The sequence below is a fragment of the Moschus berezovskii genome, chromosome 4 (assembly GCF_049115385.1).
Source record: "Moschus berezovskii isolate FMDL1 chromosome 4, NW_MosBer_1.0, whole genome shotgun sequence".
Lineage (NCBI taxonomy): Eukaryota > Metazoa > Chordata > Mammalia > Artiodactyla > Moschidae > Moschus > Moschus berezovskii.
The window spans coordinates 6,954,456-7,096,441 of record NC_142463.1 but is presented as its reverse complement, the minus strand read 5'-3'; the positions used below and the strand labels follow the sequence as shown (position 1 = coordinate 7,096,441).

The 141,986-nt window shown below is 48.8% G+C and overlaps 6 protein-coding genes and 2 pseudogenes across 7 annotated transcripts in view; 4 read left to right on the top strand and 4 right to left on the bottom strand.

The window, feature by feature from the left end:
- The window catches only part of LOC148777962 (UDP-glucuronosyltransferase 1A3-like), a 7,730-nt gene extending 4,600 nt beyond the window's left edge, over window positions 1-3,130 (top strand). Inside the window, exon 2 of the mRNA XM_088835022.1 lies at window positions 3,059-3,130. Coding sequence (XP_088691148.1) covers window positions 3,059-3,130 — 72 coding nt within the window. The remainder of the gene's footprint in view (window positions 1-3,058) is intronic.
- Window positions 1-25,671, top strand: part of LOC129540619 (UDP-glucuronosyltransferase 1A1-like) — a 134,296-nt gene extending 108,625 nt beyond the window's left edge. The window contains exons 1-5 of one of the 2 annotated variants that reach the window (XM_055401824.2): window positions 12,284-13,162; window positions 21,113-21,244; window positions 21,940-22,027; window positions 22,317-22,536; window positions 24,722-25,671. In XM_055401824.2, the coding sequence (XP_055257799.2) occupies window positions 12,299-13,162; window positions 21,113-21,244; window positions 21,940-22,027; window positions 22,317-22,536; window positions 24,722-25,019 (1,602 nt within the window). In that variant the 5' untranslated portion in view covers window positions 12,284-12,298 and the 3' untranslated portion in view covers window positions 25,020-25,671. Of the gene's footprint in view, window positions 1-12,283; window positions 13,163-21,112; window positions 21,245-21,939; window positions 22,028-22,316; window positions 22,537-24,721 lie in introns of those variants that run through there. The other variant, XM_055401831.2, reaches the window with a different exon arrangement.
- On the bottom strand, window positions 6,846-7,631 carry LOC129540625 (dnaJ homolog subfamily B member 3-like). The gene has a single exon (XM_055401835.2). It carries the CDS (start codon window positions 7,629-7,631, stop codon window positions 6,897-6,899), a length of 735 nt encoding a protein of 244 aa, XP_055257810.2. The 3' UTR covers window positions 6,846-6,896.
- A 9,451-nt stretch (window positions 25,672-35,122) lies between the features above and the next one.
- LOC129540302 (maestro heat-like repeat-containing protein family member 2A) lies at window positions 35,123-67,036 on the bottom strand. The gene is given in 30 exon segments (XM_088834976.1): window positions 35,123-35,244; window positions 35,723-35,809; window positions 36,063-36,165; window positions 36,905-37,039; window positions 39,256-39,411; window positions 39,938-40,066; window positions 40,069-40,122; window positions 40,217-40,363; window positions 41,637-41,754; window positions 42,356-42,493; window positions 43,187-43,380; window positions 43,451-43,610; window positions 45,439-45,593; window positions 46,026-46,178; window positions 46,894-47,009; window positions 47,569-47,692; window positions 49,200-49,304; window positions 51,453-51,475; window positions 51,478-51,549; window positions 52,282-52,388; window positions 53,651-53,730; window positions 54,932-55,055; window positions 57,457-57,608; window positions 58,706-58,828; window positions 59,005-59,124; window positions 64,974-65,068; window positions 65,071-65,080; window positions 65,430-65,480; window positions 66,233-66,363; window positions 67,033-67,036. Coding segments are annotated over 30 exon segments (3,288 nt in total).
- Window positions 67,037-73,520: 6,484 nt separating this feature from the next.
- Window positions 73,521-106,687, top strand: LOC129540301 (maestro heat-like repeat-containing protein family member 2A). Its single transcript, XM_055401363.2, is given in 26 exon segments — window positions 73,521-73,581; window positions 73,774-73,877; window positions 75,479-75,491; window positions 76,351-76,500; window positions 76,503-76,531; window positions 76,740-76,902; window positions 79,342-79,440; window positions 80,039-80,189; window positions 80,679-80,721; window positions 81,017-81,160; window positions 82,451-82,543; window positions 82,774-82,852; window positions 82,973-83,086; window positions 87,460-87,536; window positions 88,501-88,619; window positions 88,894-89,005; window positions 91,628-91,772; window positions 93,835-93,875; window positions 94,420-94,561; window positions 95,037-95,089; window positions 95,438-95,545; window positions 100,995-101,114; window positions 101,293-101,415; window positions 102,519-102,665; window positions 105,277-105,405; window positions 106,604-106,687. Coding segments are annotated over 26 exon segments (2,643 nt in total).
- LOC129541091 (ubiquitin-ribosomal protein eL40 fusion protein pseudogene) lies at window positions 99,991-100,403 on the bottom strand (annotated as a pseudogene).
- LOC129541918 (U2 spliceosomal RNA) lies at window positions 104,285-104,428 on the top strand (annotated as a pseudogene).
- Window positions 106,688-113,147: 6,460 nt separating the features above from the next.
- HJURP (Holliday junction recognition protein) lies at window positions 113,148-129,039 on the bottom strand. The gene is made up of 9 exons (XM_055403628.2): window positions 128,691-129,039; window positions 128,394-128,460; window positions 125,750-125,805; window positions 121,573-121,666; window positions 120,691-120,755; window positions 118,959-119,051; window positions 118,251-118,329; window positions 115,054-116,621; window positions 113,148-113,323 (listed from the first exon to the last, which is right to left on the bottom strand). The coding sequence occupies exons 1-9, from the start codon at window positions 128,784-128,786 to the stop codon at window positions 113,282-113,284; spliced, it is 2,160 nt and encodes a 719-aa protein (XP_055259603.2). The 5' UTR covers window positions 128,787-129,039; the 3' UTR covers window positions 113,148-113,281.
- Between the last annotated feature and the right edge of the window lie 12,947 nt (window positions 129,040-141,986).

Sequence of the window (141,986 nt, the reverse complement as noted above, 5' to 3'; positions counted from 1 at the left end):
GCATAACTTACTCTCATTTTTTTAACTTAAATGTATGTTTTTGATTTGCTCTTTGAGTCAGTGGCTTCTATTTATCTTAAAGAAGGCTGTTTCTTAATTCCCATATAATTAAGATTATTGCAGTCATTTTTCTCTTTTTTCTAATTATTTTGAATTATAATCAGAGAACGTTTCTTGTGAGTCACTATTTTAAAAAATTTCTTAATATATTTTCTTTATGGTCTAGTACAGAATTGTCCAGTAGGAATCTAATGTAAGTCATATATGTATCTGAAGGCTTTTTAGTATGTATATTTAAAAAAAGTAAAAAGAGGATTGCAGTTAATTTTAATATTTTATTGAATCAAATATATTAAAATATTATCCTTTAAACATATATTCAATATAAAATTGTTTTCAGGTGCTTGTTTGCCATTGTTTCTTTCGGTTTTGTTGAGACATAATTGACAGTCAACCTTGGTTAAACTTAAGGTGGACAGCAGAGTGGTCTGACTTTATAGATCATGAGACTTTTACCACAAGTTTAGTGATCACAAATCATCTCATTTAAGTACAAAATTAAAGGAATTAATGTTGTTAACTAGTCCTGGTATTTATTTCTCTTATAACTGGAAATTATGGACATGAGTTTGGGCATTCTCTGGGAGCTGGTGATGGACAGAGAAGCCTGGCGTGCTGCAGTCCATGGGGTTGCAAAGAGTCGGACATGACTGAGCAACTGAACTGATGACTGGAAATTAGTACACTTAAACTGCTTGTGTGCTCAGCCGCTTTAGTCATGTCCGATTCTCTGCAACCCTATGGACTGTAGCCTACCAGGAGCCTCTGTCCATGGGATTTTCCTGGCAAGAATACTGGAGTGGGTTGCCTTGCCCTCCACCAGGGGGTGGTCTTCCAGACCCAGAGATAGAATCTGCATCTCCTGCATTGTAGGCAGATTCTTTATCGCTCCCCTTCCTCCCATTCCCTGCCTCTGGTAGCCACAAAGCTGATTTCTATTTCTATGAGTTTGCTTCTTAGTTTTCAAAGTATGATTGGCCTGCAGCACTATGTTCATTCCTATTACACAACATGGTGATTCAGTCCTTCTGTACACTTCAGAATAATCACCACGATAAATCCAGCTATGATATTCATCACAGAAGTGTATTATGTAACTATCGGCTGTACTTCTCACACTCTTATTTCACACCTATGACACTTATTTTGCAACTGGAAGCATGGATCTTAATCCCCCTCACCCTTTACTCTCCTTTCCCCACCCTGATCCCGTCAATAGCCTGTTTGTTCTATCTGTGAGTCTGTTTCTGTTTTGTTATGGTGGTTCATTTTCATTGCCTTTTATTTTCCACATGTAAGTGAAATCATACAGTATTTATCTTTATATGTCTTACTTCACTAAATGTAATACCCACGAGGTCCATACATGTCGCAATGGCAAGATTTCATCCTTTTTTATGGCTCAGTAATATTCAATAGCCAATATTTTTGGTTATTGTAAATAATGCTGCAATGAACCTCGGGGTGCATATATATTTTCTAATTACTGTTTTTGTTTTCTTTGTGTAAATACTCAGGAGTAGAATTGCTGGATCTTACGACAGTTGTACTGTTTTCCATTGTGGATGCAGCAATTTACATTGCCTCCAACTAGAGTTCCCTTTTCTTTACATTCTTACCAACCTGTGTTTTTTAAATTTTTTTCTCACCACCGTTTGCTATTTGCTTAATCACCATGTAAATGTAACAGTTCTTTGAAAAATGCCATTTGTATTTTGATAAGTATTTTATTGAATCTGTATATTGCCTTAAGTAGTACAGTCGTTTTAACAATATTAACTATTCCAATCCATGAATATGGTACATCTTTCCATCTGTGTTGTCTTCAATTACTTTTATCAGTGCCTTATAAATTTCTCAGTAAAGGTCTTTTATCTTCTTAAATTTATTCCTAGGTATTTTATTATTTTGATGTTACTGGAAGTAGATTATTTCCTTAATTTCTCTTTCTGATAGTTAATTGTCAGTATATAGAAATGCAACAGATTTTTGTTAATAATTTTATATCCTACAGCTTTACCAAATTCATTAATGAGTTCTAATAGTTTTTTTAGTGGCATCTTTAGTGTTTTCTATGTATAATGTCATGTCATCTGCAAACAGTGACAGTTTTACTTCTTCCTTTCTAATTTGGATTTTTTGTATGTGTGTTATAGATGTTTGGTTTGTGGTTACCATGTGGTTTCTTGATAGCAATCTCTCTATATATGTGATTATTTTAAATTGTTACTATTTTAAGTTCAAAGCATTTTAACAACTCTACTTTCAAACTCTCTCCACATTTACTGTTTTTGACATATTTCACATCTTTTTGTTTTGTGTATCCCTTAGCTGCTGATTGTGGATGATTTTACTACTTTTGTCTTTTAACCTTCCTGCTAGCCTTATATGTGGTTGACGTACTACCCTTATTGTATATTTATCTTTACCAAAGAAATTTTTTCTTTTGTAATTTTCATATTTCTAATTGTGGCCTTTACTTTTCCACTTAGAGAACACTCTTTAAAAATTCTTGTAAACCTGGTTGCATGGTGCTAGACTGTGAGTTTTGCTTGTTTGTAAAACTTTTGATCTCTCCTTTGAATCTGAATGAAAGCTTTGTCAAGTAGGGCTCTTTTGGTTGTTTTTCATCACTTTAAATATATCATTCCATTTCCTTCCAGCCTGCAGAATTTCTGCTGCAAAGTCAGCTTATAATCTGATGGGTTGGCTGTGGGGTCTGGAGTGTCACAAAACTTGTTTTGGCCTGCTGGTACATGCAGCCAGGGCCCTGTGAGTCCTGAGGCTTGTACCAGCCTGCTTGTGGGTGGGTTGAGTCTTGGGGCTAATGCTGGCCCACTTGTAAGTGGAGCTGGGTCCTGGAGTCTCTGATTGAAGGGCCCAGGGATCCGTGATCTGGTGCCAACTTGCTGGAGGATAGGGTCAGGGTCCAGGTAGTCCAAGGGTTAGTGCTGGCTCATTGGTGGGTGGAGTTGTGACCCAGGGTCTCTGGTTGCAGGGGCCTGGGGGTCCTGGATTTGGTGTCGTCCCACTGGAGGATGGGGCCTGGGCCCTAGGCGTCCTGGGCTAGTGCTGGCGCACTGGTAGGGGTCCAGGTCCTGGGCCCTCTGGTGAATGGGTCCAGGTGCTGGGTGGCTGAGAACTCAGGGGGTCTAGGCAGCAGGCCTGTTAGTGAGTGGGCCTCTGTCCCCACTTGGCTAGCTGCTTGACCAGAAGCATCATAGTACTGGTGCCTACAAGCGAGGAGAGTGGGGCTGGGTCCTGGTGCTAATAAGCTAGAGGGTTGACCCCAAAATCACCCTTGCCAGCACAGTGTCATCATGATAGAATGGAGCTCCCCAAAGAGCTGCTGTCAGTGTCCACATCCCCAGGATGATCTCTGTTGCCTCCTGCCTCTGGGAGGTTCTCCAAGACTAGTGGATTCCTGCTTCTGCTCTGGGCCCCAGAGTGTATGAGATTTTGTGTGCAACCTTGAGAAGTAAAGTCTCTATTTCCTACAGCCCTCTGGTTCTCCCAAAAGTGAGCCCCACTGACCTTCAAAGCCAGATATTCTGGAAGTTCTTCTTCCTGGTGCAGAACCCTGGTCTGGGATACCTGATATGGGGCTCAGACCCTTCACTCCAGGGTTCCTTCACTGGAACCCTCATAGTGTTGTTGGTGGGAGTGTAAAATGGTGCAGTCACTGTGGAAAACAGTATGTCAGCACCTCAAAAAATTAAAAATAGAATTACCAGATGATCCAGCAACTCCACTTCTGGGTATACACCCCAAATAATTGAAAGCAGCATCTCGACAAGATAGTTGTATACCCATGTTCATAGCAGCATTATTCACAACAGCCAGAAGGTGAGAGCAACCCATGTCCATTGGCGGATGAACAGATAAACAAAATGTGGTCTATCTATACAATGGAATATTATTCAGCCTTAAAAAGGAGAGAAATTCTGACAACATATATGACAACATGAATGAACCTACAGGACATGATGCTAAGTGAAATAAGCCATTATCAAAAAGACAGACTGTATGACTCTACTAATATGAGGAACCTAAAGTAGTCAAATTCATAGAGACAGAAAGTAAAATGGAGGTTAATAGGGACTATGGAGTGGGGGAAACTGCAGAGATGTTGTTAAGGGGTATACAGTTTCAGCTTTTCAAGATGAACAGTTCTGGAGACTGGTTGTACAACAATATGACTGTAATTAACACTACCAAACTGTACATGTAAAAGTGGTTAAGATGGCAAATCTTATGTTGGGGTATTTTATCACGACTAAACATTTTTAAAAGGCAAATTTTATGAGGAAACAGTCAAACCTCTATGTGCCAATTCAGCAGCTATATGTTTAAAGTAAAAACTATTAAATATTTCAAATGTAAATTGAGCAAAATTCAGTTAAATGGGGAAATATTTTAAGATGTCACTTTCAGAATTAGGCATGTTGAGCTTTTAAATTAGAAAATTGAAAATATGCATTTTTAGATGGATTAATGGAACATTTACAAACATTGATCATACGTTATCTGATAAAGTAGCCACTAACTACATATGACTATTGGGCACTTAAATGTTCAGTTCAGTTCAGTTCAGTCGCTCAGTCGTGTCCGACTCTCCGCGACCCCATGAACCACAGCACGCCAGGCCTCCCTGTCCATCACCAACTCCCGGAGTTCACTCAAACTCATGTCCACAGAGTCGGTGATGCCATCCAGCCATCTCATTCTCCGTCGTCCCTTTCTCCTCCCGCCCCCAACCTTTCCCAGCATCAGAGTCTTTTCCAGTGAGTCAACTCGTCGCATGAGGTGGCCAAAATGTGGATAGTCCAAATTGACATATAAGTGTAAAATACATAGCATGATTTGAAGACTTAATGTGAAGTATCTCATTAATTTTATATTGAGGGAAGTGGCCAATATATTGAAGAAGAACTCACATTCAATCCCTCCCATGTTTTGCTGTGCTTATTTAGTCGTGTCCAATTCTTTGTGACCCCATGGACTGTAGCCTGCTAGTCTCCTCTGTCCATGCGGATTCTCCAGGCAAGAATACTGGAGTGGGTTGCCATGCCCTCCTCCAGGGGATCTTCCCAACCCAGGGATCAAACCCAGGTGTCCCGCATTGCAAGCTGATTCTTTACCATCTCAGCCACCAGGGAAGCCCAAGAATACTGGAGTGGGTAGCCTATCCTTTCTCCAGGGGATCTTCCTGGCCCAGGAATTAAACCAGGGTCTCCTGTATTGCAGGTGGATTTTTTTTTTTACCAGCTGAGCTACTGACCCAGGAATGGAACCGGGGTCTACTGCACTGCAGGAAGATTTTTACCAGCTGATACACCAGGGAACACCAGTATTACCATTTACAGAATACTGATGTGAAAGGCCTGAAAACTAGCAGAAAAGAGAGTCTATAATTAAAGAAGGAACTACAACAAGATGTGTAGGAGAGATGAAGATACAGTATCATCAAGACCCACATCCTAGGTGGTAGACTCACAAATAGGGTGATTATTTCAGATGAGAGAACAAGCTGCATTTTTAGTCTGTCCAGTTCAGATATCTTTTCACTCTCATGCCTTATGCAAACCTTTCTTTGGAGATGACCAATGGGCGGGGGTCGCACACTTTATAATGGAATATCCTAAAGCAATTATGCCCCAAAAGATTTTCTTTGAGGGCATAAAATGTGCCAATAGAAAGCTACCTCTCAGATCTGTGTATTTTGCACCACTCAACCAATATTCCAAACTTTCCACTATTCAAAGCTTTCCAAAATTTCTGGCTTTTGTCAAGCTGAGATGAGATACATCGTGCATGTGGCAATGGGAAAACTGTGTGTAGCCTTACGGAAATGGTTTTTACATTTCCAGCCGTCATAGTTGTAGAACCAATCAAAAGCTAGCAATGAGATTTGCATTGCTTTTGGTCATCACCACCACTGTTCTTTTTTTTTTTAAATTATTGCGTAAGTTAAACGATCTGAATACCGTCCTGAGGCTGCTCATAATCAGTTGTGTAACTGTGAGGAATTCACTTAAGTGTTTTGACCTAGCCTTTGGAGGGAGAATGAGGTGGGGGGCGGGAAGGAGAGAATGTGTGTGTGTGTGTGTAGTCGCTCAGCTATATTAGACTCTGCAACTATTTGGACTACAGCCTGTCCATCTGTGTTCCCTGTTAGTAGTGATTTCATTCCTATAAAACAGATTTCTGACCTCCAGACCTTTCAGAGAATAAATACACATTGTTCCAAGTCACTGAATTTGTGGTAAATTGTTAGCACAGGCATGAGAAACTAAATACATTACCTTTGCCAGGCTTACCTGTTTTTAAAGAGTCTAGGCTTAATGTTTTAAACAGTTAACTCTCACCGTGTCACCAGCAATATGTGGAACTAAACGCCGTCTTTAAACCAAAAGTATTGTTAATATATTCATATCTCTTATTACTCTGTGCTAAAAAATGGAAGTAAACTGATTTATCTTGGCAACATAACTTCAGAGCAAAACACTAGGTTCACATTGCAAACAAAGTAGAAAGGCCAGGTTGAAGGTGCCCTGGTGAATATTTTGTCTCAGTAACACGAAATAAGCAGTGTCCGCCCTGGGGTTATGTTTAATAAACAGCAAAGTGCATACAGATATTTACAAGTTTTAAAGAAAAACAGAGGTCTTATTCTGTGGCCCAACAGTAGCAGCAAATAGGCGTTGGCACGAACTGTTTATAAATTCTTAAGTACAGTTTTTTTTGCAAGTAGAGATCGCTTGCAATCTTCAAAAAAAAAAAAAGAACGCCCTGCTATTCCTCAAGTTGTGCTCTAAGTTCAACGTGGACCAGGATCACTTGGTGTCAGCGCTTAACAACTGCTCTTTGCCATTTATTATCAGGGACTTCAGCTCCCCATCTTCTTCCACTTCTATCCTTTCTTGGCCGTTCTCCACGATTCTCTTGGTGGTGATCATTTTGCCGTTCATGATTTCGGTGGAAGTCGACACGGATTTAAAGTTGCCCGTCCCCCCACTACCACAGGACATGGAGACGGAAGAGAGGCCCCCATTCCCAATGGAACCAAATGAAGTAAACCCTGTATCAAAAGGAGAAAAACCACCTCCAAATGCTGGAAATTCACCGAAGGCGGAGAAGAGCGACGCGGACCCCCTGCTTCGGCTTCCCCGGGATCTCCTCCGACCCCCCAAAAAGTTGTCCAGCGGGTCTCCAAACAAGTCGAACGAAAACGGGTCCTGGCCGCCGAAGAACTCTCTGAAGACGTCGGCCGGGTCCCGGAAGGTGAAGACGCACTCGAAGGGGTCCTCGAACGGCCTGCCGCCGCCGGCGCGGCCACCGCCGCAGCCCTCCACTCCCGCCTCGCCGTAGCGGTCGTAGACGTCTCTTTTCTTGGTGTCGGACAACACCTCGTAGGCCTGGGCCACTTGTTTGAATCGCCTTTCCGCCTCCTCCTTGTTCTCGGGGTTTTTGTCCGGGTGCCACTTGAGCGCCAGTTTGCGGTACGCCTTCTTGATGGCTTCCGACGAGGCCTGGCGGGGCACGCCCAGCACCTCGTAGTAGTCTACCATACTGGAAGCCCGGGAACGGCCCCGCGGGCCGAGGACAGGTGCTGGCTGGCAGCCCTGGGGCGCGAGCCCGAGTGCCCACCAGGCCAGGCCGCCCGAAGTGGGCGCCCCTAGTGACGCTGCCGCGTCACACTGGGCGAGCCCAGAATGCATTGCTCACGTGGTGTGCAGTGACCGGTTTCACGCAGCCGCAGAGGCCCCGCCCACTCATTTGCTCCGCCCACCCGACCTCCCTGAGTGGTTATCGCCAAACCCGGAGATGTGACTACCTTACCTCTGACTACCTTAGCAGATAGTTCTCACAGGTACCTCTCTGATGGTCCTGTGGTTATGACCCTGTGCTGTCAATGCAGGGAGCACTGGTTCCATCTCTGGTCAGGAAATCAAGGTCTTGGATCAAGAAAGAAAGTCGTTTTCTTAAAGTAGGCTTGACGTCAAGCTTCCCTCTGGCTTGAGGTGGGCTGTTGTCCCGTTGTTCAGTTGCTCAGTCGTGTCCAACTCATTGCGACTCCATGGACTGCAGCCAGGCTTTCCTGTCCTTCACCGTCTCCCAGAGTTTGCTCAGACTCATGTCCATTGAGTGGGTGATGCCATCCAACCATCTCATCCTCTGTCCTCTTTCTTCTTCCTGCTGTCTTTCCCAGTATCAGGGTCTTTTCCAATGAGTTTGCATCAGATTGCCAAAGTATTGGAGCTTCTGTTCAGCATCAGTCCTTCCAGTGAATATTCAGGACTGATTTCCTTTAGGATGGACTGATTGGATCTCTCAAGAGTCTTCTTCAACACCACAGTTCAAAAGTATCAATTCTTTGGTGCTCAGTTTTCTTTATAGTCCAGCTTTCTCATCCATCCATGACTACTGGAAAAATCATAGCTTTGATTAGACGGACCTTTGTTGGCAAAGTAATGTCTCTGCTTTTTAATATGCTGTCTCTGTTGGTCATAACTTTTCTTCCAAGGAACAAGCATCTTTTCATGGTTGCAGTCACCATCTGCAGTGATTTTGGAGCCCAAGAAAATAAAGTCTCTTACTGTTTCCCCATCTGTTTGCCTTGAGGTGATGGGACCTCTACCTTGATCTTTGTTTTTTGACTGTTGAGTTTTAAGTTACCTTTTTCACTCTCCTCTTTCACTCACCTTTATCAAGAGGCTCTTTGGTCCTCTTTGCTTCCTGTGATAGGGTGGTGTCATCTGCATTTCTGAGATTATTGATATATCTAAATTGGGGGTAGAGTAGAGTAACAGGAATAAGTTTAGTCTGATCCTTTTCTGAGAAACAAACACTCCTACCATTTGTCTAGGACAGCATTTCTCCAACTTTTTTTTCCTCAGGACCCTTTTGCTTTTGTTTATGTGGGTTATATCTATTGGTACCTGCTTCAGCAAAAATTAAAACAAAGTCAATTTAATAATGATAAACCCATTACATGATAATATAAAATATTCATGGAAAATAACTTTTTCAAAACAAATTAATAAACAGTGCCATCATTTTCTTTTTTTTTTTTTACATCTCTCTGGCTTAACAGAAGAGCTTAATTTTTATATCTGCTTCTATATTCAATGTATTGCTGTATCATGTGTCATGTAGCCACTGGGAAACTCCAGTGTATTCAGAAGTCAAATATCATTATCTTAGAAATAATTTTAACTTTTCAAAATTCTCTGAAGATTTTTTGGGGATCCCCAGGGTGCTCTGGCCCATAGTCTGTTAACTCCTGACCCAGTATATCAAAATGATGAAAACTGCTGGCCATGTTTAAGTGCTGCATGTAAAGTTGGGATTCCGTGATTATTTCTGCTGAAACTGCTGTATCACCATGATTTCCTTTTTGACATCTGACTTTTCTCCACTCCCTCCTTTTTCTATGACACTATATTCTTTGCCTTGATAAATGGTGAGGCAACACCAATAAAGTTCACTTAGTTCTAAGAGGAAATGATTAACCAATGAACTCAATATTTCATCATAAAAGGTAATAGATCCAAAAAAGTTCACCTTTTCACCAGAACAAACTGATGATTCCATATCACCTTGAGAAACTCAAGCCAACTTGGCACTTGGGAAGCATGCAATAAACAATAGTAGAAAGTAGAGATTGGTAATAGAGTCCAGTGCAAACAAAGCAATATGGAAAAGTACAAGGTGTGTTTGGGGTAGGTTAAGTGATTCAGAATGGCAGGAGGGAAAGGGGCAGAAAGAGCAGTTAAGCAGAAGGGCTAGAGAAGTGGAATGAGATGCAGTCCATTCCAGGGCAAGGCTGAGGCTGCTGCTGCTGCTGCTGTTGCTAAGTCACTTCAGTCGTGTCCGACTCTGTGTGACCCCATGGACGGCAGCCCATCAGGCTCCCCCGTCCCTGGGATTCTCCAGGCAAGAACACTGGAGTGGGTTGCCATTTCCTTCTCCAATGTGTGAAAGTGAAAAGGGAAAGTGAAGTCGCTCAGTCATGTCTGACTCGTAGCGACCCCATGGACTGCAGCCTACCAGGCTCCTCCGTCCATGGGATTTTCTAGGCAAGAGTACTGGAGTGGCTTGGCATTGCCTTCTCCAGCAAGGCTGAGGAGTCTGCATTTATTCTTGGCCCTAAGAATGTGCTGACCAAAGTTTCGGGAGTGGTGGTGGCATGGGACTGTGCAATGGACAGCCGATGCAGGGAATCAAAAGGGAGAGGTAAGGACTAAGAGCCTTGGAGGCTGAGGCTAGAAACAAGACCATGGCAGCTGGGTCTGAGAACCAGTGGCAGAATGATCCAGATTTGGCACTTGCTGGGTTGAATATAGGGCCTACAGCAAAGGGAGAAGGGCCATCACATCCATACAGAAACATTTACTGAGTCTTACTGTCTGCAAAGCCATGGATAGGGATAGAGGCAGAGAGGGAGTCTAGTAGGGAACCCAAACAGGCAAATTGCTGAGGGATACAAGGCAGAATAGCGGCTTCTTTGGAGGCTCGACGGTTAAAAAAAAAAAAGTCCGCCTGTCAACGCAGGAGACGTGGGTTTGATCCTTGGGTTGGGAAGCTCCCCTGGAGAAAGAAATGTCAACCCACTCTGGTTTTCTTGCCTGGGAAATCTCATGGACAGAGGAGTCTGGTGGGCTGCAGTCCATGGTGTCGCTAAGTCAGACATGACTGAACAACTTCACTTTCGTGCATTGGAGAAGGAAATGACAACCCACTCCAGTGTTCTTGCCTGGAGAATCCCAGGGAAGGAGGAGCTGGTGGGCTGCCTTCTATGGGGTCGCACAGAGTCGGACACGACTGAAGCGATTTAGCAGCAGCAGCAGCAGAGCGAGTGAATGGTGATAGCGACAAGGCAGAATAAAGCAAGATGCTGTGGAGAATCAAGGAAGATGACTTTGTTTCCCCTGGAGGGCCCTGCAGATTACCCAGAGGGAGTGGACGTGTTTATGTAGCCCTTTTCAGTTTAGTAACAAGCAGCTCCAGTTTTATTCCATCAAAAGAGCTAGGAGTAGTTGAGAGGGTGAGTTTCTTCACTTCACTTCAGCGTGGCTTTAGCTTTAAAAGAAATCACCTTCCAGTGGGTCTAGGAATGCTCTTGCAGACACCCCACTCTTCAGTAGATGCCAGAGCAGACTACATCACTGCCCTGCTCAGTTTCCTTGGCCACCCATGCTCCCCGACCCCAGCACATCTCAGCCTGCCCTGTAAATTGCCTTGTTGTTTGTCCGCCAGAGCCCTCTTGACAGGCACAGACCGTGTCTAACTTGAATTTCGGGCCCTGGCTCCTCGCATCATGCCGGGAGGGCCAACACTTGCCATAAATCTTTGATGAGTGGAGGAATTCACAGTGGATTTTGAGTGTCAGGTCTCCACAGGTTGCAGGGCAGAAGTTTTATTGGATTGCTTAGTCATGGTTCTTGGTCATAATTTTTGAGAGTGGGTGTGGACTGCCTGCTATTCATTTTGGTAAAGAACAATTTCTAGTCTTGGACAGAGTCACACTCTTAAACCATTCAAGTGCACAGAGGCCTCAAAAAGTTCTGAGGCTCTACCTGATGCAGTAAAGTCATAAAATCATTAACGTGGTGACTATGTGTTTTTACAGTGCCTTTGCTCTGTGTAATCTACAGATGAACGCTTGTGACATTGAGACTTTAGAAGAATGACTGCCCTTATTGTATAAATTGGACTATAAATTTCAGAATGTCAGATAAGCGCACACCTATGAGCCAAAGCCTTGCCACCTCTTTCCTTCTCACCTAGAATCTTGATCTTGGTGAACTCCTGAGCACTCGGGGCAGGGGAGGGAGTGGAGGGAGCTTAAGAGTGCATGAGCGTGAGCACGCATATAATTGAATCACTTTGTTCTACACCTGAAACTAATGCAGTATTGTTAATCACCTGAAACTAATGCAATATTGTTAATCAAGTATAGTGCAATTGAGAAGAAAAAAAAAAAAAAGAATGTGATTCAAGTGGTGCTTAGGGACTTCCAGCCAGTTAAACTGTTGCCTGTGGTGAGACCTAGAAAGTCCTGCCCTCTTTATCTCTAAAAGTAAATGCCCAGCAGTTTGTAGCTGACTGACAGCTTTGGTCACGTGATGCAAGCAAACATTAACTTGGTGTATAGTTTGGTTCCTGTGTTGTATAAGTGAGAGAGGACAGACCTCCGGCAGGTGATCGTCTTGGTAGCAACGGCAGGGCAACCATGATAGCAGGGTCCCAGGGGGAAAGCCTGGTCATCCTGCTCCTGCTGCTGTGCGCACTCGGCCCCTCTGTGTCCCAGGGCGGGAAGCTGCTGGTGGTCCCAGTAGACGGCAGCCACTGGCTGAGTTTGTTCGGAACCCTCCAGCCACTGCAGCAGAGGGGACATGACATAGTGGTCCTGGCATCTGATGCCTCCGTGTACATTAAAGAGGAAACATTTTACACCTTGAAGAGGTACCCCGTGCCATTCCGAAGGGAGGACTTGGAAGAGACTTTTATCAGCCTCGGGCGTACGGTTTTTGAGGATGATCCTTTCCTGAAGCGTGTGATCAAAATGTACGAGAAAATCAAAAAGGACTCAGCTCTGCTCTTATCTGCCTGCTCCCACTTACTGCACAACAAGGAGCTGATGGCCTCCCTGGCGGCAAGTAGCTTCGATGCTGTGTTGACAGACCCTTTTCTTCCCTGCGGCCCCATCGTGGCCCAGTACCTGTCTGTGCCTGCCATATTCTTCTTGAATGGACTGCCGTGCAGCCTGGACTTTCAGGGTACCCAGAGCCCCAGTCCACCATCCTACGTGCCCAGGTTTCTGTCCTATAACTCAGATCATATGACCTTCCTGCAGCGGGTGAAGAACATGTTCATTACCTTGTCAGAGACTTTCCTGTGCAGTGTGGTTTATTCCTCGTATGCGCCACTTGCCTCGGAAATCCTTCGGAAAGACGTGACTGTCCAGGATCTCATCAGCTCTGGGTCTGTCTGGCTTCTCAGAAGTGACTTTGTGTTTAATTTCCCGAGGCCCATCATGCCCAACATAGTTTTTGTTGGTGGGATCAACTGCGCTAGCATAAAGCCACTCTCTCAGGTGTGTATTTGAGTGGGAACTTTATATACCTGTATTCTAGCAAGGACTTTGAGTGGATGAACTTGTCACGGATCTTCTGAGACAGCCTCAAATACCTTCTCTTGTTCATTTCTATTTCACCAGTCTCCTAGGAGTGAGTTGTAATTTATAACTCTTGGCATCTTCTTCTAGGTTTTTTTTTTTATCGGAGACTTTAGGAAAGTGTACTTTGGCCATTTTATTCTGTGTGCTCCAGTGGATCTAATCGATTAGATGCAACATGGGTTAAATGCCATAAACTCAGGGCCCTGGGTCCAGGGTTCCTCCCAGAGAACAAAATTGTGCAGCGTGCACTTTGCCCATGGTCAGGTCAGGCTCACAAAAGTCAAGATTGCTGAAATAATTCTTTGGCATCTATAGATCATGCGCAGCAGGGAAAATTGCCTTTATGTTCCCAGTTAAAAGTCCAGTTTCTAGATAATAGGAAGCTGAATACGGCAGTTCCATTTCCTTTAATAAAGCAAATCGCCAGACAGCCAGGTTCTGATGTTGGATTCAAAGCTCATGCATCTCACTCTCTTAAATGCTTATATATTAATGTTTTCACCCTCCGCAACTGGAAGTTTGCCAAAAAAAAAGCAGCATTCACAGTATCTTCCAAATCTCGACAGAGGGGATAGAGAATAGCAGGAGAGGTTCCTTCTAACGGGGATTTGGGAAGGATTCTTCAAGTAGGTGGCATTTCAGTGGGTGTTCCTTCATTTATTCAAGTATTGGTTGGGGATCTCCTGGTGGCCCAAGTACTTTCCAGATGCTGAGTCTGGTTCCTACTAGGGGCTACTATCACCCTCATACAGTGATGAATCTTATTTCCAGTGAGCTTCTGACATTCATATTTTATGTTATTTAAAAAAGAATAATTTTTGACTTTGGATCTTTGTTGCTGCCCAGGCTTTTCTCTGGTTGTGGCGAGAGGGGCTTATTCTTCATTGCGGTGAGCAGGATTCTCACAGTGGTGGCTTCTCTTGTTGAGAAGCACAGGCTCTCGGGAGGCCTGGCTTCAGTAGTTGTAACTCCTGGGCTCTAGAGCACAGGCTCAGTACTTGTGGGACACGGGCTTAGTTGCTCCTTGGCCAGATCAGGGATTGAACCCGAGTCTCCTGCACCGGCAGGCAGATTCTTTATCACTGAGCCACCAGAGCAGCCCTCGTGTTTTAAATGATTATATAATTGTCATAGCCATCTGAAACTTTGGGCATCAGGAACAACACCAGGTGAGAAGTCGGATGCTACCTGGACACCTCCATTCCACTGCTGCAAAACAGGGGCTCCTGAATGGGGCTCTGATTCCACCCCTGTAATGTGGGGAGAGATCGCGTAAACCCTTGAAGACCGCCCTGGCAATAAGATTCTGAGACCCCCATGGTCTGCTGGACACATTTGTGTCTAATGGGGTGGTCTGGTGAAGAAAGAAGGTGTGCTGTTGATTTTCTGAACACAGGATGAAAAAATCTAGAAGTGTAGAAATCCGTTCATGTTCTTTTTCAGACAGAGAAAAAATAAAGGGGGTGAAATGTCATCAAACCAACAGGCACATCTCAGATCAAAGGAAGGAGAGTTAGCCAGCAGGTCCAAGCAAGATATTTTCGCATGTTTGCTGTTGCGTTTTGGCAAACAGCTTTTATTTATTTAAGTGATTTTCTTCCTTATTTAGGATGTTTCATGGGAGAGGCTGCAGAACTTTATCAACTGTCTTTCTTGATATCACGTCTTTCTATCATTTATTGACATATTTTCCCCTTCAGTGGTAAACTGTATTGAATGTGTGTTGGTTGCTGCCTCGTTTGGTGCAAATGAGCTTCGATGTGAGAATATTTCTGTACATTGTACCTGATGGTAGTTCCCATTGTCTTACTGAAATGCTTTTAATTTGAAATTCCATTTTTAGATACTCATATCGCCATTTCTGCACTGTTTTTGTTTACATTTCTCTAGTGCTTCCTTAGTACTCCAGGTCTTCAGCCTCATTCCTTCTCTTTAAACAACATGAAGCAGGGACTTTCCTGGCAGTCCAGTGGTTAAGATTCTGTGCTACCAATGAAGCGGGTGTGGGTTTGATTTTTGGTCAGGGAACTAAGACCCCACATACCGTGCTGCCAAAAGAGAAACACAACAAAGTAAAACCAAAAGGTCTACAGAGCCATATTCTTAACCTAGTCAGGCGGACTCCTTTAACAGCTGAATTTCTCCTGTTTGCACTTAACAGTCAATGGATGTGATTATAACTCTTGCAGTTTATTTTTACTTTGCTTTGTCACCTCCCTCTTTCTTGACTTATGCTGGTCTGTCGCAATGCTGTTATCTTTTTTCCCCTTGGTTAATTAGAGAGTGTTGCTCTGCACTTCCTTCCCTCTATTGGGGATCATACAATTCCCAGTGCTCTTGGTAAAACTTCTGAACTTTTCAAGTATAAAGATGAAATCTTTGTTAAAGAGAGTCCCTAGAAAAAGCACAGCTTGGTGTTGAGCATACCTTTGGGATGCCGTCAAAGAATAAAGATGGTAGAAAGATGCTGAGAGCAAAGGCATGACACTCAAGAATTCCAAGATGTCAGTCCCCTCTCAGGTTGAGAACACCTCTGAGAATACACAGAGATCCAGAGATGGTGTCCACACATCCACGCTGGTTGTAAGGAAAAGAGTCAAACAGAGGATCGGTAAGAATAGACTTGAAGATGATAAAGAGGAGAAGAAAGAGTGGTGACAAGGAAGCTTGCAGTGTTCCTAAGTGGCTCTGAAAGTACAATGATAAAGCAACACATTTCCAACATACTGTTTCATAAGTCTCCTTGCAAAATGAAAGGCATTTGGGAAGGAAAAATCTAATAAAAGCCTGGAGCTCAAAATACTAAACTCACAGCCAAAGTCAGGACTTCTAGTAAAAGCCTCCTGGGTTTCAAAGTCAGTACACTTGACAAACAGGAGATTAACAAGACCCAGGATGCCTGATAACACTATAACTGCTTTTGAACCTAGAAAGGTCAACAATACTACATTAAATGCCACGGTTCTCAGTTACCTGAGACACGGCGGTGACGGAGGCAGGGGTCTGTGTCCCACAGTAATGGCACTTGGCACCCAGCTTCTTTACCTCATGGACACCAGCTGTCAGGGCCCCGGGTCACAGTGCGTGGACAGGAGCAGCAGGAGGTGGGACGTTCGTCACCTGTGCAGTCTTACCTTTTGTTGTTGGCAAGCCACATGTTTTTTATGCAAAAAGCTGATTAATGAAATTTAAGAAAAAGGTTCTTTTTTCAATAAATGGTTTATTTTAGGGGGAAAAAAAACCCTCCTGGGCCTATAGGCATGTATTTTCCCTTTGAGGGGGTCTCAATTTTTCTAGAATGGGATAAAAGGTAGGGGATCGAGGTTTATTGCTGTCAACATGTTGCTTCACACTTTGGCCATTCCAGAGAGTGTGGAGTCAGGGCAAGGTTTTGCTGTTGTTGCTGTTGTTTAGTCGTTAAGTTGTATCTGACTTTGCGACCCCATGGACTGCAGCCCGCCAGGCTCCTCTGTCTGTGGGCTTTCCCTGGCAAGAATACTGGAGTGGGTTGCCATTTCCTTCTCCAAGGGATCTTCCCGACCCAGGGATCGAACCTGCATCTCCTGCATTGGCAAGCCGATTCTTTACTCTGAGCCACCAGGGAAGCCAGGGGAAGGTTTGGGGGAAGTTTTGCCAAGTAGGGGGTGGACTTCACCATTACGGAATCCTGTACTGGCCCAGAATCAACACTGGCCTTGATAACATAATCTCTGCAGTTTGTCATTCTGTAATTTGTAGATGAACTTTCTTGCCATTTAAACTCCAGCCAAGTGCTACTATTTAGCTCTCGGTGTTTATGGCCCGGTGTTCCTTTTATGCTAATCACATCCTGCCCAACACTGAGTGGGTGCGGTGGGGACTTTAGACTTGGTCCTTTCTAGATAAGGTTAAAGCCCTAAAGGTGGGTTTCGTGAAGGAGAGATCTAGAAAGTGGAGGAAATTCAGTGTAGGGGTAGGGAGAATGATACTGCCTCCCTGACCTTTTGGTAAGCCTGATAGGAAAGGCCAAGACAGCTGCCAGGAGCCAGGGTGGGCCTGAGGCTGGTGGGGGCAGGCTAGACAGTGGGATGCCCTGGGAGTAGGACTGGCCAGTATTTGGGCTTTATGGCCATGTTCAGAATCAAGGTCGGCAACCATCTCTGAAAATCAGGTGTGCTAAGCCCTGTCTGAAGTCTCCTAGGTTACAACCAGGGTAGACAGCACCCTGGTTTGTTCAGGACTATTCTGATTTTAGGGTTTCCGAGGTGGTGCTAGTGGTAAAGAATTCACGCGCCAGGGCAGGAGATTTGAGAGATACAGTTCGATCCCTGGGTTGGAAGATCCCTTGGAGGAGGACATGGCAACCCACTCTAGTATTCTTCCCTGGAGAATCCCATGGACAGGGCAGCCTGGCGGGCTACAGTCCATGGGGTTGCAAAGAGTCAGACACGACTGATGTGACTTAGCGCGCACACACATCTGGTTTTAACACAGAGAGTCCCAAGAAACCCCTCAGTTCACACAGTCTCACTAATGGCCATGGCATTCTTTGGAGACATATAAAACCATCTGGAGTCTCTCGGAGTGAATTAGATCATTAATAACCAACAGTCCAGGGAAAATTGCCCTACTTGTGCCTTGCTCTGTTTCCTTCAAGTAGATTCCCACTGCATGTGTGTGCATGCATGGGTGGTGTGTGTGTTTCTTGAAGCCTGGAGCACTCTGGTGTTGGCTCTGAAGTTTGGGAATAGATCACGCTATGCTAAGATTATTGCCCAAGGCCGAATCTAGGGGTTGCCTTTCTTTCTTCCTGAGATACACCCACCATTCATCTCCAGGTTCTAGTTTCAACACTGTGACTAATGCTGCTGCTCTTCTGATTGCATTATTCCTGCTGCATCTTGCTGAAACAGTTTCTCGTCATTTCAGGAGGACTCCAAAGAGTTCTGGTACCATAGTTCTTATGTATCAGTGTAGAGAAGAATTCAGTGAGAGGCAGACTGATAGATAAGAAGTGATTTATTAGGGTAGGATGCTTGTGAGGCTTACATGGGGCTTCCTGGGTCGCTCAGTGGTAAAGAAAAATATACCTGCAATGCAGAAGATGGAGGAGACACTGCAGGTTCAATCCCTGGGTCAGGAAGATCCCCTGGAGGAGGGCATGGCAACCCACTCCAGTATTCTTGCCTGGAGAATCCCATGGACAGAGGAGCCTGGCAGGCTATAGTCCATCGGGTCGCACAGAGTTGGACATGACTGAAGTGACTGAGCACGCACTTGAGGCTTACAAGAATGTGGGTGAGAAATGCCACACCTGAGAACTTAGTGTGCTACAGTTTTATGATCGAAGGAAAAGCAGGGAGGGGAAGACCTTGGTCTTTCTCAAGTAGACGTCATGCTTCCATCATCCTCTCCTCCTCCAGGGGCATTTCCTTATCTCTATATGGTCAAGCTAGGTCCACGATTATGTGTGCAGACAGCAAGTCCTAGGAATCATTAACTTACTGAGCTCACTGGGCAGGATGTGGGTCTCACGCTACCATTGTTTTACTGTTTGGGGGCACGCACCACGCTTCTGCTACTTGGTTTTGTTGTTAAACAAGCCAGCTTGGTTTTGTGGTTAAGGAAACCTGCTTTCTCAAGTAATAATGAATTTACAGGGGTCTCCTATGTTTTTCTACTTATAATCCTCTGCTGCTGCTGCTGCTAAGTCGCTTCAGTTGTGTCCGACTCTGTGCGACCCCATAGACGGCAGCTCACCAGGCTCCCCCGTCCCTGGGATTCTCCAGGCAAGAATACTGGAGTGGGTTGCCATTTCCTTCCCCAGTGCATGAAAGTGAAAAGTGAAAGTGAAGTCGGTCAGTCGTGTCCGACTCTTCGCGACCCCATGGACTACAGCCCAGCAGGCTCCTCCGTCCATGGGATTTTCCAGGCAAGAGTACTGGAGTGGGGTGCCATTGCCTTCTCCTATAATCCCCTAGTGGGATTAACTATGTAATCATCTATTTTGTCCCGTCATTCTATCCCTATCATTTTCAGAACTTTTATTTGACATTGATCTCTAAGTCTATCCCTTATTCCTTAAGGGATAGGCCTTCCAGGTCATAACCTGGAACCTGTACTTACTAGCTGGGATCCCTGCCATCTCTGATTCTCACCCTACACACACACACATTTTCTAATATCCATCTTCCTGCTTCATTCATGGGAACCACAGATTACTCAGGGTCTAGTAGTTGTAAGATTCATTGTCAACTGGCAAATCAATCATAATTGATAGCTCAAATACACCAAAACTCACTTGATGGGTTTAGTCCTTGGTCGGAGAACTAAGATCCCACAAGCTGCATGGCATGCTCCCCCCGCCCCCGCCCCACCAATTACTCCTTGATTTAAAAAGTTGTCATAATGGCAATAGGGTGCTATTAGTAAAGGGAAGGACCTTGAATGCACTCAGCCCCTAGTGTTTGAATGACCCTGTCTCACATGCAGAGGAGAACAAGCTGGTACAATCCCCACAGGGTCGGCGTGCCACCCTCTCTCTGTTCTCCATTCCTTATTCCTTGGGTCATCTGGCCCTGAAGTTTCTTCCGAAAGTCTCGTTACCTTGTCTCGAGCTTTGTCCTTAAGTAGCCAAGGCTGTCTGCCTACAGGTGATCTTTGCTGGATGCTTCCTAAGACAATGGAGCAGCCTTACATGTGCAGGCTTCCTTGGATGACCGTGAGGGAGTCAGTGAACTAAGGAACCCACTTCTGGAACAGGAAGTGGGCACTAGGTAAGGGTCACATGCTGGGTGGGTGAAAACTGCTCCTGTTTCGCCTTCCTACCAAGAAGCTTTGGTGGTCAGGGTTTAATCACATGCTCTTAACCTTCTCTGAACCCCACAGAAGGGGCTCAGGTCTCTGGGACACACTTGGCAAGGGTTTCTGTCCCCTATTTTGTTTTTCATACCTAGGGAGGAACAGTTTACCTTTTACAGTACATATGGAATCAGCAGAGAAAGATTCAAATAAGTTTCTGTATATTCTTTCTGCTAAAGCAGGCAAGTTGACTTGGGAAAATGCATGGTTGACTGGTTACATTTTAGCACGGAGTTGACATGGGTATGAGCTTTACATGTTCAAGTGTATTGACTGCCATAGGGAAACACTGCCACAGGCTTCAGGGAAGCAAGAGTTGTGGAAGGATTTTTTGCTGTTTGAGGTTTTTCCTTAATTGTGAGTCTAATTCTTAATGCCCTCTGTAGCTTTGTGCTTTGACTTCATTCATTCTTTCAGCATAAAAAGAATATTCTAGAAGTCTTGAAAAGTAATACGGGTCTTTACATAGATTTTCTTAGAAAGGCAGTGCCGGAGCTTTCGAGTCCACAGAAAGTTTGCTGAAATTCTCTTTGGACAGTGTTTCTCTCCTCCCACGTTTCCTTTCACGGAATCTGCTGAAACCTTGCTCCTCTCTCCAGGAGGCTCCTTCCCTTTTCTTCCCTTCTTCCTATTGCCTTCAGCTCGCTCCTTCAACCCTCCTCCCCAAAGCCTGCTTTCTTCCAAACTTTCCCAGCGGCATGAAGCCCTGGGGAAAAGGATCTGGCTTTACCTCTGATCACTTTTCTCTCAGAAACTTGACACATGACTTGGAATCTACATTTCAGAGGAGAACCCAGGTGATAACTATGTAAGCAGGAAGTCTTCCTCCTTTGAGATGGGAAGGACTAGGGGAGGGAGGGATGTTATAACACACATTAATACTTTGTGTCTCTATCACACACATACACAAATACACACTCCTGTCATCACTTTCTTAAGAGGAAGATACCTTATTCAGAGCTGAATGCATATAGTCATCAAAGAATATGAGAAAAAATTAACTGGAAATTTCTTTTCTGCTTCTAGGAATTTGAAGCCTATGTAAATGCTTCTGGAGAACATGGAATTGTGGTTTTCTCTTTGGGCTCAATGGTCTCAGAGATTCCGGAGCACAAAGCTATGGAAATTGCTGATGCTTTGGGCAAAATACCTCAGACAGTAAGAAGATTCTATATGATTTATTTTAATATCTATCTTCACAAGAGTTCTAACCCCAGACTTTCAAAAACTAAATTAATTTATGAGTTGGGCTTTAAACTTAGATTTCCTTGCCACTTCCCAATTATTACTAATAATCCAAAGGTTTTTTTTTTTGTTTTGTTTTTTTTGCTATTTCACTCTCAACTATGCTGTTAACTATGATCCACTGCACGAGGAAGTCTTTTTCTCTCTTAACTGACTCAAAAGTGTATTTAAGATTATTTTGTAAAATAAAATGAGCAAGATAATGTTTCTTCATATTGCATAAGAATGTTTCTCCAGAAAGCAGTTGGTTAGGACACTGGATTCATTTCTTATATTTCTGCTTTTGGAGTTTCATGCCCACTCATTTTATTAAGTAATTTCCCTTGAAGTTCAGAAAAGTGCGAAAATCATAGATATATAACTTGCTGAATTTTCATAGATTCACAAAGTGAACACACCGTGGAATCAAGCCTCTGGAACGAGACGCAGAATGTTACCTGTCCCCAAAAGCCTTCCTCGTCACCATACCTCCTACCTTTTCCAAGGTCATATTCATTTAGAGACTCCAATTTCTAGCTACCATAGCTGATGTCTTGTCTTGTTTTAAAAAATTGTATGGTACATTCTTAAACTCGGTTGTTTTTTTTTTTTTTTTTTGCTTTTGCAAGGTCCTGTGGCGGTACACAGGGACTCCACCACCAAATCTTGCGAAGAATACAAAACTTGTCAAGTGGCTGCCCCAAAATGATCTGCTTGGTATGTGGGGAGGATTTAGCATGTAGGGTCTAACCAAGGTTAAATTAAGAAAGTGGCTCAGGCAGGAATATTCTAAAGGATTGTTCAGCCAGAAAGGATTATTGTCAACGTATCCCACATTGCCTTTTACCCAGTAGGATATCTCAACCCACATTTGCTTCCGCACATTTCTGCAAGGGCCATGTGTGGATGGCACTGGGCCCTGAGCATGCCTGGAGAACCCAGACAGTGTCAGATGGTGAAACTCAGTGGTTTGACTGGTGGCATCAACCCCTGCTTTTCTCCTCAGGTCACCCAAAGACTCGGGCCTTTATCACACATTCCGGTTCCCATGGCGTTTATGAAGGAATATGCAACGGCGTTCCCATGGTGATGATGCCCTTGTTTGGTGATCAGATGGACAATGCAAAGCGCATGGAGACCCGGGGAGCTGGAGTGACTTTGAATGTCCTGGAAATGAGTTCGGAAGATTTAGAAAATGCCCTGAAAGCTGTCATCAATGAAAAAAGGTAAGAGAAAAACTACCCAGGAATACTTGCTACTTGTATTTGGCCATTGCCTCACAATAACCATTCAGATGCGAAAACAAATACACCAAGATCTAGTTTATAAGTAAGATGACTTGGGGTTATTACCACTCATTTTATAAAAAGGTGCTTTAATTCCTATAGAATTTATCATAAAAATGATTTTAAATATTATGTCCCCTGGTGTACTTAAAACTTCAATTTATTTAAAAAATGTCAATATAATAAATGTCTGATCTCTAAGTTCCTGCAAAGAGAGAAATATTCCATCAGAAGAAGCATAGTGTCCAAGGTAAAAACAAATCAGGTTACTTTTTCCAGCACTGAAACCTGTGAGAAATTTTGTCCATGGGGTTTAAAAATCTGTGGGTGTATGTGTGTTTGATGTGCTATGAGAGACAAAGGCTTGTGATAAAAGCAAAGTGAAGTTTGTTCAAATGTGGCTCTGGAAACAAATCAATAGGCAAAAGCCATTAGATCAAATGATCTCTGTGTGAACTTTATTGTATTGCTGTCAATTGCTACAAATAATAGGCTGATCAGAACCTTCTAGGAAGAAGTTGTGGCCAGGAGTGGACTTCATCCAACAGTCAGTTATGTGTGTTCACATGCATGCTCGCGTGTGTGTGGGTATTTATCTCTGACACTATCAGGAACCTTTACCCATAGTTTCTTCACTTTGAAGGAGACATCAGTTAGGAAGACAGATGTAAAAATACTGGAATGTGTTCACATAGAAAGAGACACTGCACAGGGGACAACCAAGCCTAGACAAGGGAAAATGGGCGAGAAATGATGGTGCTCACATGCGTGGGATGCTTCTGATTAAAAAAGAATTGTCTACACAACCCCAGGGTAAAGTGCCCACGGCGTTAGATAGCAACCTTCGCAGATCGGTTGATGTGGTTCTTGTCCATCATTTCAATTGGCTTCTGGCAACCCGACTTGTCAGCATAGGTCATGCTGCCTAGGCGTCACTACAATGAGAGCCCGATTTCTTTCTATTTGCTGGTAACTCATTCTGAGGTTCATATTAATGATGTAACTTTGACCTTTTGTTCAGTGGTATGGACAACTACTTGTAATCTAAAAGTGACTTGGTAGAAGTTCTCTGGTACATTACTATCTAAAAAAACCAAAAACACTGATCAGTCATTTCAAGTTACTAACTCTATTCCTTTCTGACCCATCTCATGAGAATCTCCTTGTTCCCCAAACTCTAAACTGGGACTGCACCTAGTTTAGAGAATTGGAAAGATAAAGAGATAAAGAGAAGATAAAGAGAAGAGGAAAAATTTCCAACATCGGTTATAAAACCAGGCGGTAACAGGTGCTTAATAAATTAATGAGTGAAAGTCCAAGAAAATCTATTTTGTATGAGACAACTTATATAAAAGGAAGGTGTTTAAAAGAATTTGTGGCCAGTATTAATAGTACATTATAATGGTGTACCCACATGAAGTGATGGGCATGTTTAAGGACAGATATGGCCACAGTCACTCCTGAGTAAGTGTCTTGCTTTTCCGTCTCTTCCCTGTTTTCTTCCCCTTGCCACCTCCTCCTTCTCCTTCTCTTTCTTCTTCTAGTGCATCCATACTAAGGGATGAAGTGTCAAACCCATTTCGGATTTGGATATTGACTCAGCTGTTCACACAGTCTAAAATAAACAGGAACCCATTTTTTCCTTAACAGGCAGCATAGACACTCCTTCATGCAAAATTTAGCACTTAGATGGTCTGATGCCTCAGTAGTTGAAAGTATATCACTGTCTTGGATAGGGTACTTTAAAATGTCTTTTACATTGGCTAGAAGTGATTATTTGCAATCTCATTGAATGGAAAATCATTAATAATTTCTGAGATGACCTGTTCCTTTATTGCTTTATCTTGTTACCAAAAAGTATGACTAATTTCCTATAAAGATATCACTAAAAAGAGAAGAAGAAGAGTAGGAAGCAAATTTCAAATAACTTAAAATTTTGGCTTCCAGTTTTAAGAGATAAAGAATATTGTGTGTGTGTGTGTGTGTCTGTGTGTTTCTGATTACAATAGAAACTCTACCATGTTTGGAAAATCTGGTAGCGTTCCTAACTGGAAGCAAGGATAGAGGGAGGATGGTTCACTCCTGCTTGTGTTCCAAGCAGTCACATGACTGTCTTTATGTTCAGCTATAAGGAAAACATCATGCGCCTCTCCAGACTTCACAAGGACCGCCCCATAGAGCCTCTGGACCTGGCTGTATTCTGGGTGGAGTTTGTGATGAGGCACAAGGGGGCATCCCACCTGCGCCCTGCAGCCCATGACCTCACCTGGTACCAGTACCACTCTCTGGATGTGATTGGCTTCCTCCTGGCGGTTGCGCTGACGGTCATCTTCATCACCTTTAAGACCTGTGCCTTCGCCTTCCGGAAATGCTTTGGGAAGAAAGAGAGAGCGAAGAAATCTCATAAATCTAAGACACACTGAGAACTGGGTTGGAAACTTTAGAGAAAGGTTACATTCATGTTATGCTTACTCAAGAGCTACTTTGCCAGAAAATGATGCCCCAGAGTGTGTTTTGAAAAATAAAAATGATCCAATCCCTAGTCACACACACAGGTAGAGATATTTGAATCTCTTTGCTGCTCCCTCCAGTACGTTAATCTGGACTTCACTTGTCATCTTTCAAATGACTTAAAAGAACTAGTAGGTCCTTCCTTCAACCTATAATAGTTTTCCTACTCAGAAATGGGACCTGTCTGGGAGCCGTGTCTTCCTCCCCTTCCTCCCAGGAATGTATCCAGCATCTGTAGATATTTTCCTTCACCGATTGTGGCTGGTTCTAAATTATGCTCATGCTTCACAGATGTCACTGTGCATCTAAATAAGGAGATGTCTCTTCCTTGTCCTTGATGTGATATGAATGAATGATATAGAGTTCTTCTAAGATAGTATATGATTTCTGACTTTAGTGGGGAAAGAATGATATATAAAATTGGTGGGTGATGTGCCTGAGTAGATAATCATTGCTTGTGCCAAGCAGATCTGAATTTGACAGATGCCTAAACTATAGTGACTGGAAAGTATATGTTGCCCGATGTGATAACTAATAATACATTAATAAACTACGCTAATTATATTTGTTAGGTGTTCTCTTCATGGGTGTTGCATTTATTTATTATTAAACTACATGTTCTAACTACAAAAGAAATACATGATTCTGACGAAAATTTGAAAAATGTGGGAGAGGGCGAGGGTGGGATGATTTGGGAGAATGGCACTGAAACATATATATTATCATATATGAAACGAATTGCCAGTCCAGGTTCGATGCATGAGACAGGGTGCTCGGGGCTGGTGCACTGGGATGACCCAGAGGGATGGGATGGGGAGGGAGGTGGGAGGGGGGTTCAAGATGGGGAACACATGTATACCCAGGGTGGATTCATGTCAATGTATGGCAAAACCAATACAATATTGTAAAGTAATTAGCCTCCAATTAAAATTAGAAAAGAAAAGAAAATTTGAAAAAGGTGTACATACACATGTGCAAGGAAATTAAAGTCACTGTTACTCATGTTCCCTCATGTTTGCCAAAATAACCACCCTTATTATTTTGGCAGATATGTAGAGTTATAAAATATTGGGAATATACCATATTTGGTATATTGAAGGAACGCTACCATATTTGGTAAATTGGTAAAGTGAAGGAAGAATTTAAAAAACACATTCTTCCTTCACTTTACCCTATTGTGAATGCTCTCTCCAGGTCTTTATATAACATTTTTAATTTGTTTTAAGTAGTCAAGGAATATTCTATTGCATGCATATACCAGGATTTATATAACCACAACTTCCAGGTGTATTCACTTTTATTTTCCTTTACAAAAAGACATCACTAAATATTCCAGTAACTGAGTCTTTGTACATACATATCCATGACTGTTTACATGGGAAAGGGCCTTCCAACAAATCAATGGTTGTTTGTTTCGGCTCCATTAATGTGAGGATTCATGGGCAAGCAGTTTGTTTGCAAAGGGAAGGAAACCCTGAAGAGGAGTGGGGAGTAGGGTGGGGAGTGATGACCACCAAGAAGGCAGCTCTCTGTGGGCAGCTGGAGCTGAATCCTGCTGCTTGCCGTTGGCAGCCAGTGCAGAAAACATGGTGGATTTATCCCACTGGAGGCAGAAGGCCCTTGAGGATCCCAGCACTTGTCCCTGTTGGTGGTTGGCTGTTCCCAGGTGGTATTCATTTCCCTGTACTTCCGGGGGTCCACAAGGGCAGGTAAGAGGGCTTTAAAATCCAGAGAGAACCCACGGGAGAGAAATGCAGATGCCGTGTTGGAGATCACGACCTGTGCACTAAGATATAAGAACACAGGGATCTGGGTGAGGCACCTATGCATGGTTCTCTCTGGTAAATGGTTTGAGATAGTCCCAAACTGTGTCCAGAGAGGTTCGGTTGATGTTGAGAGAGCCAAGATCTCACCTTCTTCAGTCTAAAGTATAATCTTGAAAACAAGACAGTATCAGTTTGATAGGCAAAAGTGGGATTTTGTTTTAAATTTGCTTTTATTATTACGGAGACAGGCTGGGACCTGGGACCTTTGCTGCAGTGTAGCAATGCTTGCACATGGACACACCTCTTCTCTGAGCAACCAAATACAAAGAAATTGTATGGAACTAAAAATAACTGCCTGCATGCAGCAGTTGTGGCAAATTCTGGCCCCAAAAGATGCAAAAAAAAAAAAACAACCCAAAAAACCCACCCTAACTGCCACTTTTGAAGAGCCTGGAGCAAAAGCAGGGAAAGTGAAGTGAAAGTGTTAGTTGCTCCATCATGTCCGAGCCAGGTTCCTCTGTCTTTGAAATTCTCGGAACAAGAATACTGGAATGGGTAGCCATTCCCTTCTCCATGGGGTCTTCCCGACCCAGGGATCGAACCTGAATCTCCTGCATTGCAGGCAGATTCTTCACCATCTGAGCCACCACAGAAAGCAGAGGATTGGGAGTAAAAGTAGGTACTGTGAATGCCCCCTGCACACAGCATTGCCTAAGGGGTGGGCAGGACACCCCTACCTTTGCCCCACATAAGGGGTAAGCTATCCCTGCAGCCAGGAGCCAGTAAGGGAAACGGTTGTCTGTTTTCACTCCCCACCCTGCTGCAGCAGAGGCCCAGTAAAGCCTTGTTTGAGTTTCTTGTCTGACCTCTAGTCAATTTCTATTGATTGAGGAAGGCAAAACCCTAATCAGTAACATTATTATTAAAGGCTGATTTTTTTCCAAGACTATGAGCCACTTGTACTTCTTTTCTTGGAGAATATCTTCTGTCTGTTTTCTTTTGGTATTTATTACCCTTGGATATCAAGGAGATCCAACCAGTCCATCCTAAAGGAAATCAGTCCTGCATATTCATTGGAAGGACTGATGCTGAAGTTGAAACTCCAATACTTAACTTGCTTAAATTAGTGTCCATTGAGTCAGTGATGCCATCCAACCATCTCATCCTCTGTCATCCCCTTCTCCTCCTGCCTTCAATCTTTCCCAGCATCAGGGTCTTTTCCAATGAGTCAGATCTTCACATCAGGTGGCCAAAGTATTGGAGCTTCAGCTTCAGCATCAATCTTTCCAACGAATATTTAGGACTGATTTCGATTGACTGGTTGGATCCCCTTGCAGTCCAGGGGACTTTCTACTTAATATTCTCCACTTAATGTTATATATTTATTGAGGAAAAGGACAAGATCTTCCTGAGCTGTGAGCCCAACCTCCATGCACCCCCTTTTACACCTTCCTTCTTTAAGTCCCTCTTGAACCCTTTGTTTAGATAGGTTCTGTCCAATGCGTGGCAATAGTTCTTTTTATCAATGAGACTGTCTCAGCAGACCCATGACAAGTTCATCCACTCAAAGTTCTTGCTAGAATACAGGTATATAAAGTTCCCACTCAAATACACACCTGAGAGAGTGGCTTTTTGCAAGTGCAGTTGATCCCACCAATAAAAACTATGTTGGGCATGGTAGGCCTTGGGAAATTAAACACAAAGTCACTTCTGAAAAGCCAGACAGACCCAGAGCTCATGAGATCCTGGACAGTCAGCATGGGAGTTCTTAGTGGCGGCACAGTGTGTGTGTGTGTGTTCGTTCCAGCTGTGCCAGGTCTTATTTGCAGCATGGGAGTTCTTCATTGCGGCACAGTGTGTGTGTGTGTTCCAGCTGAGCCGGGTCTTATTTGCAGCATGGAAGTCCTTGGTTGTGGCACATGGGGTCTTAGCTCTCCCACCAGGGATTGAACTGGGTCCCCAGCATTGGGAGTGTGGAATCTTAGCCATTGGGCCACCAAGGAAGTCCCCAAGGAAATGTAGTCTTAACTCCTGAATCCATAGAGGCATGCATGGCTGGGCCAGGATTTGAAAGCGCATTTCAAATTTGAAAGTCTTAACCACCAGTTTGTACTGCCTGCTTGAGGAACTACTGTTATTATTTTTCCTTTACATTCCTTAGGGTATTTATAATGACTCAAATATTCATGTATATTCAATGGAGTAAATATATCTTCCCCTGGAAAATAGAATGGCTCCCCACTCCAGGATTCTTGTTTGGAGAATCCCATGGGCAAAGGAGCCTGGTGGTTTCCATGGTTTTGCAAAGTTGGACACGACTGAATGACTAACACAAATAAATAACAGTTAAGCTTTGAGGGGCCGGCACTGGGAATTCTAGTGAAATTGTACTGAATTTTTTTTTCCCCTAGAGGAAAGAATGGCACATCTTTCAGGATGGAAGAGACAAATGAATTCGTGTCAGAAAAACTCAAAGCTGAAAATCTATTGCCAAGTTATTTTGGAGTAGTCCCTCTTTGCACTGACTTTTGTGTATTTTTTAATTCTCAAGAAAATGCAAGCACTTGCTTCACTTATCCGCCCTTCAGAGGAAATTTCAATGAAATTGGTTCCATTGACGTGACTCTGGATTTTTGGAAATTATTTGAATAAAGTTGCTCAACTAAAATTTTTAATGTTATCCTTTACAGGCCTATTTTTCCCATATTTTCTTTGTTAAATTTCGACATGACCAGAAACCCTCCTTCACGTTTCCTCTTTCCTCAGAGAAGTTGTTTGCTCTGCAGCCCAGGTTTCAGCCCTAGAAGGAGCGTCCCGCAGCTGAGTCTTCTAACGCAGACCGGCAGGACGTGGCGTCTTCCCTGTTTATTGTTGTTGCTGCTGCTGCTAAGTCACTTCAGTCATGTCTGACCCTGTGTGACCCCATAGACGGAAGCCCACCAGGCTCCCCGTCTCTGGGACTCTCCAGGCAGGAACACTGGGGTGGGCCGCCATTGCCTTCTGCATTTGTTGTTGCTATTCGGTCGCTAAGTCACGCCCAGCTCTCTGCAGCCCCGTGGACTGCAGCGCGCCGGCTGTCCCTGTGCTCAACCATCTCCCACTGAAAGTCGCTCAGTGGTGCCCAACTCTGCAGCCCCATGGACTGCAGCGCGCCAGCCGTCCCTGTGCTCCACCGTCTCCCAGTGAAAGTCGCTCAGTGGTCTCCAACTCTTTGCAACCCCACGGACTATACAGTCCATAGAATTCTCCCAGCCAGAATACTGTCTCCCAGAGTTTGCTCCAATTCATACCCATTGAGTCGGTGATGCTATCTAACCATCTCATCCTCTGTCACCCTCTTCTCTTGCCTTCAATCTTCCTCCAGCATCAAGGTCTTTCCAATGAGTCGGCTCTTTATATCAGGTGGCCAAAGTAACTGAGCTTTGGCTTCAGTACCAGACCTTCCAAAACTCAGTTCAGTTCAGTCGCTCAGTCGTGTCCGACTCTTTGTGACCCCATGAATCACAGCACACCAGGCCTCTCTGTCCATCACCACCTCCGGGAGTTCACTCAAACTCATGTCCATTGAGTCGGTGATGCCATCCAGCCATCTCATCCTCTGTCGTCCCCTTCTCCTCCTGCCCCCAATCCCTCCCAGCATCAGAGTCTTTTCCAATGACTCAACTCTTCGCATGAGGTGGCCAAAGTATTGGAGTTTCAGCTTTAGCATAGAATGAACACCCAGGACTGATCTCTTTTAGAATGGACTCATTGGATCTCCTTGTAGACCAAGGGTCCCTCAAGAGTCTTCTCCAACACCACAGTTCAAAAGCATCAGTTCTTCAGCGATCAGCTTTCTCCATAGTCCAACTCTCACATCCATACATGACCACTGGAAAAACCATAGCCTTGACTAGACGGACCTTCGTTGGCAAAGTAATGTCTCTGCTTTTCAATATGCTGTCTAGTTTGGTCATAACTTTCCTTCCAAGGAGTAAGCGTCTTTTAATTTCATGGCTGCAATCACCCAGAAAAATATCTATTTCTGCTTTATTGACTGTGCCAAAGCCTTTGACTGTGTGGATCACAATGAACTGTGGAAAATTCTGAAAGAGATGGGAATACCAGACCACCTGACCTGCCTCTTGAGAAACCTGTATGCAGGTCAGGAAGCAACAGTTAGAACTGGACGTGGAACAATAGACTGGTTCCAAATAAGAAAAGGAGTACGTCAAGGCTGTATATTGTCACCCTGCTTATTTAACTTATATGCAGAATACATCATGAGAAACGCTGGGCTGGAAGAAGCACAAGCTGGAATCAAGATTGCTGGGAGGAATATCAATAACGTCAGATATGCAGATGACACCACCCTTATGGCCGAAAGCGAAGAGGAACTAATAGGCCTCTTGATGAAAGTGAAAGAGGAGAGTGAAAAAGTTGGCTTGAAGCTCAACATTCAGAAAACTAAGATCATGGCATCTGGTCCCATCACTTCATGGGAAATAGATGGGAAAACAGTGGAAACAGTGTCAGACTTCCAATATTAGGAGGTAGCAAATTGAATCACCGTTCAACTCACCCATAAAAGCAATTCCAAACAGCTTAATATTTTTAGATGAAAACATAAACAGTTCTGTGAAGGTCCCAAAACACCTGCAGCCACTTAACACCTGTGACAGCTCATAATTTTTAGTGGAACTGTTTATAATAGAGTATCACAGTGACTTTTTGGTTGTTTTTTTTTTTTTAACTTGTATACCCTTTAATTTTGTTTACTCTTTTGATACACATAGCATTTTTAAAAATTTTTTAATAAATGCAAATATCCCTTTAAAAATATTTATGCATTTATCTGGCTGCAGCTGTTCTTCGTTGCAGCATGGGGGATCTTCAGTCTTCACTGTGTATGTAGGATCTGGTCCCCTGACCCCAGCCCCCAGCATCAGGAGCACAGAGTCGTAGCCACTGGACCACAAGACGCCCCAACATTTAAAATTTTTAATTCTTGTTTTGATTTTTTTTCAGGTGTGAAGAGAGTTTCTCATCTAGATCATCATAAGATACAGACAGTATCTTATTTATTTTTAATTGGAGGATAATTGCTTTACAATACTGTGCTGTTTTCTGCCTTATATTAACATGAAATCAGCCATCGGTATATGTACGTCCCCTCCCTCTGAACCTCCCTTCTACCACCCACCCCGTCACACCCCCTCTAGGTTGTCACAGAACGTTGGATTTGAGCTCCCCGCATCATACAACAGATTTTCACTGGCTATCTATGGTAATGTGTGTGTTTCTATGCTGCTCTCTCAGTTCACCCCACCCGCTCCTTCCCTCTGTGTCCACAAGTCTGTCCTCTATGTGGGCATCTCCATTGCTGCCCTGCAGATGAGTTCATAAGTACCATCTTTCTAGGTTCCATTTATCTGCGTTAATATGTGATATTTGTCTTCCTCTTTTTGACTGACTTCACATGTGTAACAGGCTGTAGGTTCACCCACCTCATTAGAACTGACTCAAATGCATTCCTCTTTAGAGCTGAGTAACACTGCGTTGTGTGTATGTACCCCAGCTTCTTTACCCGTTCACCTGTCAGTGGACATCTACATTCCTCACTATTGGAGACAGCGCTGCAGTGAACGTTGGGGTACACGTGTCCTTTTCAGTCATGGTTTCCTCAGGGTATATGCCCAGTAGTGGGACTGTTGGGACATATGGTAGTTTTATTCCTAGTATTTTAAGCAATCTCCATACTGTTCTCCACAGTGGCTAGGTCAAGTTGCATTTCCGCTAACAGTGCAGGAGGGTTCCCTTTTTTCCACACCCTCTCCAGCATTTATTGTTTGTGGATTTTTTCGATGATGGCCATTCTGACCTGAGTGTGGTGATACCTCATTGTAGTTTTGATTTGCATTTCTCTAATAATGAGCTGTATTGAACATCTTTTCACATGTTTATTGGTCATCAATGGGTCTTCTTTGGAGAAATGTCTGTTTAGGTCTTTTGCCCACTTTTTGAGTTGTTTTTCTGGTATTGAGCTGAAGGAGCTGCTTATATATTTTGGAGATTAATCCTTCATCAGTTGTTTTGTTTGCTATTATTTTCTCCCACTCTGAAGGTTGTTTTTTCATCTTGTTTATAGTTTCCTTCGTTGTGCAAAGGTTTTTTGTTTACTTAATGGACAGTAACTTTTAAATAAAATCTTGCAAATATTCACAATACAGTGACAAAACCCATGTAGCAACATCCTGAGTAAACGGTTGTTAATACATTGCTGTGTGTAGTGGTTTTTTAAGTTGACTAAAGATTAAGTTGCACACCTTTCCTTCCCATCCCCCTACCCGAGGCGACCCTCTCCCTGTGTGGATGTTCCCTTTCCACCCACAGCTTTACAATGCAATGTCACCTGAGTGTTTTAGCCAGCTTTGCTCCCAAAACAAAACACCAGAGACAGGGTACTTAAACAACAGAACTTTGCTTCTGGACATGAAGGCTGAGATGCAGGAGCCAGCACAGTGGGGCTCTGGGAGGACCCACTTCCTGGCCTGCTACCTTCTCACATCATGTGGAGAGAGAAGGAGCTACCTAGTGTCTTTTACAAAGGGCACCAATCTTGTCACGAGGGCCCCACCCTCATGACCTCATTCAAGCCCAGTCACTTCCCAAACCAGCCTCCTACTGGCTTTTCAAGCATCCTCTTGTGACTTGTTTTTATAATTTGCTGTACTACTGATTTGGGCATATTCTCTTTGCCAATCTGCTTATATGAACCAACCTAGTTTTATATAAATTGCAAGTAACTTATCCTATCTGTGACTTTATGATGTTTTATTGTACATAAGATAAACTTATTTTTAATTTTTATGTTGATCTGTTGTATTTTCATTTTTATTCAAGAATTTCTTTTTTTAAATTGCACTGCATGGCATGGGGCTCTTAGTTTCCCAACCAGGGACAGAACCTGAGCTCCCTGCAGTGGAAGCACGGAATTTTTATCACTGGACCACCAGGGAAGTCCCAGAAGATATATTTTAACTTAGAAAAGTTAATCTTTTATTTTTAACTGGTTTCTCTTATTACTTTTAAAAGACATCCTACCCTACTCTCAGGATCAAAATGACTATACTGTCGTAAATTCTTGCTCTCTGGGTTTAGGACTATAAACCATCTGGAGATGTTTTGCACCGGCATGAATGGAATTGATCAGAGACCTGACTGTGCAATCGTACGGCTTCCCCCAGGACCTATAGTGAAGGGCCCATTCCTTTCCGGCTGTGTCATCGGGACTTGAGTCTTCCAGCAGCCACCGTCTTCATCACTTGGCAGGAAGTAACTTCACTGTCTATTCCGTGGCTACCACCGGGAGTGTGAGACCAGTCTGCCCGGAAGCCTCCGTTGAAGGTTGGGTTTCTGGACTGCTTTGCAATCCTCCCACCCATGGGTCCAGGGTGGTGACCACCTTGGGCTGTTACAGTGGGACTGGTTTGGAAATCCCACCTTCATCTGCTCTGGGGACCACCCGAGACGGTCCTGCTGGTAGCATGAGTGTAGGAAGAGTTTCCCTGCCCTTCTCCCCCTGCCTGTTTTTTGGACTGGAATGTAATTCCTCCCTTTGACCCTTTGTGGGCTCTGCTCCAGGCCTCGCTGGGTCCCTTCCCATCCTGGCCCAGTGGACCCTGATGCGAAAGAGACGAGGGCGGATGGTGAGGTGTCACCTCCTCCCTGATGCCCCCCCTGAGTTGCACCCTGTGCACTGGCACCAGCAATGCCCCCACTGGTGGCCGCCCTCCCTCACCCTAGGTGCACCATGGTTGCTGGGAGATGTCTCCTTTCCCTTTAACAGTGGGGCTCCTGGAAGCAGGGCTGGACAGCAGCTGCGCTTCCCTGGCCGCCCCGGCACAGAGCCTGGCAGTGGACACACCATCCACGTGGGAGGAACTGAAATGCAGTGAAGACACAAAGGGGACCCCAGATCCTCTGGCCTCACACACACACACACACACTCAGGGACACAGGAATGGAATCCTGCTAGGACTGAAATTTCCCTTCACCCCACTGTCTCAGCTCTGGGGCGTCATCTCTTTGCAGTCAGGAATCTGCTCTCCAAATAGCAAGGGAGGTTTATTTCAAGGGGAGGAAGGAAAGGGGCACAGATTATTTAAGTACAATACTTTTTCTTACAAATGGAATTAAAAGTGGTTTGCGGTGCTGCGCTGGGGTTGGGCCCCCAGGAGAAAGGCAGGCATGTTTTGCACTTGGACCACCTAGGAGATTCCTTCAGGTGAAGCCAAAAGCCGCTGCTGACTGCAGGTATCCAAGATGTTGAGTGTCTCCAGGGCTGCCCTCCACACCCCAGGATCTGCGTCCAGCTGTGGCTCCTGGAGGGCTGAGAGTGAGCGTGCCAGGAGGAGGATGGGGAATCCTGCAGCCAGGCCCTCGTCCTCCGCCTGCCCTGCGTGGTGCGTGCTGACGAGAGCTGACTGCGGGGCAAGGGGCTCACAGCGGCTTTGAACTTCGTCCCCGCTCCGAGTGTGAATTCGAAAGACGGCAGGTGCAGTCGTGTCTCCACATGCATCTCCCGTCCCTGGGGTCTTCCGTTACTTCAACAGGGACAGGAAATGACCCCCAGGCCCCAACTGCTGTTGGACCAGCCAGAGGCATCAATGTGTATGACAGGGAGCAGGCAGAAAGCACAGGGAACCATCAGAGCTGTTTCTCTAGAAAGCCCCCCACAGGTTCATCCACCTCTCTGTGCCCTGGCCACCACCCCCACCATCCCAGATACAACCAGGGTCAGCTGACTCTCCCCTCGGGTGCTTTCACTAAGCTCCCAAATGAGCAGAGTGGACTCATTTTTGACTCACACTTGAATCTCCACTACTTAAAATTCCGTAATGCTGGAAAATCCAACTTTTTCAAGCAATGCGCAGACATCTGCTTCATAACGATTCCTAAAATGACAGTCCGAAATGTCCATCACATGAATATTAGGTCAGAGATAGATCTGGTTTCACCTGATGAGAGTTTCTGTTAAGGGTTTAGTTCAGGACGTCTAGTTCAGCATCGGGCAGGTATGAAGCACCATGGGACACACCCGGCGGACTTCTGCCCGAGCGTGACTTCAACACCTGTCCCCACTCCAGACCTGGGTCTGACCAGATGGCCTTCAAGGTCCCTCCTGCATCAGGAGACCTGCCTGTTCACCTGCCAAGTTACATGCAGCGATTCTGATCCTTGACAAGTTGCTTTTAACATAGGTCATTGTTTCCAGCAAGAAGATGTAGAGAATGGCAGGCTTTTTCTGAGTCTGTAAAAAACAAGTGACACCCAGCTCCATGGAAGAGGAAGTCCTGCAGGCTGGCTGCTCACAGGTGGCGGTCATCTGTTCACAGATGCCCATCCGTCTGATGCTAGAGGGTCTGCCCAGAGAGGGTAAGTGCTCACATCAACGTCACACTGCAGATTAGCAGATGGGCAACTTAAGGACCTTGCGGTTCCTGTTACTCTTCTCTGGCCCAGAGAGATCACACTCGTCGCCACCTGCACGACCCGATAGGGGAGCCGCCGGCCACACTCGGTCCCTGAGCACCTGAAGCGTGGCGTGCTGTTGTTCAGTCGCTCAGTTGTGTCCGCTCCCTGTGACCCCATGGTCGGCAGCATGCCAGGCTTCCCTGTCCTTCACTATCTCCCGGAGTTTGCTCAAACTCCTGCTCATGGATTCGATGATGCCATCCAACGTGGCCAGTCTGAACTAAGTGTAAAGTGCCTCCTGGATACTGAAAACATTATCCCAAAGAGGTAAATTATTACATTAATAATTGCCTAGTGATTGCCTGTTGAAATGGCAATGATTTGGAACTACTGGGTTAAACAAAATCTATTATTAAATTTGGTTTCAGCTCTTTTCACTTTTTTCAACAGAAATCTTAAAGATGGGTGTGTGGTTTGCATTCTGTCGGACAGAGCTGGTCTCAACATCTCATGTCTAGCAGGATCACAGGATGAAGCCCCAAGCCCCCTGGCATCCCCTGCCTCAGCCTCCTCACCAGGACGGAGCACAGGGTCATCTGGAAACCGGTCATCTCCTCGGGGGCAGTGGCGTCATCACTGTGGTCTGCGGAGCTCTCCAGGGCCTTCCAGCCGCAGCAGTGCACACACGGAAACACAGTAGCCACACAGGCCTGGGGGACACAGGACAGGATGGCAGGAGAGGCGTCAGGCGGACCCGGGGGGTCACTCGAGGGCTGGGGCTGGCGGGGCTCCACCAGTAAGCTAGGGGGCAGCCCCCAAAGGCCTCAGGAAGCCCAAGAAGGTGGGTTGATGAGCCCCAGGGGGCTTCCTGGGACCCAAGCCCTACTGGCCCGTGTGACACCGTGGACACGTTTACTGAGAAGCCCCATGGGTGCAGATGCAGCCCCACTGCCCCCTCGGCCATTGGTCAGAGCTGGGTGCCCTCAGCAGCCCTGCCGGGACCTACCCCTCCAGGAGCCTGGGGTTTGGGGGCCTGGCTGCAATCCCCCCAGCCCATCTCCCCAGCTCTCCCTTGCCCCATCCCCTGCAGTAACCAGGCCCCCTGGTCTCTGGCCTCTGCTGGGGCTGGGCCACAGGAAGGTTCTGGAATGGAGGGCAGGGAAGGAGGTTGGGGTTTCTGCTCCCCCAGGAGCAGGAGGGGCAACAGCATCCATGGGGGCCCTGTGCCATGTTGGCCTCTCCTCTTTGTGGCTCCTTCATTAAAGCCTTTCTTCCCCTTTGGGGTAGGCAGTCACTTTCTTCCCTGGAGCCCTGCCTCCAGGAGAGTTGCTGATAAACATGAAAGGACTGTGAACTTCTGATAGAAGGCAGTGAGGATAATGAAAGTGTTAATCGCTTCAGTCGTGTCCGACTCTTTGAGACCCCATGGACTGTAGCCCGCCAGGCTCCTCTGTCCATGGATGCTCCAGGTAAGAATTCTAGAGTGGGTGCCATTTCCTTCTCTAGGGGATCTTCTCAATCCAGGGATCGAACATGAGTCTCCTGCATTGAAGGCAGGTTCTTTACTGTCTGAGCCATGTGGGAAACCTTTGACTGTGTGGATCAGAACAAACTGTGGAAAATTCTTAAAGAGATGGGAATACCAAACCACCTTACCTGTCTCCTGAGAAATCTGTATGCAGATCAAGAAGCAACAGAACCAGATACGGAACTACAGACTGGTTCAAAATTGGGAAAGGAGTGGATCAAGGCTGTATATTGTCACCCTGTTAAATAACTTGTGTGCAGAGTACATCCTGTGGAATGCTGGGATGGATGAATCACAAGCTGGAATCAAGATTGCTAGGAGAAGTATCAACAGCCTTAGATATGCAGATGGTATCACTCTATTGGCAGAAAGTGAAGAGGAACTAAAGAGCCACTCGATGAGGGTGAAAGAGGAGAGTGAAAAGTCTGTCTTAAAACTTAACATTCAAAAAACTAAGATCATGGCATCTGTTCCCATCACTTCATGGCAAATAGATGGGGGAAAAGTAGAAACAGTGACAGATTTTATTTTCTTGAGTTGCAAAATCACTATGGACGATGACTGCAGCCATGAAATTAAAAGAAGCCTACTCCCTGGAAGAACAGCTATGACAAACTTAAACAGCATATTAAAAAGCAGAGACAAATCGCTTTGCCAACAAAGGTCTGTATAATCAAAACTATGGTTTTTCCAGTGGTCTTGTATGAATGGGTAAGTTGGACCATAAAGAAGGCTGAGTGAAGAAGAATTGATGCTTTCAAAGTGTGGTGCTGGGGAAGACTCTTGAAAGTCCCTTGGACTACAAGGAGATCAAACCTGTCAATCCCGAAGGAGGAAATCAACCCTGAATATTCATTGGAAGGACTGATGCTGAAGCTGAAGCCCCAATATTTTGGCCATCTGATGTGAAGACTGACTCATTGGAAAAGATTCTGATGCCAGGAAAGACTGGGGACAGGAGGAGAAGGGAGTGGCAGAGGATGAGATGGCTGAGTGGCAGCATTGAATCAATGGATGTGAGTCTGAGCAAACTCCGGGAGACAGTGAAGGCTAGGGAAGCCTGGCGTGCTGCAGTCCATGTGGTAACAGGGTCGGACACGACATAGTGACTGAAAGACAGAAGAAAGGGTGGCTGGTGAAGGCATCTGGAGAAGAAGGAAAATACGCCATTCCCCTCACAGAGCCGAGACTCCTCAATCAGCCAGTTTGTGGGTTATCTTGACTGGTCCCTTTCTCAGCCTGGTGGGAGTAACCAGCAGATGGTGGCCTCTGGGGTCCTGGGAAGACTGAGCGAGGTGAGGGACACCCCAGCTAGCCGGGGCGGCAGCCCTGAAGCACGTGTTCCTCGTGGGGACAGCGGGCCCTGGGCATTGTGCACAGAGCCCAGGTATGTCTCACCTGGGCAGCATCGGAGCAGGGGTCCTGGCAATGTAGCATGAGGGGGACCCAGGCTTTCTTCACTTCCTGCTTGAAGAAGTGCTTCTTGGAAATCCTGACCACCTGTGCTGGCTTCCCAAAGAGGATGAAGGCTTTTAAACGCAGCAGCTCGCTCTCCTGCAGCCAGAACACACAAGCTATTTTTGAAATATTTGGGAAGCGAGAAGCCCAACAAAACCCCAGCCATTCGCCGTGGACCTTCTTAAATGGCTTGGTGCCTGCAAAGCCTTCCAGATCATTCTGTCAGGATGGAGTGTCTCCTGCAGGGCTCTGGGGACTGGGCAATATTCTGGTGTTTGTGACCTTCTCTTCCCTAGATGGGGGCTGCACTGGACCTGATCGCCTACCACCCCAACCTAGCAGAGTCCCCACCCAACACATCACCGGTGTCCAAAGAGCATTTGTGGCTGCAAGGAATTAAAGTCAGGGGAGGACGGTCCCATGGGCCCTGGAACAATATATATATATATTTTTAACCAGCTCCTGTGATCAGCCAATCGATACATCAGCACCCAAATGCAAACTGCAACCCTTTTCACCTCTCTGCTTTAGGGGATGAGCAGTGGCCACCTGTCTACTGAGCAGCCATTCATGGGCACCCCCACGAGGGCCAGAGCTGAGCAAGGTGCCAGTGTGGACTCACTTTGTCAAAGAAGGCTTTGCACTGCTTGGAGATGGCATTGAAGGCGGACCCCAGGTCCCCTTCCCGCAGCTCGACCAAGACCTTGGCCAGGACCTCCAGGCCCTTGGAGGTCACGCTGGTGCTCACGCCCGGCCCCGCAGGGAGCACAGGCACTTCTCCAGTAAGAGCTTCCGGTACTGCCTCACCTGGGGGGCACGGGGCCGTCAGCCCCCACCTGGCTGCCCAGGACAGGCCAGCATGGGCCCCCCACCCCCCACCCCTGCCCTGACCCCCGCGGACCTTCCTGGGGGCGCCGAGGGCCATGTTGCCGAGGGCGCGTAGGGAGAGCACCCGCAGGACCTCGTCCTCCTGCTCCGCTCCCTTCTCCAGCATCAGCACCTCCCGCTTCAGCAGCTTCTCCCGGTGCAGGATCGGGTCACTCATGAACTGGAAAGGAGAACTGTTCAGTCACCCCTGAGAGAGGCTCTCGTTCCTCAGCCTCAAAACGGGATAGTGATGCGACTCGATGCCCGGGGCAGCGTCCCTGGGAACAGGAGAGGATTCGGAGCTCCACCTCCCAGGACCGGCTCTGGGCTCTTCCGCCGCCAGCTGTGGGACCCTGGCAAGTCCCTGGACCCCTCGGAACTTCAGCTTCCTCACCTGTAAAAAGGGCAACAGCAGTACCTGCCTCATGGGGTCGCTGTGAGGGTCCGATGCAGAAATACGTGGGGAAATCCTAGCTGAGTGTTTCCTAAAGGAACACACCCGTTCGTCATCTGTTCCTTCCCTTAAGGTGACGGGAGCGGCCATGGTGTGCAAGAGCCACGCCCACTGAGTCAGAGCAGAAATGCACAAAATGCACGGATTCCACTCCCCTGGGCCTCCGAGCATCACTTCTGGGCTCGCACCCAAAACACTGGGCCCTCGGGACCACGCGGAGCCCTGTGGCATGCCTGGGTGCACATGTGTTTTATAAACCTTGGTGGTGGTGGTTTAGTCGCTAAGTCGTGTCTGACTCTCGCAACCCCATGGACTGTAGCCGGCCGGGCTCCCCTGTCCATGAGATTCTCTAGGCAAGAATACTGGAGTGGGTTGCCATGCCCTCCTGCAGGGGATCTACCCCACCCAGGAATCGAACCCAGGTCTCCGGCAGTGCAGGTGGATTCTTTACCGACTGAGCTACAAGGGAAGCTCCATTACAAACCTTAAGAAAACTAAATACCCAATGGGTGACCCCGGAACGGAAAACTGATTCTTCAGCCTTCTGCAGAACAAGCCTGCCAGCCCTGCCCTAGGACGATGGTTGGTTCTGATGACACTCTGGGTGTCAGACAGCCATCAAGATTTCCCCCAAAAAATTTTCTGGCCAATTCCCTCCGGACCCCATAAGGAAGGGTAGCTGGGCATCCGCGGCTCTGACCCCCCTTTTGGGCCTCCCTGCCTGGCTCAGTCTGGCTCGCCTCGCAGAGCCCTCTGCTCGGCCCTCCCAGGAGAGTCCCCCTCGGGCTCCGTGATGCTGGCGCGGTGCGCGCCCTGAATCATGCGCCTGATGAATGAGTGAATGGAGGGGGGCACGAGGGACGTTCGCCTGCCCCTCCAACCCCGGACTCAGAGCCTGCGTGACCGCCCTGAAATGAGCCCCCAGGACAGTGCGGGGGGTCGCCCAGCACCCACCCCACATTCCCGCCCGTCCCCCGCCCAGCCCCCGCAGTGGCCTCACTTCTACGCAGACAGCCGAACTGCTGATGCAGCAGCTCAGGGCCTCCGAGGCCATGCACCTGAGCGCCAGCTCCGACAGCCTCTGCCGGTAGTAGCTCCCGGGGCTCCACACGCACAGCCTGCAGGGACAGCACCCCCGAAGGGGCTTCTCAGCTCCTGCCCCGCACAGCCACTCTGCAGCAGGGCGCCCAGGGCGGGGCTTCCAGGTCAGGGAGTCACCAAAGTAGGGGCCCTCCACCTCCTCTTTATAAAAAGTGAAAGTGCAAGTCGTGTCCGACTCTGCGACCCCATGGATGGTAGGCTGCCCGGCTTCTCTGTCCATGGAATTCTCCAGGCCACAAGACTGGGGTGGGGAGCCGCTCCCTTCTTCAGGGGAATCTTCCCAACCCAGGGATTGAACCCAGATCCAGGTCTCTAGGTCTCTAGACCCTAGACCCAGGAAGGAACTCCCGGTCCTGTCATCCTGGCCCGGCTTGGAAGCCCTTTGTGACCCTGGGCACACCCCACCCACTTGGGACCTCGCTTTCTTGCCTTAGAGCAGGAAGGGCTGGAAGAAAAGATTTCCTTTGCCCTGCACCCTCCTGCCACTCAGAGTCTGGGGTGGGGGTCAACATGGCAATCCATCCCCCACACCCCACACACACCCTGGAGCCAGGCACTTAGCCACCAGGCCCAGACCTTCCAGCCAGACGATGGAGATCTGGGGAGCCAGGCACACACCTGGCCAGCTGGCTGACTCCCTGCAGGAATGTTGAGCTGCTCTCCAGAAGTGTCCACACGCCCTGCTCCTCCAGGGTGCAAAGCAGAGACTCACTGTTGAGTCTCCTGAACAAGAGCTGCATGGATCTGATCATGACCCTGGAAGAAGTTGGAGCCACGTGAGGCTGAGGCTGCCCTACTGGGAGCACTGCCCTGCCTTCGATAAGCTCTTGGGTAAGCTCCGCATCCAGGCCCGTGGAGGGGTGCCCAACACAGGCGGGGAGACTTGCTCAGGGCCCAGGAGCAGCCGTGGGAGACGGTGGGTCTGCAAACTCTGAAAACCACACAGTGCTGGACCCACATGAGGGAGGGTCGTAAGCTGAGCTTCCAGAAATTTCTCCTCCCCACCAGGAATGGAAAACAAGGACCTTTCAGTGGAGGTGACACTTGTAGTCCAGTGACAATGACTTCTTCTTTTTTTAAGAACATTTATTTATTTGGCTGTACAGGGTCTTACAGTAGAGAATCTGTCTGCCATGTGGGAGACCCGGGTTCAATCCCTGGGTCAGGAAGATCCCCTGGAGAAGAGAATGGCTACCCGCTCCAGTGTTCTTGCCTGGAGAAGCCCATGGACAGTCGCAAAGAGTTGGTCACTGAGCAATTTCACTTTCACAGGGTCTCAGTTTCAGCACATGGGATCTAGTTCCCTGACCGGGGATTGAACCCGGGCCCTCTACATTAGGACCTTGGAGTCTTAGCCACTGGACCACCAGGCAAGTCCCCAGTCGGGTGACTGCATCCAGCCCAGGCCCACAGTCTCACCACACTGCAACTTCCCACCCTTGAGTGCACCTCTGCAGGTTGACCTCCTCAGGAATGGTGCCCGTGTGGACAAGTCTCCATGTCTTCAGGACGGGCAACACAGCCTCTGGGCCCTGGCTGCTGCCCAGCTGCAGGAGGAGCGCGTAGATGAGGTCCGGGAAGAGATCCAGGAGCCTGCTGTCCCAGTCCATCCTCTCAACGAGCAGGTGGATGGTGCACAGGGTCTGCAGAGAGGAGAGCCGGAGGAGGCAGGGGTCCCACTCAGCCCCCGAGGCGGGCCCGCCCCCGCCTCACCATCAGAGGATCCACCACGGCCAGGTGCCAGATGTCGGCCTTGGAGGTGGCGTTGGCCCCAGGCGTGAACCTTGCCTGCAGCTGGCCCATCAGCGCGTGGAGCATCGTCAGGGTAAAGGGCACGTTCTCGGCCACAGCCAGCCACAGCTCTGTCAGGTGGCTAGCAAGAGACAGGGCACAAGGACTGTGGGTTTGGGGTCATGTGCCCTGGCAGGTCAGAGCCCCCCGGGGACCCCCGGGCAGCCCCCGGAGCAGGGGCTGGACCCTGGAGGCAGGGTCTCAGGGAGGTGGGCGAGCCACCAAGTCTGCACAGCCAGAGGCCGAGTCCCGCCCCGCACCTCTGCCCACGGTCCTCCTGGGAAGCCACGGCCTTCTCAGTCTCTCTCTCGGAGGGCCCAGCTCTGCTACGAGGGGACCCAGGCCGACTGTGTGATGACTTCATGGACATGTCTGGGCACAGCCCCCCAGTGCCCCGGTGTGTCAGGCCGGCGTCAGGCGCCTATCACTGCCAGACTATAGCTTGGAGCCGCCTTCCTGACCCCAAGTCCAAGCCTGCAGCCCTGCTGAGAAGGGGAGGGACAGTTACTTCACGAGCCTCGACACACACAGGTCCAGGCAGAGGTGTCTGGTGGGCGCCAAAGGGCTAAAGCCACAAATCCAACAGGATCAGCCTGCCTATTCGAATCCACAAAACCAAATGCGCATGTGCAGATAAGTGAGTTTTGTCGAGGATGGGGAAAGTGTGGCGGGGGCCCAATGGCGGGAACTGAATAGAAGGGTGGGCACAGCATGCTCATTAAAATCAACCCAGAAAGAAGCCACAGGAGTGCAGGGAAACCAGGACATGGGGACCTCGGCCCTGTAACTCAAGAAACAGCCACATGAGTTCGAAGGTGGCCCTGGGCTTCAGGAAACAATGCAGACTGGCTGACACCTTGACGCGTCTGAGACCCTGAGCCAAAGCCCTGGCTTGGCCACGCCCAAGCTTCTGACCACACAAACCAGATGATAACCAGTTGCTGTTCCAAGCTCCTGAGCTGGAAGTAATTTGTTATGCAGGAATAGCTAACTAATACAGCGAAAGCCAGCCTGCCAGAGGCCCCACCCCAGCACTGCTCTCCAAGGGGCTAACCCTCATTAAAGTGCACCACCTGCACGGCACTGCCCTCCTACCTGGACCCAGGGAAGGGCTGCCCTTCGGAGGAGCAGCTCCACGTGGGGCCAGGCCTGCCTCTCACATGTTTGACACCTGTACTCAAAACTCTCCTTTTGTCTGCTCCCAGCCATCTGCCCCGTCCCTCTCCACCAAGCCTCAAGGCTGTCCTTGGCTCCTTGGTTTCTGCTGCTCTGGGGACACCTGACCCTCTCTTTCTGGGCCCTCCCCAGTATATACCAGTTCAATCCAAGCACACTGACTCCTCAAACTGGTGAGCTCCTACCAGCTGCCTGTGCGATGCCGTGACACAGACAAGGGGGCTGGGCACAGTTCAAGATAACACGAAGAGGGAGGCTTGCCCCACTTCCCTGTGAGGCCACCTGAGAGCCTGGGGGGTCTGTCATTTCACCCCTTGGGCACCTGGGTCACTTCCCTCTCGGGGCCCCGTTTGGAAAGGGGGAAGGGCTGCGTGGAGCTTCTCCAGAGGCCTGCTTGGGCCCTGGGGACCACGTCCTGTGGTCTATCTGGCCCGGAGCTCTGTCCTCTGCAGGGAGGAGAGGACCGTCAAGGGGAGAGCCCAGAGGGGGTGGCCAGGACCCATGAGATGTGGGGTCCGGACTCCAGCTGGATAGGAGGCAGCCGGAGCTTCAAGGCTCCAGGTCCGAGGTTCCCAGAGGCTGTACCAGCCACAGAGATGCAAGCCGGGGGGGGGGGGTCCTGACCACCCCCTTCCCCCGCCACAGGTCAGATGACGCACTGGGCCGTGTCCATGGTGGCGGGTCGGGCGGGCCTTGTGGGCACAGGAGGCAGTGGCGCACGCCTGGGAACCCACCTCTGCATGGGCAGGGGCCGCCGCAGCAGCGCCGTGAGGATGGTCTCCTGGTGGTAGCGGGCCAGCAGGAGGACACCCTAGATCAGGAGGCGCCGCACCCCCCAGTGGTCCACCATGGGCAGGTGCACCAGGATGGTGCCCAGGATCTCGGCCACCTGGGGGTGGGGAGCGGGTCATCACTGGGCAGCCCAGCCCTCGGGGGGCTCCTGCCCTCACCCCACTGCACACCCCTCCTCCTGCCCAAGTGGATGCTGGGCAGGCTAGCCCGCCAGGGGCCGGGCATGGCTTGGCCCCTTCCAGAGCATCCTCTGGTCTCTTCGGGGATTTTATCACATTTTCAAGTGGCAGGTGCCACGCTCCAGGAGGGCCAGCCTCGGGCCTCCAGCCCAGCGTCCACTCACTGACCAAGCCTCTTTCAACAGGTTCTTTCCCCTTCCAGAACCCGACTTCCTCCCCCGCTTTATAATCACTGACTTGGGGATGGTGGGGAGCCCTTAGCAAGCAAGGCTGGGCCCCTCTGCCTGGCCCTCTAGGCTGGATTCACCAGGCAGCCCCAGGCCCCAGTGGGCCCGGCCGCAGGCTGTCACCTTGTCCTCCAGCTCCTTGACCCGCATCTGGAGGAAGGTGCATATCCAGGTGACAGAAGCCTTGTCGTGCTGGAGGTCCATGGCCCCGAAGTTCTCGCAGAGCTTCTGGACCAGCGAGACCACCTCGTCGCAGTTGAACTGCAAGCAGGCCACCTACAGCCAGAGCAGGCTGTTTCTGGGTCTGACACCAAGCCCAGGGGCTCCCCTGCCTGCCCGGCTCTGCTCAGTGTCACAGCCCAGCCCAGCCCCCATCCTCCCACAAACCATCCTGAGCCTTCTCTCGCCCCCTCGCCCAGCCTCTGGCCCTGTCAATCACAGCCCGGCTTGGAGATCACTCAATGTAAAAGCTTGGAGGATGCTTGCCAACCCCTCCCTCACCCCATCGCCTGCCCCCACCTCTCTGAACCCCACACAGGGACCTTCTCCCCAGACCCTCCCAGTCCCGCCTCTACAGCCCTGCAGCCTTCCCTGGGAGTGTCCTCTGGCCCCTGAGGCAGAAGAGGCCTCGCCCTTCTGCAGCCCTGAGGGTCTGGGCGGCCCTGGACACTTGCAGTCACCGGGTGCCATCAGCCTGCCCATGGGCCGACACCTGTGTGCAGGGCCCCCTGTTCAGGTCTTTCCGGGACACCCGCAGTATAGCACATGATACGGACAAAGAGAAGAGAGCTGGGGTCTGTGACGCACGTACTGTGTGCCAGGCACCACAGTGGGGACTGTACATATCACAGGTCACTTAAATACACATGACTTGAGTTGGACCAAGGTCTGTGGAAGACCCAGGAAAGACCAGCAGGAGGAGCCTGACCCCGCCCCCAGAGACGGCCCAGACACCCGGAGGCCACGCCCACACAGCCTTCCCGCTCATCACCTTGGAGATTCTGGAGGATACGCTGAATATCTTCTCCATGTCTGAGCCCTTCAGGTCCTCACATTTCTCAAGCTCCAGCTCTTTGGAGGTGCCCCAGGAGGAGCAGGTCTGGCTTGCTGTTGGGATACAATGTCAGGCACGATGGTCCAGAGCCAAGGGCCCACATCATGGTGGCCCTCTTTCCCGCCCCCGCCCCCGACGCTCCCACCTCCCCGCCCCTTGGGTTACCTGGACTGCTTTCCAGCATCTACATTCCCACCTCTCTTGCCTGGCCCCCGGAACCATCTCTGTGCACAGCTCAGATGGGCATTCTGCCAGCTGCGGAGCCAGAGGCAAACCCACCCTGAAGGTCCCCCAACTGCTTTCCCCTCTGAGCTCGTTTCTGGCCGGGTCCGCCGCATCCGTAGTATCTGTGAGGCAACCCTGTCCAGTGGAGCCCCTCGTGAGCCCTCAGCGAGTCGTGCTAACACAGTGAGCCTCTCCTTCTAGAAGCTTCCATGACCTCTCAGTGAACTCTGCACCCCCTGCCCCTTCTGGTCACCCTTGCTTGTCTACAGAGAGACCACAAATCCCTGCCGCCCCCCAGAACAGCCCCACAGCCAACTCCCTGGTATCGGTCCTCCCTCTTGGCCTGGAGAGCTCTGGTCCTGCCCACCCGCACCACCCCTCCCGCACCGTGAAGATCCAGCAGGCTGGCCAGGACATCCATGGAGGCCAGGCGGGTTTTTCTGTGCGAGTCACAGGTGCCTGGTGCAATGAGTCCCACCAGGCTGCCAAATTGCCCCAGCTGCAGTGGGATCTGAGGGACGGGAGACCTCAGAGTTCACACCCTCTGTCCAGCCAAGCTCACCTGGTGATGCCCGAGGGCAGTGCAACCAGGGGCCAAAGAGAGTGAACCCTGCTCTGAAAGCACCCCTGTTTGGGAAGGGAGAGAATGCCACCATCTGCCTGAGCCCAAGCATCCATCCCCAGACCCCCCAGCTTGGGCCCCGGGAGGCTGAGCAGCTAGGATGTCTCCCCGTGACCCAGGCCCAGGTGCTAGGTCTAGGTCCCTGCCTTGTTTCTATACCTGAGCCCTGCCTTCAAATCTGGGCTTCCCCACTCCCTGGCTGTGTGACCTGGGGAGGGACTTAGCCTCAGGCCCTCTTGTTCCTGTCTGCTACTCAGAGATGATAACTGTTGAGTCCTGCTCCAAAGCCACAAGTGCAAGGCTTGTACCAAGGCCACAGAAGCAGAGCTCAGAACCAAGGTCACCTCTGAAACTGACTGAGCCCCTTTGTCATCATTGCCGAAGTTCCCACGGTCACCACCAGCAGGCCTCCGGACCCCAAATTAGGCAGAGATGCCCACCCTGGTAGTCACTATGCGCCCTAATGCCAACCTTCCTTCAGGAATTTTGTCTTGAGGCTATAAAAATTGACTACTAAACTGTTGAGTCTCCCCGGCCTGTCAGGACGCCGGCCCACTGCGCTTGCAGGGCCCACATTATCTCTGCTTTCTGTTCTCAATAAACTCACTCCCTTCTGAAATGCTGTGTGTCTGGAAAGTCTTTTCTAACCACACTTGCACTGCCTCAACAATAATGGTGCCCCTTCTTTCCGCGAGTGTTGCAAGACTCGCGACAGAGTCCCGGGGAAGCACTCTGCACAGCACCCAGTTACTCAGCGCTAGTCTCGGCCATGGGTTCGCTTTGCTGGGCCTGGGGCCCACCTGGACGGGGCTCCAGGACTGGGGTCCTGACCCACACTGTCCTCACCGTGCACCGGCCCCAAGACCCCATCGTCCTCCTCCCAATGCCATCCCTGAAGACCAGACAGTCGAGGAGTAGGAGGCCAACAAAGGAAGGAAGAGAGGTCTTGTGGAGCCGTGTCAGAGGCTCCATCACCAAAAAACCTCATTGCTTTTCTAGATTTTGCGATGTCGATGGTATTTGTTAAGCTTTTTAAAATTCGTCATTTTGTGGTGATTCATTTTCTCATTCTAAGTAAATACTTTCCTAATCAATGTGGTATTCATAATCGTGTGCCCCATTCTCTTAAAGAGGGCCCTCACCCTGTGTGAACCTCAGGCCCCTCAAAACCCTGATCCACACCACGCCCTGCCCATCCTCTCTCACCACCCCGGAGGCCCAGGGCCAGCTCCCCCTGGGTCTCCTTCGACATTCCCCAGTGAGGCAGCCTCTTCCCAAAGGCCTCTCCAGGGGTAGAACTGGATTTCAGAGGCGTTTCCTTTCCTGGGATAGAGACTGGCATTTCCCTGTGGGTGTCAGCGGGGCAGGCTGTGGGGGGTGGGCCTCCGGGACTCACGCAGACGCCGACGCTTTGGACATAGCTCTCCTTGAGATGGAGATGGAGGTTCACTGCCTTCTCCCGCTCCCATTCTTTCTCCGACAAGATCCATTTCTCCAGGAGCTACGGGGAGAGCCCAGAAAACAGAGGGGACTTTAAAATCCTGAGGCCAGCCTTTCCTGGCCAGCTGCTGCTCTCCTCCTCTCTCCCACTCAGAGCCTGATTTTCAAGCTCTGGGAGGCTCCCAGGTCCCCTCCACCCCCCGACACTAGGGAGATGAGGCCATGAGCAAACAGAGAACAATGCCAACATCCTCATCAAGCTGGGGCTTGGCTGATGAGTTTGGGTTTGTTCCACGTGTTGCCTGTAGGTGAAAAGCCACCAGCACAGTCCATCCTGCACTCCAGCACCTGTGTGCCCCTGCACCTAACATCACAGCTCAGCAAAACAGGGGCAGAAACTGACAGAACTGAAAGGAGAAACAAACGGATCCAGGGACAGAGATGTCAGTACCTCTTTCTCAGCAACTGGTGACAGAGAAGACAAAATCAGGAAGGATGTAGAAAACTTGGACAACACTTCCAACAATACCTGGCTTAAGGGATATGTAGGAACATATTGTTCAGTGCAGCAGAATACTTTCCAAGCACACGCAGAATGTTCACCAAGATAGATCATACGTAGGCAACAAAATAAGTCTCGATGGATTTAAAAGGCTTTGAATTATACAAAGTATATCCTCAGACTACAATGGAGTTAAACTAGAATCAAAACTAAAACGGTCTCTGGAAAACTCTCAAATATTTGGAAATTTCTAGATGACCCATGGGTCAAAGAAGAAGTCAAAAGAGAAATGGAAATGCATCTTGGAACTAAAATTAGAACACAACATATCGATATTTGTGGGGTATAGCCTCAAAGAACAAAGTCAGTGGACTTATACTATCAGCTCCTGGTTTCAAGACTTACTATAATGTTGACAGGATTATAGTGAAGACAGGATGACACTGGTGTCAAGATGGACAAAAACATCAGTAGAGCAGAAGAGGTACTTAGAAGTAGACCCACACATATGCGGTCAATTGAGTTCTGACAAAGATGCAAAGGTGATTCAGTGGAGAAAAGATAGTCTTTCCATCAAATGGTGCTGAAACAATTGGTTATTCATGTGCAAAAAAATTAAAATAAATTAACCTTTGATCCATATTTGAAAACTGAGCTCAAAATACGTCATAGACTTCAATGTAAAACCTGAAACTGTCAAGTTCTAGAAGAAAATCTAGGAGAAAATTTTTGTGACCTTGGTTAGTAAAGATTTCTTAGACATGATACCAAAAGCATGATCCATAAAAGAAAAAATAATAAATTAGACTTCATCAAGATTTAAAACTTTTTCTCTTCAAAAGAACCTGTGAAATTAATGAAAAGGCAAGCCACAGATCAGGAGAAAATATTTGCAAATCACATATCTGATAAAGGATTTGCTTCTAGAATATATACAACCTCTGAAAAATCAATAATAAGAAAGCAAGCAATCCAAGTTTTTAAAAAGCCCTAGCAATACTATATTCAAAAATACCAAGATTATGAAAGACAAAGACTGATAAATTGTCCCAAATTGAAGGAGAGAGATAACAGAGATAAGACAATTAAATGCAATTCATAATCCAGATTAGATCCTGGTTCTGGGAGGAAATTGCTATGAAGGACATTCTTGGGCAATTTGTGAAATATGAATATGGAAAGTTTATTAGACTACAGCTTGGTATCAATGTTAAATTCCGTGATTTTGAGCAATATATTGTTATATAAGAGAACATTCTTGTTGTTGATGTCCAGAGCTAACTCTCCATGATTCAAACGGGATGTGTGTGTGGGTGTGTGTGTGTAATGTAAAGAGGAAAAAAAAAGAAAGGGAAAAAGAACGTGTCACAAAATATTAAGAATTGTGGATCTGGGTGAAAGGCATGCAGGAGTTCTTTGTACTGTCTTGCAACTTTTCAGCTTATAAGAATTTAACTTCAACTTTTAAGAACATTTTGTGATATTGAAATGTCACAAAATATTAAGAATCATGGATTGGGTGAAAGGCATACAGGAGTTCTTTGCTGTCTTCTTGCAACTTTTCAGCCAGCTTAAAGCTTTGTCTAAAGAAAATTACCAAATCAATTCTTAATGCACGCCTGTTTCCCACTGAGAGTCTGGCCCTGGGACCAGCATTCTGGGAGGAGTGGCCACCACTGGCTCCTGGCCCTCCTCCAGGCAACTCACATGCACCATCTCCTGCAGCCCCTTGGGTCTAGGTGTCTCTGCGTGAGGCCCTCCATCAGCTGCTCCAGGGCACGCAGGGCGTCCGTATACAGGGTCTGTGGCCAAGAGAGGGGACAGCTCAGCAGCAGTGGGGGAACAGCCACCTGCCAGGACTCTGGGTGGGCCCACACCAGAGTCAAATATTGTGAGATGGTCTGATAACTTCCCTTTGACTTCTGCTCAGACTGAGTTCTTTACACTCCTTAGGTGATGTATAAGACAACCTCAAGAGGAACCCATTTTGCAAAGGAGGGAGCTGGACTCCAGCTCTCCTGACCCCTTGCATCCAGGGCCAGGACCTGGAGGCACAGATGGCTCCCTGTCCACAAGAGATTTGTCCTCCTCTTCCACAGCCTTGTTGGGAAACAGTCATCCAGTCAGGGACTACACTTCCCAGGATCCCTTGCAGCTAGGTGGAGCCATGTGACCAAGTTCTGGCCAATAAGAAGGGCCAAGTGGCTCATAAGTCCTCCAGACTCTCTCTGGAGTATCACTGCCCACCTGAGGAGCCATGGGGCCTCTGTCAGTGCAGGAAGCAGCCCCCTCTCCACCTCTGCTGCCAACTGGACTTCGAGTGAGAAAAACAGTCGTCTTGTTAAGCCATGAAGATTTCAGAGTGTATGTGTTCCAGCAGCTAGCATCACCTTACCCTTACTGACAATGGCTGCTGTACTTTGCTGCCCCGACCACTCCCAGGTGGTCCAGGACGCTGGGCTCCCAGCACTGCCCATGTTAACGTCAACTTCCAAGTCCTGACCCAGAAAATGAGGTGGCCCAGAGGGATCTATCTTAATGGACTCATTGCTCTCTCCTGGGGGTTGAAGAGAAATTACAGAGCGTATACTAATATCCATCAGCTCACTGCTTTCCTCTGTGGAGTAGAAAGGCTTCGGTTTGCTAGAGAAAGAAGTGATGAGAGGAGTGATCAGTAGGGAGTTGAGACCCTGCTCTGCCCAGTCAGGGGGTGGTGGGAGGAGCCATGTCACAGAATGAGGGAGGGGCCAGCTTCTCTGTTTGGGGGTTCAGGCGTCTGTCCCCACCAAGGGCCCTGGCTCCACCCACCAGTGTCTACTGTCTGTCTGTGGCTGAAGGGGAGACTCAGGCGTCCATAGCCGCCCCTCCTATCGCCGTCTGCTCTGAGTCTCTCTGTCTCCTGTTCAGAAACATGCCATTGGTCCTCCCTGACCGCAAGCACAGACTTTGCTTCTTGTTGGTCCTGGCCCAGGAGTTTTCAACTGTAACACTTGGACCAGGAGCAGCAGCAGCATCCCCTTGGGGTGTATTAGAAAATGCACATTCTGCGTCTCCACCTCAGAGCTGCTGAATCAAACACTCTGGAGTGGAGCACTTCCCTGGCAGAGCAGCGGGTAAGGCTTTGCCATACAGTGCCAGAGGTGCAGGTTCCATCCCACACGTCCTGTGGCCCAAAAGCCAAAACATAAAACAGAAGCGAAACTGTAATAAATTCAATAAAGACTTTTAAAAAAATGGTCCACATAAATAAAAAACTTAAAAAAAAAAACCAAAAAACTTCTGGAATGGAGGCCATCTGTGTTTTAATGAACCTTTGGTGGTAGCAGCTAGCTGCGTGATGCACGCCAGCTGATTCTCATTCTGTCCCCTTCATAGGTGGATCTCAAGCCTAGCTGCATATTAGAATCACAGGAGAGCTTTCTAAGGGCCCTAGGGGCCATGCCCAGCTCCAGGGATCCTTATTTAAGTCTGTGGTGGGGCAGGGTATCAGAACTGTTACAAGTTCCTCATTGGCTCTGTTTTGCCTTCAGAAGGGAGAGCCACCCTTCACTTAAACTTTAAACTCCTACCCTCCAAAGGGGTCCTGTATTTCACCTTTCCAGGAGCTTCCCACTCCTACCCAAATCCAGTAAGTTTCTTTAAAGTGAAAGTGTTCGTATCCGACTCTTTCCATGTGGTTCTGCAGGCAAGAATCTGGAGTGGGTTGCCATTCCCATCTCCAGGGGGGTTTTCCGACCAAGGGATAGAACCCTCATCTTCTAATTGCAAGCAGATTCTTCACCATCCAAGCCACCAGGGAAGCCCCAAAGGAGGTGTGGCCTTCCCCCAAAGGCACTGAGAGGTGCTCTCAGACTTTGTCTCCAGCCCAGGGAGGCACTTGGGGCCTGGTCAGGGGCCCGGCTCACCTCAAGTATGAGAGGGCATCCATGGCTATGGTCCGCACGGGAGAAACCAGGCTGTCAGTCAGCTCTGCCTTGATGATCGCCTGCCAGGACAGCAGGGCAGTGAGCCGCCAAGCCACCGGGAGTCCCGCGATGGCCAGGGAGGGGCTGGGGCGGACAGTGACCACGATGGCAGGGACACTCCCTGGGTTACAATCAGGACCTGACATTGTACGACGGGCTCCAATACCACATGTGCTTTCATTCTTTTCATGATCAGTTGGCCTTTGACGTTTTAGGTGAAGTTGTTCAGTCGTGTCCAACTCTTTGCGACCCAAGGACTATACTGTCCCTGGAATTCTCCAGGCCAGAATACTGGAGTGGATAGCCTTTCCCTTCACCAGGGGATCTTCCCAAACCAGGGATCGAACTCAGGTCTCCCGCATTGCAGGCAGATTCTTTACCAGATGAGCTATGAGGGAAGCCCAGGGGAAGCAGCAAAATCTCATGGGAGGAGTGGAGCTAAGATGGGCCAGTGCTTCTCACTCATTTCTGCCACTTACTGGCTGTGTGTCCTTGGGCAAATCACTTCCTCAGCCTGAGCCCTTGCTCAGGTGTGACATGAGGACTCGGGGCCTGGTCCACAGGGCTGTGCCAGGCTGGTGTGAAATTACATGCGTGTAGCTCTCGACCCCGAGCGGGAGGGTAATGAATGTCTGATTCTTTCTCAGGGCCTCCTGTTCCATCCGCATCTCCGTTCCCTCCAGGCTGCTGCCAATGCAGCCAGAGGGTGTCCAGGGCCAGGGTTTCCATTGCGGGGAGTGGAGAGGTCTGGGAACGAGGGACAGGGGCTGACCCACAGCCTCAGCAGGCCCTGTCGCTGCCTCTTGCCTTTGGACAGCTGGTACTTTCTAGATCTTGACAAAGTTCTGGGCAAAAGTAGCTGTAAGTCCTGCCCACAGCAGAGCCCAACCTCCTGGTCCTGACTATGGAGAAACGCTGGGGCTTGCTAGGGGCTGACCCATGGGGCTCTGTCTCCCAGCCCTGAAACAGACACCTCGGGGGCATCACTGGGCTCAAGGGCAGGGGTCTTCAGCCCTGGCTTCCAGAATGTTTCCTGGCCATGAAAACCTTTATCAGATATAAGAATGTCACACGCAGAACGCCTACAGTCGGGTCAAAGCCAAACTGAGACATGCAGTGCCTCGGAGACCCCTGCTACCCCTTGGGCCTCAGATGGCCTCAGGTCAGCAGAGTGAGGCCCCCAAACTGCCCAGGGTGGCGGAAGCCCCCCAGATGGCTCACCGTGATAATGCCAGTCAGGGTTGCCTTTTGGGGAAATTGGAAGTCTTCCAGGTCCTTGATGTTCTTGATAGCATTGGTGACCTGCGCCACGCTCTTCATGAAGGCCAGTTTGAGGCAGATGTCCCGTGACCATGACGAGGGGCAGTGAGGACCTTGTTGTCAGTGAGCCGCAAGGACCCCAAGACCGAGCCCCTGCTCCCCGACCCGGGGGCCACATAGAGCACCCTCTCCCCTGCTGAGGAAGTAACAGTGTCAGGGCACTCTGAGAGACGGCCGCCCCATTGTGCCCTTCAGCAACCTGGCGGGGACGTGGGCCAGGCGCTGGACAGGGCACAGCCCCCCAGTGTCCCTCCAGAAGGTGCTGCATCCCCAAACACCTCCATCCTGGGCCCGAGTACAGCAATGCCAGTCAGGGGGCACCTTCACTGACCAGAGGATCTGAGCCCTGTGTGTCACCGCAGGGGCAGAGTAAGTTATGGAGGTCAAATCAGTTTTGCTTTTAAGGCATGACCGTACGTTCAGGACATTATGTGAAATGAGATCAGCCAGTCTCAAAAGGAGAAACATGGTGTGATTCCAATTTGTATGAGATGCCTGGAGTGTCACCCTCAAAGAGACAGGATGCATAGGTGGGTGCCAGGGGCTGGGGTGGGGGCGAGTAGGAAACTGATGATAGTGGGGAGAGAGTTTCAGTTTAAGAAGATGAAGTACTGGAATGACGGTGACGGATGCCCAACAGTGTGAATGCACTTAACGCTACGCTGCTAAAGTCGTGCTCAAAATCCTCCAAGCCAGGCTTCAACAGCATGTGAGCCGTGAACTTCCAGACGTTCAAGCTGGACTTAGAAAAGGCAGAGGAACCAGAGATCAAATTGCCAACATCCACTGGATCATCAAAAAAGCAAGAGAGTTCCAGAAAAACATCTGCTTTATTGACTATGCCAAAGCCTTTGAATATGTAGATCACAACAAACTGTGGAAAATCCTTCAAGAGATGGGAATACCAGACCACCTGACCTGCCTCCTGAGAAATCTGTATGCAGGTCAGGAAGCAAGAGTTAGAACTGGACATGGAACAACAGACTGGTTCCAAACAGGAAAAGGAGTGCATCAAGGCTGTATATTGTCACCCTGCTTATTTAACTTCTATGCAGAGTACATCATGAGAAATGCAGGGCTGGATGAAGCAAAAGCTGGAATCAAGATTTTCAGGAGAAGTATCAATAACCTCAGAAAAGCAGATGACACCACCTTTATGGCAGTAAGTGAAGAGGAACTAAAAAGCCTCTTGATGAAAATGAAAGAGGAGAGTGAAAAAGTTGGTTAAAGTTCAACATTCAGAAAACTAAGATCACGGCATCTGGTCCCATCACTTTATGGCAAATAGATGTGGAAACGGTGGAAACAGTGACAGACTTTATTTTGGGGGCTCCAAAATCACTGCAGATGGTGACTGCAGCCATGAAATTAAAAGACACTTGTTCCTTGGAAAAGTTATGACCAACCTAGACAGCATATTAAAAATCAGAGACAATACTTTGCCAACAAAGGTCCATCCAGTCAAAGCTATGGTTTTTCCAGTAGCCATGAATGGATGTGAGAGTTGGACTCTAAAGAAAGCTGAGCGTCAAAGAACTGATGCTTTTGACATGTGCTGTTGGAGAAGACTCTTGAGAGTCCCTTGGACTTCAAGGACATCCAATCAGTCCATCCTAAAGGAAATCAATCCTGAATATTCACTGGGAGGACTGATGCTGAAGCTGAAACTCCAATATTCTGGCCACCTGAAGCAAAGAACTGACTCATTGGGAAAAACTCTGATGCTATGAAAGATTGAAGGTGGGAGGAAAGGGGACGACAGAGGATGAGACTGTTGGATGGCATCACCAACTCAATGGACATGAGTTTGAGCAAACTCTGGGAGTGGCTGATGGATAGGGAGGCCGGGCGTGCTCCGGTGCATGGGGTTGCAAAGAGTTGGACGTGACTGAGCGACTGAACTGAACTGAATGCCAATGAACTGCATGTTTAAAAGTGGTTATGATGACAAATTTCACGCCATGTGTACTTCACCACAGTTTTCAAAACAGTAATAATAAAGTCATTTCTCCTTTATTCCCTGAGTTTTCTCCTCCTGGCCTTTCCAAGAAAGCAGGCAGTCCCTTTGCCTCTCTGAAGACAGCCCCTTTCTTGACCCTTATGAAAGGGCTTGGGGTCAGGTGTCGGTATCAGGGCAGAGGTGAGAGAAGGCATGTGCCAGGAGCTGGGCGAGGGCTTGTCCTGTGACTTCAGCAACCCACAGTCACCTTACTTGGTAAGTGGGGGAAGGGCTGCTCCCCACCGCCGACCCCCCCTGCAGCAGAGAACAGCAGAGATTGGGGCAATGGTCTTCCCAAATGCTGAGTGACAGACAGGACTCCAGGACTCGAATCTCCTGGGTGGGGCTGGCAGTGCCCCCTGCCTAGCCTGGGGCTCAAGGGGGTCATCGCCAGGGCACGGAGTGTCTGTGGGATTCTGGGCTTACCTGGCAGCTGCTGGAGTAGTGGTGGATGATCTTGGCGGTGATGGGGTTGTCCACGTGGATGAGAAGCATCTGTGGGTGGCAGTACCAGGCCACACAGCTGCACATCACCATGAGCGCGCCCTTCACCGTCTCCCGCCTCCAGGGATGGTCCTTCTGTGAGGTCAACAAGAAGGGGAAGAAACCACTGTGGCCATCAGGGAGAGGATCTATTCCTTCAGCTGTTTCCTGGGCACCTGAAGTGCTCAATCGTGTATTCTTTCATTGAACACATTTTATTGAGCACCTGCCATATGCTATGTCCTGGCTGTAGCATGGTGAGCAAGTCAGTCCATGGCCATGACTGCCCAGTCGCAGGGGTTCTGTGTGGACACCCCAACCAGAGGCAGCTGTGCGTGCCTTCATGCCTTCACCTACTGGGCACTTGCTCTGGGCCAGGGGCTCCCGAGATGCTGGTGATTCACTGGGAAAAGAGAGATTCAGCATAGCTCTTCTGGGAGGAGGTATTGGAGGCCACCCAACCCACCGTGGAAGGAGGGGCAGGGGAGCCCGCTGTCTCCAGGCTTTGAGTAGAAAACCAGGTCTCAGGCTCCACTTTGTGGAGAAGCCAGGATGTTCCCAATTCTCTCTCTCCAAACTCCCAGATCCCCAGGGCAAGGGTCCAAGGTCAAGGCCAAAACGTGAAGCTCGGTGCTGACTCAACTGGAGGCCCCCTGGGGGCTCAGGCAGCCCCGGGCAGTGTGCACTGCAAATGGAACAGACAGCCTCCAGGGACCGGCTCTTGACCGCCTAGATCCAATTGGGAAGGAGACACAGGGGGGAGTTTCTTATCGAGATCCAGTAAGACTGCAAGGAAAGCCAACCAGTGCATCCTAAAGAGATCAGTCCTGAATATTCATCGGAAGGACTGATGCTGAAGCTGAAACTCCAATACTTCTCACCTGACACGAAGAGCTGACTCATCTGAAAAGACCCTGATGCTGGGAAAGATTGAAGGTGGGAGGAGAAGGGGACAGAGGATGAGATAGTTGGATGGCATCACCGACTCAATAGACATGAGTTTGAATAACCTCCGGGAGTTGGTGATGGACAGGGAGGCCTGGCATGATGCAGTCCGTGGGGTGGCAGAGTTGGACATGACTGAGCGACAGAACTGATCTGAACTGAACTGAACTGAAGAGCCTTGGTTGGGGGCTGAGAGCATCATTCTAAGAGCACCCCGGAGAGCTGATGATGGAGCAAGGGTGCCTCACCAGCCAGGCGCCGATCTGCCAGGACTGCTCCGACTTCTGGATCCTCTCTTCAAAGTCATGGAGCGCGCCCAGCACTGTCTTCACCTGGCCCCGGGCACACAGGCCAAAGCACAGGATCACACCCTGTGGGGAGACCCAGCAGGCAGGCTGAGGGGACACCCCATCTGCTGCCCAGACACACACATGCGGATAAACAGACATGCACGCACACTCAGATAAACGCAACGCATGCACACATGCACAGGCGTGCACACACCATGTCCTCCCAAGGCCCAGAGGGGACCACGGGGCACCCTCACCTCCCGGTCAAAGCCATTGCTGTGGTCCGTCTTGTACAGCAGCTCCAGCAGCAGCACCTCCACCTTGTCGGCCTCCAGGCCCGTGGCCAGGGTGAAGCCCAAGGCCCGGTACAGAAAGCCCTGGAGAGGTAGAAGGGACAGAGTGAGCTTCGAGCCTCCAACCCGGCCCTCTGGGGTCACTGCCAAGGGGAGGTCCCTACTCGTCCCTCCAGATTTAAAAATGTGCCTTTTGTATATTTTTAAAAACAAGTATCCAGGCTAATCTGAGAGGTTAGGTTGCTGCAGGGCAGGCATGTTACCAAGAGTGGGGGCCAAGTTTCTCTCCTATATAAACTGAATCATCTACACTCCCACCAGCAAACCTAGGAGCACTGCCTTCTCTCTGACTTAGGATATTATCCACGAGAGGTAGAATGTTTGCATCTTGGTTAGTCATCTTTGCATCTTCTCATGGTTCAATCTTGGAATTTCTGCCTCTATTATTTCCCCATTGTTGGATTATTTCTCTTATTTTTTCTTTACAAGAACGCTGTGTGTACATTTGGGAAAAAATAACAAGAACAGACATATATTATCTCACTTAATCTGCACAAGAACTCTGAAAGGCAAATAGGTATTTTGAGACGAGAAAATCAGCAAGTAGTAGTAGACCTGAGGTTTAAAATCAAGCAGTCAAAAAGCCAAAATAATACAGAAACAATACCACCACAAATTCAAAAAAGACTTCCTAAAAATGGCCCACGTCAATAAACATCTTAAAGAAAGAATGAAACCAAGCATAACCTGAGGCTCACTTCTTCACAATCCTTTATCAGTTTGTGATCACTCTTGTGGTCCACGTCCCCAGTGTCTCATTTCTCTGTTGATTTTATTCACAGTGATTTCCAGAGAAGGCCCTGGCAGCCCACTCCAGTACTCTTGCCCGGAAAATCCCGTGGACGGAGGAGCCTGGTAGCCTGCAGTCCATGGGTCGCTAAGAGTCGGATACGACTGAGTGACTTCACTTTCACTTTTCACTTTCATGCATTGGAGAAGGAAATAGCAACCCACTCCATTGTTGTTGCCTGGAGAATCCCAGGGACGGGGGAGCCTGGTGGGCTGCTGTCTATGGGGTCGCACAGAGTCTGACACGACTGAAGCGACTTAGCAGCAGCAGCAGCATAGTGATTTCATTAGGTCATGCAGACAATTTTCATTTTCACACAGTACAGTCTCTTTCTTTTCCTTTGTCTTTCTAAAGGATTTTTTTTATGCATATGAAGGTCTATTCTATCCATGTAAAGACTATAAAAATATTCATCAGTATATTCTTCCTGTCATTCCAAGGTTGAATTTCATTTCATACACTTACATCTTTGTTCTGGGAGAACAAATCCTTCTCTAATGGGCTTTTTAAAAAATATGCTCTTAGCTATTATTCTCTTACATTTTTTTCATTAGGGCAAACGTGGAAATAATCTTGTCAAATAAAACTGTCAGATTTCCACACATTTCCCTTTTGAGAAATTAGAAGTAAAGTGCATTGCAGATCTTTTTTTTTTTTTTTTGGCCGCATCACTTGCTGTGCAGGTCTTAGTTCCCTGACGAGGGATCAAACCCTTCCCCACTGCAGTGGGAGCACGGAGTCCTAACCAGTGGACCACCAGGGAGGTCCCTGTAGATTACCTTATAAGGTTGCAGATTACCTTGAGCAAAGAATGACACCTGAGCAACACTGAGCCTTCCTAGCTAAGAAGCAGAGAGTGTGTATGTTTGGTCAGGCTTTCTTTCAGCCTTTCTGCCCCTTCTTGTAACTTGGGGTCCTTCACCTTGGTTCCACATATTTCATATATTCAGTATTTTTATTTGGTTACATATTTTACGTTGTGTTGCTGCTTTGAATAGGGTCTCTTTTCATTATGTCGTATTTTTGTTTTCTTTGTTTATAAGAGAGATGATGGTTTTGCCTGTTACTTTTGTGGAAAGAATGACTCTATCTACCGGAATTACAAATCTGGAGGCTTCAGCAGCCTTGCTCTCCCCTACCCCCAGAGGATGCCTGTCTGAGTGATGAAGAGTCTGGGAGAGACCTGATGAAATTCCTGAAGCCACTGTATCCAGTCATGGCTTTTAAAGCTATCTGAGCCAACAAAACCCTATTTATTTGTTTACTTTCCTTTAAGCTAGGTGAGTTATTGTAATAAGGTTGAATTATATGCATTGGCTTATCAAATACTACATGCAAGTTTCTTTCAAATGGGCATCTGGCCCTGAACTGACAGCTGATGAGATCTTATACCCACAAATCTATAGCACTCAGCTACAGAAGATATACATTGCTGGTTATATTTTACATATGCTATTATGAAGGGTGCATATTTGAACAAATGAAAACTTTAGTTGACTTCTCTAAAACTTCTTTTTAAACGTCTTTACTGAGGTATAATTGACATACCGTTAAATGAGCCCATTTAAGCTTTAAAAATTTTAGGTTCACACATTCACCAAGTTGGGCGATAGCCATCATGGCCAAGGTTAGGACATTTTCATCACCCTAAAAAAAAATCCTGTACCCCCAGCATCACCCCACATTCCCCTTGTCTGTGACAAGCACCCGTCTAATTCTGTCTCACTGGAGTCACCTTTCTGACATTTTGCACAGGCCCGTCTAATTCTGTCTCACTGGAGTTGCCGTACTGACGTTTTGCATAGTGAAGTCGCTCAGTCATGTCTGACTCGTAGCGACCCCATGGACTGCAGCCTACCAGGCTCCTCTGTCCATGGGATTTTCCAGGCAAGAGTACTGGAGTGGCTTGCCATTGCCTTCTCCAGGTAACATGCTAGATCAGCCCATTTAAATTTTTACATGCACTAAGTGACTATCATCTCAAATGAGATTTGAAATTGGCACCTACAAGAAATTAATTATTAACATCCATTTCAATGACTCTCCTTCCCCACTCTGATTGACGAAGGGTTTGTTGCTTTAAAAAGAAGCTGTCATTACAATACTACTCATTTTCAATTTGTGGTCATCCTGCCCTATCCCGAGATCTTCATATGCTAAACTTTAGGTCTTTCTAATCAGTCTTCATTTCTGTCAGCTTAATTAATTTGAAAGCAACCTGGTTTTTATTGTATAACATTAACAATAATCCATGAGTAATGTTAAATATTTTATGAATAGCTTAAAAGCAATGTGTTTAATTAGTAATGTAATGTGTCATTCCATTTGGCTAGACATGCTAAATAGATTTGTATTTTAAACTGTATGATCACTTTTAAAGAACAAAATATCTTGAAATAGTTGTCACAAGGCATTAATTAGCAATATGTAGGAGTTACAAGCGGAGAAGGCAATGGCAAGCCACTCCAGTACTCTTGCCTAGAAAATCCCATGGATGGAGGAGCCTGGTAGGCTGCAGTCCGTAGGGTCGCTAGGGGTCGGACACGACTGAGCGACTTTACTTTCACTTTTCCCTTTCACACATTGGAGAAGGAAATGGCAACCCACTCCAGTGTTCTTGCCTGGAGAATCCCAGGGACGGGGGAGCCTGGTGGGCTTCCGTCTATGGGGTCACACAGAGTCGGACACGACTGAAGTGACTTAGCAGCAGCAGCAGCAGGAGTTATAAGATAAAATGTGAAATTAACAAGGACAAGCAGTCTTTAAAATTATACTTTCAATTAGAAATTAATTCTTTAGAGTGTTTAATTCTCATCTATCACCATCATTGTGCCCGTCTAATTCTGTCTCACTGGAGTCGCCGTTCTGACATTTTGCACAGGTTGAGCGCATAGTCCGCGGCCTTCGCGTCTGGCTTCCCGCACTCGGTGGAGCGTGTTCAGGGGTCACCCTTTCCGTGCAGATGTCAGGGCTTCATTCCCTTTTGAGGCTGAATGACACTCTGTTGTGTGGAGATAGCACGTTTCATTTACTCTGCGTCCACTGATGAACACGTGAGCTTTTTCCACTTTTTGGCTATCTGAGTGATGTTGCTCTGAATACTTACATACAAGCTCTTGTGTGGACATATGGTTTCACTTATTCTCGGCATATTTAATTAAGAGCATAATTGCTAGGTCATAGGTAGCTCCATATTTAACATTTCAAGGAAATGCCAAACTGTTTTTCAAAAACACTGTACCATTTTGTGTTTACACCAGCAATATATCAGAGTCCCAATTTCTCCATATTCTTGTCAATATTTGTTATCTGTTTTTGATTATAGCCATCCTTGTGAGTGTGGAGTAATATCTTGCGGTTTGATTTGCATTTCCTTAATGACAATGATCTTGAAATTTTTTTCATCTGATTTCTTGCCATTTGTATATCTTTCCTTCACCCATTATTAAATTGGCTTATTTGTCATTGTATTATTGAGTTATAAGAGTTCTTTATATATTCTAGAGACAAGTCCCTTCTCAGGGACTACATTTGCAAATATTTTCTCTCATTCTCTGGGTTGTTTTTTCACTTTCTTGATGGTACCATTTTCAGCACAAAGCTTTTTAGTTTTGATGATGTCCAATTTATCTATTTTTTCTTTCATCACTTGTGCTTTTGGGTGTTATTTCTCAGAAGGCTTCGCTCCAGCCAAGATCATGAAGATTTATATTTATGTTTCACTCTAAGAATTTTATATTTTACCTTTTATATTTACACATATGGTCCATTTTGAGTTAATTTTTGTGTATGGTATGAAGAAGGGGGCCAACTTCATCTTTCTTTAAGTGGCTATGCCAGCTTCCCAGCATCATTTGTTGAAAAGGCTACTCCTTCCCCACTGAATTGTCTTGGCACTCTTTTGAAAATCAATTGACAGTAAATGTGAGGTCTATTTCCAGACCCTCAATTCTATTCCATCAATCTATTTCCTATCCTGATGCCAGTGTCACCCTGTCTTGTTTACTGTAATTATGCAAGAAGTCTTGAAATTGCAAAATCTGAGTCTTCCAACTTTGTTCGTTTTTAAATCATAACTCTGTTGGCTGTTCCGGACCCCTTATATTTCCACAGGAATTTTAGGATCACGTTGTCAGTCTCTGGGGGTGGGGGTGGGGAGCCATCTGGGATTATAGTGGGGGTCGTGTTGAATCTATAGATAAATTGGCAAGTGTCACCATCTTAATATATTGTCCTCCAATACTTTTGCCACCTGATGCAAAGAGCTGACTCATTTGAAAAGACCCTGATACTGGGAAAGATTAAAGACAGGAGGAGAAGGGGATGACAGAGGATGAGATGGTTGGATGGCATCACCGACTAGATGGACATGGGTTTGGGTGGACTCCGGGAGTTGGTGATGGACAAGGAGGCCTGGCGAGCTGCAGTTCATGGGGTCGCAAAGAGTCGGACATGACTGAGCAACTGAACTGAACTGAATCTGTGAACATGAAATGCTTTCCATTGGTTGAAACCTTCTCTGATTTTCAACAAAGTTTATAGTTTGTAAAGATGCCTTAAGATGAAATATACACATGCGGTGGTCATGAGCCAACAGCTGGATGAGACAGGGAGGAGAAACTTGTGTTGGGGGAGGGATGGGGGTGGGTGTGCAGCAAGGTTAGAGAGGTGTTTTGTTCTTCTACGCCCGTCCACCACAGTGGAGGTCCACCACCAAGCCCCAGCTCTGTTTCCCCCTCCAGGCCTTATCTTCCCCCTTTGGCATCCTGTCGTTCGGTGTCACCTTCACCCTTTGCACTATTTACCAAAACACGGCCAGACATCTCATTCCTTGCCATGGACTCTGCTAGGGACGACACTGCAGGTGGGGGGTGAGGTGTGAGGAATGGGGAAGCTGGTGGCTGGGGGGGAAATGCCCCAAGGGAAAAACAAGACAGAACAAAACACTACAGTCCTGGGGCCTAGACCAGCCAGCTGTCTCCCCTCCCAGGGCGCGGTGGACAGCCTCAGGTGTACCTGGCCTCACATGAGCTGTCCTTGGAGTCCCCTCCCTGTCTGAACGGCCCTCCCTCTGGGAACCAACCTTCTCCAGGGAGGGGCTGTCAAAGCTTTCGATCTGGTTGTTCAGCTCTTTGCTCAGACGCAGGCTCCAGCTGGAGCCCCGAGTCTTCTTGAGGAGTTTCTTAGAAACTGGGGTTAGGGGAAGAAGGCACAGGTGCGCAGTGCTCCAGAGGGCTATGTACCCTGAGCAGTGACCTTCCCTCTCCAGGGCCTTCCCCGGGCTCTAGATGGCTTTGCCCCTTCAGTCCTGGCCCAGCGCTAGTGTGGGCTTCGGCGCTGCCGGGAAGGATCCCTTGGGCCTCCTCTGGGGCTCTTGGTTTCCAGGGTGGGTCTCCTGCTGTAGCTGCTTGTGTGCCCCAAGTCTTCTGACAGGAGGGGAACATGTTCCCAAGGGGCTCCTAAACTCCCCACACGCCAAACCCACGGAGGGCTGCCCCACCGCCCCCACCCCGGCCTCAGGCGGTGGGATCACCTCTACCTGAATCAGCTTGTCCTCCCACGTCTTCTGGTTCCACGTAAACTCGGTGTGCTCTGCAGAGAGAAGGGCCACACGTGCTCCTCTCTCCTGCCGCTCCTCCCTGCCGCCTCCTAAATGTGGCAGCTGGGGTCCTCCGTGGACGGGCTCCCCACACCCGCACTTCCCTCCCCACCCGCCTGAGGACCAGAGTAGGCTGTGCCAGCCACCTGGAGCCTGGGCGCCTTGGCTCAGGCCACGTGACTAGTACTCAGCATGTTCACTGACGGGGCGTGGCTCACACGCCCCGGGCTCCTTTGCTCAGAACAGGTGGTTCGTACCCGGCATGTACACTAGGGGTGTGTGTGAGGGCATCACAGCCGCACTCTGGGCTCCTTTGCTCAGGCACATGACTAGCACCCAGGGGTACACTGCGGGGGGGCGATGACTCACACAAGCACCGCAGGCTCCTTTGCTCAGGCCACGTGTTTATTAGCTGGCGTGTACACTGATGGGGTGGGGGTGCTGGCTCACGGACACACCTTGGGCTCTTTTGCTCAGAGCCAAGTGATTAGCACATGGCATGTACACAAGCAGTGTGTGGGGGGAGTCACACACACCCTCTGGACTCCCTTGCTAGCAGGTACACTGCGGGGCAGGGGTGGGGACTCACACAGGCAACTCAGGCTCCTTACTCAGGCCTGTGATTGCTACTGGGCATGCGCACCGATGGCGGTGCTGGCCCACGGACACACTCTGGGCTCCTTGGCTCAGGCCGCACGTCTAGTAACCGGTGGGTACACTTAGCGGATAGCTTGCACATGCACCCGGGACATCTCCCCTTCCAGGTACTTGACCAGCAGCGGGATCTCCAGCTCCCATACGTTGGCCATGGAGGGGGCGATGCTCTGGCTCAGGGTCTTCAGAAGGTTGATGTGAGGAATCTCACCCAAAATTCCTGGGGGAGATGTGGGTAATGGGGAGCTGGGATCAATCAGCCTGGGCATTGCACAGCCATGCGATGAGATGGTCGCCTCTCCCCCACCCCCTGCAACAGCACTGCCTCAGCCTCGCTACTCCAGAACCACACTCCAACCCACTGACTGACCACCTCAGCCCTGCCCCGCTTCGCTGCCCAGCCTGGGTCTCTGCCAAGGCCATCTAAGCTGCACCCACCTGACACGGCCGAGGGGGTCAGCTAGTCCTGGGCCCTTGACCGCTGTGCCCACTGGCCTCAATCCAACTCCACATCCAGCACATCCTCTTTGACCAGCCCTCCCTCGAATGGCAACCCACTCCAGCATTCTTGCTTGAAGAATCCCATGGACCGAGGAGCCTGACAGGCGGCAGTCCATGAAGTCTCAAAGATTTGGACACAACTTAGCTACTGAAACAATAACAAATGAATTACAGGTCAACAGAACAAGACCCAATGCCACCTAGGTGCAAGCCTTTTTAATTAAAATTCCCACTCAATGTCCGTCCACACTGCGTCAGCCTCTGCGTGCTGCCGCTCACGCCAGGGAGCCCGTGCCCCTCCGCAGTCCATTTCTCCTCCACTGAATCCGGGTGGTCAGGAAACAAGCATCCTCCACACAGCGCCCAACACTCATGCCCACACACTCACTCATGGTCCCTCAGTCCGCCTTCTGCGGACCTGTTAACCAGAGCAGAGCCCAGAAGGCACCTATCACACACCCCTTCTTTCACAGCCCGCGTTTGCTCTACCTTCCACTCTCCCCCGTCTTTTTCTGTCAAAGACTATTCAAGTGACATGATTGCAATTCCATCCCAAAGACCCTGACTGTGCGCCGGCAGTGTGCAGCTCTGGTTCTCCACGTGGTGGATCCAGAGACGGGTGGCTGTCGCTCCGTCGGGTCCGGCTCTTTGCGACCCCGTGACAGTCACCCGCCAGGCCCCTCTGTCCACGGGACTCCCCAGGCAAGAATACTGGCGTGGGTCGCCACTCTCTTCTCCGGGGACCTTCCCAGCCTTGGGTCGAGGCCGCCTCTCTCGTCTCCTGCATTAGCAGTCGGGCTCTTCACCACTTGCGCCACCTCGGAAGCTCACACTCTCTTGTAGCATTCAGAAAGGTCACAGGTATGTCACTTTAGGGACACCAGAACCAGTGGCTGAGTTGCCTGATACCAGCTGTGGCCATTCTGAAACTCTGAGGAAGAAAAAAAATGTATGATCTTCTAGAGGATGTAAAACTTCTTTCTAGTCCCAAAGGAGTGGCACAGCTCTCAAGGTGCTAGCCTGCTGTTTCCCTCTGCCTGGAAAAAATAATTTACTCTTCTCTATTTCTTCCAAACTCTGTCTCCGCATTTCTGTTTGGCATCTGTGGACCAGGAGCCAAGATTTTGGGAGCATAACTGGTGTGAACAGCTTGAGTTACCAAAGCCACCTCAGTTCAGTTCAGTTCAAAGGGAAGGATTAAAGCAGGCTGGGGTCAGAAGAAAACCTAGCTAATATGACCCCAGCTCCAATTGGAAATCCACATATTTGAAACTTCTATGTGTAACACAAAGAAGAAAACAAACCAACAAAGGTGTGGACAAAATTAAAGAACAAGTGGAGAAAAAGATGCACGTGGATAGAAGGGTATTTTCAGTGGTAACAGTTCAGTCGTTCATTTGTGTCCAACTCTCTGTGACCCCATGGACTGCAGCACGCCAGGCCTCCCTGTCCATCACCAACTCCTGGAGTTTACTCAACCTCATGTCCATTGAGTCAGTGATGCCATCCAACCATCTCATCCTCTGTCGTCCCCTTCTCCTCTTGCCTTTAATCTTTCCCAGCATCAAGGTCTTTTCAAATGAGTCAGCTCTTCACATCATGTGGCCAAAGTATTGGAGCTTCAGCTTCAGCATCAGTCCTTCCAATGAAGATTCAGGGTTGATTTCCTTTAGGATTGATTGGTTTGATCTGTAATGCGTAGAAATTCATTATTTTATTGCTCAAACTGCTGATCAGGGCTCTCTCTCAACTGAAAATGACAAGGACATTCTTCGAGTCCCACTTTTGGTTCAGGGAAACAAGGTCCTTTCACTTGTCTTTGAAATGCTTTATATTCCACTTATTCTGTCAGTGGGACCACCCTGCCCCATCCTGCAAGCTGTCCAGTCTTTGGAGAAGAGAACTCTTCTTCTCAGGACCCTTCTGTCCACCCATCTCCTCCAACTGCCCTGACCACACTTCCCCACCCTGGGCTCCCATGCTTATATCCTCAGGGGACTTGGCTGTGAATTGCCACCTCCCCCCCAACTTTTCCTTTCCCCAAAAAGGCCACCATACCTCACCACACATGTGGGTGACAGGAACGTTGAGTAACAAAGTAATGTGAGATTTTAATCACCAGGACCTATGCGCTCCTCCAAGAGCGGCTTCACAGAGCTCAGGGAGGCAGTTGGATCTGAGAGTTCCAAGGGTCTGGGGCCCAACGGTGAGGATTCCAGTGAAACCCACCCCCACCCTGCCAGGGGACCTGCTCCCCACTGAGTCACGACTGAGGACCCCGAAGGGCTCCTCCTTTGTCAACCCATCCTGCCATTTTCCACACCACCGTTGATGTGTATCGGGCAGAGAACGGAGCTTTTTCTTGTGGTGTATTTTTGTTCTGTGCAGGAGAGATCTCAGAGAAAAGGTCAGTGTATAGGTCCCAGGCTTACTCCTTAAAGGACTCCCAAGAGGAAGTGAGCACAGGGTAGTGAAAGGCCCTGGGATGGAGTCTGAGAAACTTGGGACGGGAGGAAAAAGGATCGGGGAGGTCTTAATCCTCCGTGTTGACATCTGTGTTGGTGTTGGTCAGCAATTCAGAAGCTGCTGGTGTGGAGGGAGCCCCTTGAGAGGTGCAATGAGGGCAGCTCAGGGGGATTCCTCACTAATCATTAGTTTTCTGTGTCCAGAAAAGAGGGAGAAAAGGCCCTTCCTAAGCAGGGGTGGTGATCTATCAGTGCGTGACAAATTACCTAAATGTACTGGCTTAAAATAATACCCATTTATTATCTCACAATTTCTGTAGTCATGAGTCCATGGCTCAGTGGGGTCATTTGCTTGGGGTCTCACAGGCTGCACTCAAGATGTCACCTGGGCTGCAACGTTTCTGAAGCCCAGTGCTCTTCCAAGCTCATGTGGTTGTTGGCAGAATCCAGGTCCTTTAGGTTGTAGGACTGAGGCTGTTGGTTCCTTGTGATGCAGGCAGTTTGCATCGCTGCTGTTTACTTTTCAAAGACAGCATGAGAATTTCCAGTCTGCTAAGATGGAGTTGTGTGAGACATAGTGTAATCATGAGAGTGAGACCATCATGGGAGGTTCCCCTCACCGAGACGCCGGCTCCGGCGGCGCAGACGCCAGAGACACCGACCATGTGCAGAAGCGTGGCCGAGAGGAGCTACCCCACATCCAAGGTAAGGTGTAGCAGCTGCACTTTGCTGGAGCGGCTGTGAAGAGATATCCCATGACCAAGGTAAGAGAAACCCAAATAAGACGGTAGGTATTGCGAGGGGGCATCAGAGGGCAGACACACTGAAATCATAATCACAGGAAACTAGTCGATCTGATCACATGGACCACAGCCGAACGTGGTCCACTGGAGAAGGGAATGGCAAACCACTTCAGTATACTTGCCTTGAGAACCCCATGAACAGTAACAAAGGGCAAAATGATAGGATACTGAATGAGGAATTCCCCAGGTCGGTAGGTGCCCAGTATGCTACTGGAGATCAGTGGAGAAATAACTCCAGAAAGAATGAAGGGATGGAGCTAAAGCGAAACAAATACCCAGTTATGGATGTGACTGGTGATAGAAGCAAGCTCCAATGCTGTAAAGAGCAATATTGCATAGGAACCTGGAATGTTAGGTCCATGAATCAAGGCAAATTGGACGTGGTCAAACAGGAGATGACAAGAGTGAACGTAGACATTCTAGGAATCAGTGAACTAAAATGGACTGGAATGGGTGAATTTAACTCAGATGACCAGTACATCTACTACTGTGGGTAGGAATCCCTTAGAAGAAATGGAGTAGCCATCATGGTCAACAAAAGAGTCCGAAATGCAGTACTTGGATGCAATCTTAAAAACGACAGAATGATTTCTGTTCATTTCCAAGGCAACCATTCAATATTACAGTAATCCAAGCCTATGTCCCAACCAGTAATGCTGAAGAAGCCGAAGTTGAACGGTTCTATGAAGACCTACAAGACCTTTTAGAACTGCTGCTGCTGCTAAGTCACTTCAGTCGTGTCTGATTCTGTATGACCCCAACTAACACCCAAAAAAGATGTCCTTTTCATTATAGGGGACTGGAATGCAAAAGTAGGAAGTCAAGAAACACCTGGAGTAACAGGCAAATTTGGCCTTGGAGCACGAAATGAAGCAGGGCAAAGGCTAATAGAGTTTTGCCAAGAGAACGCACTGGTCATAGCAAACACCCTCATCTAACACAAGAGAAGACTCTACACATGGACATTACCAGATGGTCAACACTGAAATCAGATTGATTATATTCTTTGCAGCCAAAGATGGAGAAGCTCTATACAGATAGCAAAAATAAGACCAGGAGCTGACTGTGGCTCAGATCATGAACTCCTTATTGCCAAATTCAGACTTAAATTGAAGAAAGTAGGGAAAACCACTAAACCATTCAGATATGACCTAAATCAAATCCCTTATGATTATACAGTGGAAGTAAGAAATAGATTTAAGGGACTAGATGTGATAGATAGAGTGCCTGATGAACTCTGGACGGAGGTTTGTGACATTGTGCAGGAGACAGGAACCAAGACCATCTCCATGGAAAAGAAATGCAAAAAAGCAAAATGGCTGTCTGAGGAGGCCTTACAAATAGCTGTGAAAAGAAGAGAAGTGAAAAGCAAAGGAGAAAAGGAAAGATATAAGCATCTGAATGCAGAGTTCCAAAGAATAGCAAGGAGAGATAAGAAAGCCTTCCTCAGCGATCAATGCAAAGAAATAGAGGAAAACAACAGAATAGGAAAAACAAGAGATCTCTTCAAGAAAATTAGAGATTCCAAGGGAAATTTTCATGCAAAGATGGGCTCAATAAAGGACAGAAATGGAGTGGTCATAACAGAAGCAGAAGATATTAAGAAGAGGTGGCAAGAATACACAGAAGAACTGTACAAAAAAGATCTTCACGACCCAGATAATCACGATAACGTGATCACTGACCTAGAGCCAGACATCTTGGAATGTGAGGTCAAGTGGGCCTTAGAAAGCATCACTACAAACAAAGCTAGTGGAGGTGATGGAATTCCAGTTGAGCTATTTCAAATCTTGAAAGATGATGCTGTGAAAGTGCTGCACTCAATATGCCAGCAAATTTGGAAAACTCAGCAGTGGCCACAGGACTGGAAAAGGTCAGTCTTCATTCCATTCCCAAAGAAAGGCAATGCCAAAGAATGCTCAAACTACCGCACAATTGCACTCATCTCACACCCTAGTAAAGTCATGCTCAAAATTCTCTAAGCCAGGCTTCAGCAATACATGAACCGTGAACTCCCAGATGTTCAAGCAGGTTTTAGAAAAGGCAGAGGCACCAGAGATCAAATTGCCAACATCCACTGGATCATGGAGAAAGCAAGAGAGTTCCAGAAAAACATCTATTTCTGCTTCATTGACTATGCCAAAGCCTTTGACTGTGTGGATCACAATAAACTGTGGAAAATTCTGAAAGAGATGGGAATACCGGACCACCTGACCTGCCTCTTGAGAAACCTGTATGCAGGTCAGGAAGCAACAGTTAGAACTGGACATGGAACAACAGAGTGCTTCCAAATAGGAAAAGGAGTACGTCAAGGCTGTATATTGTCACCCTGCTTATTTAACTTATATGCAGAGTACATCATGAGGAACGCTGGGCTGGAAGAAGCACAAGCTGGAATCAAGATTGCCGGGAGAAAGATCAATAACCTCAGATATGCAGATGACACCACCCTTATGGCAGAAAACGAAGAGGAACTAAAAAACCTCTTGATGAAAGTGAAAAAGGAGAGTGAAAAGGTTGGCTTGAAGCTCAACATTCAGAAAACAAAGATCATGGCATCTGGTCCCATCACTTTATGGGAAATAGTTGGGGAAACAGTGGAAGCAGTGTCAGACTTTATTTTTTTGGGCTCCAAAATCACTGCAGATGCTGATTGCAGCCAGGAAATTAAAAGACACTTACTTCTTGGAAGGAAAGTTATGACCAACCTAGATAGTATATTAAAAAGCAGAGACATTACTTTGCCTACCAGGGTCCGTCTAGTCAAGGCTATGGTTTTTCCCGTGGTCATGCATGGATGTGAGAGTTGGACTGTGAAGAAAGCTGGTCACCGAAGAATGGATGCTTTTGAACTGTGGTGCTGGAGAAGACTCTTGAGAGTCCCTTGGACTGCAAGGAGATCTAACCAGTCCATTCTAGAGGAGATCAATCCTGGGTGTTCATTGGAAGGACTGATGCTAAAGCTGAAACTCCAATACTTTGGCCACCTCATGCGACAAGTTGACTCTCTGGAAAAGACTCTGATGCTGAGAGGGATTTGGGGCGGGAGGAGATGGGGACGACAGAGAATGCGATGGCTGGATGGCATCACCGACTCTGTGGACATGAGTTTGAGTGAACTCCGGGAGTTGGTTTTGGACAGGGAGGCCTGGCGTGCTGTGATTCATGGGGTCGCAAAGAGTCGGACACAACTGAGCGACTGAACTGAACTGAACTGATTGGCTAGTGTGTGTGTGTGTGTGTGTGTGTGTGTGTTCGCATATATGTTCAATCATATCTGACTCTTTGCAAACCTTTAATCTGTAGCCTGCTAGGCTCCCTTGTCCATAGGATTTTTCAGGCAAGAACACTGGAGTGGGTTGCCACATCCTCCTCCATAGGATCTTCCTGAACCAGGGATTGAATGCGAGTCTGCTGCACCTCTTGCCTTGCCAGCAGATTCTTTACCCACTGAGCCATCACTAGAATATGGGTCTAACCAAGTTACAGGTTCTTCCCACACTCTAGGGAAGGGGGTTATGCAGGATGGGACTCACTGGGGGTCGTCCTAGAATGGGTTACATGCCAAGTATTTTATCAATCTTACCTCCAAAGAGCTTGAAGATGAGATGGCAGAAGCAGCAATAGAGGAAACAGAGGACCTGGGACCTCTGGAAGCAGATGACAGTGGTAAGAAAACCAATCCCCGCCCTGCACTCCTGCCTCATTTTTGCTACTAACTCCTTGAGGGTAAGCCCCAACCAAGGTCTCAGTTTTCCCATCTGTACACGCCCCAGGTAGAGCTAGGGCTGGGAGACTGGGGCACCAGGGGCACCCCCTATAGCAGTCATCTTGCTGTCACGTCCACCACCTTTGTCTCAGGTACCTTCCAGCAAGTCACAAACCTCCTCAACATCATGGAGAGCGAGTCAACCAAAACGGACGCTGCAGGGGCAGGTTTTGACATGAGGAAGAGGCTGGCCTCAGTGTCCCTAAGAGTCGGAAATGACTGAGCTGAACTGAACTGAGGCTTCCCTGGTGGCTCAAACTGTAAAGACTCTGCCTGCAATGCAAGAGACCCAGGTTTGGACCCTGTGTCGGGACAATCCCCTGGAGAAAGAAATAGCAACCCACTCCAGTATTCTTGTCTGTGAAATTCCCTGGACAGAGGAGCCTGGCAGGCTGAAGTCCATGGGGTCACAAACGAATCAGACATGACTGAGCAACTGAAAAACAGCATTACTTTCTGTACCAAGACTCTGTACTGGATAGACATGTACATTTCGGTGACTTCTTCTCATGAGGTCCCCAAATTTGCTACGGTCCTGACTGTTGAGAAGTGACCTCTTTGCCAGCAGAAAGAGGGGGACATCTTCCCAGAGGGTTTTGCAGATGAGGCTCCATGGAGAGAGGAGTCCACATTCTTTCTTTCTTGGTGGTGTACCAGCCATGCTTGAAGGAGAGTCATTGTCAAATCTGACTCTCCAGGAGTGGTCAGCTTGCAAAACCTATTTGTCCAATCCCATTCTCATTCGGGTTCCTTAATGTGGTGGCCAGAGCTATGTAGGAAGCAGAATAGAGCATGTTGTCTTGAGCTTTGCAAGAGGGTCAGTGCCAAGTCTGTGGAGGACCCTGTATGCTGACCGTTTGATCCCCGTCTTGCTGAGTAGCGAGGACAGATGCAGGCCACAGGGTCAGGGCCGGTTGGATGAGTCTGATGGGGGAGGGGAGGGGGGGGTGAGACAGGCCGGAGTTGGGGGCAGAGCTGGGGCGGTTTGAGGATCATGGGTTCATCGACCAGCTGGAGTGTTAACCATACGGCATCCCATTCCAATGTATGGATTCCCCCCTCAAGCCAATCTGCTGACACCAGCTAGTGGTAGGGGGGTCCTACAATTTAACTCAATTCTGACACTGTCTACCTGGAGATAGTGTCAGATTCCATGGGTTAAGGGCTCAGTCCCATTAAGGTGGCACTGTGGTGTTGGAGAAGACTCTTGAGTGTCCCTTGGACTGCAAGGAGATCCAACCAGTCCATTCTAAAGGAGATCAGTCCTGGGTGTTCATTGGAAGGACTGATGCTAAAGCTGAAGCTCCAATACTTTGTCCACCTCATGCGAAGAGTTGACTCACTGGAAAAGACTCTGATGCTGGGAGGGATTGGGGGCAGGAGGAGAAGGGGACGACAGAGAATGAGATGGTTGAATGGCATCACCGACTCGATGGAGGTGACTTTGAGTGAACTCCGGGAGTTGGTGATGGACAGGGAGGCTTGGCGTGCTGTGATTCATGGGGTCGCAAAGAGTCGGACACAACAGAGTGACAGAACTGAACTGAACTGAGTGGTAAAGAACCTGCCTGCCAATGCAGGAGACATAAGAGACATGGGTTCAATCCCTGGGTTGAGAAAATCCCCTGGAGGAGGGCACGGTAACCCACTCCAGTATTCATGCCTGGAGAATCCCATGGACAGAGGAGCCTGGTGGGCTATATAGTCCATAGGGTAACAAAAAGTCGGACACTACTGAAGTGACTCAGCATGCATGCATGCACCCATAAGACGACCCCAGTCTGTCTCGTCCTTCAGACGTCAGTGTTAAGTTTGGCCAATTGGCTATAGACCGGAGGTTCCCATGACCCCCTCCTCAAGTTTAATGAATTTGCTAGAGGGGCTCACAAAATCCAGAGAAACCTTTTACTTACCGGTTTCTTATAACTCAGGACCAGCCAGATGGAAGAGATGCCTAGGGTAAGGGTGTGGGAAAGGGCATGAAGTTTCCATGTCCTCTCTGGGCCTCCCATTCCTGCTAAATCTCCACATGTTCACCAGTCTAAAGCTCTCTGAACCCTGTCCTGTTGGATTTTTATGGAGGCTTCACTATCTAGGCATGTTTGATTAAATCACTAGCCATTGGCAATTGATTCAACCTCCAGTCCCACTCTCCTCCTTGGGGGTCCGAGTTGCTGGGACTGAAATTGCCAGTCCTCTAATCAGATGGTGGATTCTTCTGCCAACCATTCTCCATCCTTCAAGTGAAAGGGAAAGTCTCTCAGTCTTGTCTGCCTCTTTGTAACCCCATGGACCACAGTCCACGGAATTCTTCAGGCCAGAATACCAGAGTGGGTAGCCATTCACTTCTCCAGGGGATCCTCCCAGTCCAGGTCTTCCACATGGCAGGGGAATTCTTTACCAGTTGAGCCACAGGGAAGCCCTCCCCATCCTTAGGTGTGGACCAAAAATCGTCTCATTAATACATCAAATACATAAAATTTTGTATGTCTTTTTTAATACATAAAAAAGATATCTTTGTCACTGTCATTACTTAGGAAATTCCAAGGATTTCAGGCTTCTGTGCTTGGGTGAAGATCAAACACACATCTTATTATAAATCACAATCTCCTAGGTATTAAGGGGAGGGCCAGCAGGAGGGAGACCACGGTGGATCTGTGGGCTCCCAGGCTCCACTGCCTGGTCCCGGACCTCCCCACCCACCACACTTGTTCCCCAGATTTCCACTCAGCACAAAATCAACATCCACAACATCCTGCAGGAGATCATCCAGCAGGAGGGAGAGCTGGAGGAGCGCTGCATCCAGAGGCTAGTGGCCATCGCTCCAAGGAGATGAGGGACATGCTGGAGGTAATGGATGCCCTGCCACCACCCGCCTGGCTGCAGCCCCAGGGGGCTCTGCTGGACGAGGTGTGGGAGGCCCGAGGCCCTTGTCTGGTTATCTCAGGAGGACAACAGTAGGCTGAGGGGGCCCGAGGGGCCAGGGAGTCCAGCGGGACCGGAGCAGGTGAGGGGCAGGAACTGCTGGTGAGGCCACATGTCCTCCCGTGCCCTGTAGATGGAGGGCTACGTGAGGGCAGAGGTGGCCAGCGACACCCTGGTGGCCCTGTCCCGAAACCACTTCAGCTTGGTCATGTACGAGCTGCAGCACCATCTCAAACCCCTCAACCTCACGGAAGAATTTGTCATCATCACCCTGGCCAAGCTGGCCAACGGTAATGGTAGGGCTCGTGGGGACTGGGCGCCAGCGTCTGCCCGTCGGGCCACCCCTGTGCCTCTGCCCTGGTCCCTGCCCCACCGCCCCCATTTCTCCCTCTTCTGGCGGTCCTCGGGCGTTCCTCCGTTTCACTGCTGGTGTCTCTCTGTCCCTCTCAGCTGCTGAGCTCCTCTCCCTGCACCTCCCACCCTGTGTCTTTTCTCCTGCCGGCCCTGGCCCCGCCCCGCCCCGCCCGGCCCCCTCAGGCCCCCGCGCCCCTCTGGCCCCGCCCCTCTGGCCCCGCCCCTCTGGCCCCGCTCCCTCGCTCGCTCGCTCCCTCCCTCCGCCCCTATTCAGTCCGCGCCTTGCGGTGGGCAGTGGGCACTGGGAACCAGGACACGAGAAAACGGAGGGTCACAATGCGAGCGGGCACGCCGCTGTCCTCCTCGTAACCGCCGTCTCACAGACTCTGGGTCGTCACTCTAGAATGTTTATGAGACAACAAAGGAGTGGCGGCTTGGGAGGCCCACCGCCTGCCTCCTCTCTGTTGCCTGTGGCCCCAGGAAGAGCAGGGCTCCTCCTTCTTTTCTCCGCCCCTCCCCTCCCCCATCGCCCCGCATCTCCCCTCCTCAGTCTCCGTCTCCCCTCCCCCATCCAACCTCCCCCCTCCTCCCCTCCCCCTCCCCCAACCCCTTCTCCCCTCCCCCTCCCCTCTCCCCCTCCCCTCTCCTTCACCCTCCCCGTCTCCCTCTCTTCCTCCCCCCTCCCCTCTCCCCCTACCCCCGTCTCCCCTCCCCCTCTCCTCTCCCCCAGTTTCCCTTTGCGTCTCTCTGGAGGGCAGGGGCGACGGGAGAGGGGAGGGGAGACGGGGGCGAGGGGAGAAGGAGGCAGACACAGGGGCGGGAAGGGAGATGAGGGGAGGGGAGGGGAGACGAGGGGGAAGGGGAGGGGAGAGGGTTGGAGGACGGGAGGGGCGGTGAGGTCTCCTCTCCCCTCCCACCAGTTTCCCTCCCTCCACCCGGCTGCCCTCCCTCCCATCTCCCCTCCCTCCCATCTCCCTCTCTCCCATCTCCCTTCACCTCCCCCATCTCTCCTCTCCCCGCAAGGTCTCCCTCCACTATCCCCGTCTCCCTCCCCTCCCCTCTCCTCTCCCGCAACCCGTCTCTCCTCCCTGGAGATGGGGGAGGGGGGAGGGGAGAGTAGATGGGGGAGGGGCGGGGAGCCGGGAGGGGGAGGGGAGATGGGGGGGGAGGGGAGATGGGGAGGGGAGGGGAGACGGGTTGCGGGAGAGGAGAGGGGAGGGGAGGGAGACGGGGATAGTGGAGGGAGACCTTGCGGGGAGAGGAGAGATGGGGGAGGTGAAGGGAGATGGGAGGGAGGGGAGATGGGAGGGAGGGGAGATGGGAGGGAGGGCAGACGGGGGAGGGAGGGAAACTGGTGGGAGGGGAGAGGAGACCTCACCGCCCCTCCCGTCTCCAACCCTCTCCCTCCCCTTCCCCCTCGTCTCCCCTCCCCTCCCCTCATCTCCCTTCCCGCCCCTGTGTCTGCCTTCCTTCTCCCCTCGCCCCCGTCTCCCCTCCCCTCTTCCCGTCGACCCTGCCCTCCAGAGAGACGCAAAGGGAAACTGGGGGAGAGGAGAGGGGAGGGGAGACGGGGGTAGGGGGAGAGGGGAGGGGGGGAGGAAGAGGAGGGAGACGGGGGAGGGTGAAGGAGAGGGGAGGGGGAGAGGGGAGGGGGAGGGGAGAAGGGGTTGGGGGAGGGGGGAGGGGGAGGAGGGGGGAGGTTGGATGGGGGAGGGGAGACGGAGACTGAGGAGGGGAGATGCGGGGCGATGGGGGAGGGGAGGGGCGGAGAAAAGAAGGAGGAGCCCTGCTCTTCCTGGGGCCACAGGCAACAGAGAGGAGGCAGGTGGTGGGCCTCCATCTCCAGGGGAGGGGAGACGGGTTGAGGGAGAGGGGAGGGAGACCTTGTGGGGAGAGGAGAGATGGGGGAGGGGAGGGGAGATGGGAGGGAGGGGAGCGGGGAGGAGAGCAGGGTAGACCCTCCCCGTCTCCAATCCTCTCCCTCTTCTCCCCTCTCCTCCCCCATCTCCCCTCCCCTTCCCCATCTCCCTCCCCTCCCCCTCTCCTTCCCCCTTTTCCCCTGCCCTTTCTCCATCTCCTTCCCCTCCCCTCCCCCTCCCTCCCAGTCTCCCCTCCCTTTCACCCCTTCTCCCCTCCTTCTCCCCTCCCCCTTCTCCCCTCCCCTCCCCCTTCTCCCCTCTCCCTTCCCCGTCTCCCTTCCCCTTCACCTGCTCCCAGCTCACACTTCTTACTTTCCCTACCTCCTACCCTCTGCTATGGCCCAGCCCATGCAAAGGGGTTCTCTGGCCTTGTTCTGGGAACTGGAGGTGTGGGCAGTGGTGTTGTCCTCTCCACTGACCCTCCTCCTCCCACGTCCTGAGACCTCTGCCCGCACCTTGCAATGTTTGAATTCATGCCATACATGGGCATCACCCTGGCCACCATGTTCACCATGCTGAGGCTTGCCAGTGAAGCCAAGATGCACCAGGTGATCTGTGGTGGTTAAGTGTCCCACCTTGGGCATGCAGGTCTGGGCCCGATCAGGGTGCCAAAGGGAGGAGGTGAGTAGACAGGTAGAGACAAAACGGCAGTGGGAATCCCAGGAGAGGGAGACCAGGGAAATGGGCCCAGCTTGGGCTTGACTTGGGTCATTTATATCTGATCACCTTGCCCCAGGTTTTGATTATGTCATGTTTTTGTGAGCCCAAATCCCCAGTACCTGAGAAAAGTAGGACAAACGTGTTTGCCCCTATTTGCTTTGGAGTCCCCAGGATCTGAGTGAAAAAGTCTTCTTCCAGGCCTCACCTTTGACCTTGCCACATGAACCTCAAGGCTGGGGGCCCAGTCACACCTGTGTGCTCCACCCTCGGGGGAGTCTTTCACCTTCAGACAGGGAGGGGCTTCGTGCAGGACAAAACTTAGGTGGGAGGGGGGTTGGAAAGGCAGACAGAGACGCAGATTTTTCTAGCAGCATCTTTGGCCGTCTCAGTAACCTGCTGGTTATGGAAGTGTGAGGGCTTCTCCTGAGGAGGCAGCCCCTGGAAGGCTTTATTCTGCGTCCTGCCCCTCGGGGCTCACTGCACGTCCCCCCGGGGGCAGCCATGGAGACCTTCTGCGAGACAGTGCAGTTTCACCTGAGGCACCTGGAGGACAGCGTGTACCCCGTGATGACCGAGGACCGGTTTGCAGTGAAGCTGTTCCCCATGGATCGCTACTTCGTGACAGTGTGGCTGCGGAGCAACGACTGGAGGTGAGACAGGCCCTGCTGGGTGGGGGTGGGAGCCCGTGGTGCTCGGGTCATCGCTCTCCAGCCTGTGCAGCTGGTGGAGCTGAGACACCATGGGGTCCAAGGAGGTGGAGACCTGATTAATGGCAGAGCCATGGGGTCCCTGGAGATGTCTTTTTTTTGTTGTTGATGTTGGAGGCTAATTATTTTACAATATTATATTGGTTGGTTTTGCCATACATTGACATGAATCCGCCCCGGGTGTACATGAGTTCCCCTTCCTGAACCCCCCTCCCACCTCCCTCCTCCCCTTATCCTCACTCTGGGTCATCCCCGCACACCAGCCCCGAGCATCCTGTAACATGCATCGACCCTGAACTGGTGATTCGTTTCACATATGATAATATACATGTTTCAATGCCTTTCTCCCAAATCATCCCACCCGCACCCTCTCCCACAGAGTCCCAAAGACTGTTCTATACATCTGTGTCTCTTTTGCTGTCTCGTATACAGGGTACAGGCCCCTGGAGTTTCTGGACCAGGGTCCCTGTTACACGTGTGCCGGGCGCTCTCCGAGCGGTTCACTTGTGGGAGCCACTTCCACTCCAACTCTGGGCCATAGGACTGTTTTACAAATGAGGGAATGGAGACAGAGGTTGAGTACCTGTCCAAGGTCACCTGAGTGACAGAGCCAGGACTTGGGGGACAGGCTTCGCACCTGGGAGGGGGCCCGGGGGAGGCCTGGACCCTACTCCAAGGTCCCCTCTGTCACCTGTCCTTGATTCCGAGTCTGGGGCCGATGTCCCAGGGGGTCCTGGCTGAGGGGTCTAGAGACCCGGCTCCTGTGCTAGGTGAAGCTGGGGGTCATCAAGTCCCTGAAGCCCATGCTGAACCTCCTCCTGCCCAATGATGACCTGTGGGAGAAGGTGTACGACTACATCCCTCTGCTGCTGGCAGAGTACCAGGGCAGCCTGGAGGCGCTCTTCATCATGCAGGTGAGGGGCCTGGGCTGGGGGCTCAGGGCATTTAGGGCTCCTGAGTGTCCCGTGGGGTGTCGTCGGGGTGGGAGATGGAGCCACGGGACCTGGCACTTCTCCGATTTCCGAGAAACAGATGCTGCTGTTCCACTTATGTTAGTCACTCAGTCATGTCTGACTCTTTGCAACCCTGTGGACTGTATCCTACCAGGATTCTCTGTCCATGGGATTTCCCAGGCAAGAATACCGGAGTGGGTTGCCTGTTCCTTCTCAAGGGGATCTTCCCGGCCCAGAAATCGAAGCCGGGTCTCCCATGTTGCAGGCAGATTCTTTACTGTCTGAGCCACCAGGGAAGCCAGGCAGAAAGGATGATACCTCAAAGGGTTCTGGGGCCCACAGTGAGGTCACAACTTTCATATCGGTTTCCTCAGGCTGTTGTAACGAAGAACCAGGAGGCAGGTGGCTTAAAACAACAGAAATGTGTTCTGTCACGGTCCTGGAGGCCGGCACGCTGAAATCAAGGTGTTGGCAGGCTGTGCTCCTTCTGCAGGCTCTAGGGGAGAATCTTGCCCCTCCAGCTTCTGGCGACCCAGGCACGGCGTCGCTCCAGTGTCCCCCTGCGTGGTCACACAGCTGTCTCGGTCTCTCTCTCTGCGTCTTCTCCTCTCGTAAGGACAGCGGTGCTTGGATCTAAGGTATCGTCAGGGTGATCTCATCTTGAAAGCTGTAGCTAATTACGTCTGCAAAGAACCCATTTCCAAGTGAGCTCGCATTCTGGGGTTCTGGGTGGACATGGATTCTGGGGGGGAACACCATGCAACCTCTTACCAGCCTTGAACGTGTGTGAGATGGAGTCTTTGTGAGATTCTGAGCTGAGCTGTGTGACCTGGGCTGGTGTGTATTGTGAAGGGGGTCATTCATTTACAGACATGGCGAGACCCTTCGCCTCGTGAAAGCTGGGAACAGAAATGAACGTTCCGGATTTGGGGAGCGACGTGCAGATCTTCTGTCTGAAAGTTGGACTGCACCTCCCGGTGACGAGAAGAGCGCGGGGAAGAAGGCCTCGAACGCCACGCTCGGTGGCTCTGGTGCAGCCCTGCCGAGCTGTAGTGTCCACCGTGATCCTCAGAGGTGGCTGGAAACAGAGTCGGACTCAGAGGTCTGGGCGGAGCTTGAGAGGTGGCCTCTTTGCCCAACTCCCAGGGGATGCTGATACCTCCAGAGGAGGGAGAACGTCAGGGAGCAAAGGTCTGGCGTGTGACCTGAGTCGGTCGAAGGTTACCTACCACCGTTTCCCGCCCGCGGCAGGTCTTGAGGCAGATCCTGGAGATGTCCGTCGTCACCAACAGCCCCGGCCCGCAGATGCAGCTGCACACGATCTTCACGGAGCTGCACGTCCAGGTGAGCCCCAGGGCCGCGCGGGGGGGGCCTTCTCCGGGGCGGGGCGGGGGAGGCGCGCTGGGGGCGGGTGGTGTGCCGACCAGGGCTCCGGGTGGCAGGGTGGCGGTGGGGCCCCCGTCCCGATGCCACACGCCTCCTGCCTCCTGCAGGGGACGAGGCACAGGTGGGGCCCCTGCTCGTGTGCCCCGCCGTGGGGCTGACCTCTCCACCCCCTGCCCGCCCCGCCCCAGGTGTGCTCCAGGGCCCCCGCCCAGCAGCAGTACAGCAGCCAGAACCGGACGGAGATCGTGCATTGCTTCATAGCCCTTGGTGAGGCGCCCCCAGGAGCCCTCGGGAGTGCAGGCCCCTTATGAGCGCCGGGCCCCCGGGCTGCCTTGTCCCGCTGCTGCTCTTGACTAAAGCCGTCCTTCCCCCTCCAACCCCCTGCAGCCTGCTCCTACTCCAAGGAGCTGATGAAGTTCTTCCTCAGCCAGATGGAGATGAGCAAGGAGGCCGTCCGCATGGGGACCCTGGCCCTGATCAGGGCAGTGGTGAGTGCAGATGGTGAGCACTCACCCCGCAGGAAGACCGGGCGGGAGCTAGGGTGGCAGGGTGTCACTCATATCTGGCCTTTTCTTTTTTCTTAAATATTTGGCCACACCCCGCAGCGGCATGTGGGATCTTAGTGCCTTGACCAGGGATCGAACCCTTGCCCCCTGCGTTGGAAGCACGGAGTCTTAAGCACTGGGCTTCCAGGGAAGTCCCTGGACTATTTCCTCTTACAGACCCTGCTGAGTGGGCCTCGGAGTCAGGGCTCTCCGTAGCGTCATGTTTCCTGTTCTTGAACCCAGACCGGCCTTATGCCCCACCCTCCACACCCTCTCCTTCAATCCTGAATCCCAGCTTCTACCTGAACCTGAATTTCAAACCATTTGCCCAAATCCTAGTATAACTCCCAAAGCTAAATGAAAGGCTGAAAATAAAGCCTAGATACACAGTATAGATGTAGCCCTAAAGCCCCATTGACCCAGTGCCAAAGCTTAGTCTGAAACCCTGCTTCCAAATCCCTAAGCCCAAACCCTAAACCTGGCCTTGCTATCCACAGGGAATCACTGTTCCCAAGAGCACCGGCTCAGAGCATCCGCTTGAATTTGAACAAGGTGCCCTCTACTGGCAGCATTTGGTTTTGCGTGATTTGAGAAGCACACGTGCTGTGCTCAGTTGCTTCAGCCATGTCCCATTGTTTGCCAGCCCGTGGACTGTAGCCCTCCAGGCTCCTCTGTCCATGGGATTCTCCAGGCAAGAATACTGGAGTGGGTTGCCATTTCCTCCTCCAGGGGATCTTCCTGACCCAGGGATCAAATCCACATCTCTCATGTCTCCTGCATTGGCAGGCAAGTTCTTTTCCACTAACGCCACCTGGGAAGCCCTGAGAAGTGCATGGTCGGCTTCAGTTCAGCCCTTCAGCTGCGTATCTTTGTGCAGTACACAAACTGAGCAACTGTATGTGAAAGACCTTCTCCTGACAATAAACCCATCTCTTACAGAAATGCAAATTTAAGCAACAGTGAAAGTGAAAGTTTCTCAGTCGTGTCTGACTCTTTGTGACCCCACGAACTATACAGTCCATGGAATTCTCCAGGCCCAAATACTGGAGTGCCACAGTGAGACCCCTTTTTACCTATCTGATGGGCAGAAATGATAATGACTAGTTCTGCAGAAGGGCAGACAGCGAAAATGTTTTCAGCTTTGCACACCTCACAGTCTGTGACAATTCTGCAAATTTGCCATTGTAGAGCAGAAGCAGTTATCACTTCAGAGCATGGCTGTGTTCCAAGAAAGCTGTATCTACAAACACAGACTTCGGGCTGGAATTAGACTTAGGGCTAGACTTTGCTAGTCCCTGGTCTAGAATACAAGAAACAAGCTGCTGATACTTCCTTGTCAGGGGTGTAAACTGATAAACCATTCTGGATGCTCACTTGGATAGGGCCCCAAATCTAATATTTTATCAGCTGTCTGAAGGAATTAATTGCCCAAAGGCAGTTGGATAAAGTTGTTCCTTATAACATTGTGCATAGAAGCAAAACATTAAAAACAATCTACATGGTTTTCTACAAGAAATTTGTGGAATTAATGATACTATAGCCTTATATGGGCTTCCTAGGTGGCACTAGTGGTAAAGAACCCACCTGCTAATGCAGGAGACATAAGAGACCCAAGTTCAGTCCCTGGGTTGGGAAGGTTCCCTGGAGGAGGGCATTGGCAACCCACTCCACTATTCTTGCCTGGAGAATCCCCATGGACAGATAAGCCTGGAGGGCTACAGTCCATTGGGTTGCAGAGAGTTGGAAATGACTGACGCAAAACTTCACATATAGGCACGCATAGCCACATGTGGAGTATTATACCATCTTTTTCATGGAAAAGCCGCTTTGTATATTAAGTATAGCAGTACAGTGTGAGACAGTTATATATAGCACGACCTCGGTTCAGTTCAGTTCCGTTCAGTCGCTCGGTCATGTCCAACTCTTTGCGACCCCATGAACTGCAGCACGCCAGGCCTCCCTGTCCATTACCAACTCCCGGAGTTTACTGAAACTCATGTCCATTGAGTCGGTGATACCATCCAACCATCTCATCCTCTGTCATCCCTTCTCCTCCTGCCCTCAATCTTTCCCAGCATCAGGGTCTTTTCAAATGAGTCAGCTCTTTGAATCAGGTGGGCAAAGTATTGGAATTTCAGCTTCAACATCAGTCCTTCCAATGAACACCCAGGACTGATCTCCTTTAGGATGGACTGGTTGGATCTCCTTGCAGTCCAAGGGACCCTCACGAGTCTTCTCCAGCACCACAGTTGGAGAGGCATCAAAAGCATCAGTTCTTCGGCGCTCAGCTTTCTTCACAGTCCAGCTCACATATCCATACATGACCACTTGAAAAACCATAGCCTTGGCTAGATGGAATTTTGTTGACAGAGTAATGTCTCTGCTTTTTAATATGCTGTCTAGATTGGTAATAACTTCCCTTCCAAGGAGTAAGCATCTTTTAATTTCGTGGCTGCAATCACCATCTGCAGTGATTTTGGAGCCCCCCTCCCAAAAAAAAAAGTCAACCACTGTTTCCCCATCTATTTGTCATGAAGTGTTGGGACTGGATACCATGATCTTAGTTTTCTGAATGTTGAGCTTTAAGCCAACTTTTTCACTCTCCTCTTTCACTTTCATCAAGAGGCTCTGTAGTTATTCTTCACTTTCTGCCATAAGGGTGGTGTCATCTGCATATCTGAGGTTATTGATATGTCTCCCAGCAATCTTGATTCCAGCTTGTGCTTCTTCCAGCCCAGCGTTCCTCATGATGTACTCTGCATAGAAGTTAAATAAGCAGGGTGACAATATATAGCATTAATGTACTCCTTTTCCTATTTGGAACCAGTCTGTTGTTCCATGTCGAATTATAACTGTTGCTTCCTGACCTGCATACAGGTTTCTCAAGAGGCAGGTCAGATGGTCTGGTGTTCCCATCTCTTTCAGAATTTTCCACAGTTTATTGTGATCCACACAGTCAAAGGCTTTGGCATAGACAATAAAGCAGAAATAGATGTTTTTCTGGAACTCTCTTTTTCCATGATCCAGTGGATGTTGGCAATTTGATCTCTGGTTACTCTGCCTTTTCTAAAACCAGCTTGAACATCTGAAAGTTCACGGTTCACATATTGCTGACGCCTGGCTTGGAGAATTTTGAGCACGACTTTACTAGCGTGTGAGATGAGTGCAATTGTACAGTATTTTGAGCATTCTTTGGCATTGCCTTTCTTTGGGATTGAAATGAAGACTGACCTTTTCCAGTCCTGTGGCCATTGCTGAGTTTTCCAAATTTGCTGGCATATTGAGTGCAGCACTTTCACAGCATCATCTTTCAGGATTTGAAATAGCTCAGCTGGAATTGCATCACCTCCACCTCCACGACCTCAGTTATGTGAAAGAAATCGAGGTTCTCATTTATGCATAAATGAGTTTAGAAGGATACACCTAAACTGTGAGGACTGGTTGTCTTTGAATTTCTCAGTGAACACAGACTATTTTTATAATCGGAAAACAAGTTTTCCATTTTAGAGATGAAAAGCTCTTCAGTGTGGCATCGTCCCTTGGTGCCTGAATTCCCGCCGTCGTCCACCCCGACCTCATTTCCTCCCGTTCCTCCTCCTGCAGTGACGTCGAGTAACAGCTAGACTTGCGTGTAGCGACACCCTGAGTGCCTGACTGTGGTCCTGTCCACGCCAGCCTCTCGAGAGCCTGCTCCAGGCCCTTTCTCACCTCCCTGATCTTCCCCATCAGCCCTCCCTCCTGTGCACACACACAGCACTCTTGCACACCAGGCCCTGTGTGTGTCAGCTCGTGTCGCTGCTCAGAGGCTTGGTGAGGGACACGCTCTCGGTGTCCGCCGCTTACAGGGGAGGAAGCTGAGGCTCAGAGGGGCTGAGTAAGCCCCCCGAGGTCACACAGCAGGGCCGCCGTGGTGCCAGAGCCTGAGCACAGCAGCCTGGCCCCAGAGCCCCGCCCTCTGCAGCCGGGCGCTGTGGTCTCTGTGGGTCCACTCTGTGTCTGGCCCTGTGTGTCCCGCTGAGGGAACCACCGAGCTCTCAGGGGGAGACCCTGCCCTCAAGGAGAGTCCACGCGAGGCAGAGGCCGAGGGAGTGAGGCATAGAGACCACCCCCTGGGCTGGGGGGGGTGGACACTGAGCACCAGGGGACTTCTGAGGGCAGTGGCCCTGAGCTTGTGGGGGCAGTCAGAGGTTCTCAGGAGGCATGGCATGGACGAGTCCCCAAACCCTGTCTCCCATGGAAGGTGGCAGGTGAAGCCTCACCACTTCTGGGCATCTCCTCAGAGCCCAGCCCTGAGGCCAGTGGACCTCCAGGCGGGTTTTCCTCTTTCAGAACCCCAGATGAACATCAGGACCATCTATCTGGCCATCCAGGTGGTCAAGAACACACTCTCTGACACCCGGTCCAAGGTAACAGGGTGGGGGGACCCAGAAAGAGGGTGTGTGCTGGGTCTCTGCGGGGCAAGTGGAGGAAAGTCAGGGTGCCTTTTTCCATCAGCTGCAGCCTGCTTGCCCACCCCTCCCCTCCAGCTCTGTGCGTGGAGATGGGCTGCCTTCTCAAGGAAGGCCCTTTGATGGAAAACCTACCTTTCCAGCCAGTCCTGAGTGGGGCTGGAGAAGAATAAGGCTCCTTGAAGCTGTGGCCCTTCTACCGAGACCCTCCCTGTCACCAAGATCCTGGAGTTTTCCTGCAAAGGGGCTCTGACACCACCCTGGACAGAGGAGAGGCCAAACACACCCAACATCAGCCCAACCTGCTTGGCTAGCTAGGTGTTTTGTAAGGTCATTACCACATTTGAGAAAAGCAACTCTGCAAATAAAGGTTAAAACCCACCATCTTGGCCACTGCAGCCTCGGCCCCCTGGAGAATAGCTTGGCTTCTGGACACGGCCCCTGTGGCTGACCCCTCATGTCCTGGGGGTGCAGTTCAGGATGGTGAGGGTCTGCACAAACCAGGGAGGGAACAGGGGCACTCGGTCATGAGCTTCAGGCAGAGCTGTCTTCAATACCTGGAGTATGTCAGGGGTAGAGGGAATAGGCTTGTTCTATGTCGTCCCCACGTATGAACCCTGGGGCGCCTGGGCGAAGGGTCAGGTGGTTCTCACCAGGGCTTCCTGAGGATGGAGCAACCCTACTGAGAAAGCAGTGTGCTCATGTCTCTGAAGGGCTTACATGAGGCCCCTGGGTAGACCTGCTGCTGAGCGGGGTCCAGTGGGTGAGGCAGGTGGTGGTGGACAGAGTGGGCAGCAGCCAGGTAACCCCAGAGACCCCTCCAGACCACAGCAGCCTCAAATCCCAGCTGTCTGGTGTCGTGGGATTGGGTGCAGGAGGCGGAACCTCTAGCGCCCAGCATGTCTGTGCTTTGTCTTCTCAGGTGAGGATGGCCATCCTCTGCATCATTGGGCAGCTGGCCCTGTCCAGCTTCCAGGACAGGATCAAAGGCTGGGGCCTGAAGTATGTGTCTATGCAGCTGACCTTGTCCACCTACAAACTGTTGAGTGGTGGTGGAACAGCTGGGCTTTGGAAATGATTTCCACCGCATTGAGGAAAGAGCACTGCTCGATGAGCCTGCATGCGTGTATAAGCACACAGACACACGCAGTAAACTGCCAGGGGTCTAGAAAATAGTGAAAGGTGTGCACAGCTCTGGGCATATGGGAGACTCAGTATCTGGGTGTCAAGCCTCTTGCGGGAGATGAAACCACAGCTGAGTCCATGGCAAGCCCCTGCTGGTTCACAAGCAGGCACTCCTTGGTTCTGTCTTCCAGACCAACCACAGGGACAACTTTTATCAGAGGGACCTAGAGGAGAAGATGGTCCACAAGGTCACCATGGACACCGTGAGGATCATAACCTCTTCTGTCAGTGGGATGACCAATGTGAGTTGGCTCACCAGGCTGGCACACTGGGGCTGATGGCTCATGTCTGTGCTGTGCTAGGCTGTGAGGGGACGAGAGCACAGGCGCAGAATTCTGCACTGTGGCTTCTCCCATTCCCACTACCTGGGAGGATGGGGGGCCCCATATCTTCCAATTACCTGAGCTTGTTTTTCAAGATTCAGTTCCTTGGTGGGACCTTATTACCTTCACCAGGGCAGTGCTTGGCACACAGTAGGCCTAATACATATCACTTGACTTATTGCTTGAAATGCATCCATTACCTTAAAGCCTCTCAGCCCGGGGCGGGGAGGGGGGGTGTGCGCACGCACATGTATTCAGTTGCTCAGTTATGTCTGATTGATTGTGGCCCCATGGACTGTAGCCCACCGGTCTCCTCTGCCATAGAATTTTCCAGACAAGAATACTGGAGTGTGGTGCCATCTCCTACTCCAGAAGATCTTCCTGACCCAAGGATCAAACCTTTGTCTTCTGCGTTGGCAGTCACTAGGGCCACTTGGGAAGCCCATGCGTATGTGTGCATGTGTGTATATGTGTGAGTGTGCAAATAAATGATTCTAGGGATTATATTTCACAAACATTCATGGGTTCCAACCATGTGTAAATCATCAGGGTGCACACAGGAAGGCTCAGCACGACCCCCAAGTTGTTCACAGGCTTCAGGGGAAACAAATGTGTCCATTTTTAATTGCATTATAATGTGACATAGCAGTAAAATAGGAAAAGTTTACCATGACTGCATATGGAGGGAATCATTGTCTATTAGTTGAGTCCATGGGCCAGATGCTCCCCATCCAGTGGCAGCTTCTCTTAATTACAGAAATAATCATTATAGTAATAATGATAATAATGGTTACAAGTCATTTATCACACGTGGCAGGTACTGTACTAGATGTGTAATATCTAGTATCTTATTCAATTTTCCCAACCACCCTGTGAGGTAAAGTCTGTTGTTATTATTACCTAGCTTTAATAAATGAGGAAATTGAGACTCAGGGGGACTTATTAATTTGCTCAAGGATTCTAAGCTGGTAAAGAGTGGAGCCAGGATAAAAATGCTCTTTCCTGTTTATGCTGCGTCCCTGGGGGAACCCAGTAGCCAGGGATTCTAGTCCTGATGGCTAGAACACCTCAAGCAAATTCACTTGTTAGTAGCACAGGAGCTCACCCCGAACTCCTTGAGGTAGGAGTGGGGCTAAAGGGAATCAGGGTCACTGGGGCTGTTGAGTGATCATCTGGTGAGATGGGAGATGGCAGGGTGAAGATGGAAGGCTAGAGTCATGGCTCTAAGAATCTGTAGATAAATAGAACCAGTAGCAGATGTGTGTGTGTATTTCAAAAATATCAATAAACTCAGATATGCAGATGACACCACCTTTATGGCAGAAAGCAAAGAGGAACTAAAGAGCCTCTTGATGAAGGTGCAAGAAGAGAGTGAAAAGGCTGACTTAAAACTGAAAATTTAGAAAATGAAGATCACAGCATCTGGTCCCATCACTTCACAGCAAGTAGATGGGAAAACAATGGACACAGTGATAGACAATTTTCTTGGGTTCCAAAATTGCTACAGATGGTGACTGCAGCCATGAAATTAAAAGGTGCTTGCTCCTTGGAAGAAATGCTATTACAGACCTAGACAGCATATTAAAAAGCTGAGACATTACTTTGCAAAGATCTGTATAGTCAAAGCTATGGTTTTTCCAGGAGTCGTGTACAGATGAGATAGTTGGACCATAAAAAAGGGGTAGTACCAAAGAACTGATGCTTTAGAATTGTGGTGTTGGAGAAGACTCTTGAGAGTCCCTTGGACAGCAAGAAGGTCAAAACAGTCAATGCAAAAGGAAATCAACTCTGAATATTCATTGGAAGGACTGATGGTGAAGTTGAAGCTCCAATACTTTGGCCACCTGATGGGAAGAGCCAACTTATTGGAAAAGACCCTGATGCTGGGAAAGATTGAAGGTGGGAGGAGAAGGGGATGACAGAGGATGAGATGGCTGGATGGCATCACTGACTCAATGGACATGAGTTTGAGCAAACTCCGGGAGTTACTGAAGGACAGGGAGGCCTGGCATGCTGCAGTCCATGGGGTTGCAAAGAGTCGGACTTGACTGAGCAACTGAACAACAACATATATATTGTGCATTTGTGAAGGCTGGCAAGTCTGAAATTTAGTGGGTAGGCTGGCAGGCTGAAGACTCATGCAGTAGCTGAGGCTGCAACCTTGAGGCAGGCTCTCTTCTTCCTCAGGGAAACCTGTTTTTTGCCCTCAACTGACTTGATGAAGTCCACTCACATTATCCAGAGTAACCTCCTATATGGATTATGGACTTTCATCAGATTGCATCAGGATACCTTCACTGCCACACCTAGATTAGTGCTTGATTGAATAACTGTGTTCATTCACTCGCCAAATTGACACATAGAAACTGATCATCACAGTTGGCAAGCACGGCTAGGTTGTCTGCCCAGTGTGCCTCTCTAGGGGATTGGGGGTTAGAGGGTGGGCTGGTCAAAGAGGATGTGCTGGATGCAGGGTTGGAGTGAGGCCAGCAGGCACAGCATCGCAGGCTGATCCCAGCTCCCCCTTCCTGCCCCCCCCAGGAATTTTGGGTGAGGCTCCTGTGCTCCATCACGGAGACGGACTATATGGAGGCCTTGACCCCTATCTGCGTCAGCCTCACCAACCTGGCCGAATGCCAGCTGCATGCCAAAGACGAGGAGGCCAACGCAGGCAAGAGCAGGCACGGTGGGCAGCGCCCCTGCGCCAGATGGAGGGACTGGGCAGGTGGGCCGCCCCATGCCTCGGACCGTTCCCCTGTCTCCAGGAAGTAGCCCGGAGCCCCGAGAGCCAGGCCTTGCCAAAGAGGCCACCCTTGCTGAAATCTGAGGAGGTTAAAACTGTACAGTCTTCCTCTGGCAGCCCACTCCTCTCGTCCCCACCTCCTCCAGACCCTAGCTAGACCCTAGGGCAGGGATCCTGGCTCAGGCTTCCCCCAGGTGTGAGCTCTCTGGCCCCCGTGAGCCCCCTGGAAGGGCTGTATATCCCATCTGAGTCCTCTGGAACCACCCCCACCAGGCCCTCCCACCCACCCCTGATGACGCATTTGTTAGCACCAGACTGTCAAGAAAGGGACTAGACCGACCTACTTATGGGGGACGCTACCGTCCAAGGGGGCTGCTCTTATGGTCCTGGGGCTTTGAGGATGGGTGTGGCCGGTGACAGGAGGTGACTGCGAGCCTCAGAGGACCCAGCAATGGTGAAGGGCAGAGCCTGCTCTGACCATCCGGCCAGAACCACCCCCTGGTCTGCCTCCTGCCCCAACCCTGAGTCTGGGGTTGGCTCCCTCCTGGGTGCCGCCCCTCCCTGCAGCTTCTCAACAGGCCTGCCCCTCCCTTGCCCACTGGTCCAAATGCTGTGAGTTCCCTACTCCTGGGCTCACAGCTTCCCAAAGCCTGCAGAGGGAGGGGAGGGGAGGGGGCAGGTGTCTAGTTACTGTTGGCTCAAGGAGGCCGAGACTCACAGTAGGAGAGAAACACTTTCAGGGCATTCATGGCCAGCCTGGTGTGCACTCCCAAGCGGGCACGTCCTAAAAAGAGCACAGTGTATTAACACATATATATGGAATTTAGAAAGATGGTAACCTGACCCTGTATGCGAGACAGCAAAAGAGACACAGATGTAAAGAACAACTTCTGGACTCGGTGGGAGAAGGCGAGGGTGGCATGATATGAGAGAATAGCACTGACACATGTATATTCAGTTCAGTCAGTCAGTCAGTTCAGTCAGTCAGTCAGTTCAGTCGCTCAGTCGTGTCCACTCTTTGCGACCCCATGAATCGCAGCACGCCAGGCCTCCCTGTCCATCACCAACTCCTGGAGTTCACTCAAACTCATGTCCATCGAGTAGGTGATGCCATCCAGTCATCTCATTCTCTGTCGTCCCCGTCTCCTCCTGCCCCCAATCCCTCCCAGCATCAGAGTCTTTTCCAGTGAGTCAACTCTTCGCATGAGGTGGCCAAAGTATTGGAGCTTTATTTAGCTTTAGCATCAGTCCTTCCAATGAACACCCAGGACTGATCTCCTTTAGAACGGACTGGTTGGATCTCCTTGCAGTCCAAGGGACTCTCAAGAGTCTTCTCCAGGACCACAGTTCAAAAGCATCAGTTCTTCGGCGATCAGCTTTCTTCACAGTCCAACTCTCACATCCATACATGACCACTGGAAAAACCATAGCCTTGACTAGACGGACCTTTGTTGGAAAAGTAATGTCTCTGCTTTTTAATATGCTGTCTAGGTTGTTCATAACTTTCCTTCCAAGGAGTAAGCGTCTTTTAATTTCATGGCTGCAATCAGCATCCGCAGTGATATGTGAAATAGATCTCCAGTCCAAGTTCCATGCATGAGACAGGGCACTCAGGGCCGGTGCACTGGGATGACCCTGAGGGATGGGATGAGGAGGGAGGTGGGAGGGGAGTTCAAAATGGGGAACACATGTACACCCATGGCTGATTCATGTGAATGTATGGCAAAAACCACCACAATATTGTAAAGTAATTTGCCTCCAATTAAAATCAATAAATAAATTGGAAAAAAAAAAAGCATCTTCTCAGCCCCAGCCTGTAGCACCAGGCTGCTTCTTCCCAGGATGGCCAGTTTTAATGCTGTTCTTTGTGGAAAATCCGCTGCCCTGACCCCTCCTGCATTCTCGGGGACGATGGGATGCTGTTGGGGTAGCACCTTGCAGGGCAAAGCTCCCCCGGGGCACGGGAGCGGGGCAGCCTCAGTATCCTGTATCTTTCTCTCCCCAGTGGACCTGCCTGCGCCGCAGAAGCTGCTGGCCCGTCTTCTGGTGAGTGGCTCATGGGGGCTGTGCGCTGGCCTGGCCCCCGCTGTGTCCTGCGGCGCCCCTCCCATGAGCGCCTAATCCCCAGGGCCTCCAGGGGGAGCATGGAGCTGGATGCTTGGCAGGACAGAGCTGTCCAGGCCCCCGTCGTCCCTCTGGGGAGGTGTGGCAGGGGCAGAGGGTCCCAGATTTCCCTGCTGGGCCTTTGAATGGCCCCAAGCGTCTGCAGCACACTGTCAGCAGCCTGCCCTTCCCTGAGGCTCAGCTCTGCCCTGCACCCATGCATCCCCCTCCCTGTGTTGACCCTGCTCCGAGCTCCATGGAGCCAGGGGTGGGGAGGGAGACCGTGCTCTCGTGTCTCCTTTCCTCTCTTCAGCATCCTCTGCAGGGATGCTCTGATCCTGGGAATCCTCAGAGCTCTGCTTGAAAGGCCCCATCCTGTCCAACTCTCCCTTTATGGGCTCGGAGAGCGAGGTCCCAGGTTGGGGAGCACAGACCCTGGGGCTGCCCAACCTGGGAGGGGCCCCACTGGAATCTTGGTGTTCCCCAGGTACTGATGTCGTCCCCCTACAAGGGGGAGGGCCACGGGATTGCCATGCTCAACCTTCTGAAGACCCTGAGCCAGAGTATCGCCCCGTCCATGGCCGACATGTGGGAGCTGGAGATCCCGCTGCTGGTCAAGTACCTGGAAGGTGAGATGTCCCGGGTGCATGTGCAAGCCACCCCCTAAGTGCACACGAAAGTACTGGACGTGTGGCCTGAGCAAAGGAGCCTGCGGTGCTTGTGTGAGTCACCCCGCCACGCCCCCCGCAGTGTACCCCTGGGTGCTAGTCATGTGCCTGAGCAAAGGAGCCCAGAGTGCGGATGTGATGCCCTCACACACACCCCTAGTGTACATGCCGGGTACGAACCACCTGTTCTGAGCAAAGGAGCCCGGGGCATGTGAGCCACATCCCATCAGTGTACATGCCGAGTACTAGTCACGCAGGCTGAGCCAAGGAGCCCAGGCTCCAGGTGGCTGGCACAGCCTACTCTGGTCCTCGGGCGGGTGGGGAGGGAAGTGCGGATGTGGGAAGCCCGTCCACGGAGGACCCCAGCTGCCGCATTTAGGAGGCGGCAGGGAGGAGCGGCAGGAGAGAGGAGCACGGGTGGCCTTTCTCTCTGCAGAGCACACCGAGTTTACGTGGAACCAGAAGACGTGGGAGGACAAGCTGATTCAGGTAGAGGTGATCCCGCCGCCTGAGGCCGGGGTGGGGGCGGTGGGGCAGCCCTCGGTGGGTTTGGCGTGTGGGGAGTTTAGGAGCCCCTCGGGAACACGTTCCCCTCCTGTCAGAAGACTTGGGGCACACAAGCAGCTACAGCAGGAGACCCACCCTGGAAACCAAGAGCCCCGGAGGCGGCCCAGGGGATCCCTCCCGGCAGCGCCCAAGCCCACACTAGCGCTGGGCCGGGGCTGAGGGGCGAAGCCATCTAGAGCCCGGGGAAGGCCCTGGAGAGGGAAGGTCACTGCTCTGGGTACACAGCCCTCTGGAGCACTGCGCACCTGTCCCTTCTTCCCCTAACCCCAGTTTCTGAGAAACTCCCTCAAGAAGACTCGGGGCTCCAGCTGGAGCCTGCGTCTGAGCAAAGAGCTGACCAACCAGATCGAAAGCTTTGACAGCCCCTCCCTGGAGAAGGTTGTTTCCCAGAGGGAGGGCCGTTCAGACAGGGAGGGGACCCCAAGGACAGCGCGTGTGAGGCCAGGTACGCCTGAGGCTGTCCACCACGCCCTGGGAGGGGAGACGGCTGGCTGGTCTAGGCCCCAGGGCTGTAGTGCTTTGTTCTGTCTTGTTTTTCCCTCGAGACCCTGCTTTGCTGGAGCTGGGGGACATTTCCCCCCCAGCCACCAGCTTCCCCATTCCTCACACCTCACCCCCCACCTGCAGTGTCGTCCCTAGCAGAGTCCATGGCAAGAAATGAGATGTCTGGCCGTGTTTTTGTAAATAGTGCAAAGGGTGAAGGTGACACCAAACGACAGGATGCCAAAGGGGGAAGATAAGGCCTGGAGGGGGAAACAGCGGGGCTTGGTGGTGGACCTCCACTGTGGCGGACGGGGGTAGAAGAACAGAACACCTCTCAAACCCTGCTGCACACCCACCCCCTTCCCTCCCCACACACTAGTTTCTCCTCCCTGTCTCATCCAGCTGTTGGCTCATGACCACCGCATGTGTGTATTTCATCGTTAAGGGGTCTTTACCAACTATAAACTTTGTTGAAAATCAGAGAAGGTTTCAACCAATGCAAAGCATTTCATGTACACAGATTGGAGGACAATATATTTAAGATGGTGACACTTTCCAATTTATCTATAGATTCAACACGACCCCCACTATAATCCCAGCTGGCTTCCCGCCACCACCCCCAGAGACTGACAACGTGATCCTAAAATTCCTGTGGAAATATAAGGGGTCCGGAACAGCCAGCACAGTTATGATTTAAAAACGGACAAAGTTGAAAGACTCAGATTTTGCAATTTCAAGACTTCTTGCATAATTACAGTAAACAAGACAGGGTGACACTGGCATCAGGATAGGTAATTGATGGAATAGAATTGAGGGTCTGGAAATAGACCTCACATTTACTGTCAATTGATTTTCAAAAGAGTGCCAAGACAATTCAGTGGGGAAGGAGTAGTCTTTTCAACAAATGATGCTGGGAAGACTTGCATAGCCACTTATAAGAAGATGAAGTTGGCCCCCTTCTTCATACCATACACAAAAATTAACTCAAAATGGACCATATGTGTAAACATAAACTGTAAAAATATAAAATTCTTAGAGTGAAACATAAATATAAATCTTCATGATCTTGGCTGGAGCAAAGCCTTCTGAGAAATAACACCCAAAAGTAAAGGTGATGAAAGAAAAATTAGATAAATTGGACATCATCAAAACTAAAAAGCTTTGTGCTGAAAATGGTACCATCAAGAAAGGGAAAAGACAACCCAGAGAATGAGAGAAAATATTTGCAAATCTAGTCCCTGAGAAGGGACTTGTCTCTAGAATATATAAAGAACTCTTATAACTCAATAATACAATGGCAAATAAGCCAATTTAATAATAGGTGAAGGAAAGATATACAAATGGCAAGAAATCAGATGAAAAAAATTTCAAGATCATTGTCATTAAGGAAATGCAAATCAAACCGCAAGATATTACTCCACACTCACAAGGATGGCTATAATCAAAAAGACAGATAATAACAAATATTGACAAGAATATGGAGAAATTGGGACTCTGATATGTTGCTGGTATAAACACAAAATGGTACAGTGTTTTTGAAAAACAGTTTGGCATTTCCTTGAAATGTTAAATATGGAAGCTACCTATGACCTAGCAATTATGCTCTTAATTAAATATGCCCAGAAGAAGTGAAACCATATGTCCACACAAGAGCTTGTATGTAAATATTCAGAGCAACATCACTCAGATAGCCAAAAAGTGGAAAAAGCTCACGTGTTCATCAGTGGACTCAGAGTAAACGAAATGTGCCATCTCCGCACAACAGAGTGTCATTCAGCCTCGAAAGGGAATGAAGCCCTGACATCTGCACGGAAAGGGTGACCCCTGAACACGCTCCACCGAGTGCGGGAAGCCAGATGCGAAGGCTGCGGACGATGCACTCAACCTGTGCAAAATGTCAGAACGGCGACTCCAGTGAGACAGAATTAGATGGGTGGTTGTCACGAACGAGGGGAATGCGGGGTGATGCCAGGGGGTACAGGATTTCTTTTTAGGGTGATGAAAAATGTCCTAACCTTGGCCGTGATGGCCATCGCCCAACTTGGTGAATGTGTGAGCTTAAAATTTTTACCTTAAATGGGCTCATTTAGCAGTATGTCAATTATACCTCAGTAAAAGGTTGGCTTGAAGCTCAACATTCAGAAAACAAAGATCATGGCATCTGGTCCCCTCACTTCATGGGAAATAGATGGAAAAATAGTGGAAACAGTGTCAGACTATTTTTTTGGGCTCCAAAATCACTGCAGATGGTGATTGCAGGCATGAAACTAAAAGACAGTTACTCCTTGTAAGGAAAGTTATGACCAACCTTGATAGTATATTAAAAAGCAGGGACATTACTTTGCCAACAAAGGTCCGTCTAGTCAAGGCTATGGTTTTTCCTGTGGTCATGTGTGGATGTGAGAGTTAGACTGTGAAGAAAGCTGATCGCTGAAGAATTGATGCTTTTGAACTGTGGTGTTGGAGAAGACTCTTGAGAGTCCCTTGTACTGCAAGGAGATCCAACCAGTCCATTCTAAAGGAGATCAATCCTGGGTGTTCATTGGAAGGACTGATGCTAAAGCTGAAACTGCAATACTTTGGCCACCTCATGCGACGAGTTGACTCACTGGAAAAGACTCTGATGCTTGGAAAGGTTGGGGGCGGGAGGAGAAGGGGACGACCGAGAATGAGATGGCTGGATGGCATCACCGACTCTGTGGATATGAGTTTGAGTGAACTCCAGGAGTTGGTGATGGACAGGGAGGCCTGGCGTGCTGTGATTCATGGGGTCGCGGAGAGTCGGACACGACTGAGCGACTGAACTGAACTGAACTGAAAGACGTTTAAAAAGAAGCTTTAGAGAAGTCAACTAAAGTTTTCATTTGTTCAAATATGCACCCTTCATAATAGCATATGTAAAATATACCCTTTTGATGTATATCTTCTGTAGCTGAGTGCTATAGATTTGTGGGTATAAGATCTCATCAGCTGTCAGTCAGGGCCAGATGCCCATTTCAAAGAAACGTATATGTAGTATTTAATAAGCCAATGCATATAATTTAACCTTATTACAATAACTCACCTAGCTTAAAGGAAAGTAAACAAATAAATAGGGTTTTGTTGGCTCAGATAGCTTTAAAAGTCACGACTGGATACAGTGGCTTCAGGAATTTCATCAGGCCTCTCCCAGACTCTTCATCACTCAGACAGGCATCCTCTGGGGGTAGGGGAGAGCAAGGCTGCTGAAACCTCCAGATTTGTAATTCCGGTAGATAGAGTCATTCTTTCCACAAAAGTAACAGGCAAAACCATCATCTCTCCTATAAACAAAGAAAACAAAAATATGACATAATGAAAAGAGACCCTATTCAAAGCAGCAACACAATGTTAAATATGTAACCAAATAAAAATACTAAATATATGAAATATGTGGAACCAAGGTGAAGAACCCCAAGTTACAAGAAGGGGCAGAAAGGCTGAAAGAAACCCTGACCAAACATATACACTCTCTGCTTCTTGGCTTGGAAGGCTCAGTGTTGCTCAGGTGTCATTCTTTGCTCAAGGTAATCTGCAATACAGGGACCTCCCTGGTGGTCCACTGGTTAGGACTCCGTGCTCCCACTGCAGCGGGGAAGGGTTTGATCCCTCGTCAGGGAACTAAGATCCTGCACAGCAAGTGATGCGGCCAAAAAAAAAAAAAGATCTGCAATGCACTTTACTTCTAATTTCTCAAAAGGGAAATGTGTGGAAATCTGACAGTTTTATTTGACAAGATTATTTCCACATTTGCCCTAATGAAAAAAAGGTAAGAGAATAATAGCTAAGAGTATATTTTTTAAAAAGCTCATTAGAGAAGGTTTTGTTCTCCCAGAACAAAGATGTAAGTGTATGAAATGAAATTCAGCCATGGAGTGACAGGAAGAATATACTGATGAATATTTTTATAGTCTTTACATGGAATAGAATAGACCTTCATATGCATAAAAAGAATCCTTTAGAAAGACAAAGGAAAAGAAAGAGACTGTACTCTGTGAAAACAAAAATTGTCTGCATGACCAAATGAAATCACTAGGAATAAAATCAAAAGAGAAATGAGACACTGGGGACATATGGACCACAAGAGTGATCACTTAAAAAGTGAGCGTCAGACTATGCTTGGTTTTATTCTTTCCTTTAAGATTTTTTTTTATGTGGACCATTTTTTAGAAGTCTTTTTTGAATTTGTGATGGTATTGTTTCTGTATTATGTTTTGGCTTTTTTTCTTTTTTTCAATGAAAGGGAAACTTTATTGAGGCCCTAGGACCACGGGGCTTGGGCAGGAGGCTGCCCTGCGGGCAAAGGAGAAGCCGGAGAAGCTTTATTTGACCTTCTTCTTGGGGCGCAGGTTGTTGGCGTGGCCGCGCTTCTTCTTGCGGCAGTTGACAGCACGGGGGTGCAGGTGTGCATAACACTTGCGGCAGATCGTCTTGTCACAGCTGTATTTCTGAGCGAGCTGGCGGAGGGAAGCCTCAATGATGACGCCTCGCAGACGGAGCACCAAGTGCGGGGTGGACTCTGTCTGGATACTGTAGTCTGACAGAGTGTGGCCGAACTCTGGCTCTTTGCCCGGGAAGATCAGACGCTGCCGGTCAGGGGGGAGGCCCTCCTTATCTTGGATTTTGGCTTTGACATTCTCAGTGGTGTCACTGGGCTCGACCTCAAGGGTGATGGTCTTGAGGTCAGGGTCTTCACAAAGACCTGCATCTCTGCGTCTGCTGCTTGGCCGCCTGGTTGAAGGGAAAGAGGGCGGCGGATGTTTTGGCTTTTTGACTGCTTGATTTTAAACCCTGGTTCTACTACTTCCTGCTAATTTTCTTGTCTCAAAATACCTATTTGCCTTTCAGAGTTCTTGTGCAGATTAAGTGAGATAATATATGTCTGTTCTTGTTATTTTTTCCCAAATGTACACACAGCGTTCTTGTAAAGAAAAAATAAGAGAAATAATCCAACAATGGGGAAATAATAGAGGCAGAAATTCCAAGATTGGACCATGAGAAGATGCAAAGATGACTAACCAAGATGCAAACATTCTACCTCTCGTGGATAATATCCTAAGTCAGAGAGAAGGCAGTGCTCCTAGGTTTGCTGGTGGGAGTGTAGATGATTCAGTTTATACAGGAGAGAAACTTGGCCCCCACTCTTGGTAACATGCCTGCCCTGCAGCAGCCTAACCTCTCAGATTAGCCTGGATACTTGTTTTTAAAAATATACAAAAGGCACATTTTTAAATCTGGAGGGACGAGTAGGGACCTCCCCTTGGCAGTGACCCCAGAGGGCTGGGTTGGAGGCTCGAGGCTCACTCTGTCCCTTCCACCTCTCCAGGGCTTTCTGTACCGGGCCTTGGGCTTCACCCTGGCCACGGGCCTGGAGGCCGACAAGGTGGAGGTGCTGCTGCTGGAGCTGCTGTAAAAGATGGACTACAGCAACGGCTTTGACCGGGAGGTGAGGGTGCCCCGTGGTCCCCTCCGGGCCTTGGGAGGACATGGTGTGTGCACGTCTGTGCATGTGTGCATGCGTTGTGTTTATCTGAGTGTGCGTGCATGTCTATTTATCCGCATGTGTGTGTGTGTGGGCAGCGGATGGGGTGTCCCCTCAGCCTGCCCGCTGGGTCTCCCCACAGGGCGTGATCCTGTGCTTTGGCCTGTGTGCCCGGGGCCAGGTGAAGACAGTGCTGGGTGTGCTCCATGACTTTGAAGAGAGGATCCAGGAGTCAGAGCAGTCCTGGCAGATCGGCACCTGGCGGGTGAGGCACCCTTGCTCCATCATCAGCTCTCCGGGGGGCTCTTAGAATGATGCTCTCCGCCCCCAACCAAGGCTCTTCAGTTCAGTTCAGATCAGTTCTGTCGCTCAGTCATGTCCAACTCTGTCACCCCATGGACTGCATCATGCCAGGCCTCCCTGTCCATCACCAACTCCCGGAGGTTACTCAAACTCATGTCTATTGAGTCGGTGATGCCATCCAACCATCTCATCCACTGCCCCCTTCTATTTCCGCTTTCATTCTTTCCCAGCATCAGAGTCTTTTCAGATAAGTCAGCTCTTCGCATCAGGTGCGAAGTATTGGAGTTTCAGCTTCTGCATCAGTCCTTCCGATGAACAGTCAGGACTGATCTCTTTAGGATGCACTGGTTGGCTCTCCTTGCAGTCTTACTGGATCTCAATAAGAAACTCCCCTCTGTGTCTCCTTCCCCAAAGTGGAGCGGGGAATTGGATCAAGGCGGTCAAGGGCCGGTCCCTGGAGGCTGTCTGTTCCATCCGCAGGGCACAGTGCCCGGGGCTGCCTGAGCCCCCAGGGGGCCTCCAGCTGAGTCAGCACCGAGCTTCACGTTTTGGCCTTGACCTTGGACCCTTGCCCTGGGGATCTGCGAGTTTGGAGAGAGAGAATTGGGAATGTCCTGGCTTCTCCACAAAGTGGAGCCTGAGACCTGGTTTTCTACTCAAAGCCTGGAGAGAGTGGGCTCCCCTGCCCCTCCTTCCACAGTGGGTTGGGTGGCCTCCAGCACCTCCTCCCAGAAGAGCTGTGCTGAGTCTGTTTCCAGTGAATCACCAGCATCTTGGGAGCCCCTGGCCCAGAGCAGGTGCCCAGTAGGTGAAAGCATGAAGGCACGCACAACCGCCTCTGGTTGGGGTGTCCGCACAGAACCCCTGCAACCGGGCAGTCATGGCCATGGACTGACTTGCTCACCATGCTACAGCCAGGACATAGCATATGGCAGGTGCTCAGTAAAATGTGTTCAATGAAAGAATACACGATTGAGCACTTCAGGTGCCCAGGAAACACCTGAAGGAATAGATCCTCTCCCTGATGGCCACAGTGGTTTCTTCCCCTTCTCCTTGGCCTCACAGAAGGACCATCCCTGGAGGCGGGAGACGGTGAAGGGTGCGCTCATGGTGATGTGCAGCTGTGTGGCCTGGTACTGCCACCCACAGATGCTTCTCATCTATGTGGACAACTCCATCACCGCCAAGATCATCCACCATTACTCCAGCAGCTTTAGGTAACCCCGGGATCCCACAGACATGCCGTGCCCTGGCGATGTCCCCCTTGAGCCACAGGCTGGTCGGGAGGAGAGCCACCCTGCATCGTTATCTGGGCACTGCTAGCCCCACCCAGGAGATCTGAGTCCTGGAATCCTGTGTGTCAGTCAGCATTTGGGAAGATCATTGCCCCAATCTCTGCTGTTCTCTGCTGCAGGGGGGGTTGGCGGTGGGGAGCAGCCCTTCCCCCACTTTCCAAGTAAGGTGACTGGGGGTTGCTGAAGTCACAGGACAAGCCCTCGCCCAGCTCCTGGCACATGCCTTCTCTCACCTCTGCCCTGATATTGACACCTGACCCCAAGCCCTTTCATAACGGTCAAGAAAGGGGCTGTCTTCAGAGAGGCAAAGGGACTGGCTGCTTTCTTGGAAAGGCACGGAGGAGAAAATTCAGGAAATAAAGGAGAAATGACTTTATTATTAGTGTTGAAGTACACATGACATGAAATTTGTCATCATAACCACTTTTAGGCATGCAGTTCATTGGCATTCAGTTCAGTTCAGTCGCTCTGCTGCTGCTTCTAAGTCGCTTCAGTCGTGTCCGACTCTCTGCAACCCCATAGACGGCAGCCCACCAGGCTCCCCCGTCCCTGGGATTCTCCAGGCAAGAACACTGGAGTGGGTTGCCATTTCCTTCTCCAATGCGTGAAAAGGAAAAGTGAAAGTGAAGTCACTCAGTCCAAATCTTTGCGACCCCCTGGACCGCAGCATGGCAAGCCTCCCTGTCCATCACCAACTCCGGAGTGCCTCATGTCCATTGAGTCGGTGATGCCATCCAACCATCTCATCCTCTGTCGTCCCCTTCTCCTCCCGCCTTCAGTCTCTCCCAGCATCAGAGTCTTTTCAGAGTCAGTTCTTTGCATCAGGTGGCCAAAGGACTGGACTTTCAGCTTCAGCATCAGTCCTTCCAAAGAATATTCAGGACTGATTTCCTTCAGGATGGGCTGGTTGGATCTCCTTGCAGTCCAAAAGACTGTCAAGAGTCTTCTCCAACACAGCATTTCAAAAGCATCAATTCTTTGGCACTCACGTTTATTTATAGTCCAACTCTCACATCTATACATGACTACTGGAAAAACCATAGCCTTGACTAGATGGACCTTTGTTGGCAAAGCAATGTCTCCACTTTTTAATATGCTGTCTAGGTTGGTCATAACTTTTCTTCCAAGGAGTAAGTGTCTTTTAATTCCGTGGCTGTGGTCACCATCTGCAGTGATTTTTGAGCCCCCCAAAATAAAATCTGTCACTGTTTCCACTGTTTCCCCATCTATTTGCCATGAAGTGATGGGACCAGATGCCATGATCTTAGTTTTCTGAATGTTGAGCTTTAAGTGAACTTTTTCACTCTTCTCTTACATTTTCATCAAGAGGCTCCTTAGTTCTTCTTCACTTTCTGCCATAAGGATGGTGTCATCTGCATATCTGAGGTTATTGATATTTCTCCCAGCAATCTTGATTCCAGCTTGTGCTTCAACCAGCCTAGCGTTTCTCATGATGTACTCTGCATATAAGTTAAATAAGGAGGGTGACAATATACAACCTTGACTTACTCCTTTCCCTGTTTAGAACCAGTGTTAATCGCTTCTTGGCCTTTTGGCTAAGATCAAGTGTAGAACCAGTGTTGTTCCATGTCCAGTTCTAACTCTTGCTTCCTGACCTGCATACAGATTTCTCAGGAGGCAGGTCAGGTGGTCTGGTATTCCCATCTCTTGAAGGATTTTCCAGTTTGTTGTGATCTACATATTCAAAGGCTTTGGCATAGTCAATAAAGCAGATGTTTTTCTGGAACTCTCTTGCTTTTTCGATGATCCAGTGGATGTTGGCAATTTGATCTCTGGTTCCTCTGCCTTTTCTAAATCCAGCTTGAACATCTGGAAGTTCACGGCTCACATGCTGTTGAAGCCTGGCTTGGAGAACTTTGAGCATGACTTTAGTAGCGTAGCGTTAAGTGCATTCACACTGTTGGGCATCCGTCACCATCATTCCAGTACTTCATCTTCTTAAACTGAAACTCTCTCCCCACTATCATCAGTTTCCTACTCGCCCCTACCCCAGCCCCTGGCACCCACCTATGCATCCTGTCTCTTTGAGGGTAACACTCCAGGCATCTCATACAAATTGGAATCATACCATGTTTCTCCTTTTGAGACTGGCTGATCTCATTTCACATAATGTCCTGAATGTTCAGTCGTGCCTTAAAAGGAAAACTGATTGGACCTCCATAACTTACTCTGCCCCTGCGGTGACACACAGGGCTCAGATCCTCTGGTCGGTGAAGGTGCCCCCTGACTGGCATTGCTGTACTCGGGCTCAGGATGGAGGTGTTTGGGGATGCAGCACCTTCTGGAGGGACACTGGGGGGCTGTGCCCTGTCCAGCGCCTGGCCCACGTCCCCGCCAGGTTGCTGAAGGGCACAATGGGGCGGCCGTCTCTCAGAGTGCCCTGACACTGGTACTTCCTCAGCAGGGGGGAGGGTGTTCTATGTGGCCCCCGGGTCGGGGAGCAGGGGCTCGGTCTTGGGGTCCTTGCGGCTCACTAACAACAAGGTCCTCCCTGCCCCTCGTCATGGTCACAGGACATCTGCCTCAAACTGGCCTTCATGAAGAGTGTGGCGCAGGTCACCAATGCTATCAAGAACATCAAGGACCTCAAGGACTTCCAATTTCCCCAAAAGGCGACCCTGACTGGCATTATCACGGTGAGCCATCTGGGGGGCTTCCGCCACCCTGGGCAGTTCGGGGGTATCACTGCTGACCTGAGGCCATCTGAGGCCCAAGGGATAGCAGGGGTCTCCAAGGCACTGCATGTCTCAGTTTGGCTTTGACCCGACTGTAGGCATTCTGCGTGTGACATTCTTATATCTGATAAAGGTGTTCATGGCCAGGAAACATTCCGGAAGCCGGGGCTGAAGACCCCTGCCCTCAAGCCCAGTGATGCCCCCGAGGTGTCTGTTTCAGGGCTGGGAGACAGATCCCTATGGGTCAGCCCCTAGCAAGCCCCAGCGTTTCTCCATAGTCAGGACCAGGAAGTTGGGCTCTGCCGTGGGCAGGACTTACAGCTACTTTTGCTCAGAACTTTGTCAAGATCTAGAAAGTACTAGCTGTCCAAAGGCAAGAGGCAGTGACAGGGGCTGCTGAGGCTGTGGGTCAGCCCCTGTCCCTCGTCCCCAGACCTCTCCACTCCCTGCAATGGAAACCCTGGCCCTGGACACCCTCTGGCTGCATTGGCAGCAGCCTGGAGGGAACGGAGATGCGGATGGAACAGGAGGCCCTGAGAAAGAATCAGACATTCATTAGGCTCCTGCTCGGAGTCGAGAGCTACACGCATGTAATTTCACACCAGCCTGGCACAGCCCTGTGGACCAGGCCCCGAGTCCTCATGTCACACCTGAGCAAGGGCTCAGGCTGAGGAAGTGATTTGCCCAAGGACACACAGCCAGTAAGTGGCAGAAATGAGTGAGAAGCCCTGGCCCATCTTAGCTCCACTCCTCCCATGAGATTTTGCTGCTTCCCCTGGGCTTCCCTCATAGCTCAGCTGGTAAAGAATCTGCCTGCAGTGCGGGAGACCTGAGTTCGATCCCTGGTTTGGGAAGATCCCCTGGTGAAGGGAAAGGCTACCCACTCCAGTATTCTGGCCTGGAGAATTCCAGGGACAGTATGGTCCTTGGGTTGCCAAGAGTTGGACACGACTGAGCAACTTCACCTAAAACGTCAAAGGCCAACTGATCATGAAAAGAATGAAAGCACATGCGGTGTTGGAGCCCGTCGTACAATGTCAGGTCCTGACTGTAACCCAGGGAGTGTCCCTGCCATCGTGGTCACTGTCCACCCAAGCCCCTCCCTGGCCATCGCGGGACTCCGGTGGCTTGGCGGCTCACCGCCCTGCTGTCCTGGCAGGCGATCATCAAGGCAGAGCTGACTGACAGCCTGGTTTCTCCCGTGCGGACCATGGCCATGGATGCCCTCTCATACTTGAGGTGAGCCGGGCCCCTGACCAGGCCCCAGGTGTCGCCCTGGGGCAGTGGGGGTAGGCTGTACCTCCTCTGGTGCTTCCCTCGTGGCTCAGATGGTAAAGAATCTGCCTGCAATGCAGACGACGTGGGTTCGATCCCTGTGTCAGGAAGACCCCGTAGAGAAGGCAATGGCAACTCACTCCAGTATTCTCCAGAGAATTCCATGGACAGAGGAGACTGGTAGGCTACTGTCCATGGGATCGCAAAAGTGTTGGACACAACTGAGCAACTAACACTTCACTCTCACTACCCCTCCTTTGCCCTCCCTTGTCTCTGTAGCAGGGGCCTCCGGTGGCAACTCCTGGGACAATGGGCCTTCCTAGGAGATGGGAGTCTGCTTCTGCCAGCTTTTTTTTTTTTTTTAAATAATTCTCAGCACTATTTCGAGCTGGACTCTTCTTGGTTGGGAGATGAATGGCTGAGGTGGGGGGTGATGTGGACTATTTCTTGGTCCATTAGGTGATGTTTTGAGCAAGGAATCACACAGAGAAACAGAAGAGCACAGCCAGGAGAAGGCATCATTCTTGTTGGGTTGGGCTCTGTCAAGAAGTTTGTTTATTGACACGGTATAGATACAGTTGATACAAAGTAACAGAATGCCTTAGGGTTGCCATCCTGGAATCCTGTACGCCCTGATGGGGTGATAGGGGAGCTGGAAGATGTTAGAGGTTTGGAAGTCTAGTATTTGAAGCGATCAGGTCATTTCTAGGGGTTCTTCTCCTGCTGGGTCGGATTCTTCAATTAAGCTCACTACAGAATAATGTGTCACTTCAAGAGGGAACACAATCCTAAAGGAAACCAGTCCTGAACATTCATTGGAAGGACTGATGCTGAAGCTGAAGCTCCAACACTCTGGCCACCTGATGCGAAGAACTTACTCCTTGGAAAAGACCCAGATGCTGGGAAAAATTGCAGGTGGGAGGAGAAGGGGATGACAGAGGATGAGATGGTTGGATGGCATCACCGACTCAATGGACATGAGTTTGAGCAATATCCAGGAGTTGGTGATGGACAGGGAAGCCTGGCGTGCTGCAGTCCATGGCATCACAAAGAGTCAGACACCACTGAGTGACTGAACTGAACTGACCAGGGAACAATGAGTCAGATTTTAAATAAAATTCACAAACATCTCTTCAGGGACTTGGAGATAAGAAGCACATATACAAGGAATGACAGGTCAGAGCAGAGTATCTGCAGGTGAACCACAAAGGAAAGAAATCCAAAACCATGAAAGAGGGCTGCTAACAAGATGCAATCCTGTTGATATAACAGGGCCATTGAAGGGTGTGGCGTGGAAGTTGGCTTTTGACTTTTGACCTGGGCTTGTGGCCACAAGACTGGAAAAGGTCAGTCTTCATTCCAATCCCAAAGAAAGGAAATGCCAAAGAATGCTCAAACTACCGCACAATTGCACTTATCTCACACACTAGTAAAGTCATGCTCAAAATTCTCCAAGCCAGGCTTCAGCAATATGTGAACCGTGAACTTCCAGATGTTCAAGCAGGTTTTAGAAAAGGCAGAGGAACCAGAGATCAAATTGCCAACATCCGCTGGATCATGGAGAAAGCAAGAGAGTTCCAGAAAAACATCTATTTCTGCTTCATTGACGATGCCAAAGCTTTTGACTGTGTGGATCACAATAAACTGTGGAAAATTCTGAAAGAGATGGGAATACCGGACCACCTGACCTGCCTCTTGAGAAACCTGTATGCAGGTCAAGAAACAACAGTTAGAACTGGACATGGAACAACAGACTGGTTCCAAATAGGAAAAGGAGGGCATCAAGTTTGTATACCGTCACCCTACTTATTTAACTTATATGCAGAGTACATCATGAGGAACGCTGGGCTGGAAGAAGCACAAGCTGGAATCAAGATTGCCGGGAGAAATATCAATAACCTCAGATATGCAGATGACACCACTCTTATGGCAGAAAGTGAAGAGGAACTCAAAAGCCTCTTGATGAAAGTGAAAGAGGAGAGTGAAAAGGTTGGCTTGAAGCTCAACATTCAGAAAACTAAGGTCATGGCATCTGGTCCCATCACTTTATGGGAAATAGATAGGGAAAGAGTGGAAACAGTGTCAGACTATTTTTTTGGGCCTCCAAAATCACTGCGGATGCTGATTGCAGCCATGAAATTAAAAGACGTTTACTCCTTGGAAGGAAAGTTATGACCAATCTAGATAGTATATTAAAAAGCAGAGGCATTACTTTTCCAACAAAGGTAGTCAAAGCTAGGTTTTTCCAGTGGTCATGTATGGATGTGAGAGTTGGACTGTGAAGAAAGCTGATCGCTGAAGAATTGATGCTTTTGAACTGTGGTGTTGGAGAAGACTCTTGAGAGTCCCTTGGATGGCAAGGAGATCCAACCAGTGTTCTAAAGGAGATCAATCCTGGGTGTTCATTGGAAGGACTGATGCTAAAGCTGAAACTCCAACACTTTGGCCACCTCATGCGACGAGTTGACTCACTGGAAAAGACTCTGATGCTGGGAGGGATTGGGGGCGGGAGGAGAAGGGGTCGACAGAGGATGAGATGGCTGGATGGCATCACCGACTCGATGGACATGAGTTTGAGTGAACTCCAGGAGTTGGTGATGGACAGGGAGGCCTGGTGTGCTGTGATTCATGGGGTTGCAAAGAGTTGGACACGACTGAGCGACTGAACTGAACTGAGGTTGGTTCATATAAGCAGATTGGCAAACAGAATATACCCAAATCAGTAGTACAGCAAATTATAAAAACAAGTCACAAGAGGATGCTTGAAAAGCCAGTAGGAGGCTGGTTTGAGAAGTGACAGGGCTTGAATGGGTCATGAGGGTGGGGCCCCCATGACAAGATTGGTGCCCTTTGTAAAAGACACTAGGTTGCTCCTTCTCTCTCCACATGACGTGAGAAGGTAGCAGGCCAGGAAGTGGGTCCTCCCAGAGCCCCACTGTGCTGGCTCCTGCATCTCAGCCTTCATGTCCAGAAGAAAAGTTCTGTTGTTTAAGTACCCTGTCTCTGGTGTTTCGTTTTGGGAGCAAAGCTGGCTAAAACACTCAGGTGACATTGCAATGTAAAGCTGTGGGTGGAAAGGGAACATCCACACAGGGAGAGGGTCGCCTCGGGTAGGGGGATGGGAAGGAAAGGTGTGCAACCTAATCTTTAGTCAACTTAAAAAACCACTACACACAGCAACGTATTAACAACCATTTACTCAGGATGTTGCTACATGGGTTTTGTCACTGTATTGTGAATATTTGCAAGATTTTATTTAAAAGTTACTGTCCATTAAGTAAACTAAAAAACTTTTGCACAACGAAGGAAACTATAAACAAGATGAAAAAACAACCTTCAGAATGGGAGAAAATAATAGCAAACAAAACAATTGACAAAGGATTAATCTCCAAAATATACAAGCAGCTCCTTCAGCTCAATACCAGGAAAACAATCAAAGAGTGGGCACAAGACCTAAGCAGACATTTCTCCAAAGAAGACCCATTGATGACTAATAAACATGTGAAAAGATGCTCAACATAGCTCATTATTAGAGAAATGCAAATCAAAACTACAATGAGGTATCACCACACTCAGGTCAGAATGGCCATCATCGAAAAAATCCACAAACAATAAATGCTGGAGAGGGTGTGGAAAAAAGGGAACCCTCCTGCACTGTTAGCGGAAATGCAACTTGACATAGCCACTGTGGAGAACAGTATGGAGATTGCTTAAAATACTAGGAATAAAACTACCATATGTCCCAACAGTCCCAGTCCCACTACTGGGCATATACCGTGAGGAAACCATGACTGAAAAGGACACGTGTACCCCAACGTTCACTGCAGCGCTGTCTCCAATAGCGAGGAATGTAGATGTCCACTGACAGGTGAACGGGTAAAGAAGCTGGGGTACATACACACAACGCAGTGTTACTCAGCTCTAAAGAGGAATGCATTTGAGTCAGTTCTAATGAGGTGGGTGAACCTACAGCCTGTTACACATGTGAAGTCAGTCAAAAAGAGGAAGACAAATATCACATATTAACGCAGATAAATGGAACCTAGGAAGATGGTACTTATGAACTCATCTGCAGGGCAGCAATGGAGATGCCCACATAGAGGACAGACTTGTGGACACAGAGGGAAGGAGCGGGTGGGGTGAACTGAGAGAGCAGCATTGAAACACACACATTACCACAGATAGCCAGTGAAAATCTGTTGTATGATGTGGGGAGCTCAAATCCAACATTCTGTGACAAACTAGAGGGGGTGGGACGGGGTGGATGGTGGAAGGGAGGTTCAAGAGGGAGGGGACATACATATACCGATGGTTGATTTCATGTTAATATAAGGCAGAAAACAGCACAGTATTGTAAAGCAATTATCCTCCAATTAAAAATAAATTTTAATTGTCTGTATCTTATGATGATCTAGATGAGAAACTCTCTTCACACCTGAAAAAAAATCAAAACAAGAATTAAAAATTTTAAATGTTGGGACGTCTTGTGGTCCAGTGGCTACGACTCTGTGCTCCTGATGCTGGGGGCTGGGCTCAGGGGACTAGATCCTACATGCACAGTGAAGACTGAAGATCCCGCATGCTGCAACGAAGAACAGCTGCAGCCAGATAAATGTATAAATATTTTAAAAAGGGATATTTGCATTTATTAAAAAATTTAAAAAATGCTATGTGTATCAAAAGAGTAAACAAAAAGGGTATACAAGTTAAAAAAAAGTCACTGTGATACTCTATTATAAACAGCTCCAGTAAAAATCATGAGATGTCACGGGTGTTATGTGGCTGCAGGTGTTTTGGGACCTTCACAGAACTGTTTATGTTTTCATCTAAAAATATTAAGCTGTTTGGAATTGCTTTTATGGGTGAGTTGAACGGTGACTCAATTTGCTACCTCCTAATATAGGAAGGGGGCTTCCCTGGTGGCTCAGAGGTTAAAGCGTCTGCCTCCAATGCGGGAGACCTGGGTTCGATCCCTGGGTCGGGAAGATCCCCTGGAGAAGGAAATGGTAACCCACTCCAGTATTCTTGCCTGGAGAATCCCATGAACGGAGAAGCCTGGTAGGCTACAGTCCACGGGGTCGCAAAGAGTTGGACACGACTGAGTGACGGAACAGAACAGAATATAGGAAGGAAAGTTATGACCAACCTTGATAGTATATTAAAAAGCAGAGACATTACTTTGCCAACCAAGGTCCGTCTAGTCAAGGCAATGGTTTTTCCCATGGTCATGTATGGATGTGAGAGTTGGACTGTGAAGAAAGCTGATCGCCGAAGAATCGATGCTTTTGAACTGTGGTGTTGGAGAAGACTCTTGAGAGTCCCTTATACTGCAAGGAGATCCAATCAGTCCATTCTAAAGGAGATCAATCCTGGGTGTTCGTTGGAGGGACTGATGCTAAAGCTGAAACTGCAATACTTTGGCCACCTCATGTGATGAGTTGACTCACTGGAAAAGACTCTGATGCTGGGAGGGATTGGGGGCAGGAGGAGAAGGGGTCGACAGAGAATGAGATGGCTGGATGGCATCACCGACTCGATGGACATGAGTTTGAGTGAACTCCTGGAGTTGGTGATGGACAGGGAGGCCTGGCGTGCTGTGATTCATGGGGTCGCAAAGAGTCGGACACGACTGAGCGACTGAACTGAACTGAATATAGGAAGGTCTGGTGCTGAAGCCAAAGCTCCATTACTTTGGCCACCTAATACAAAGAGCCGACTCACTGGAAAGACCTTGATGCTGGAGGAAGATTGAAGGCAAGAGAAGAGGGTGACAGAGGATGAGATGGTTAGATAGCATCACCGACTCAATGGGTATGAATTGGAGCAAACTCTGGGAGACAGTATTCTGGCTGGGAGAATTCTATGGACTGTATAGTCCGTGGGGTTGCAAAGAGTTGGACACCACTGATCGACTTTCACTGGGAGACGGTGGAGCACAGGGACGGCCGGCGTGCTGCAGTCCATGGGGCTGCAGAGAGCTGGGCGTGACTTAGCGACTGAATAGCAACAACAAATGGAGAAAGCAATGGCAGCCCACCCCAGCGTTCTCTCCTGGAGAGTCCCGGGGACAGGGAGCCTGCTGGGCTGCCGTCTGTGAGGTCACACAGAGGTGGACACGCCTGAAGTGACTTAGCAGCAGCAGCAACAACAACAAACAGGGAAGACGCCACGTCCTGCCGGTCTGCGTTAGAAGACTAGGCTGCGGGACGCTCCTTCTAGGGCTGAAACCTGGGCTGCAGAGCAAACAACTTCTCTGAGGAAAGAGGAAACGTGAAGGAGGGTTTCTGGTCATGTCTAAATTTAACAAAGAAAATATGGGAAAAATAGGCCTGTAAAGGATAACATTAAAAATTTTAGTTGAGCAACTTTATTCAAATAATTTCCAAAAATCCAGAGTCACGTCAATGGAACCAATTTCATTGAAATTTCCTTTGAAGGGCGGATAAGTGAAGCAAGTGCTTGCATTTTCTTGAGAATTAAAAAATACACAAAAGTGCAAAGAGGAAATACTCCAAAATAACTTGGCAATAGATTTTCAGCTTTGAGTTTTTCTGACACGAAATCATTTGTCTCTTCCATCCTGAAAGATGTGCCATTCTTTCGTCTAGGGGGAAAAAAAACAATTCAGTACAATTTCACTAGAATTCCCAGTGCTGGCCCCCCAAAGCTTAACTGTTATTTATTTGTGTTAGTCATTCAGTCGAGTCCAACTTTGCGAAACCATGGAACCCCCCAGGCTCCTTTGCCCATGGGATTCTCCAAACAAGAATCCTGGAGTGGGGAGCCATTTTCTTTTCCAGGGGAAGATATATTTACTCCATTGAATATACATGAATACTTGAGTCATTATAAATACCCTAAGGAATGTAAAGGAAAAATAATAACAGTAGTTCCTCAAGCAGGCAGTACAAACTGGTGGTTAAGACCGTGGCCTTTCAAATCCTGGCCCAGTCAAGCATGCCTGTATGGATTCAGGAGTTAAGACTACATTTCCTTGGGGACTTCCTTGGTGGGCCAATGACTAAGACTCCATACTCCCAATGCTGGGGACCTAGCTCAATCCCTGGTGTGGGGGCTAAGATTCCATGCGCCACAAGTAAGTACTCTCATGCTGCAAATAAGACCCGGGACAGCTGGAACACACACACGCACACACACACACAAAAGATCACATTTCCTTATTTATAAAAAGATGAACTAGCACTGTGCATTGGCCAGAACCTGTCTAATCAAAGGGTTCAGGTGGGGCTTAAGGAAGGAAGTGTAAAAAGGAGTCAACGCAGCCTGGTGCCTGGAGGTTGGGCTCACAGCTCAAGATCTGGTCCTTTTCCTCAATAAATATATAACACTACGTGGAGAATATTAAGTAGAGAGTCCCCTGGACTGCACGGGGATCCAACCAGTCAATCGAAGTCAATCCTAAATATTCATTGGAAGGACTGATGCTGAAGCTGAAGCTCCAAGTCTCTGGCCACCTGATGTGAAGAACTGACTCATTGGAAAAGACCCTGATGCTGCGAAAGATTGAAGGTGGGAGGAGAAGAGGACGACAGAGGATGAGATGGTTGGATGGCATCACTGAGTTGATGGACATGAGTTTAAGCAAGCTCCAGGAATTGGTGATGGACAGGGAAGCCTGGCGTGCTGCAGTCCATGGGGTCACAAAGAGTTGGACATGACTGAGTGACTGAACTGAACTGAAAGAAGAAAAAAATACAGAAAACAGTTAAGCATGTCTGTGTCGTGGTTCTGGAAGGAGCTGCCAAACCAAACCCAGTCAGATCCCACCAGCCTGCGGAGTGACATGGACTCAGTTGTGTTGTCAGGAGCCGCATGTGTGGTGTGCTGAAATGCTCGCTGGGAAAGCATTTAGGAGCTCACGGCAGCCTCTCGACCCCCTCCTCAGCTTGCCTCTGGAGAAAATGGTGCAGACAGCGTAAGGCTTCAGCTTAAGGGAACCGCACGAGCTAAACTGTGACCGAGGCAGGGGCTCAGGTGGGCTTTGATGTGGCGGGTAGGAGGCTGTGGGCTCTCTGCAGGCTGGCTCCTACTCTGTTCCCATGAAGCACAGAGAAGCAAGCAGAGAGGCGTCAACTCCCAGATCAGTTTCACGTCCAACAGCAATTTTCTGAGTGATAAAAGAAGCTGGAAATGACAGTTTGCTGAGGACGGATAATGTCTTAAGGGATGCTTTTTAGAAACACCCCCAAGGTGCATTCCAGTGGGAAATGTGTACAAATGCTGATGTTAGAGGAAGGAAAAGAATTTGGGAGAACGTTTGGAAAATTAACACTTAAGAATTGTCAAACACCCACATGCAGCAAACATACGCACCTTCTTCTCTTCCCATTTGGGCTGTAAAGAGTCAGCCTCCTCCCGGGGCCTTGGCATGGCTCTGCCCACAGGTGAGAGACCCCAGGGTCCAGGCCCCTCTCCACACACCTGAGGGTCTGATAATCGGCATCGCTTTGTGGGGACCTGATGGCCCAACCCGGCAGCAAGAGCAGTGTCTGTACATGGAGAGGCCCCAACCATGTTGGAAGCCAGGGGGCTTCTTACGCTCTGCTGGGGTGAGGATGACAAGCTTGGGGGACGCCAACAGCCAGAGTCTGGGTTGAATTTTCCTGAGAAGCCTTCTTTTTGATGCCAAACTCCCGCACGTGCTTTATCTGAAGGCGCCTGTGTCTGCTGAGGCAACTTTTGGCAATACTGCCGATGAAGCTTGTCAAATTTTTCTTTAATATCATCGTAGCGATCCCTGGGAAAGCCTGGAGGTTGTACCCTGGGTACTGAAATAGCTTTGCTGAGTGGTATCGATTTCTGAAACTTTTCCGGATCACTTCCTGGACAAACAAGGTCAACGGTCTGCTCTGGGCGGCCTGCGCTGCAGTTGGGGTCAGTCTTTGAAAGTGAGGGGAAGGACTCACTCTTCGGCAGGCAGCCACCCTCTCCTGTGGATCTGCCCAGGCCTTCAAAGGCCTCACTCAACCTCTTAGCTTTTGATCTGTGGAGAGGACTGCTCAGCCCGTGGGCTTCTAAGCCCTGGGGGCTACCAGGGCTCGTGGGACCACGTCGGTACACATCCACGGCCATGGAGCCAGGTGGGTAAGTCAGGCTGGGCCGCTTCCCATGATTTGAGCAATACTCCTGATGAAGCTTGTCAAATTTGATCTCGATTTCCTTAAAACGACTCCCCTCCTGGCCCTGCAGGATTCTGGGTCTGGAAGCTATTTTTACAGGAGAAATCAACCACTTTAAGGTCACAAATCTGTTTTCCTGATCAAGATGAGACACCGTTTTGGAGTCTAAGTAAGTCAATGACGAATGCTTCCGGGGCACTCCCTGAAGCTCCTTCCAAGGTGGAGTGAATGTATGGATCTGGGGTTTGCTTACTTTGAGAAGAGCCCTTCCTGACTTTAAACCCGTCTTAGGGGCAAAAACACTGGGCAAGTTCCCGCGATCTCTCAAGGTCCCTGCATCCTCCAGGGGCTCGGAGCAGGGTGGACATCTCTCCTGGGGGCTCCGCCGAGAGCACCCCCTTCCTCGGCAGCTTGTTCTGTTCATTCTGCCCTTGCACCGGTGCCTCCGCCTGGAGCTCCAGTTCTGGCCAATGAACGTCTTGGTGGAGATGATGCAGGAGGGCCTGGCGCCCAGCAGCCGGCTCATGGAGTGCAGCATGCCCGCATACAGGTCGCTGAGCGTCGCGTTGCACACGTCCTCAGCCTCGGAGCAGGGACTGCTTGAGAAGCTGCTGCCGCCGGTCCCTTGTAAGGGAATGTCATTGCCCCTCGGCACAACGGTCTGGCCTGCTGAGCAGGAGTGAGAGGTGTCACCCTCCCTGGGTGATGGAGGCGGCTGAAGTGGACCACCAGGGCTGTCTTCAGAGACGTCCCTGCAGTATCCTGGAGAAACACACACACAAGGCAAAGCCGCGTGACCATTTACAGCCGTCCACACGCAGAGATGGGTTTCTCTGGTGGCTCCTGTGACAAAGAATCTGCCTGCAACGCTGGAGACCAGGGTTCGAGCCCAGGGTCAGCAAGATCCCCTGGAGGAGGGCATGGCAACACTCTCCGGTATTCTTGCCTGGAGAACTCATGGACAGAGGAGCCTGGCGGGCTACAGCCCATGGGGTCCCAAAGAGTCGGCCACAACTGAGTGACTGACACTTTCACACGCAGAGATTAGGGAAATGAAGGTTGGATCATGATCAGCATGGGTTTTTAAAAAAAGTTATTAGTTTTAACTGAAATATAATTCACATATAACATTATGTTAGTTTCAGGAGTATAACATTGTGATTTATTTTTTAAAAGCAATACAAAAAAACCAAAGCAACAAAATTTCACAAATATTTGGGAACAGACTCTTCTCAGAGATTTTTCTCTATCTACCAAAACAATTTACTGTCCACTGATCTTCCTAAAAGGAGTCTTTCTTCCCTGTATGACGGTTTAGAAATGGTTACCTTGTCAAAGACTAATTAGAAACCAGATAATAATGACCCTGCCTGCCAACTGGAGTGTGTGGGGAAGGGATTTGTTGCTGCTTAGTCACTCAGCCGTGCCTGACTCTTTGTGGCCCCATGGACTGTAACCCATCAGCCTCCTCTGTCCATGGGATTTCCCAGGCAAGAATACTGGCATGGGTAGCCATTTCCTTCTCCAGGGCATCTTCCCAACCCAGTGATTGAACCCACATTTCCTGCATCGGCAGGCAGATTCTTTACAGTTGAGTCAGTGGGGAAGCCTGAGGAAGATACAGGACTCCTGAATACAGCTCTTGGCATAGCTTTGACTTTTGAATCATGTTAAATGTTTTATATATTAAAAAAGTGAAATCAAACCAACAAAGATGAGGATAACTGTAAAGTTGTAAGGAAAAATGACCCTATCTCTATGTCAAACTGACAACAATCAGAAGAGAAAACAGAATCCAAATAACTCTGAAAATGCTCCCTCTGTGGGACAACGTCTGAGGATAAAAGTGCTGCTTGGAGATCCGGAACTTTCTTTAGCTCATTGTCAAGCAGAGTTGGTACCAGGTGTTGTGATTCTGAGGTTACTTGGTGCTTTGAGACCAACCAAATGAGCATCATTGCCAAGGAGAAGGGAGGCCAGTCTGGAGTCAGGGCGGGGGATGAAGGCTCAACCCCTTGGGGACAGGTCAGAGGACCCAAAGCCAGAGGGGAAGGGGTTCCTCCAGGTTGAACGTGGGTTGAAAATGGACAACAGATTCCAATATGTGAATTAAAAAAAAAGTCCTTGAGTTCTTACTGATTCTGGAAAAGTTAGAAGAAGGAAAGCATGTTGGGGAGGGGAAAGTGAGGGGTAAAAAGGAACCAGAAGGGACAGAGTTCAGCCTGTTTCATAGAAGAATGAAAGGGGACTTATGAAAGGGGACTTCCTTTCATAGCAATAATGCACCCATGATGCGCGCATGTCTCTAACGGTTCACGGGGGTGAAACGTGCCCAGCTAAGGTGCCCTGGAGCTACTGACAGTGAATGGGCTGCTTCTATGTCACACTTACCCTGGGCAGGTCTGGCGGGAGAGGCCAATGATGGGGCCAGGGTCACACGGGTGTCCTTTCCCTCTCCGTAACCAGCATACTGAAACCAAAGCAAATGACTTTAACAAAAGGAAAAGAGAAAAGTCGCTCAGTCGTGTCTGATTCTTTGTGACCCCACAGACTATAGCCCGCCAGGCTCCTCGGTCCATAGGATTGTCCAGGCAAGAGTACTGGAGTGGGTTGCCATTTCCTTCTCCAGGGGATCTTCCCAATCCAGGGATCGAACCCAGGTCTCCTGCACTGCAGGCAGATGCTTTACCGTCTGAGCTACCAGGGAAGCCAAAGCAAATGACTTTAACGAAGGCGTTGCTAAGTGTCAGCCCTGGCCGCCCCCACCCCCCTGTGCCAAGCCCATAGGAACTGCTCCCAACCACAGACGGAGCATGAATGAGCCAGAATGAACCATGCAGCTTCAAAGCCCTCTTCCCAAGGGCTGGGGCCCTAGTGGACCCTGGGAGTTGCCCAGAACACGGTGGGCAGCCGACTCCGCTGCCTGAAGGGACCCGGAGTATCTACTCAGGAAGAGCAGGCGTCGGGGAGGCTGTGAGCCAAAGAGTTTGGAAATTGAGATGGTCTTTACAGGCTCTGGAGTGAGCTAGACATAATCACACCTCACTGGGTCTCTAGCCTATGGTTTGCTCTGAGGACACACTCAGGGACACAGATTACCTCCAAACTCCCTTCATCCTGCAGTAGGATATCCACTTGCGTCAAGTACTTCCTTCTCAGCTCATTTTTCGAAGGGCTCCAGGGCACTGCAGGCTGACACCGGGACAGAAGTCAGTATCTGTGAATGCTGTTGGGCATGGCTGAGTTCTGGGATTTGGGAACACGCTGGCATGGTCATCAATGTATACATGTTTACACGGAGTTCCTCCAAGTCACTTCTGCACTTCCTGCTGTTAGCAGTGCAGCGTGTTCCAGCCCCTCTGAAAATCTGCCTGACCTCAGATCCGATTTTAGGGAATTTATCCAGTGGGACCAATTCAAAAGGAAATAGAAAGACAAAACATACCAGTTTGGAGAAGTTTTTGACAATATGACTAGCATCAGAAGAAAAAAAAAAGAATCAATAATCTTAGGTGAGTTTCAGTTCAGTTCAGTTCAATTCAGTCGCTCAGTCGTGTCTGACTCTTTGTGACCCCATGAATCACAGCACTCCAGGCCTCCCTGTCCATCACCAACTCCCGGAATTCACTCAAACTCATGTCCATCGAGTCGGTGATGCCATCCAGCCATCTCATTCTCTGTCGTCCCCTTCTCCTCCTGCCCCTAATCCCTCCCAGCGTCAGAGTCTTTTCCAGTGAGTCAACTCTTCGCATGAGGTGGCCAAAGTATTGGAGTTTCAGCCTCAGCATCAGTCCTTCCAGTGAACACCCAGGACTGGTGAGTTTAGGACACAACTATTAGGACCAATCCCAGTTGGTGTGTCTGTGACACAAGAAGCTCAGTGACTTCCCCGGCAGTCCAGTGGTTAAGACTTTGTGCTTCCACGGCAGGGGGTATGGGTTCAATCCCTGGTCAGGGAACTAAGATCCCATGTGCCGCATCCAAAATATAAAATCAGAAAAAAAAAAAACAACAAAAAAGAAGTTCACTGTCCAGCTCAGGGGACGGCGACAGTGACCTCTCCTGTCCCTCACCTGCTGAGCGCTGGAAATAGGAGGTCTCGGCCTCCGCTGTGCACCGGGTGAGGCAGAGTCTGGGCCTGGGGCTGCAGCTGGGGTGGGGGTAACATGAACACCCCAGGGAAAGGCTGACACCTCGCCTGCCTACTCCCTTTCACGCCACTCCCACGAAATACCTCCAAAAGCACCCCTCTCTCGCCCAGGGCCACCCCCTGATTCCAGTTAGACATGACAGGTCACACCTGGGTGCATGGGAAACCTGTGTACAAAAGGAGTGAGTTTAAAGGAAAACCACATGCCTGCTCCTCTAGCATCTGACCCAGGGAGCAAGTCAGGGACTCAGGTGGATTCTGTCCCGTGCATTCTCATCCATCCCGAGGGCTGACCTGCAAACACTCCTCAGAGCACCTCCCCTGTGACACCATCTCTATGGGGTACGACTGACCTAGAACCCAACTCTCCACACGGTGAGTTTGTCAAGGCCAAAGGCGCACTGGACACCACAGCTAGGGTTGTTCTGTGTGCAGAGGGAGCAGTACTCAACGCTGATGAAGGTTCGGTAAGACAGGCTCAAACCTGGGCCATAAGTGCTAAACTGAGAAGGGGCAAATTGCTGCCTTAGGGGATCTGAACAGGGGGCGCTGAGACTGGAGGGGTGGCGTTAGCAAAGAGTGAGCTTCAGAAGGGGGCCTGGAGGAACATGCCAGTCACGAGAATGTTCACCTGTCCCCAAGCCCCAACTCCGTCCCTTCGTTACAAAAAGCAGGGCTCACCATTAAGTTCCCAGCAATCACTTCTTCCTGGAAGAAAGTTGTATCAGCATCACTGCTTTTTGAATCTAAAAGCAAAAGAAATTTCCATCAGAATGTCTTAAGAAAGCATGTATATTTTTTCCCAAGGATAGTTTTGGCATTGAGTATATACTGCAGTGAAAACTCCTGTTGCTTCAAGCAGTCCCTTATAACAGGGACCTGGTCATCTGTGGCCACGCAGAGAAGCAAGCCATCAGAACAGGAATATGTCCCAAGTCAGGGACACCAGGGAAAGCAGCTTTTTGTAAAACCTCTGCTCTTTCGATGGCCTGTCATCCTGAAAGCTGAGTGCCTGTAGGCCAGCACCATCTAATAGAACTTTCTGCAATGATGGAAAGTCTCCCCTCTGCTGTCCAGTATGTCAGCCACGAACCACATGCAGCAGCTGAACACTTGGAATATAGCTGGTGAGGCTGGGAACTGCATTTTAAATCTGACTTCATTTTAAAAGAATTTGAATAGTCACGGGTGACTAGTGGTTACCACACTGGACAGTTCACCTCAAGAACCATTTCTGATTATTTTAGAGCCCAGGGAATTCGTGGACCTAAGGTTTTACGGAGTTGAAATCTGGATGAATACCGGTAGACCGAGGACACCCATGAGCAAACATCTCCGGGGTCTTTCTGTGTCCAGCACCGCGCTGTAACTGTGAGTGAGATGGCTCCCTAGATGAGCTGAGAAGGAACCACCAAGGGACTTCTCAAAGGCTTTAGTTCTTCAAATACACCTGGAGAAAGGCCTAGCGAGGAGCCTAGACTTGGAGTGTGGAGGCAGACAGACACACAGCCCCCCATCAGCACCCCCACCCTGACACGGCTCTCCAGCACCAGGACCACTCACCATCGGCTGGTGTGTCGGGCGGGGGAAGCTCAAGATCTCCGGCTGGGACTTGCACGGGCCCATCTGTCCTGCTGTCTGTCTTTACCGGAGAGCCCTTGACAAGATATGCTTGGTTCAGATGTAATGTATTTCAAAGCCACTGTCAAGTAAAACACCTCCAAATCCCCACCTTTAGTGTATGAGAGCAAAGACAGTTTTCTGGGGGCTTCTCTTCTAGGATATTCCAGCATCAAAGGCCTCAAGACTCCTAGCAGATAGTTGAGCTTCCCCTTGGAGAAGAACAGAGCTTTCTTCCTCTGGTGGTGCCCAGGGTTGCTGTCTCTGAAACCACTTGGGTGGTGAGTGATGGGAGCAGGAAAGTGAGAGTGACCAGGTCCAGCTTGGCCCTGGCAGGGCGGTAGAGCTCGGGGCCAAAACCAAACAGGACAGCACAGTCCCCAGATCCTCAGGGAGAAGCTGGAAATTCCAGAGGCCCCTAGGGGACTTTCTGTGACTTTTTATCTTAACAGTGACTTGATCATGTGTCGTGAGACCTCAGTTCAGTTCAGTTCAGTTCAGTCGCTCAGTCGTGTCCGACTCTCCGCGACCCCAGTTTGTTTAAAAGCTTCAGTGTGCGGTGGGACCCTAGCGTGAGGAGTCGCCTTCCTGCTGAACTCCGGCTACAGGGCGATCAGCTGTCCTGACCGGGACTCAGGCTGCGGGGCGGTCAGCGGGCCAGCCCCGAGGAGGTGGTACACCCCCTGCCCGCCCCTGAGAGCCTGATCTGCCCACCAGCCTTGCTAGTTGTGCTGCGTTGCATTAGTAGTTCAGTCATGTCTGACTCTGCGATCCCATGGACTGTAGTGCGCCAGGTGTAAGGTCGGACCTCAGTGGCCATTTTGGCCTCTTCCCTTCCCCCCTTCTCTTCTTCCCATTGGCGGAGAAAGGCTGACTATTGTGCTCTGTTCCCTCATTCCCTCCCCCATTGCTAGAGTGTCCTTAAGGTATCAGTTCCTGGTAGAGATCAACCCTCTGCTAACCTCCCGTCCAGGAACAGCAAGAACTATTCCGCTGCGTCAGCACAACCTTGAGCAGACCGGGCAACCAGCCCAGTGTCGCCCCCCGGCTAACTGACCTATGAGGGACCGCCACTCCAAATCTTGCCTAAAGTTGTATAAGCTGCCTCTTGCCTTTGTTGGGCGCGGACTTCCTGACCTCGCTCTGTTAGGTCTTGGGGTTCCACCCGGGGGTACGCAGCCATTAAAGCCAGTTACATTATCTATTTGGTGTTTGAGTTCTTTGGTTTAACATCATTGGGCCGTTTTGACCTTACACCAGGCTTCTCCTCCATGGGATTCTCCAGGCAAGAATACTGGAGTGGATTGCCATTCCCTTCTCTAAGCCTTGCTAGTAACCACAACTAATGCCATGGATGGGCTCTCATTAGGGAAATTTGAGAAGTCAAGATGCCAGACTGGCTAAAATCTTTTAGGCCCACCTAGCCTTGTAAGAAGGAGAAGGCGATGGCACCCCACTCCAGTACTCTTGCCTGGAGAATCCCGTGGACGGAGGAGCCTGGTAGGCTGCAGTCCATGGGGTCGCAAAGAGTTGGACAAAACTGAGCGACTTCACTTTCACTTTTCACTTTCATGCATTGGAGAAGGAAATGGCAACCTACTCCAGTGTTCTTGCCTGGAGAATCCCAGGGACGACGGAGACTGGTGGGCTGCCATCTATGGGGTCACACAGAGTCGGACACGACTCAAGTGACTTAGCAGCAGTAGCAGCCTTGCAAGAACTAGAGTGAGAACACGGCGAGACCTGTCCCTTTAAGAGCGGCCCTGGGGCATCACCTCCTAGATGTCTGCGACCCTGCCTGGGGGATGTCACTGCCTTTGCCTTGGGAGAGGTGGGAACTGATGGAATTTCCAGAGCTGTCCTGTGTCTGGAAGCATCATAGTTTCAGCAGAAGACATGCGTCTCAGTAAATCCTTACACACAAGAAATCAGGGCAGGTAACGGAAAGCCTTCCTCTGTGATCAATTCAAAGAAATAGAGGAAAACAACAGAATAGGAAAGACAAGAGATCTCTTCAAGAAAATTAGAGATTCCAAGGGAACATTTCATGCAAAGATGGGCTCGATAAAGGACAGAAATGGTATGGACCTAACAGAAGCAGAAGATATTAAGAAGAGGTGCCAAGAATACACAGAAGAACTGTACAAAAAAGATCTTCACGACCAAGATAATCACGATGGTGTGATCACTCACCTAGAGCCAGACATCTTGGAATGTGAAGTCAAGTGGGCCTTAGAGAGCATCACTACGAACAAAGCTAGTGGAGGTGATGGAATTCCAGTTGAGCTATTTCAAATCCTGAAAGATGATGCTGTGAAAGTGCTGCACTCAATATGACAGCAAATTTGGAAAACTCAGCAGTGGCCACAGGACTGGAAAAGGTCAGTCTTCATTCCAATCCCAAAGAAAGGCAATGCCAAAGAATGCTCAAACTACCGCACAATTGCACTCATCTCACATGCTAGTAAAGTCATGCTCAAAATTCTCCAAGCCAGGCTTAAGCAGTATGGGAACCGTGAACTTCCAGATGTTCAAGCTGGTTTTAGAAAAGGCAGAGGCACCAGAGATCAAATTGCCAACATTCTCTGGATCATGGAGAAAGCAGGAGAGTTCCAGAAAAACATCTATTTCTGCTTCATTGACTATGCCAAAGCCTTTGACTGTGTGGATCACAATAAACTGTGGAAAATTCTGAAAAAGATGAGAATCCCAGACCACCTGACCTGCCTCTTGAGAAACCTGTATGCAGGTCAGGAAGCAACAGTCAGAACTGTACATGGAACAACAGAGTGCTTCCAAATAGGAAAAGGAGTACGTCAAGGCTGTATATTGTCACCCTGCTTATTTAACTTCTATGCAGAGTACATCATGAGGAACGCTGGGCTGGAAGAAGCACAAGCTGGAATCAAGATTGCTGGGAGAAATATCAATAACCTCAGATATGCAGATGACACCACCCTTATGGCAGAAAGTGAAGAGGAACTAAAAAACCTCTTGATGAAAGTGAAAGAGGAGAGTGAAAAAGTTGGCTTGAAGCTCAACATTCAGAAAACTAAGATCATGGCATCTGGTCCCATCACTTCATGGGAAATAGATGGGGAAACAGTGGAAACAGTGTCAGACTTTATTTTTTGGGCTCCAAAATCACTGCAGATGTTGACTGCAGCCAGGAACTTAAAAGACGCTTACTCCTTGGAAGGAAAGTTGTAACCAACCTAGATAGCATATTGAAAAGCAGAGACATTTACCAACAAAGGTCCATCTAGTCAAGGCTATGGTTTTTCCTGTGGACATGTATGGATGTGAGAGTTGGACTGTGAAGAAAGCTGATCGCTGAAGAATTGATGCTTTTGAACTGTGGTGCTGGAGAAGACTCTTGAGAGTCCCTTGTACTGCAAGGAGATCCAACCAGTCCATTCCAGAGGAGATCAGTCCTGGGTGTTCATTGGAAGGACTGATGCTAAAGCTGAAACTCCAATACTTTGGCCACCTCATGTGAAGAGTTGACTCACTGGAAAAGACTCTGATGCTGGGAAAGGTTGGGGGCGGGAGGAGACGGGGATGACAGAGAATGAGATGGCTGGATGGCATCACCGACTCGATGGACATGAGTTTGAGTGAACTCCGGGAGTTGGTGATGGACAGGGAGGCCTGGCGTGCTGTGATTCATGGGGTCGCGGAGAGTCGGACACTACTGAGCGACTGAACTGAACTGAACGTGAGAAAGGGGCTTCCGTGGTGGCTGAGACCCTAAAAGAATATGCCTGCAATGCAGGGGACCCTGGTTCCATCCCGAGTCTCAGCTGGCAAGAATACGCCTGCAATGTAGGAGACTCCAGTTCAATTCCTGGGTTGGGAAGTTCCCCTGGAGAAGGGATAGTCTACCCACTCCTGTATTCTTGCCTGGAGAATCCCATGGATGGAGGAGCCCGGCGGTGCTCAGTCCACGGGGTTGCAAAGAGTTGGACACAACTGAGTGACTAAGAACACAAGGTGAGACAACCATGGAACAGCGCCCCTCAGTGGCCCCTGGGTGCAGTTCCAGCTCATCTCCACCTTTATTCACATCAACCTTCCTCTCCAGCAAGGCATGCTGGCAATAAAACTTGACATTAAATACCTGCATGTGTCCTGTGCTTCTTCTCTTCACTAGTCCTCCACCCCAAATTCGCAATCCTTAAAAAAACAAATAGTAATTACCACTTAAGTCATCATGCACACTGAGCTTCGGCTTAATTTGTACTCAGAGAAAACCTAAGGGACAGGCAAAGGAAAGATCTAATAAGACCAAGATATAACCAAGCCACATTACTGCCATTCTCTTGTTTCTCATCTTCGTGAGGTTGAAAGTCTCAAAGATGAAAATGTCATCTCTGTGAGATTTCAAAAATCCACACCAGACAAATTTATCACGAACTTAAATCTCTCCTGCCTGTAGACAGCAGCTTGTTGAACCCAGGATTAACTCAGAAATGAAACAGAAACAAGGAACATACATATGCCAAACGCTGTCCTCAAGACACATATAATGAGCGCAATCTATATACTACAGAGAGATACTGAAGGCACTTTTCAAGGGCAAACTTTCTACTCCATGGACAGAATAAGTGCTTTCTTGGGGCAACCTACACATTATAGAACAAGTCATAGGCACAGGAGTAAATGCTAAGTTTTGAGGCCTGCACTTACTAGCCAGCAGAACCTGGGCAAGATACTCCCCAAACCTCCACTGGCTCCTAGGTAAATTCAAATTAATAAAGAATGGATCATTGAGTTGCGAGGTTTGAGATGGCTGTTGATAACAGCAGCAAAAATTCACTTGGTGCTTACTGTTCCAGGCTCTAGTCTAAATCTCCTCCAAGTACACCTGATTCAGTATTCACAACTCACAGACACATGCCTTTATGCTACTCTTAATTCCTTTGGATAGACACTCACCAAGTTCACTGTATAGATGGAGACAGAGGCAAGGAGAAAGTGAAATAACCAGCCCAGGCTATTTGCCCACGTGGTGTGGCCAGGCTGGGAACCCGGGGGGAGTGACTCTCTACTACGCCTTTTGGCCTTTCCAGAACAGTGACCCCTGACAGAGATGCTTGGACTCAAATCAAATCTTTGCTACTTTGGCTGAGTGACACGGGCAAGTTCCTTGACTTCTCTCTGCTGTACTCTCTTCTATGAAACAACAATCCTAATAGTGCCTACCTTGCAGGGTTGTTGAGAATCAAAAACCTGTGACTGTTAGAAGCCTATCCTACAGTGTAGATTGGAACTTGCTTTAAATTACAGGAATTCGCCCTGCAAGCGTGGTCAGCTAGCACGTAATCAGGAAGACCACTCCCTGAGTACCTCTCCAGGGAAAACTACGGATCAGGGGAGCTGTGCTCCCATCAACTAGGTTGTAGGAACACAGAACCACCAAATCCACATTTAGCATCACTGTCAGTCTGTTTGTACAAGCTCTCCAGGAGGTCTTCCACATGCTAAAGTGCTTCCTGCTTTGGCTACTGATCTTGTTCTTATCTAACTGGAGTGCAAAATGAGTTTTCACTGGTGAAATTAGTGATGTTCAAGATATGTGGATTGACCAAAACATTCCAGACACTGCCCATCCTTCCATAAACAGGTCAAGAGAACACACTGAAGCCTACTGATAGCACACTTAGGGATGATTTCTACATACTCCTGTGTCCAGCCTTCAGGTTAAACACAGGCCAGATGAACAAAACTGACCGTTGGAATACATTAGCTTCTGTCTATAAAAACTTTTCACCTCGGGTGTGGCTGGTCCAGCTAAGAAAGTAGAGCTGGGATTCCATTTCATTAGGAACTGATTTGTGTCTGTCTGTCCAGTGCACAGCAGAACTGGGTCTGAGATTCACTTTCATTAGTAGGTAAAATTGTGTCAGTAATAAGGCTGAAGGGCTTCCTGGGTGGCTCAGTGGTATTGAATCTGCCTGCAGTGCAGGCGACACAAGAAATGTGGGTGCAATCCCTGGGTTGGGAAGATCCCCTGGAGGATAGCATGGCAACCCACGCCAGTATTCTTGTCTGGAGATCCCATGGACAGAGAAGCCTGGCGGGCTACAGTCCACAGGGTTGCAAAGAGTCGGACATGGCTGAAGCGACTCAGCACACACGCACAAGGCTGAATGACAGATGACCTCAAAAAGTGTAAACTTTTTCCAACTATTTACCCAAGAGAATCCATGATTTAAGTCTGTTTGCAACATCAAGCATTAAACAGGATGGCTCCTTATCCTTAGATGCAGGTCAAATTTCAAAGTACTCGGAACCTCAAGTCAAACAGGTCAAATAACAATCAATAGAGTGTTCATTAGTGCCAGGCTCAATCTCCTGTAAACGTCACAATATCTAGCCAAGCAGCTGTTACTGTCACTATCTTTCCACTTTACAGATGAAGAAACCAACTCACAACCTGGCTAAAGCAATGAGCCCAAGCTGAGATGGCTATTAAATAACCAGCCGGGATGCTAAACCCAGACAAGGGCATTTTTAACCAGGATTCATCTGTGTCATCAGAATTCTGTCTTCATAAATAACTGTTGGAAATAAGTAATTTAAATGATTGATAGGTTCAAGGGAACTAGTGATGCATTAATAATGCCTATTAGGCGAACAGGTTTATTTTCAAAAGAGCAGGGACAGCATTTCAAACTCTATTATAAAGACACTATTCCAGTTGCACTCTTAACTATAAATAATTCAGAAAGGCGGGGGGGAGGTGCGGTGCTGATTCGTACCCTGGGGCGTCTTGTAGGTCAGCGTGGACATCTGAACCACCGGGCCGTCCTCGAAGGGCTGGTTGTACTGCAGGAGAGGAAGAAGGGGCATCCCATCAGATCGGAGGGCGGAGAGGAACCCCTGACCCAGGCTGGGAAGGCGCCAACGCGAGGCTGTAAGTCTACGGAGCCCCGAAGCATCCCGCACCCAAACCCCTCGGTCCCCGACCCCGACCCGTCGCTCTGCCCCACGGTCCCTGCCTCCTCCTCCTGCCCCTCCTCCTTCCCCCTCCATCCCGCCAGCGGGAGGGGCCGCACCTTCTCTATCAGCTGCTGCATGCGCCTCTGGAAGCGGCAGCGGCTGTCCCTGAGCTTCCGCAGCAGCTTGTCCTCCGCCAGGACCTCGCCTTCCATGGCGCGCAGACCAGGGGCCCACTCCAGCAGGAAGCCGAACAGGGAAGAGGCCCGCGTAGCGATTCAAATAGCTTAGGCCCGCCCTTCCGGCACACCCCTCCAGCCTCCCATTGGCTGTCTCTTGAACCGCCCGCTGATTGGGCCTTTCAAACAGGTGGCGTCTCTCCCTCCCGGCCAATCCGTGCTCGCGCTTCCGACCCCGCCCTGCCCGGGGCGAGCGCGGGAGCGGTTAGGGGAGGAGGATGGGTGGGGGTGGGAAGCGGGCTGCAGCGAGCGCTGGGAGGCTAACGGCGGGGTGTTACCTGGGAGAGTCCTCTGCCGGACGAGTAAGGTTTCCCCGTCGTGCACCGGCGGCGTCCAGGTGACTGGCCCTGGGACTCGCCGCCTGTTGCGCGGGTCCAGCCCTCCACCTGAACGTGGCCGTGGACCCTGCCTGGTGGGCTGGCTTCCTCGCCCCTCCCGCCTCGGGCCCTCTTTAACGAGAGCTGAAAAAGACATCACGGAATTACGAACACGCAAGGAGGCAGGAGAGTGAACATGCGTTTAGAAAATAAACGTCCCACGATTCAGGAAACTCTCATAGGGAATTTGTATTAACCCCCTGGCACATAGTTTTCGTACATGGTTTTTATTGCATCCTCGACTCCACTGATATTAATTTTGTAGTGTTTTCTCTAAAGAATGGATAATTCAGCGCCATCATGGAGCCCGTATTTATGTGTTTGTGCTGATGTGATTGTACCATAATAATGGGATAAAAATGAGTATAACTTGGAGCACGATCAGGACTCTTAGGTGGGGCTTTTCACCTCCTCTCAGCCTGCACCCCCATGCTATCATGCGATCCAGCAGATATTAGGGGAGAAGGGGGAGTGAGAACATCCGGGGCTCATGTAGGAAATATATTGCGATGAACACAGAGATATGCTGCCTAATTCCCTCTGCCCCCTTCCGCGCCGGGCCCCAGCGGCCAGGAGGGTTTTTCCTGGGCATCTGCTGCTGTCTTCAAAGATTGCCTCAGTTGTAGAGAGCCCCTCACCCACGATCTGCAACCCCAAGGAGGCTTAACTCCAATAAGGGCTCCAGGTGGGAACCTGAAGGGCTCCAGTTTGGTCTTTTCAGCCAACAAAGAGCAATCTTATCGGCCATCCTTATTAGTTCGCCTGTGGCAAACGGACTGGTCTTTCCCTCCCTTCCAGAGCCGCAATCTGGAGGATGCTCCCTAGCAAACATCCTTCACCGTGACTCCTCCCCGTCTGCTCCCAGGAGATTCCCACCTGTAACAAGCATCTTGCTGCAAGTGGCCACTGAATCTGTGCATCCTGTTTGTAGCTTGCCCAGTTTTCACAAATAGGATCAGTTTTCTGTCCCCTCCTCCCTTGGGAGTGCTCATAAGTTTAGTGTGCTGTGTTTCCACATAAATTCGTTTGGGACTTTAACTCATCACATTTAGAGACTTGAGAGGTCCAAACTGACCTCTCCTAGGACTTGATCCTCACTCCTAGGAAACCACTCCCAGGGTACAGGGCTTCCCTCCCTCACTTCACAGACTTATCCAAGGATCTGCTTCTACCCCAGGGGCTCCTGGACAGCGTCTCAATCTCAAATTGGTACCTTTAATGGAACATACCCACTTTGGCCACACCCCTCTGAACCAGCTGAAGCACTTACATTGACCCCGCTGGTTTCCGTCCTCTGTGATAGCTTCCCACGTGCTACAATCCAAAATAGTTGCCCAGCTAAGGAAGACGGACCCCCCAGCCCCAACCCCACGATGCTCCTGCTGCTGCTGCTGCTAAGTCACTTCAGTCGTGTCCGACTCTGTGTGACCCCATAGACAGCAGCCCACCAGGCTCCCCCGTCCCTGGGATTCTCCAAATTTGACACTATTCCTCCAAACACCAGGCTTCCCTGGTAGCTCAGCTGGTTAAGAATCTCCCTGCAATGCAGGAGACCTGGGTTTGATCCCTGGGTTGGGAAGATCCGCTGGAGAAGGGAATGGCAACCCACTCCAATATTCTGGCCTGGAGAATTGCATGGACTGTATAGTCCACGGGGTCACAAAGAGTCGGACACGACTGAGCGACTTTCACTTTCTCCGAACACCAATCTCACCCAAGTAACCTAAAGATGTGGCCTCAGGATACAGACTTGTGTGCAAACTCTTTCCTCACACTCCCCAGCGCCCAGGATGGATGACGAGTCAGGTCCTTCCTCGGCGGCGGCGGAAGTGGCTGGTTGCCGCACCTCTGCGTCTCCCCGGGGTCTTTTGGCAGGTGGCAAGGAAGTCAACGGTGCTCAGCTCTGCCGCCGCATCTCCGCCTCTGGTTGCACTTACACAACGACCTCTGCTGGCCTAGCCAGAATTTCCACCCTCGAAGTGCTGTTAAAATGACATTTAGACAAAGGAAACGATTCTCATTTGAATGGTTGCACGTCAGCTTTCATAAAATGTGCTACAATTTAAAAAAAAATTATATAATAAATGGAAATTTATTCTTCACAGAGCTGCCATGTACGTAGCTTTATATTGGAAAGGGATGGAAGTGTCACCACCTCTGTTATTTCTGTGGTTGAGGGGTGCAGCTTTTGGCTGGTACCTTTGTTGACACAGAAACTGCTGTCTAACAGTGAAAACGTCGCCGGAGATAAATTACCAACCATAGCATCAAGCTGATGCCCTCGGCTGCCAAGAAAAGGGTTTACTTTCCTTTGCTCTTACCAGGGCTGATGGAAGCAAAGATACTGTAAAGAGCCAACAGCAACCTGACTCTCCAAAAGGTGTCAGTCGAAGTTCACAAGAGGTGTTTATTCTTTGATTTAACGAGCCTTCTTTTGTCCTTTTGTTTTTTAAATTATGAAAGTATAATAACACATTTACAGGAGACTTGGAAAATATGGAACAAAGTTACATAGAGTTCCAGCATAAATTACAATTATTTTTAAAGTAGATAAATTAAGATTTTAGTTGGAATTTCAATATCAAACTCTCAAAAGTTAATAGAAGGAATAGACAGTAAAGCAGAAGGAAAGAGTAGACCTGAAAAGCATTCTGAACTAATTCAACATAAATAAGGTTTATACAATATTCACACAACAGCAGGATACAAATTCTGTTCAAGTTTCCATAGATTATGAGCCAGGAGACACTGGAATATATCCAGGAACATAAAACAATGTGCAAAAATTTCATGGTCTAAAGGTATTGAAATCATACAGAGTTTGTTCTCTTTTCACTGTGGCATGATGTTAGAAATCAAAATCAAAAGATATTTGAAAATAACCCACATATTTTCAAGTAATAAGCCTACTTTTAGAGACCTATTCTAAGTAATCCAAGGTTATTGGCAAGGAGTTAGCGGTAGGATCTTTAGTGAAGCACTGTTTATCAAGTCCAATAACAGAAGGATGGTTGAGTGATGGACGGTGATATTAATAGATACGTAACTGTGCTCCATTTGACAATTTTGAAGAACTGTGTTTATTGGCACCTAAAATGTTACCTTTTGGACACTACAAATGTATGTACTATATACTTGCATTTAAAATATATATATTAGGAGTTTGTGATTAACATATACACATTGTACTGTGCTTAGTGGCTCAGTTGTGTTTGACTCCAGGCTCCTCTGTCCATGTGGATTCTCCAGGCAAGGATACTGGAGTGGGCTCCCATGCCCTTCTCCAGGGGATCTTCCCAACCCAGGGATCAAATCCAGGTCTCCCACATTGCAGGTGGATTCTTTACTATATATAAAATAACCAACAAGGATCTACTGTATAGCATATGGAACTATATTTAATATTTTGTAATAAATTATAAGGGAAAAGCGTCTGAAAATCATATATATACACACACACACACATATATACATAACTGAGTCACCTGAAACTAACACAACATTATAAATCAATTATACCTCAATAAAAATAGAAACATGAACACTGAAAGTTCAAAAAATATTTCAAAAAGATAATTTTGTACTTCAAAAAAAGTGAAAAATATACATGACATATTGCAAAAAATTTGAGCATGAATATATCAAAATGTTTCTAGTGTTATTTCTGGATGATGATATTACAGATTATTTTTAATATTAGTTTTCCTTAGCTGCATTTTCTAGATTAAACACTGCTTCTGCTATTATGAGCGTGATAAAAAAAAACCGTAGCAGAACCAATCGTATGTTTTTCTTGATTCTGCAAAATTATTCATCAGGTAAAACTTCAAACGTTGTAAAACTGCTGTCCTACAGCTGATGCAATGCAGGGCTGACAGCAACACACTCCCCTTGGTTCAGCTGTTGAGAGTGGTCCTTTTCTATGACACCTCTGGAGTTTCTACTGAGACGGTTCCAAGGTCCCAATGTTTCCTCATTTGGAAACATTCTAGGGCATCCTTGGACCAGTGTGGACGCTCACTGGACCCCTTGAGCCAAACTTCCGTTTGTTCTTCATCCCTGCGGCCAGCTGATGCTCCTCGACAGTGACCTGAGTTCTAACTAATTTCCTTGAGCTCTTGCTCCTGAATTTATCCTAGGTTGTTGTTCGGTTGCTATGCCGTGTCCAGCTCTGCGACCCCGTGAACTGCTGCACGTCAGGCTTCCTTGTCCTTCACTATCTCCTGGAGTTTGCTCAAACTCACGTCCTTTGAGTTAGTGATGCCATCCAACCATCTCATCCTCTGTTGCCCCTTCTCCTCTTGACTTCAATCTTTCCCAACATCAGGGTCTTTTCCAGTGAGTTAGCTTTTCACATCAGGAGGCCAAAATACTTTTAGATTTAGCACCAGCCCTTTTAATGAATATCCTAGGGCTTGTAACCAAATAAGTCTTTGTTTAAAGTAATTAGATCTAGGTCTTTGTATAAGATCTTTGGACCCTTTGGACCTTTTCTCTGTCTCTTTGTTTTGCATCCATTTTGAGTGGTGGTCTCCTCATCCTTTCGAAGTACTGACACTTTCCTATTTTACCATGCTGAAGCCAAAATGGCAACTTTCATCACTAGTGTTCTTTCTGTTAAGATAGTTCAGCTCAGTCGCTCAGTCATGTCCGACTCTTTGTGACCCCTTGGACTGCAGCACGCCAGGCTTCCCTGTCCATCACCAACTCCCAGAGCTTGCTCAAACTCATATCCATTGAGTCGGTGATGCCATCCAACCATCTCATCCTCTGTCGTCCCCTTCTCCTCCAGCCTTCCATCTTTCCCAGCATCAGGGTCTTTTCCAGTGAGTTCTTCACATCAGGTGGCCAAAGAATTGGAGTTTCAGCTTCAGCATCAGTCCTTCCAATGAATATTCAGTACTTATTTCCTTTAGGGTTGATTGGTTTGATCTCCTTGCAGCCCAAGGGACACCATAGTTCAAAAGCATCAATTCTTTGGTGTTCAGCTTTCTTTATAATCCTATAAACTACAGGACTGTAGTTAAGATAGTTTCTTTGTAGTTAAGATAGTAGAAAAGTCTATGTCTTTTGTATTTTCTCTTATTGTAGCAGAGACTACATAAGACTAAAGTCTATATGGTTTAAAATATGCCTAAAATATATCAATATATGATGTACAATAAATTTATAGGCTAGTTCTAATTATCATCCCTGGAATTGTCAGTTGCACAATCAGGAATACACACTTTTGGGGAGGAACCAGTTTATAGAATAAATATTTTTCTAAGTAATCATCCATTTTTTTTTTACAAATGAAAGATGCCTTCATTTTTTAGATTATTTTAATTTTAACTTAAAAATTTACAATGTTCTGTTGGTTCTGCCAAACAACGCAAATCAACCATAATCACAGAACTAGAACAAAAAATTTCACAATTTGTGTGAAAACACAAAAGACTCTAAATAGCCAAAGCAATCTTGACAAAGAAAAACAGAGCTGGAGGGATCAACCTTCCTGACTCCAGGCTATAATACCAAGCTATAGTCATCAAAACAGTATGGTACTGGCAAAAACAGAAATACAGAAGAATCGAACAAGATAGAAAGCCCAGAAGTAAAATTATGCACCTATGGGCACCTTATTTTTGGCAAAGAAGGCAAGAATATACAATGGAGAAAAGATAGCCCCTTCAATAAGTTGTGCTAGGAAAACTGGACAGCTACATGCAAAACAATGAAACTAGAACATTTCCTAACACCACACACAAAAATAAACTCAAAATGGATTAAAGACTTTAATGTAAGTTCAGAAACTATAAAGGTCTTACAGGAAAACATAGGCAGTGCACTCTTGACTCTTTTTTAATTTTTTTTGGAAATAAAAAAAAGTGATCATCCATTTTGACAAGTTTATTGGCTGAAATGAGTACACAGCATTCTCTAGTTTTCTAATCTTTGAAATCCAGTCCTCCTAAAATCGAATACCTCTGCTGAGTTTATGATGAACCTCTTTATACAATCCTTTATTCCCTTTCTTGTCCTTCTCCTGTTCCCCTCTGGATTGAGGAGGATCAAATAGGATCAAGGAAAAGTCCCCACTGAGCAGGACCCTGTGGGTCCCTCCTAGGTACAAAAGCCCCTCTGTGTACCCTGTTTCTTGTTTGTAGGAAAAGGAGTCTCCTAGGCCTTCCCTGATTTCCAAAGAACAGACTCAATCAGTTATTAATTACGGAAATGAGGGCATGTGGAAACAAAGGAGAAGAAGTCAAGGAAAAAATAGTTCAACATAGAACAGAGGAATATTTTCCTTATATTTTGAGAGAACATTAATTTGTACAGTTTCTCATGAATGCAGTTTGGTGGCATGTTTTTATGCCACTAGAAGGACAGTTTTTAGTAAATGGTGATACATGTACACACATATCTATATTCCATGAACTATAATTTTGGAGAAATGTTTTTATGGGCATCTGAAGGACTGATGCTAAAGCTGAAACTGCAATACTTTGGCCACCTCATGCGATGAGTTGACTCACTGGAAAAGAGTCTGATGCTAGGAAAGGTTGGGGGTGGGAGGAGAAGGGGACGACAGAGAATGAGATGGCTGGATGGCATCACCGACTCGATGGACATGAGTTTGAGTGAACTCTGGAAGTTGGTGATGGACAGGGAGGCCTGGTGTGCTGTGATTCATGGGGTCGCGGAGAGTCGGACACGACTGAGCGACTGAACTGAACTGAACTGAACTGAAAATGTATATGACTTTTAGTACAAAAGTTTACAAGCATGGATCATATATCTGCATTTAAAATATATGCATTGTATGTTTAAAAATTTTGAGTGTGTATATCTCAAAATGTTCCCAGTGTTATCTCGGGATGATGGAACTGTGGATTATTTTAAGTATTCGTTTTCCTTAGCTGCATTCTCTAGACTAAGCCTGTATTGTGTGACTGTGAGCATGCATTGCTCACGTAATAAAATCCCAGCAGAACTGATCATGTGTTACTTTGGCTCTACAAAGTGAGAGACCGTTTATCCAAAGAAGACACACAAGGCTCCAGACCTTCCAAACCTGCTCTGGACAGCTGGACGGTGTTTTATCGTGATCATGCCTCGCGTCCCTGGAGGTGGTTTTCCTGGAAAAGTAGGGCTCCAAGTCCTCTTCTGTGCTGCTCTTGCCTCGGTTTTCAGGTGGTGGGAAATTGCTTTTTATTTTTCACCTCAGGCTTTTTGAAGTAAAAATACATTCTTACGGTCATGATTAATGTGTTTTAATGGGCTATCCATTTTAAAAATCAATGGAAAGAACTTGCATTAAAAATAGAAGGCAATTAGATTGATTTGGATGACCTATTTTTAATCAACCCCATTATTTAGGAAAACTCTCAGGACATCTTTCTCTGGAGCATTCAAGGATCAGCTCCTTCTCTGTTCCTGTGTGTGAATAACTCTAAAACGGGAGGCACCAGGACGGTTGATAATTTGCTAAATACTGTAGAAAGGTTACATTTTAGAGATGCGGAGGAACCTCGAGGCTGTCATCCAGAGTAAAGCAAGTCAGAAAGAGAAAAACAAGTATCACCTATTAACGCATTTATGTGCTATCTAGAAAAATGGTATGTGGTTTCATTGCTTAGTCCCTGAGTCATGTCTAGCAAACGGTATAGACGATCTTATTTGCAAAACCGAAATAGAGACACAGCTGGAGAGATCAAATATACAGGCACTAACCGGGGGAAGGGAGGGTGGGGTGCACTGGAACTGGGCCTGACATATGTGCACTATTGACATCGTGCGTCAAATAGATAACCAAGGAGAACTTGCTGTACAGCGCAGGGAACGCTAGCCAATGCTCTGCGGTGACTCTCAGATGGGAAAGAAATCCAAAAAGGAGGGGATATTTGTAAATGTGTAGCTGATTCACTTTGCTGTGCACCAGAAACTAACACAACATTGTAAAGCAACTAAGCTCCAGCAAAAATTAATTTTAGAAAAAGCAGTGGTCCACCCCCCCCCCCCCACCAAAAATACCCGGAACAAAAACTACAAAAACTTACCTACCATAGAAATGTCCCAGGATTGCCTCTCCCTTTTCTTATTTTCTGTCAACCTGTTAATCCATCACGGATACTTCTTCTCTCCCATGGTTTACTGGAGGATGTCTGAAAGGCACAGAAGATGCTCTGTTCTGTTTTCTGAAAAGGTTTATTGCATCCAATCCTTACTCGAAATGCCCATTTTGATAATAGTGTTATCTCTTCTCTCAACCTTTTTATCTTTTTTTATTCAACCACAGGCACCATTGCTTCTAAAGTTATTTCTTGCAATAACTCATTATCACGATTATTTAAAGTTGTAGCAAAATGCACAGAATTTAGATTTTTAGAAAGAAATTCTCATTTTATATCCTGCAACTTTACTATATTCATTGATTAGCCCTAGTAATTTTCTGGTGGTGTCTTTAGGGTTTTCTATGTTCAGGATGGTGGGACACATGTACACCCATGGCTGATTCATGTTGATGTATGGCAAAAACCACCACAATATTTTAAAGTAATTAGCTTTACAATAAATCCAATTAAAATAAATACATTAATTTTTTAAAAAAAGAGATGAGAAGCATTGCTCTACTTAAAACTAAATAAAATATTAAAAAGTATGAAAAAAATTCTCTGTTTTCTCATCTTCTGTGTTTTAAATGTCTTGCTTATATCCCTTTTTTTTTCTATTGCTGAATTAATTTTCTTAAGTCTATAGTTTTGCAAGTATTTGACACAGAAATATAACAACTTCCGTTTCAATACCTATTCCTTTCTGTAGTCTCTAAGTAGTATTTTTATTAAATTTATTATGAAAATGTGATGTGTTTTTATTTAAAGTATTCTTCTGAAATTAGTAATATAATTTGCTAGTGTCAGAGGAGAAGAAACTACAGAAACCGATGTCTCCTTTATCTGGAATATCCTGTAATCATTTGCAATAAGTGCTTGAACCTAATTGTCCACAAAGGGGCTGCTTGAATTCCTTGAACCCTGAAGGGTCCTCAATTTAAGTTAGTGTGTTAAACAATATGGAAATCCAGGGATTTCTCTGGTGGTTTAGAGGTTAAGATTCTGTGCTCCCAATGCAGGGAGACCAAGTTCAATCCCTGGTCAGGGAACTAGATCCCACATGCTTCAACTGGGAGTTCCCACCCTGCAACGAAGGTCAGAGATCATGTGTGCCACAGCTGAGACCTGGTGCAGATGAATAAATAATAAACATTAAAAAAAGAATATGGGCATCCAGATATAACTGAGACGATGCCATTATTAAGGCAACGATGGCAAAAGCTTTCTCCTCCCATGTGGTCCCTGCTTATGTTTACTGTGCATTTTTTTGAAAGCTATTCTATTTTTAAAATTTTTGGCCACACGGTGCGGCCTATGGGATCTTAGTTCTGTGACCAGGGTTCAAACCCATGGCCCTTGCAATGGATGCTCAGAGTCCTAACCACTGGATGGCCAGGGAATTCCCTACGGTGCATGTTTGACTCACCAGACTAGGACTTGTCATGGTTAATTCCCTGTGTCAGCTTGACTAGGCCACTCGATAGCCAGATATCTGGTTAAGCATTATTTCTGTGTCTGTGGAGGTGTTTGCGGAAGAGATTAGTATCTGAACTGGTAGACTAAATAAAGCACCCAAATATGGGTAGACCCGGGGACTTCCTCTGTGGTTCAGTGGTAAAGAATCCACCTGCCAATGCAGGAGATGCATTTTCGATCCCTGGGTCGGGAAGATCCCCTGGAGGAGGGCATGGCACCCCACTCCAGTGTTCTTGCCTGGGAAACCCCACGGAGAGGGGAGCCTGGCAGGCTACTGTCCATAGGGTCGCAAAGAGTTGGACACAACTGAAGCAACTTAGCACACACACAGGCATGGGTGGGCCTCGTCCAATCTTTAGAGGGCCTGAAAAGAACAAAGAACAGAGGGAAAGTTTGCCCTCTCTGTCTGACTGCTTAAGCCAGGAAATGGGTCTTTTTTGTTCAGACTGGGGCGTTGGTCTCATGGTTCTCAGGCCTCCAGACTCAGAGTGGAGCTTCACCACCAGCTCTCCTGGGTCTCCAGCTTACAGAAGGCAGATTGTAGGGCTTCTTGTCCTCCATAATCCCGTGATGCCTAATTTTATATGTATATATCTGTTTCCTGTATATTTATAATTTATATTTTATTTTTAAAAGGTTGGTATCACACATACTCAAGTATGTTATACCATCTTCATTTCTTAAAAGCAGCATTTCAAAGTGTTACGTGCCTTGTGCTCAGTCGTGTCTGATTCTTTGTGACCCCAGAGGCTGTAACCTGTCGATGAGATTTTCCAGGCAAGAATAATGGAACGGGTTGCCATTTCCTTCTCCAGGGGATCTTCCCCACCCAGGGATCAAACCCACATCTCCTGTGTCTCCTACATCGCAGGCAGATTCCTTAACCACTGAGCCATCAGGGAAGCCCTATGTTAAGCATTTTAACAAAGTGTTGAGCATTGGTAAATATCATAAAATACAACTCTGTTTTACTGTGTGGTATGGGCGCAAGTCTAGGTAGTGTGCCAATTGTAAATAGTGTAAGCAAGTTCAAACGTCTTTTCAAGCATATCAAAAGGAAAGCACATAGACAAGCATTTGTTATACCGTGTGTGTGTGTATGTGTGTGTGTGTGTGCATGCCTGTGCTCCCTGGGGTCCTATGTGCCACGTGGCAGTGGCTGAAGGTCCGATCCCCGCCCAACATCCTGCTCTCTCGCAGCACAGTCTGCAGGACTGGTCCCTCCACCTCAGAGCACGGTGCCTCCCATGGTCCTCGAGGATGCCCCCGGTAGGATGACTCTGTTAGAAAATGTAAGGGGATGAAGAGATGGATCCTGGGGCTATCCACTTCCTGCAGCAATAACATTAGAAATAGTAATCACACTATTCATTGAGCAGAGATTGTGCTCAGTGGTTTACATATATCATATCCATTGACCATCCCAACAAAGGAGAGAGGTCACCTGTCTTGAAGCCCCAGTCTTTCAGTTTGTAACCAAGACTGCCTTGGGTAATTGACCTGAGCCTCAGTCATGTCATCTGTGAAATGGGAACAGTATCTACTTTATGGAGTTAACGGAGGTTAAATAAAACAAGCTAGGTAAGTGCGGGCTTCCCAGGTGGCTCAAGGTGTAAAGAATCTGCCTGCAATGCAGGAGACTCAGGTTCGATTCCTGGGTTAGGAAGATCCCCTGGAGAAGGGCATGGCAACCCACTCCAGTATTCTTGCCTGGAGAATCCCATGGACAGAGGAGCCTGACTGGCTACAGTCCACAGGGTCGAAAAGAGTTGAACACGACTGAAGTGACTGAGCACGAAGGCTGGTAAGCGCACCTGGCACAGCACTTGTTATAAAGTATCACGGTTACTGATAATGTCATTCCCTAACCATGCTGGTGTGGGACTGGAGAACAGACAGAAGAGAGAGGCCACTTCCAATCACATCACGATGCCGTGATCAGCAGTGAGAGGAGTGTGAATCCAAGGCTCAGAGTTAAAAAACAAAGTTGGGTGGAGGTGCCACTTTCCAATTAACATCCCAAACCTCACTGTTTTACTGAACCCCGGAGAGAACTACCAACTTATTTTAGAGAATAACTCTTAGATCTAGCTTCACAGTTTTAAAAAGCCTGATGGAAACCAAAGAAGTATTAGTGGAGGTAAGAGGGCAGAAGTTTCTAAATGGCTCCAGTACAGAGACTTCAGCTAAATGACTTTCCTTCTCCTCTTTCTGAAGGGAACACTTTTGTGTTTTCCAGGTGTCTGCTTTGTGCTTTCTTTCTTGGCTTTTATTGGACACCTACTGTGTTGCAGATGAAGCCTAATGGACCATTTTGCCCCAGAGTGGTCTGAAACGATCACACTTCTTTGCCACAATTTTGAAAAGACTGCGAGCAGGGAATGTTGCCTCTTAGGCTGTGGCTTTCCTCCTTACCTGAGTGGAGGGCTTTTTACTAACCTTTCTGATGGCTTTGAGGTTTATGTGAAGACATCTCTAGAAATGCCACTGTGTGGCCTCAGGTTGCATTCCATGCAGTGGCTTTTCTGTTGGAGAGGTGAGTTTCAGCTCCCGCCCATTGGCTGGAGATTGTTATATCCGTCTTGATGTCCACTTGCTCTCTGATTGAATAAAGTCTCAGGAAGGGGAGAGTGTCCTTTAATGTCATGGAGAGGGTCATTTGATGTGAAACTGGCTTCCAGGAAGTCAGGGCAAGCATCCCATTGCTGGGAAGAGCAGGTCACAGGGGACCTGACTTCATCATTCACAGAAGCACTTAGACCTGCTGCAGGTCAAGAGAAGGGTCACTCGGCCAGAGCACCCGAGAAGCCCTCATTGCTACCTCCCTCACTGACCTTAATTGCAATTCCATCCATCGGGAAAGGTGGGTGAGAACAGCTGGGGACACAGCTGCAAGGAAAACCATTCCTTCTTCCTGGTTACTGGAAAGGACAGAATAATGCACAGCGCTGCCACTGAAATAATAACAGCGACACCAGTGACAATAAGGACTTCTCTTTTGGCTGAATCTTTTCTCTTTTGAATGTAAGACTGATTATCACAGAGGGCTGCATACAACATCCACGTACAGTTGAAAGAATGTTCATGAACAAACACCCCTGGAACTCCACAAAGATCAAGAGGGACGTTGCCAACACCCCACTGTGTGCCCCTGCCCACTTAAGTCACCTCTGTTCTGACTTTAGGATAATAACATCCCAACTCTCTAGTTTTGCAACATGTGAATG

What these genes read in the sequence shown, in the direction of transcription:
- LOC129540625 (XM_055401835.2), bottom strand. Translation starts at nt 7,631, where the DNA reads ATGGTAGACTACTACGAGGTGCTGGGCGTGCCCCGCCAGGCCTCGTCG.
- HJURP (XM_055403628.2), bottom strand. Translation starts at nt 128,786, where the DNA reads ATGGAAGGCGAGGTCCTGGCGGAGGACAAGCTGCTGCGGAAGCTCAGG. An exon ending in GACCTACAAGACGCCCCAGG is followed by an intron (nt 125,806 to 128,393) that starts GTACGAATCAGC and finishes TGTTTTTTTAAG; the next exon opens with GATTGCGAATTTGGGGTGGA. An exon ending in AGGATGAAGGGAGTTTGGAG is followed by an intron (nt 118,330 to 118,958) that starts GTAATCTGTGTC and finishes CTTTGGTTTCAG; the next exon opens with TATGCTGGTTACGGAGAGGG.